This window comes from Arachis hypogaea, chromosome 8 (genome assembly GCF_003086295.3).
Source record: "Arachis hypogaea cultivar Tifrunner chromosome 8, arahy.Tifrunner.gnm2.J5K5, whole genome shotgun sequence".
Lineage (NCBI taxonomy): Eukaryota > Viridiplantae > Streptophyta > Magnoliopsida > Fabales > Fabaceae > Arachis > Arachis hypogaea.
The window spans coordinates 9,293,046-9,432,386 of NC_092043.1; the positions used below are offsets into that span (position 1 = coordinate 9,293,046).

At 33.9% G+C, this 139,341-nt stretch overlaps 9 protein-coding genes, 1 non-coding gene and 1 pseudogene across 10 annotated transcripts; 7 read left to right on the forward strand and 4 right to left on the reverse strand.

Moving 5' to 3' along the window:
- Positions 1–26,230: 26,230 nt before the first annotated feature.
- Positions 26,231–27,409, forward strand: LOC112705996 (basic blue protein). The gene is made up of 2 exons (XM_025757058.3): positions 26,231–26,605; positions 26,705–27,409. The coding sequence occupies exons 1-2, from the start codon at positions 26,419–26,421 to the stop codon at positions 26,902–26,904; spliced, it is 387 nt and encodes a 128-aa protein (XP_025612843.1). The 5' UTR covers positions 26,231–26,418; the 3' UTR covers positions 26,905–27,409.
- Positions 27,410–29,469: 2,060 nt separating this feature from the next.
- LOC112705997 (uncharacterized) lies at positions 29,470–31,116 on the forward strand. The gene has a single exon (XM_025757059.3). The coding sequence runs from the start codon at positions 29,860–29,862 to the stop codon at positions 30,856–30,858; it is 999 nt and encodes a 332-aa protein (XP_025612844.1). The 5' UTR covers positions 29,470–29,859; the 3' UTR covers positions 30,859–31,116.
- A 12,346-nt stretch (positions 31,117–43,462) lies between these two features.
- LOC112705998 (uncharacterized) lies at positions 43,463–44,677 on the forward strand. Its single transcript, XM_025757061.2, has one exon. The coding sequence runs from the start codon at positions 43,527–43,529 to the stop codon at positions 44,538–44,540; it is 1,014 nt and encodes a 337-aa protein (XP_025612846.1). The 5' UTR covers positions 43,463–43,526; the 3' UTR covers positions 44,541–44,677.
- Positions 44,678–56,967: 12,290 nt separating this feature from the next.
- LOC112704965 (wall-associated receptor kinase 3-like) lies at positions 56,968–59,956 on the forward strand. The gene is made up of 4 exons (XM_072200136.1): positions 56,968–57,103; positions 58,075–58,242; positions 58,748–59,046; positions 59,144–59,956. The coding sequence occupies exons 1-4, from the start codon at positions 56,968–56,970 to the stop codon at positions 59,954–59,956; spliced, it is 1,416 nt and encodes a 471-aa protein (XP_072056237.1).
- Positions 59,957–63,699: 3,743 nt separating this feature from the next.
- Positions 63,700–66,601, reverse strand: LOC112704966 (wall-associated receptor kinase 2-like). The gene is made up of 3 exons (XM_025755828.1): positions 65,701–66,601; positions 65,269–65,454; positions 63,700–64,868 (listed from the first exon to the last, which is right to left on the reverse strand). Exons 1-3 carry the CDS (start codon positions 66,599–66,601, stop codon positions 63,700–63,702), a joined length of 2,256 nt encoding a protein of 751 aa, XP_025611613.1.
- A 7,755-nt stretch (positions 66,602–74,356) lies between these two features.
- Positions 74,357–75,025, forward strand: LOC112704967 (uncharacterized). Its single transcript, XM_025755829.1, has one exon. It carries the CDS (start codon positions 74,357–74,359, stop codon positions 75,023–75,025), a length of 669 nt encoding a protein of 222 aa, XP_025611614.1.
- Positions 75,026–75,697: 672 nt separating this feature from the next.
- LOC112708614 (U1 spliceosomal RNA) lies at positions 75,698–75,850 on the forward strand. The gene has a single exon (XR_003156461.1). It is a non-coding gene; the product is annotated as a U1 spliceosomal RNA (small nuclear RNA).
- Positions 75,851–76,218: 368 nt separating this feature from the next.
- On the reverse strand, positions 76,219–79,662 carry LOC112705999 (probable indole-3-pyruvate monooxygenase YUCCA10). The gene is made up of 4 exons (XM_025757062.3): positions 78,939–79,662; positions 77,732–77,965; positions 77,262–77,387; positions 76,219–76,536 (listed from the first exon to the last, which is right to left on the reverse strand). Exons 1-4 carry the CDS (start codon positions 79,557–79,559, stop codon positions 76,327–76,329), a joined length of 1,191 nt encoding a protein of 396 aa, XP_025612847.1. The 5' UTR covers positions 79,560–79,662; the 3' UTR covers positions 76,219–76,326.
- Positions 79,663–90,146: 10,484 nt separating this feature from the next.
- On the forward strand, positions 90,147–90,927 carry LOC140174651 (zinc finger BED domain-containing protein RICESLEEPER 1-like). The gene is made up of 2 exons (XM_072200137.1): positions 90,147–90,780; positions 90,866–90,927. Exons 1-2 carry the CDS (start codon positions 90,147–90,149, stop codon positions 90,925–90,927), a joined length of 696 nt encoding a protein of 231 aa, XP_072056238.1.
- Positions 90,928–105,593: 14,666 nt separating this feature from the next.
- LOC112704969 (probable indole-3-pyruvate monooxygenase YUCCA11) lies at positions 105,594–107,555 on the reverse strand. The gene is made up of 4 exons (XM_025755830.1): positions 106,938–107,555; positions 106,458–106,691; positions 106,064–106,189; positions 105,594–105,785 (listed from the first exon to the last, which is right to left on the reverse strand). Exons 1-4 carry the CDS (start codon positions 107,553–107,555, stop codon positions 105,594–105,596), a joined length of 1,170 nt encoding a protein of 389 aa, XP_025611615.1.
- A 6,732-nt stretch (positions 107,556–114,287) lies between these two features.
- LOC112704970 (probable indole-3-pyruvate monooxygenase YUCCA11) lies at positions 114,288–135,713 on the reverse strand (annotated as a pseudogene).
- Positions 135,714–139,341: the final 3,628 nt, after the last annotated feature.

Below are 139,341 nucleotides of genomic sequence, written 5' to 3' on the forward strand. Positions count from 1 at the left end.
AACTCTTCCTTGAAATCCTCTTCTCACACGCAGGTTCCTTCCATGGCAAGCTCTATGTAGGGTGTCACCGTTGTCAATGGCTACTTCCCATCCTCGCAGTGAAAACTATGCACGCACTCTGTCACAGTACGGCTAATCACCGGTTGGTTCCCGCTCCTACTGGAATAGAATCACTCTTTTGCGTCTGTCACTAACGCCCAGCAGGTTAAAGTTTGAAGCACGTCACAGTCATTCAATCCCGGAATCCTACTCGGAATACCACAGACAAGGTTTAGACTTTCCGGATTCTCATGAATGCCGCCATCAATCCGGCTTATACCACGAAGATTCTGTTGGGGAATCTAAGAGATATTCATTCAATCTGATGTAGAACGGAGGTGGTTGTCAGGCACACGTTCATGGGTTGAGGAAGGTGATGAGTGTCACGGATCATCACCTTCTCCACAGTTAAGCGCGAATAAACATCTTAGATAAGAACAAGCGTGTTTGAATGGAAAACAAAGGAATTGTATTAAATCATCGAGACGCTGCAGAGCTCCTCACCCCCAACAATGGAGTTTAGAGACTCATGCCGTCACAAAGTATGTAATTCAGATCTGAAAATGTCATGTCGTACAAGATAAGTCTGTAAAAGTTGTTTAAATAGTAAACTAGTACCCTAGGTTTACAGGAAATGAATAAACTAAGATAATTGGTGCAGAAATCCACTTCTGGGGCCCACTTGGTGTGTGCTGGGGCTGAGACTAAAGCTTTTCACGTGTGGAGGCCTTTCTTGGCGTCAAACTTCAGGTTGTGACGTGTTTTGGGCGTCCAACTCCGGATAATGACGTTTTTCTGGCGTTTAACTCCAGACAGCAGCATGAACTTGGCGTTTAACGCCAAGTTACGTCGTCTATCCTCGCTCAAAGTATGGACTATTATATATTGCTGGAAAGCCCTGGATGTCTACTTTCCAACGCCGTTGAGAGCGCGTCAATTGGACTCCTGTAGCTCCAGAAAATCCATTTTGAGTGCAGAGAGGTCAGGATCCAACAGCATCAGCAGTCCTTTTTCAGCCTAAGTCAGATTTTTGCTCAGCTCCCTCAATTTCAGTCAGAAAATACCTGAAATCACAGAAAAACACACAAACTCATAGTAAAGTCCAGAAATATGATTTTTGCCTAAAAACTAATATTATTCTACTAAAAACTAACTAAAACATGCTAAAATCTACATGAAATTACCCCCAAAAAGCATACAAAATATCCGCTCATCACAACACCAAACTTAAACTGTTGCTTGTCCTCAAGCAACTAGATGAATAAAGTAGGTTCTAATAGAGATAAAGAAACAATAATATTCTCGAGTTCTAAATAAGGCTCAGATTCTTATTAGATGAGCGGGGCTTGTAGCTTTTTGTCTCTGAACAGTTTTGGCATCTCCCTGTATCTTTAAATTTTCAGAATGATTGGCATCCTTAGGAACTCGGAATTCAGATAGTATTGTTGATTCTCCTAGTGTAGTATGTTGATTCTTGAACACAGTCATTTTATGAGTCTTGGCTGTGGCCCTAAGCACTTTGTCTTCCAGTATTACCACCAGATACACAAATGCCACAGACACATAACTGGGTGAACCTTTTCAGATTGTGACTCAGCTTTGCTAAAGTCCCCAGTTAGTGGTGTCCAGAGCTCTTAAGCACACTCTTTAGCTTTGGATCACGACTTTAACCACTCAGTCTCAAGCTTTTCACTTGGACCTTCATGACACAAGCACATGGTTAGGGACAGCTTGGTTTAGCCGCTTAGGCCTGGATTTTATTTCCTTGGGCCCTCCTATCCATTGATGCTCAAAGCCTTGGATCCTTTTTACTCTTGGCTAGTGCTCATGGCTTGTGAATATTGTTTTTTTTTTTTTTTTGAACTGCTTTTTCTTGCTTCAAGAATCAATTTCATGATTTTTCAGATCATCAACAATATTTTTCGTGTTCCTCATCCTTTCAGGAGCCAATATTCATCAAATTCAAAGTACATATTATGCACTGTTCAAGCATTCATTCAGAGAACAAAAAGTATTGCCACCACATATAATTAATTATAAATTTTATTATTAAGAACTCGAAAAATATAAATTACTTCTTTATTCTAAAAGAATCTACTACTTTATTCATGCCTAATGATGATGAGAAAAATAAATTGTAGCTTAATTGGAAATAAAATCAAAATAGACATCCTAATTACTGCTAAATATCTTCTAAGGTCAATTTCTAAAAGGAATAATCTCTACTAAGTTGGAACAGAGAAATTGGAACTCAGCAACCTGTTGTTTTGAGGAGTGGATGCTCCTCTGACTCTTTGGGGTGTGGTTCAAGGATTAATTTTTGGCGCTTCAGTTCCCTTAGATCACGCCCTTGCTCCTCTTGTTCCTTGAGCAGTTTGCAGATCATGCTACCTTGATTATTCTGTTCTTCCTTTATTTGATCCATAGCTTCTTGCAATCTGGAAACAGAAGCCTCAAGTTGTTCCCAATATTCATATTGGGGCAGTTCTGGGAGGGCTTCTTGTGCTCTCCTTCTGACAGGATCCTCTTGTTGCTGTTGCCTGACCATTGATATTCCAGTAATGGGCTTTTCAATTGGGATATATTCAGTTATTCCCATCTTTACTCCAGCCTCTTTGCAAAGCATAGAAACTAGGCTTGGATAAGCCAATTTGGCGTCCTTAGAATTCCTGTTTGCTATTTTATATAGCTCACAGGAGATCAGCTGATGGACTTCCACTTCTTTTCCCAACATGATGCAGTGAATCATGACAGCTCTTTTGATGGTAACTTCAGAATGGTTGCTGGTGGGCAAGATGGAACGACAAATAAAGTCCAGCCAGCCTCTGGCTACTGGTTTTAGATCTTCTCTTTTGAGTTGGACTGGGATGCCAGTTGTACTGGTAGTCCATTTGGCTCCAGGGATGCATATGTCCTCCAGAACCTTATCCAGCCCTTTATTGACCCTTATCATTCTCCTATTAAAGGAGTCTGGGTCATCTTTCAGTTGAGGGATCTTGAATACCTCCCTGATCCTGTCAGAATGGGTATGAATGATTTTTCCTCTGACCACTATCTTATGGTCAAAGATAGCAGCTCCAATGATTCTTTGCCTTTCTGTCTGCCATAGATTAGCATAGAATTCTTGAACCATATTCTTCCCCACTTTCGTTTCAGGATTGGCCAGAATTTCCCAATTCCTGTTCCGAATTTGCTCTTGGATTTCCGGATATTCATCTTCTTTCAGATCAAATCTGACTTCCGGGATCACTGATCTGTGACTCATTATCTTGTAGTAATGCTCTGAATGTTCTTTAGTTAAGAACTTCCCTTGGTTCCAAAGTGGCTTTGGAACGCTTTCTTTCTTTCCTCTTGGGGTGGTTTGTTTCCCTTTAGGGGCCATGATCAAGAGACACAATAGTTTTTGTGATCACGGAAAAACACACCAAACTTAGAGCTTTGCTTGTCCTCAAGCAAAAGAGAGGAAAGAAGAGGGATAGGAGGAGATCAATGTGGAATGGTGATGATGAGGAGGGCGCCGAACACAAGATATAGGGAGGGGGGTGGGTAATTTTCGAAAAAAAATAAGAAAGAGATAAGATAAAAGATATAATTTTAAAAGATATGATCAGAAAAAGATATAATTTTAAAAAGGAAAAGATATAAATCAAAATTTAAAAGATATAATTGAATTTTTAATTTTGAAAAGGATTTTTTTAAAAGGAGTTAAAGATGTGTTGGAAACAAATTTGAAAAGCTGATGGCTTAAATTGGAAAGCCATTTGTTCTTTTGGGTTAAGATAAATCTAAAAAATTTGCAATCATTGGATTTTAGAAATTAGGATAAAAACTTTTGGAATTGAAAGTGATAATTTAAAATATGTTTATGCAAGAAATCATGAATTGAAACATAAAAATTTTGAAAAAATGCAAAGAAAAATGAAATTGTACCTCCTCCCACCATCCTGGCGTTAAACGCCCACATGGTGCATGGTTTGGGCGTTTAACGCCCAGATGTTGCTTCTCCTGGGCGTTCAACGCCCATGTGATGCTTCTTCCTGGCGTTTAACGCCAGGAGGTCCTTCTTTACTGGGCGTTTTTCTAAACGCCCAGAATGCTAGCAGATTGGCGTTAAACGCCCAGAAGGTGCATCTTTCTGGCGTTTAACGCCCAGAAGATGCTTCTTCTTGGCGTTTAACGCCCAGAAGGCTACCCTTACTGGCGTTAAACGCCCAGTGGGTGCTTCTTTTGGGCGTTTAACGCCCAAAGTATTTCTTACTGGCTTTTTCATGCCAGTGAGCTTCCAAATTTCTCTGTAACTCTTGGGACTTCAATCAATTACTAATTCACCTTTGAAGATACTTGGACTCAAACCTGTAAAGAAAAGAAAATTTATTTAATCAGTAGATAAACTTTGTAAATGGCTGGGTTGCCTCCCAGCAAGCGCTTCTTTAATGTCATTAGCTGGACTGACACTGATATTCAATGTAATCTCAGTCTTGAGCATTCTTGCTCGAAATTATCTTCAAGATAGTGTTTAACTCTTTGTCCATTGACAATGAACTTTTTGTTAGAGTCACTATCCTGAAGTTCTATGTATCCATATGGTGATACACTTGTGATTACATATGGACCTTTCCACCGGGATTTTAATTTCCCAGGGAATAATTTGAGCCTTGAATTAAATAGCAGAACTTTCTGTCCTGGCTCAAAGACTCTGGATGACAATTTCTTATCATGCCATCTTTTTGCTTTCTCTTTGTAAATTTTTGCATTTTCGAAAGCATTGAGTCTAAATTCCTCTAGCTCATTTAACTGGAGTAGTCGTTTTTCTCCAGCTAACTTGGCATCAAGGTTCAGGAATCTGGTTGCCCAATAGGCTTTGTGTTCCAGTTCCACTGGCAAGTGACATGCCTTTCCATACACAAGCTGGTATGGAGAGGTCCCTATAGGGGTCTTGAATGCTGTTCTATATGCCCACAGAGCATCATCCAAGCTTCTTGCCCAATCCTTTCTACGGTTAATTACAGTCCGTTCCAGGATTCTTTTAAGTTCTCTATTTGAGACTTCAGCTTGCCCATTAGTTTGTGGGTGATATGGAGTAGCCACCCTGTGGTTGACTCCATAACGTACTAGAGCAGAGTAGAGCTGCTTATTACAGAAATGAGTACCCCCATCACTGATTAACACTCTAGGGATACCAAATCTGCTGAAGATATGTTTCTGGAGGAATTTTAACACTGTTTTAGTGTCATTAGTGGGTGTTGCTATAGCTTCCACCCATTTGGATACATAATCCACTGCCACCAGAATATAGGTGTTTGAGTATGATGGTGGGAAAGGTCCCATGAAGTCAATGCCCCATACATCAAACAACTCAATTTCCAAGATTCCTTGTTGAGGCATAGCATAACTGTGAGGCAGGTTGCCTGATCTCTGGCAACTATCACAGTTAAGTACAAATGCTCGGGAATCTTTATAGAAAGTAGGCCAGTAGAAGCCACTCTGGAGGACTCTTGTGGCTGTTCGTTCACTTCCAAAATGTCCTCCATACTGTGATCCATGGCAATGCCAGAGGATCTTCTGTGCTTCTTCTTTAGGCACACATCTACGGATTACTCCGTCTGCACATCTCTTAAAGAGATATGGTTCATCCCAAAGATAGTACTTTGCATCTGTGATTAATTTCTTTGATTGCACCTTACTGTACTCTTTGGGTATGAATCTTACTGCTTTGTAGTTTGCAATGTCTGCAAACCATGGCACTTCCTGGACGGCTAGTAATTGCTCATCCGGAAAGGTTTCAGAAATTTCAGTGAGAGGGGGGGATGCCCCTTCCACTGGTTCTATTCGGGACAGGTGATCTGCTACTTGATTTTCTGTCCCTTTTCTGTCTCTTATTTCTATATCAAACTCTTGCAGAAGCAACACCCATCTAATGAGTCTGGGTTTTGAATCCTGCTTTGTGAGTAGATATTTAAGAGCAGCATGATCAGTGTACACAATCACTTTTGATCCTACTAAGTAGGATCTGAACTTGTCAATGGCGTAAACCACTGCAAGTAGCTCTTTTTCTGTGGTTGTGTAATTCTTCTGTGCATCATTTAGCACACGGCTGGCATAGTAAATGACATGCAGAAGCTTGTCATGCCTTTGTCCCAACACTGCACCAATGGCATGGTCACTGGCATCACACATCAGTTCAAATGGTAATGTCCAGTCTGGTGCAGAGATGATTGGTGCTGTAACCAATTTAGCCTTTAGAGTCTCAAATGCCTGCAGACACTCTTCATCAAAGATGAATGGCGTGTCTGCAGCTAGCAGGTTGCTCAGAGGTTTGGCGATTTTTGAAAAATCCTTTATAAACCTCCTATAGAACCCTGCATGTCCCAGAAAGCTTCTAATTGCCTTAACATTAGCGGGTGGTGGTAATTTTTCAATTACTTCTACCTTAGCTTGGTCCACCTCTATCCCCTTGTTCGAAATTTTGTGCCCAAGGACAATTCCTTCAGTCACCATAAAGTGACATTTTTCCCAGTTTAAAACCAGGTTAGTCTCTTGGCATCTTTTCAGAACAAGTGCTAAATGGTTAAGGCAGGAGCTGAATGAGTCTCCAAATACTGAAAAGTCATCCATGAAGACTTCCAGAAATTTTTCCACCATATCAGAGAAAATTGAGAGCATGCACCTCTGAAAGGTTGCAGGTGCATTGCACAGGCCAAATGGCATCCTTCTGTATGCAAATACTCCAGATGGACATGTGAAGGCCGTTTTCTCCTGATCCTGGGGATCTACTGCAATTTGATTGTAACCTGAATATCCATCCAGGAAGCAGTAGTATTCATGACCTGCTAGTCTTTCTAGCATCTGGTCTATGAATGGTAAAGGAAAATGATCCTTTCTGGTGGCTGTGTTGAGTCTTCTGTAATCAATGCACATGCGCCACCCTGTAACTGTTCTTGTAGGAACCAGTTCATTTTTTTCATTATGAACCACTGTCATGCCACCCTTCTTAGGGACAACTTGGACAGGGCTCACCCAGGGGCTGTCAGAAATAGGATAAATGATCCCAGCCTCTAGTAATTTAGTGACCTCTTTTTGCACCACTTCTTTCATAGCTGGGTTCAGCCGCCTTTGTGGTTGAACCACTGGCTTGGCGTCATCTTCCAACAAGATTTTGTGCATGCATCTGGCTGGGCTAATGCCCTTAAGATCACTAATGGACCACCCAAGAGCTGTCTTGTGTGTCCTTAGCACTTGAATTAGTGCTTCCTCTTCCTGTGGCTCTAAGGTAGAGCTTATAATTACAGGAAAGGTTTCACCTTCTCCCAGAAATGCATATTTCAGGAATGGTGGTAATGGTTTGAGCTCGGGTTTTGGAGGTTTCTCCTCTTCTTGAGGGATTTTCAGAGGTTCTATTATCTTCTCTGATTCCTCCAAATCAGGCTGAACATCTTTAAAGATGTCCTCCAGCTCTGATTCGAGACTCTCAGCCATGTTGACCTCTCTTACCAGAGAATCAATGAGATCAACACTCATGCAGTCATTTGGGGTGTCTGGATGTTGCATGGCTTTAACAACATTCAACTTGAACTCTTCCTCATTGACTCTCAAGGTTACTTCCCCTTTTTGGACATCAATGAGGGTTCGGCCAGTTGCTAGGAAAGGTCTTCCTAGAATGAGAGTTGCACTCTTGTGCTCCTCCATTTCCAGCACCACAAAGTCAGTAGGAAAGGCAAATGGCCCAACCTTGACAATCATATCTTCAATCACGCCTGATGGGTATTTAATGGAGCCATCAGCAAGTTGAAGACATATCCTGGTTGGTTTGATTTCTTCAGTCAAACCAAGCTTTCTGATAGTAGATGCAGGTATTAGGTTGATACTTGCCCCAAGATCGCATAAAGCTTGCTTGGTACAAATACCTTCTAATGTGCATGGTATCATAAAGCTCCCAGGATCTTTAAGCTTCTCAGGTAAGCTTTTCAGAATGACTGCACTGCATTCTTCAGTGAGGTAAACTTTTTCAGTTTCCCTCCAATCCTTCTTATGACTTAAGATCTCTTTCATGAACTTAGCATAAGAGGGTATTTGCTCAAGTGCTTCTGCAAACGGAATCTTTATTTCAAGAGTCCTGAGATAGTCTGCAAAGCGGGCAAATTGCTTATCCTGTTCCGCTTGGCGGAGTTTTTGAGGATAAGGCATTTTGGCTTTGTATTCCTCAACCTTAGTTGCTGCAGTTTTATTATCTACAGAAGTGGGTTGGGAAGCCTTTTTAGAAAGGTCAGCACTTGTATGTGACTGATTCCCTACTGGCATTTGAATGCTAGTGGTGGGAGCTGGAGTGGCGTCAAACGCTACTTCCTTGTTTGTTACTGGCGTTTGAACGCCAGAACCATGCTCCTTTTGGGCGTTCAACGCCAGATCCATGCTTGTTTCTGGCGTTGAACGCCAGGAATAAGCATGGTTTGGGCGTTCAGCGCCAGTTTTATCCCTTTCTGGGCTCTGCTTGTCCTCAGAGGGATTTTTAGTAGCCATTTGTTCATCTCCTGTCTTCTTGCTACTTTGAAGTGAGGTATTTAATGTTTTCCCACTTCTTAATTGAACTGCTTGACATTCTTCTGTTATTTGTCTTGACAGTTGCTTTTCTGTTTGCTTTAATTGTACTTCCATGTTCCTGTTAGCCATTCTTGTTTCCTGTAATATTTCCTTGAATTCGGCTAGCTGCTGAGTTAGAAAATCTAATTGCTGATTGAATTTATTAGCCTGATCCACCGGACTGAGTTCTGCAGTTACTGTTTTAGCTTCTTCTTTCACGGAAGATTCACTGTTCAGATACAGATGCTGATTTCTGGCAACTGTATCAATAAGCTCTTGAGCTTCTTCAATTGTTTTTCTCATGTGTATAGATCCACCAGCTGAGTGGTCTAGAGAAATCTGAGCTTTTTCTGTAAGCCCATAGTAAAAGATGTCTAATTGCACCCATTCTGAAAACATTTCAGAGGGACATTTTCTTAGCATCTCTCTGTATCTCTCCCAGGCATCATAAAGGGACTCATTATCTCCTTGTTTGAAGCCTTGGATGCTTAGTCTTAGCTGTGTCATCCGTTTGGGAGGGAAATAGTGATTCAGGAATTTTTCTGACAGCTGTTTCCATGTTTTTATGCTGTTCTTAGGCTGGTTATTTAACCACCTCTTAGCTTGATCTTTTACAGCAAATGGAAACAGTAGTAATCTGTAGACATCCTGATTCACTTCCTTATCATGTACTGTATCAGCAATTTGCAGAAATTGTGCCAGAAACTCTGTAGGTTCTTCATGTGGAAGACCAGAATACTGGCAGTTTTGCTGCACCATGATAATGAGCTGAGGATTCAGCTCAAAGCTACTAACTCCAATGGAAGGTATACAGATACTACTCCCATATGAAGCAGTAGTGGGGTTAGCATATGACCCCAGAGTCCTCTTGGACTGTTCACTCATACTTACTTCCATAATGGAATACAAGTTGAGAATTTATAGTTTGGAATGTAGTAATAAAAATGGAATAAATACCAAAAGAAGTTAAAAATATATATATATATATATATATTTTAAATAAAATAAAAACGAAATAAATAAAAGAAAGTGGAAATATTTTGAAATTGAAAATTGAATTTTTATAAAAGATTTTCGAAAAAAAATTGTTCAAAATTAGTTAGAAAAATAAAATTTTTTTGAATTTTGAATTTTATGATGAAAGAGAAAAACACACAAAAGACACAAGACTTAAAATTTTTAGATCTAATGCTCCTTAATTTTCGAAAATTTTTGGAGGGAAAACACCAAGGAACACCAAACTTAAAAATTTTAAGATCAAGGCACAAGAAAAACTCAAGAACACTTTGAAGATTCACAAGAACACCAAGAACACAAGGAAGAACACCAAACTTAAAATTTTTAGAAAACCAAAATAAATTTTCGAAAATTATAAAAATTAACAATAAAACACCAAACTTGGAGTTTGGCACAAGATTAAATCAAGAAAAATTATTTTTGAAAAAGATTTTCAAAAGTACTGGTGCTCCCTTATCAAGAATATAAGCCAATTGGGAATAAATATGACACTTGATGCAGATGTTCTTGAAAAGAAACTATCCTATCAAAATTTAATGACTCTATAACAATAAAAATAAAAATAAAAATAAAAATAAATTATTCCTAATCTAAGAAATAAAATAAACCTTCAATTGTCCAAACTCAATAATCCCCGGCAACGGCGCCAAAAACTTGGTGGACGAAATTGTGATCTTTAATTAATGGCTCCTTGGCATGTGCCAAGGAGAACTAATTTAACTAACTGATTACTTGCTCAGAGCACAATTCCGTTCAACTAACCAGCAAGTGTACTGGGTCGTCCAAGTAATACCTTACGTGAGTAAGGGTCGAATCCACAGAGATTATTGGTTTGAAGCAATCAATATTTATTTTATTAGTCTTAGTCAGGATATCAATAGGATTATTTGGATTTATTTGTAAAAAGCCAAACTGCAAATTTCATAAAATTGTAAGTTAAAATAATAGAGTTACTTGATTTTCAGTACTGGGGAATATGTTGGAGTTTTGGAGATGCTTTGCCCTCTGACTTCAACTCTTCCTTGAAATCCTCTTCTCACACGCAGGTTCCTTCCATGGCAAGCTCTATGTAGGGTGTCACCGTTGTCAATGGCTACTTCCCATCCTCGCAGTGAAAACTATGCACGCACTCTGTCACAGTACGGCTAATCACCGGTTGGTTCCCGCTCCTACTGGAATAGAATCACTCTTTTGCGTCTGTCACTAACGCCCAGCAGGTTAAAGTTTGAAGCACGTCACAGTCATTCAATCCCGGAATCCTACTCGGAATACCACAGACAAGGTTTAGACTTTCCGGATTCTCATGAATGCCGCCATCAATCCGGCTTATACCACGAAGATTCTGTTGGGGAATCTAAGAGATATTCATTCAATCTGATGTAGAACGGAGGTGGTTGTCAGGCACACGTTCATGGGTTGAGGAAGGTGATGAGTGTCACGGATCATCACCTTCTCCACAGTTAAGCGCGAATAAACATCTTAGATAAGAACAAGCGTGTTTGAATGGAAAACAAAGGAATTGTATTAAATCATCGAGACGCTGCAGAGCTCCTCACCCCCAACAATGGAGTTTAGAGACTCATGCCGTCACAAAGTATGTAATTCAGATATGAAAATGTCATGTCGTACAAGATAAGTCTGTAAAAGTTGTTTAAATAGTAAACTAGTACCCTAGGTTTACAGGAAATGAATAAACTAAGATAATTGGTGCAGAAATCCACTTCTGGGGCCCACTTGGTGTGTGCTGGGGCTGAGACTAAAGCTTTTCACGTGTGGAGGCCTTTCTTGGCGTCAAACTTCAGGTTGTGACGTGTTTTGGGCGTCCAACTCCGGATAATGACGTTTTTCTGGCGTTTAACTCCAGACAGCAGCATGAACTTGGCGTTTAACGCCAAGTTACGTCGTCTATCCTCGCTCAAAGTATGGACTATTATATATTGCTGGAAAGCCCTGGATGTCTACTTTCCAACTCCGTTGAGAGCGCGTCAATTGGACTCCTGTAGCTCCAGAAAATCCATTTCGAGTGCAGGGAGGTCAGGATCCAACAGCATCAGCAGTCCTTTTTCAGCCTAAGTCAGATTTTTGCTCAGCTCCCTCAATTTCAGTCAGAAAATACCTGAAATCACAGAAAAACACACAAACTCATAGTAAAGTCCAGAAATATGATTTTTGCCTAAAAACTAATATTATTCTACTAAAAACTAACTAAAACATGCTAAAATCTACATGAAATTACCCCCAAAAAGCGTACAAAATATCCGCTCATCAGTGCATCTGGCTGGCGTTCAACGCCAGAACAGAGCATGTTTCTGGCGCTGAACGCCAGAAACAAGCAACATCCTGGCGTTTGAACGCCAGGAATATGCCTTGAGGAAAGCTGGCACTGAACGCCAGTAACAAGCATGGAACTGGCGTTCAACGCCAGAAACATGCTACACATAGGCGTTGAACGCCCAGAGTGTGCATCACTTCGGCGTTTAAACGCCAAAATGGTGTGCAAAGGCATTTTACATGCCTAATTGGTGCGGGGATGTAAATCCTTGACACCTCAGGATCTGTGGACCCCACAGGATCATCTCAGGATCTGTGGACCCCACAGGATCCCCACCTAACATATTCCCACCTTACCTCCTAATCCTATAACACAACTTCCCAAAAACCCTTCACCAATCACCTCAACCTCTCTTCCCAATTACGCCATTCACCACTGACATCCATCCACTCTTCCCCATAAACCCCACCTACCTTCAAAATTCAAAAATCTTTCCCACCCAAACCCACCCTAAATGGCCGAACCTACCCTCTCCCCCCTCCCTATATATACCCCTCCATTCTACTTCATTTTCACACAACATAACCCCCTCTTCTATACCTTGGCCGAAACCTACACCTCCCCTTCTCCTTCATATTTTCTTCTTCTTCTTCTTCTTCTTCTTTTCTTTCTTCTCTTGCTCGAGGGCGAGCAATATTTTAAGTTTGGTGTGGTAAAAGCATAAGTTTTTTGTTTTTCCATTACCATTGATGGCACCTAAGGCCGGAGAATCCTCTAGAAAAGGAAAAGGGAAGACAAAAGCTTCCACCTCCGAGTCAAGGGAGATGGAAAGATTCATCTCCAAAGCCCATCAAGACCACTTCTATGATGTTGTGGCCAAGAAGAAGGTGATCCCTGAGGTTCCTTTCAAGCTCAAGAAAAATGAGTATCTGGAGATTCGACATGAGATCCAAAGAAGAGGTTGGGAAGTTCTAACCAACCCCATTCAACAAGTCAGAATCTTAATAGTTCAAGAGTTCTATGCCAATGCATGGATCACTAGGAACCATGATCAAAGTGTGAACCCGAATCCAAAGAATTACCTTACAATGGTTCGGGGGAAATACTTAGATTTTAGTTCGGAAAATGTGAGGTTGGCATTCAACTTGCCCATAATGCAAGGAGGGTCAACTTTAATCAAAGGTTGGACCAAGTCCTTATGGACATATGTGTGGAAAGAGCGCAATGGAAAAGAGACTCCAAAGGCAAGCCAGTTCAACTAAGAAGACTGGACCTCAAGCCTGTGGCTAGAGGATGGTTGGAGTTCATTCAACGCTCCATCATCCCCACTAGCAACCGATCTGAAGTTACTATGGATCGGGCCATCATGATTCATAGCATCATGATTGGAGAGGAAGTAGAGGTTCATGAAGTCATCTCCCATGAATTCTACAAAATAGCCGATAAGTCCTCTACTTTGGCAAGGCTATCTTTTCCTCATCTTATTTGCCATCTACGTTACTCAGCTGGAGTTATCATAGAAGGAGACATCCTCATTGAGGAGGACAAGCCCATCACTAAGAAAAGGATGGAGCAAACAAGAGAGCCCACTCATGGAACCCAAGAGACGCATGAGGAAGCTCATCACCAAGAAATCCCGGAGATGCCTCAAGGGATGCACTTTCCTCCCAACAACTATTGGAAACAACTCAACACTTCCTTAGAAGATTTGAGTTACAATGTGAATCAATTAAGGGTGGAACATCAAGAGCACTCCATCATTCTCCATGAAATAAGAGAAGATCAAAGAGCAATGAGGGAGGAGCAACAAAGGCAAGGAAGGGACATAGAAGAGCTTAAGGGCATCATTGGTCCTTCAAGAAGAAGATGCCACTAAGGTGGACTCATTCCTTGTTCTTATTTCTCTGTTTTTCAATTTTTATGCTTCATGTCTATTTATGTTTTGTGTCTCTACTTCATGATCATTAGTATGTAGTAACTATGTCTTAAAGCTATGAATAAATTCCATAAATCCTTCACCTCTCTTAAATAAAAAATGTTTTTAATTCAAAAGAACAAGAAGTACATAAATTTCGAAAATTGTCCTTGAATTTAGTTTAATTATATTGATGTGGTGACAATACTTTTTATTTTCTGAATGAATGCTTAAACAGTACATATTTGTTATCTTGTTGTTTATGAATGTTAAAATTGTTGGCTCTTGAAAGAATGGTGAACAAAGAGAAATGTTATTGACGATCTGAAAAATCATGAAATTGATTCTTGAAACAAGAAAAAGCAGTGAAAAAGCAAAAGCTTGCGAAAAAAAAGTGGCGAAAAAAAAGAAAAAAATTTAGAAAGAAAAAGAAAAAGCAAGCAGAAAAAGCCAATAGCCCTTAAAACCAAAAGGCAAGGGTAAAAAGGATCCAAGGCTTTGAGCATCAATGGATAGAAGGGCCCAAGGAAATAAAATCCAGGCCTAAGCGGCTAAATCAAGCTGTCCCTAACCATGTGCTTGTGGCATGCAGGTCTAAGTGAAAAGCTTGAGACTGAGTGGTTAAAGTCGTGATCCAAAGCAAAAAGAGTGTGCTTAAGAGCTCTGGACACCTCTAACTGGGGACTCTAGCAAAGCTGAGTCACAATCTAAAAAGGTTCACACAGTCATGTGTCTGTGGCATTTATGTATCCGGTGGTAATACTGGAAAACAAAATGCTTAGGGCCACGGCCAAGACTCATAAAAGTAGCTGTCTTTAAGAATCAACAAACTTAACTAGGAGAATCAATAACACTATCTGAAATTCTAAGTTCCTATAGAAGCCAATCATTCTAAACTTCAAAGGAAAAAGTGAGATGCCAAAACTGTTCAGAAGCAAAAAGCTACAAGTCCCGCTCATCTAATTAGAATTAATATTCATTGATATTTTGGAATTTATAGTATATTCTCTTCTTTTTATCCTATTTGATTTTCAGTTGCTTGGGGACAAGCAACAATTTAAGTTTGGTGTTGTGATGAGCGGATAATTTATATGCTTTTTGGCATTGTTTTTAGGTAGTTTTTAGTAAGTTCAAGCTACTTTTATGAATGTTTTCATTAGTTTTTATGTTAAATTCACATTTCTGGACTTTACTATGAGTTTGTGTGTTTTTCTGTGATTTCAGGTAATTTCTGGCTGAAATTGAGGGACTTGAGCAAAACTCTGATAGGAGGCTGACAAAGGACTGCTGATGCTGTTGGAATCTGACCTCCCTACACTCGAAATTGATTTTCTGGAGTTACAGAACTCCAAATGGCGCTCTCTTAATGGCGTTGGAAAGTAGACATCCAGAGATTTTCAGAAATATATAATAGTCCATACTTTATTCGGGAATTGATGACGTAAACTGGCGCTCAACGCCAGTTCCATGTTGCTGTCTGGAGTAAAACGCCAGAAACACGTCACGACCCGGAGTTGAACGCCCAAAACACGTTACAACTTGGCGTTCAACACCAAGAGAAGCCTCAGCTCGTGGATAGATCAAGCTCAGCCCAAACATACACCAAGTGGGCCCTGGAAGTGAATTTATGCATCAGTTACTTACTCCTGTAAACCCTAGTAGCTAGTCTAGTATAAATAGGATAGTTTTCTATTGTATTAGACATCTTGGGACGTTTAGTTCTCAGATCATGGGGGCTGGCCATTCGGCCATGCTTGAACCTTTCACTTATGTATTTTCAACGGTGGAGTTTCTACACACCATAGATTAAGGGTGTGGAGCTCTGCTGTACCTCAAGTTTTAATGCAATTACTATTATTTTCTATCCAATTCGATTTATTCCTGTTCTAAGATATTCGTTGCACTTCAACTTGATGAATGTGATGATCCGTGACACTCATTATCATTCTCACCTATGAACGCGCGTGATTGACAACCACTTCCGTTCTACCTCAGACCGGGCGCATATCTCTTAGATTCCTTAATCAGAATCTTCGTGGTATAAGCTAGAATTGATGGCGGCATTCATGGGAATCCGGCAAGTCTAACCTTGTCTGTGGTATTCCGAGTAGGATTCCGGGATTAAATGACTGTGACGAGCTTCAAACTCCTGAAGGCTGGGCGTTAGTGACAGATGCAAAAAAATCACTGGATTCTATTTCAACCTGATTGAGAACCGACAGATGATTAGTCGTGCTGTGACAGAGCATTTGGACCTTTTTCACTGAGAGGATGGGATGTAGCCATTGACAACGGTGATGCCCTACATACGGCTTGCCATAGAAGGGAGTGATAAAATTGGATAAAAGCAGTAGGAAAGCAGAGATTCAGGAGGAGCACAGCATCTCCATACGCCTATCTGAAATCCCCATCATTGGATTACATGAGTAACTTTATCTTTATTTTATGTTTATTATTTATTAATTTTCGAAAATCCATAATCAATTACTATCCACTTGACTGAGATTTACAAGATGACCATAGCTTGCTTCATACCAACAATCTCTGTGGAATCGCCCCTTACTCACGTAAGGTTTATTACTTGGACGACCCAGTACACTTGCTAGTTAGTTGAATGGAGTTGTGACCACACATAGTAAAGAACTATTATCTCGAATTAAATTTCATACAAGTACAAAGAGTACGAATTACAATTTCGTCCACCACTAGGTTACGAGAAGACAATAAGCACACATGTGACCATCTTGAAGATGCGTCTATTAGGACCATAAAATATCTAAAAGATCCACATGGTGGATGAATAAGTTCCCATATATCGCCATAAATCCTTTCTAGGAATTCAGGGGACTCAAATCCAATCTTTACTAGTGATGGTCTTAAAATTAACTTTCCCTGAGAACATGCAGCACAACAAAATTCACTAAATTTAAGAATCTTCTGGTTCTTTTGTGAATGTCCTCAGAGTTTTCAATAATTCTCCACATCATGGTTGTTCCCAGATGACCCAATCGATCATGCCAAGTTATGAATTCATTTGAGCTAGTAAACTTCTGGTTTACAATGGCATGTGATTCTATTGCACTAATTTTAGTATAATACAACCCAGATGGAAGTGAGGGTAACTTTTCTAATATAACCTTTTTATTTGAATCTTGAGTTGTGATACATAAGAACTCATGAGTTCCCTCATTCATTGTTTCAATATGATATCCATTTTGCCGAATATCTTTAAAACGCAATAAGTTCCTTAGGAACTTAGTAGATAATAGTGCATTGTTTATTATGAATTTTGTTCCTCTGGAAAACAAAATTATAGCTCTTTCGGAGCCTTTTTTCACATTGCCTGAACCAATAATAGTATTAACATATTCTTATTTTGGCACAAGATGGGTAAAATATATATTACTTTTGAGAATAGTGTGCGAACTTGCACTATCTGCAAGGCAAACATCTTCACTATATGTCCTTGCCATTTTCTTCAAAGACAAATAATAGTAATAATAAAATGAGTAGTAGTACATGCACAGTTAATTGAATTCTTGATTGGAATTATTTTTCTAAGAAATACTATACATAATGTCATATACTAAAATTTTATTATTATTATTATTATTATTATTATTATTATTATTATTATTATTATTATTAAAACTTGACATATTTAGTGATTTCAAAATTCTTAAACATAAATATTAATATTTCATTATTGATATACATGAATACTTAACAAATTTACATATTAAACTATTCCATTATTGATCAAATAACTAATATTTCCTTTAAGATCCTCAAAGAAATCAGATATATCATAATGAGTGGTGGGATTTTCAGTATCATTTTTTTCAAAGATGCTTGATAAAGATCAATTAAATGCCTTGGGGTACGACAGGTACGCGACCAATGGTCCTTTTCACCATAATGGAAACATTTATCCTTTGTTGATTTATTTTGCCCAATATTTCTTTTTTTATCCCACTTCTGGTGTGATCCTTTCTTTTGAACATAATCATTCTTTCTTCCATAATTTTTCTTGTTACAAAAACCTTGCCATTTACCTCTTTTGGGGTAATGATTTGCTGCATTTGCTTTAGAAAATGGGGCGGCGCTAGCTAGGCGCGCTTCATGATTTCTTAAAAGTAATTCATTGTTGCGTTCAACAAAATTAACTCAAAATATTTTTTAAATCCGTTGTCTCGATACTGCTACTGCAGGAGCACATTCGAAGCATGGAAGGTCGAGAAAATTTTCTCTAACATGTCATTATCGGTTTTCTTTTCCCCACATAATTTCATCTGTGATGTGATTCGAAACATTGCTGAATCATATTCATTCATAGATTTAAAATCCTGTAGACGCAAGTGCGTCCATTCATATCAGGTTTGAGGAAGTATCACCGTCTTTTGATGATTATACCTTTCTTCAAGGTCTTTCCACAGATCTACAGGATCTTTTAATGTGAGATATTCATTTTTCAATCCTTCGTCAAGATGATGATGAAGGAAAATCATGGCTTTGGCTTTATCCTTATGGGATACATTATTTTCAACCTTAATGGTATCTCCAAGATCTATTGAATCAAGATGGATTTCAGCATCTAGTATCCATGATAAATAGTTGCTTCCAGATATATCAAGAGCATTAAATTCAAGATGAGAGAGCTTCGATATAATAAAAATTTATTACTTGAGTTTTCCAAAAATTTGATCAGAGTCTCGTGCTGATAACGTATTGTAAAATGAATAAGAAAGATGAACTAAATATAAAACAAAGATGTGTAAATAGAAGACTCTAGTATTAATATAATTAACTCAATAAAATTATTTATATATTTATATGCAGTAACAAAAAAAGAGGGAGAGAGAGAAACTAGTAGTGTATAAAGAGAGAGAAGAGAGTTTTATTGTTTCTGTGTGTATTCCTTTTGCATCAGATCATGCATATTTATAGGCATACAAAGCTTACGTTTCAAACTTCATTAAGTTTGCTTCTTCCTAAGAATTTTTTTCTTTCAACATAGGAAAAATGTGCCCATAAATGGGCATCTATCATCCTTATCCATTCTTGTCACAACAATCCCAACATTTTTTTCCCTTTTATCCACTCAACTATGTTTTTATCATCCATTATCACCTTCATATCTTCTTCCTTAACATACATCTCTTCAAGCATAAATTGTAAAGCTTTTTGTATTTCATCTAGCAAAGCATCCTCATTTGTAATTTTTTAAGAGATTTCTCCCGTAAAATACTATACACGTCTTTCCCTTTAGTTAGATAACCCTCCCCCCTCTACTATTTTCAGTTCTGTATATCATGCAAAGCCACCACACACATATTTTATTTTCATTTCCTTGTATTGCTTCAAATCTTTCAAATTTTTTCTTTCTTCTAATAGTATACCATTAACTAACTTGGGTCTTAACTTGTACCTAAGTATTCTCCCAACTATTCACTTTATTCTAAAAAATTCTAATATTTTTACATCTTTTGATGCCGGGACGTCGCTTGGGTCACCAATCTTGGTGAGGTTAACAACCACACTATAGTGAAAATAGCCAAAAACCCACCTTGGTTGGGTAAGCCAAGGATACACCTCTTACTCTCAAAGAGTCTAGAGAAAAATAAGCACATAACTTATTTAAATATATAACTCAATCAATTAAAATCATAAGAAAAATGGGTACATATGCATATTTATACTAGTAGGGAACGCGGAACCTTCATGACTCAGGTGATGTAGGACTAACTCATAACACAATATAATAATATATACTAAACTGGACTACTTTAGCTAATGACACAAAAACATGCTCCTGCATCATTCTCCCTTGGTTGAAAAGGGCTCCTGCATTATCCTCCTTGCGTTGAAAAAAGGCTCATCTTGTATTGGCGAAAGATTCTATTAGTGAATGCATGTGAAAAGACACAGCTCAACTTGATTCTTTTGACCATCTATATGTTGTAATGGAGTTAAAACAATCTTCTTGCCATATTTGATAAAAGAGTATGTATTTTTGAAACTATCATGAATAGATCGATGATCATATTGCCAAGGGCGTCCTAACAGTAAGTGACACGTGTCCATCGGGATGACATCACACCACACTTTATCTTTGTATTTACTTCCGATAGAAAATTGGACTAAACATCGCTTTGTGACCTTAACTTCATTCTCCTTTTTTAACCAATGCAACTTGTAAGGATGAGGATGTAACTTGGTTGGAAACTTCAGTTTGTCTACCATATAATTTGAGATAACATTCTCACAACTTCCGTTGTCTATGATGACCTTGCAAATCTCTTCTTCAATAGTGCATCTTGTGTGAAAGATGTTGTAGCGTCGCCAACTCTCGTCTTCTATTGCTCTTGCAGTATTCAAGCTTTGACAAACTACTAAAGCCTCTCCACAATCGGCTGGAACTTCTTTAATAGCATAGTCAACCTCACCTTCCTCCTCTTGCTCCTGAATTGGTTCTTCATTAACCTCTTCCTCGACCAGAGTGATAACCCTTCTGTTTGCACAATCAACAGCAATATGCCCAAAACCTTGACATTTGAAACATTTCTTACCTGATGATCCACTCTCTTTGTTGTTTTTATAAGATCCTGTCTTCATTTCTTGTTGAACATCAAGGATGAATTCTTTGTCCTTCGGCAACTGAGTGTTATTCCTTTGTGTTCTTTGTTTTTCAATCTTTAATGACATCATCCAATGTCCAATATGGTTGTAGCTGAACAACATCAGAAATTTCTGTGTTTAGTCCTCCAAGATAACAAACAATTGTTTATTCTTCAGGATCTTGAATATCACACTTCATAAGCAACTCTTCGAAGTCCATTGTATATTCTTCTACAGATAATGACTTTTGCCTCAAATTATGAAATTTGATAAAGGTGTCTTGTCTGTAATATTCAGGAAGGAACTTGCGCTTGAGTTCACGACGCATTTTATCCCATGTCTTGATCTTTCTTCTTCCTTCTTTTTCTCGCTGACGCTTGAGATTCTCCCACCATACTGATGCATGTTTCTTCAACTTGATTACTACAAGCTTCATACGCTTATCATCTGGAATGTCTTTTAACTCGAACACTCTTTCTACTGTGCAAATTCAGTCGATGAAATCATCAGGTTGGAGTCTCCGTTCAAACTCAGAAATATCAACTTTGATTCCTAAGTTTTTAGCTTTCGTGTTGTTGTGTTGTGCTCTTCGTATGGACAAATCTTCAGACAAAGAAGAATAATGAAATGGATTTTCATTATCATCTTCGCTAGAAGAACTATCATCACTCTGCTTGCCATGATTATTTTGAGCAGCTTCATATTTTGTACGTTGCTCTTACAACTCCTTAACTTGACAGCACAACTCCTCCATTTCAATCTCTTGAGTAGTTCTACGCTTTGGAGCCATCTCTTACTGCTAGGCAATGAGGTTGATGCTTGGGTGTCGATGTTATAATGATAATGATGATGATTCACAATGATGATGGGAATGCAACAATGATAATAATGGGAATGAACGAAGATAACCACCAACAAAAAAAGTACCAAAAGAAGAGAAAAGAATGATATTACCCGAAATTTCATAGCAGACAATTCGTACTGGCGACATCTCATACCAACAATGAGAGAACCACACTAAAGACTGTACCCACGAACCAAATAAAATTTTACTGGAGCAAGTCGAGGACCGACCTTGCTCTGATACCAAACTGACGCTGGGACGTTGCTTGGGTCACCAATCTTGGCGAAGTTAACAACCCCACTATGGTGAAAATAGTCAAGAACCTACCTTAGTTGGCTAAGCCAAGGATGCACCTCTTACTCTCAAAAAGTCTAGAGAAAAATAAGCACACGACTTATTTAAATATATAACTCAATCAATTTAACTCATAAGCAAAAGGGGGTATATATGCATATTTATACTAGTAGGAAACGCAGAACATGCATGACTCGAGCGATGTGGGACTAACTCATAACACAATATAATAATATAAACTAAACTAGACTACTTTAGCTAACATCACAAAAACATGCTCCTGCATCATCTTTAAATGGGCAAAACAATAACAAAGAAGAATATGAACTATTTCTTTTTTTGTTATATTATTCATTTCTTAGACCAGATAGATATTTTATATTTTGGGTCATTTTTCATCGGGTTTAAACTTGGGTCTGAATTGAAAAAAAATGCTACTTATCAACATCAAAATCAATATACTTATATACAACATATATTCAATCAATAGATCAAAATAATATCATTCGACACAAAAAAATTAAACCGTTTATCACCACAACAAATCTAGTAAGAAAAAAGGCAAGCAAAGCGCTTTCTAGGAACAAATCTAGAACTACGCAAGCTTCAGGAACAACAACCTAGCAGAGGTGGCGACAATGCAAAGTAGAGTAGAGACGTGAAGAAGCTATACAAAACAGACAACGGTGAGGCAATGGAATGGTAAAGTAGAAAAATGATATGACTGAGCTTCGCAGGGACTATTGGTGGTGGTGACTAAACTGAGTCGTGAGCAGCACGGAGAGGTTTGCACTTCACATGTAAATCAGAAAAGAGCATTGCTAGAAGAAGTCTTTGGGCAGTGCAACGCAAAGAAGAAGAAATCGAGCAGAGTAACATTGTGCATGGAGATAGAAGAAGATTGAGTGGGCTGGTGATAGTGAGTGTCTCTGTAAGGATTGAGGACGAAGGAGATAGGAATTGAGACTAAGAAAAGGCTGAAAGTGAATGGCGTACCCTAATTGAGATTTAAGAGGACAGTAAATACAGTGTGCAAGATATTTTTTGTTTAGGCACTCCCTCGCTGAACCAGGTTGGTGACTTGAGCTCTGATTCGAATATAGTTAAGTAGTTTTTTTCAAATGACATTTTTTTCAAGTCTAATCCTATCCGGACAACATTAAAATCGAGCCAAAATTCACTAAAAATCTTTAGATTTAGCCAGATCTTTAACAGACTGGGAGTACACTCATTAGGAAAAGCCACTCTTACAATAGTATGCATAACTATTTATACATGCACTATTACTATACATATCAGATACAAAATCTTTACGAGAATTGATAAAATAATTATAGTAACAACTAGTAATGGTCAGACACAGACTTAAAACTCTAAGTCCTAATATGGTATTATTTATGTATAATTTTATAATCGTAACATTACTACATGATGGAGGAAGTAATATATATAAGTAAGATTTTTTTAAAGTAAAAAAATATCTTTTCAAGTACATATTAGGAGCATTTTTTTTTAACAAAAAAGTTCAGTATACGAAGGTGGAGCAACATAAACAAACACAGACATTAAGAAAAATAGAACAACAAAATCAAGAAATAGCAAAAACAGTTTACAAACAATCCATTGTCATTTTTGGTATTATCATCAACAATCAAAAGAATCAGAACCATATACCACTCCTTATAGCTTAAGAAGGTTCTGTTGATAAGGACTTCAACACCTGTCTCTTTGTTTTTAAAATTTTTTTCATTTTTTTTGTTCAAAATATTTCAAGTTATCGCAAAGAAAAGCAACTACTTCTTACGCTACTCTTTGTTATTAGGCTCTCCTGTCCAACTCTCAAAGTGTTGTCTGATGCTCCTCGAAATGATTCACGCTCTACCAAAGAGTTCCATCCGTGCACACCAAACCTGCAAGGTAAACTCATAATCAAAGAACAAGTGATAAATGAACTCAATATTCTTCTTACACAAAACACAAATATTATCATTGGGACTAATAATTTCTAGCCTACTCAATCTCTCTTTAGTGTTCACCCTACCAACCAAAACAAACCATGCAAATAGTTCAATTCTTGGAGGAACCAACCCTCTCTAAATTGCACTAGTGTAGCTGTAGCTTGTTATGTCTTCTGGAAGAGTTTCTTCCTGCAAAACCTGAATAAAAGAGTTAGTAGAATATACACATTTTTTTATCAAATTTTTACACCACCCTATCATCTCTACCAATTGTTAGTTTTACTGGCCTTAACATGTTATGAAGTTAGTTGAGAATTTTCAACTCTCATTGGTAGAGATCTTTCCTCCATTGTATGTTCTAAATTCACTTTAACCCATCTCAAAATACAGATCTTTTTTATTTGAAACTGAAAAAGTCTTGGAAAGTTATCTTTTAAAGAACCATATCATAGCTATATATCCTCCTAGAAGTGAGTTCTCTTTCCATCCCTTAGTTCTATAGTCAAACTACTAATTATCTTATTCCTCACTCATTGTTCATTGATCTGCAGCTGACATGTCTTTTTATGGATCTCTTTTTGTAGGTAAAATATGAGTAAATAATATCTCATTAAATTTAAGTTATTAACAGAGTACACAATCTTTTTTTACAAAAAACATCCCTAATCTTTTAAAAAATGTTACCACTACTTAAACAAAAGTCAATACATTACTTATACCTAATCCACCTGACTTGTTCAGAGCCTATACTATTTTTCATTTCACGAGATGAGAAATATACCATTATTTTTATTCTCCTTACTCCATCAAATTCTTCTCTGTAATTTAATTAGCTTCTTCATAATTGCTTTTGATATCTTATACAAGTTCAAATAATAAATTGTTAAAGCTATTAAATAAAGATGTAATAAAAATTAGATTACTAGCTTTGTTGAGGACTTTCAATTTTGTTGAAGACTTTCGCTTTTTATAGATTAAATATTTCCTCTACTTTATTTATTACCAGTTTTCAAGTCTTAATTAATTGTGTTTATTTGTGATTATTGTTGTCGGCGGTTGTTATTATATTCTTGAAATCTTGATTATTACTACTTTGTTTTCCCAATATTTTGCACTGCCTTGATGCCCTAATAGAAAACTTAATTAGTCTTCTACACACAAAATTAAAAAAAAAAAAAAAAGTAGTACCTATTGTAACGAGTGATGTCCCATCAAGGCTCAGGTATGGGGTACACAAACTTTCATCATTCATCAAAGTGTGGTAGTCATTAGTCAACAGTGCAATCATCATGTTCCATGCCTTTTTAAAAGCTACAGCCTACATGGGCCAAATTGATAACTCACTACTTAATTAAGCTCCCCGGATTTCATGTTTAATTTGCCCATTAAAGTTGCGGCAGATGGGCCTCAACCCTTGACTCCATAGGGTACTGTGAGCATATTCCTCAAACCACCAAGCCCTTAATTCATTGGGCTTTAATGAGAAAAATTTTAGTGTCTAATACATTAATATCTAAATTATCTAAAAGATAACTATTAGGTTGAATTCGTCTAATAATTAATTTATTAATTTATTTAAATAAGTGTTAAAAATTTAAATTTTGTCTCATACATGCAGAAATCTATTAACTAGTAATAAATCTTTACATAAAATTTCGATTTACGATAGATTAATCCTTAATTTATCGAATTAAAAAATACCGTAAAAATAAAAAAAATTATCTAAAACATAAGAGAGTTTAAGGTGACTCTTATCTTTTTACTTTTATATTAAATCGATAAAAAATTAAACATCATAAAAACACACTAATTTGTTGTGAGATGATTTTTTGAGTTTTGAGAACTATGAATAAAATATTCGATAGAACTCTCATGAAGAGATATATCTAAAAAAGTTTTCTAAAATATTTTTGATTTGTCCTAATAATTTATTATCTTACATGTGTTTATTAGATAAAATTTAGGGTTAACTTAGAATCTCATTAAGTGGGGTCGTTTAAGGTTTAACAAACATATGAAGTTTTGCATTCAAGAGGCAAGTACTGGATAATAAATAGGACAATTTTGAATATCTCACCTTGGATGGACTTTTTCTAGATAGGTCCATCAAATACTTTATCTAACTTCTAATAATGGTTAATGCCAAGAGCTCCTCAAGATAAATTTTGGATTTACCTTCAACAATGTCTTAAGCAATAATGCACTAAAAATATATTTTTTTTTCTAACCATTTTTTATAATACTTTTCTCTTTACAATGGTCTTAACAAGTATCTTTTTAACTAGATTAATATTTTTGTTGTTTTTAACAATGTACTTTATCTGAATCATAGTCTAAATTTTGTTATTAATTAACAAAAAATTTAATTTTGATATACTATTAACTGTTAGTATAAAATAATTTTATACGTGTAGGTTTTAGGCCCCATTTAATATAAAAGAAAATAATAATTTTACACGTGTCTAATTATGTAAAATCACATCAATAAAAATAATTATCTTTTATATTAATTGTCTAAATGACCATCCAAAAAATGAATATAATTGTACGATTGTATAAAATATTTTACGGTGTATCAAAATTAAACTCATTAAAAAAATTATTAAAAGTGACGGTTATAATGTAGTATATTATCTAGTAGTTAATTAAGGAATTATTAAAATAAAAGTTAAGTCACTGACAATAAGTCTCTGCTTTTATTTATTTTGTCCTTACATTCCATCTTTTATATGCATCATGAGTCAACCACCCTTATAAAAAGACCAAAGGGAAACTAAGCTTTTCAACCTTACAAAAACACACAAAGAATCTTTCACCTTCAGTGTGCTACTTATATTGTTAATTATAGCCAAGATCTGCATCACTTTGGAGAGTACATACAAAAATGTCTAAGGGAAGAGGCAGTGCATCTTTACTTATGGTTATGGCCACCTTGATCCCTCTTATGTGTCTGCTGTTTCTAGTGAAACCTTCAAATGCAGCCACTTACACTGTTGGAGGACCTGGTGGATGGTCCTTCAACACAAATTCTTGGCCCAATGGAAAAACCTTTAGAGCTGGTGACGTGCTAGGTAACTTTAATTAGCTTCCTTTTTATTATGTGTTGCTCATAATTTTTAGTATATTCTTAGATCACATACATATTTACTGAGATTATGTTAATGTTGCAGTTTTCAACTATGATTCAAGCACACACAACGTGGTTGCTGTGGATAGAATTGGATACAGCAGTTGCAGGACCCCAAGAGGTGCAAGAGTGTTCAGATCAGGGAAGGACCAAATCAAGATCGCAAGAGGTGCAAATTACTTCATATGTAACGTCCCTGGTCACTGTGAATCTGGCATGAAAATTGCCATCAATGCAGCTTGAATGGGATGGCCACTAGTAGCATGACTACAAGTGATGTTAATTAATTAATGTATGCTTATTAGCGTCATCATTGCATGTTGATAATAAATTAAGAGATGCCAAAATCCGATCAGAATTTATTATTTTTGACGTGTGAATTAGAAGTATGCTATTATATTATACTAAAAAAATTAGTTATGAAAAAAATTTATATGCAGTTATTTTTATATGAAATTAATGTTTAAAAATTATTATATAATTATTTAATAATTTTTAATTATTAATTTTATATAAAAATAAATGCATATAAATATTAAGTTTTTTTTATTAATTAATAATTAGTGAAGTTGCCCTACTAGATTTGTATTTGTGTGGAGTGAGATATGTGTGATAAGAAAAGAAGCAGGGATGGTCCATTAGTCACGGGCTGTTCTTGGACTATATGGTATGAATTTTATGATTTTATCTTATCTGTGCACATTGTGATCTGTGAAATTATGGAAGTCTGTTGCCAACTTTCTAGTTCTGTGTATCTCTCTCACTTCTATGTTTGTTACTTTTTGGCCTCATCGCAATTATACGTAAGTATCAATTAAGATAGCTACATTATTTTATTTTATTTTATTTTATTTTATTTTATTTTATTTTATTTTATTTATAGTATCCAGATTTCCAGATTCAACATAAAGGTATGAACCATCCCATCTAGACTAATATCTATACTCTAGTATAACAAGAAGCAAAATTACAAAAAAATATATTATATTATATTATATTATATTTTTTTCATCTCAACATGTCAATAGCTCATTTGTTATCGACTGAAATTCTATTTAAAAATTTATTGTTGACCAATAAATTAGTGTATAAAAAATTCTATGTGATTATCAGTTTTTTTTCTATAATTTTAGCTATCATTTAGCCATTATAAATATTAAATTATTATTTACGTATGTAAATTCTAAAAAATATGAATGTAAATTGTATCAATTTATGTATACAAACTTTTATAAAATATAAATATAAATTATATGTTTTTTGTGTACAAACATTTTTAAATATGAATATAAACTATTACTATCAAGTGCTAGCACAAAATTGTGTGCAAACTCTACAAAATACAAATATAACTTATATTAATTTATGTGTGTAAATTTTAATAAATATGAATGTAATGTAATTTGTATTGATTCTTGTGTGCAAATATTTGTAAATACAGGTATAAATTATTACTGGATACATAATGGTCAAAAATAATAAAATTTTAATGATCTTCTATTATTTTTTTGTGTATATATAAGGAAGAAGTTGGTACACAGTGTAAACTAGTGCAATAATTGAGGCATTGTGTGTCTTTTTTTTTTTTTTCCTGTCTTTGTATTTTAATTTAGTAAGTTGGATCATTAGCCAGCAGTGTATAACAAATTATCTTATTATCGGGCCTGAAAGGCCCAAATTACTACCTTATTTTATTGAAGCATGACTAGGAAGAACGTGGTGACCCAAAAAACAAAAATTGTGAAAGGGCATAGAAAAAGAAAATTGAATGCGTTGGGCTCCCATGAAACAAAAGAATCACAAGATAAACCATATTATACCTATTGACAAAAAAAAATAAAACATATTATACCTCAGCACGAAAAAATAAAAAATTAGAAACAACACCATATTATTTATTATTGAATGCATTTAATTCAAGCCAACAAGTTAAATAATATAAGTGGAGTTAATCAAGCTCTTATAAAGACTAAAAAGACCACATCTCATGCGATGCTATACTCTAATAATAATAAACTCTTAATCTAGTTCCTAACTAATAAAATAGGCAGCAGGACAAGTGATCATTCAAAAATTTAAAATCATAAATTTGTCCTTCAAAGTTAAAAATAGGATAATAGATTAATTAATTAATCCTTCCAGAGTTTTGATCCATACAAATTTCATACGCAATGAAGGGAGTATATTAAATTTTCAAGGGAACCAACTCTATATAAACCAAGAATCAGCCAACTGGTAACCGGATGTTGCTACTAATAGGTACACAGATGTTTCTTTTTCTTGTAAATTGGATGGTTTTGAATATAATTTATATGTTTCATGTGTTACGCATTAATAAAACATAATTAATTATATGGAATCAACTAATGAATGATCAAAGCATCTGTTCTGTGATTCTCTTCTAACACTAACGTGGTCAACCATAATTTAACAAACAAATTAAATTATAAATTAATAAAACTAATTATAATTAATTATGTTATTCTATTTTTGGTTGATTATTAATTGGTTCCATATACTTTTCTTTAAATTTTTATTTTCCAAATCCCAAGTCAGCCAATAGATTGGGGTTAGAGAAAATTCAAAGAAGGCCGAACGAAGCCTGAAAGCATGTGGACGAGAAAACCAAATAAAGTCAAGGTTTGACTCCAAAGAGAGAGCGAACAAAAATCTTGTGCGTCCTCGCATAGCATTAAACAACACCAGACGACTTGGTCTTCTCCTTCTTTTTAAGCAAAAACCCTATCCTTTGTTTTTCATTTCAACAAATCGGAAATTTCTATGCAGCTTCACCACAATAATCAACACAAACTTTTGAGAATGTATATCATTTTTTTTAAGTATAAAAATTCTTTATAAATTTTTCATTTATAAACCGGATAGCTATATATAGAATATTAATTACTAAATAAAAATTAAAAAAGTCAATAACCAAATAAATAAATTGGCACTATTAAAAACTAACACACATAATATATATTCATCATTTCAAACGTATTGTGGGGGGAATAATTGACCAAACCAAACCCACTATAATAACAATAATAATAATTTAATTGTCATCGATTATATAATATATGATATATATATATAGCACCAATTGGCACGTTCTCTTGTTATGAATATTATTATTCTTCTTTTTGAAGCCCATATATTCTCTTAGCTTCTTCGTCAATCCAATTCTCTGTAGCCATAGCCATGGACAAAGAACAAGAAGAGATGCAGTTCCTTGGTCTCTTTGGGATCTACAAGGAATCATACAAGATGATAATCGCATGGAGAAAGATCTTCACGAAGATCACCTTATCCCTAATCCTTCCTCTCTCCTTCATCTTCCTAATCCACATAGAAATCTCCGATGTCCTCTTCAGGAAAATCATGCACAACTCCCAAGAAATGATCGAAACTCCACAAGGCACACCTCAATACAATAAGCTCTCTGACATGGTTTCTTCAGAATGGGTTACCTTCTTCCTCTTCAAGATCGTATACTTCACTTTTCTACTCATCTTCTCTCTCCTCTCCACCTCCGCCGTCGTGTACACCGTAGCTTCCATCTACACTTCAAGAGAGGTCACCTTCAAGAAAGTCATGAGCGTCGTTCCAAAGGTTTGGAAGAGGCTCATGGTAACTTTCCTATGCGCCTTCTCCGTTTTCTTCCTCTACAACTTCGCCACAGCCCTTGTCATTATAATTCTCTTGCTATTATTGGGACCCGGCGACGGCACCGTCGCCATATTCATCATTGTAGGCTTGATTTTTTTGATTGGCTTTCTGTATCTTACGGTGGTTTGGCAGCTAGCCAGCGTTGTTTCGGTGTTGGAAGAATCTTATGGATTCCAAGCGATGAAGAAGAGCAAGGATTTGATCAAGGGGAAGATGTGGTTGTCAGTGATCATATTCTTGATGCTTAATATATCGTTTTTCTTGGTACAGTTTTTGTTCAAGAATTTTGTTGTGCATGGATGGAGGGTGAGTTCTTTGGATAGAACGGCTTATGGGTTGCTATGTTTCTTGTTGCTTTCACATTTGTTCTTGTTTGGACTTGTGATCCAAACAGTGCTTTATTTTGTTTGCAAATCTTATCATCACCAGAATATTGATAAGTCGGCCTTGTCGGATCATTTGGAAGTTTATCTTGGCGAGTATGAGCCTTTGACCGCCAAAGATGTTCAGCTTGAACAGTATCAAGTTTGATTATTCTGGTAGCAGAAAGATTTTTTATTTTTGCTCTAAATAATAATATAGTTTTCCTGTACTTTAAAGAGAAATGTTATTTGAATGTAATATGCAACTAGCTAGTATATATCAGAAATATACAATAATACAATATACGAAGATAATGGTTGCTTTCATTGTTTATGTCATCTGTCTTTATGTGGACTTTTTCAATGTACAAAAATGAGAGTTTCTCTATTTTGACCCAATAAAGTTGGACCCACCATTATTTGTGTATTTTCATTTCTTCTTTTGATTCACTATAACAAAACCTAATTCCAGCGACTATTTGGGGAAGCGGTCAAATAAAATTGTTGTCGCTGCAATTTCTACTTTCACATACCAGCGATAAAATGCAACTGCCTTTAAAGCACAAATCCAGCAGCGATCATCACATTCGCTCCACGACGGTTTATAAAATTTGCGTTATTACCTACTGATACCGCTTAATTTTTCTTTTGTTCGCACTTCTCGCTAGCTCCACTATCCATTACTATCTGCCATTATCCCAATTTTTCATTCTTCCCAAACTCAGCGCGCCCAAAATCCCAAGTGCAGCGAAAAGAAAATCTTCGTGCAAAACAAAAATCTGCTAACTTAGCAAAACTATACGCATTTGTTCCTGTTCCTGGTAAGCTAATGTGTTTTTCTTTGTTCTTTTCTGATTCAATTTTATGCTTCTTCTAGTTAACAATCACTGATAACCCGTTATCTTATTCTCTAGTTGTTTCTCCTTCTTGTTAATCACTCTGAACGCACGAATTTCTCTTATAGAAGCGCAAATTTCTTCAATTTAAGGTTACTCTGTCTCTTTCTCTATTAGGATTTTCTTCCCTTTCTATTTTTCTTACGCACAGTTTTTTTGATGGATAATTTAATGTGTACTTTTAGAAAGTGTTATATATAATATGATCACATAAGCTTTTGATTGAAAAAATGTTGATTAATTCTGTAGTTTCTCATACATTAAGATAGAGTGATGTCAGATATGAAAATATAATATTTTGTTGCAAGAATAACCCCAAAAAATAATGAATTGAAGAGTTTTCTTTGCCGTGCGGTTTGGAAGCTCAGGTGGCCATGAGCCTGGCATGGGCGGTGGAGTATTGTCCAGGTTCTATTGTTAAGATAGGAAAACAGGGTCGGGCATTCAACCATTTTGGGGACCACTTGTTACATCTGAAAGTTTTTCCTGTGTCACCGGAAATAGGGTGATGAGGTCTTGTGATTTTTGGCCAAGATCAGGGGTCTGCGCGTGTTCAAGTTGTTGGGCCGTCGCGTTTCTTCTAAAGGGGTTTCATTTACTGCATTTCCCAAGGCGTCATAATGACGTTTAGTGGGAGGAGAGAGGTTTCGTTGTTTTTTTTTTCCTTTTGCCTCCGCCCTTTCGTGTTTTATTTTTGAAACGTTAGGAGAGGGTTTATTTATTCTCATTGTAACCGTTTCTTCTCCTTCTTTGCTCTTTTACTTTCTCATAAATGCTTTCTGCAAAGTTTTCTAATGTTATGCTCTGTTTGGGTTTGCTGAACGTTCGGTGGGCTTGTAGTGCTGTGTCTCCCTGCACGTTGTTGCTTCATTTTTATTGCTCGCTCTATAAGAACCAGGTTGGTATTTTTTGTCACTCTAATCGTTTATTTTGCTTCTACATTTTTGTTTTGTTTATTGTTTCTGCGTTTTTGCATTCTCCTGTGTTTAGTGATGGGGAAATATTGATTGGGATATTGTGTTTGGTGTAGTTTTAAGGTTTTAGAGGTTTTGTTTTGATTGTGATTTTAGTATAAGTAGGAATTCCCTGTATGTTTACGTTTCTGAGTAGTGAGCTGACAGTGGTGCACTTATTTGGTTATAGGTATGATGCGGTTCAGGGAAACCCCGGTCCTATCTTCTTGACAGGGGGTGTGCCGAACTGTTACCATTGGGTAACATCTGACATGTCGGGCACGTCTTCTTGATTGGATGAGGGGGACCTCCAAAGGCTCCGGGACGAAGGGGCTGTGTTGGGAGGTGGTGAAGAGGCAGGGTGGTATGATTTGGTACTCGCCGATGAGAACGAGAGGTTTTGCTACCTTAATTTGCATTCCCCTCGTGTCACAAACTGGATTTGGGTGCACAAACTCTTGTTTACCAAGTTAGGGTTCAATTACCTTTTTTTGAATTCTAGATGGCTCTCCTAAATCGGGTTTTTGCGCCGCTATCTTAGCTGCATCCGAATAGCTGGGCAACTATTCAGATCTTTGAGCTGGTGTGCGATTTTTTAGAGATACCGGCCTGGAACGAGGTCTTCTTATTTTTCTTCTTGTGCACCATTCTGCACAAGGAGGAGAAACACCGGAAGGGGTACATCTCCTTCCGAGCCCAGACGAACAGCCAACTCTTTGACTTGTTCTAAGATTTATTTCATTGCTTCAAGGCGGAGTAATTCTAGGTTTGTCCCATCAAAGGCTGTCACCTTTTCAGGCTTTCGCCGGTGGGGGAGCGCTAGATTTGCCCGTATTGGAATTTTGGGGCTGGGGCTTCTTATATGACAAGGGTGACCTATGAAGGGTTGTCTCCCAAAAATAAGAAAATTGCCGACGTTTTTGTCGGTGCTGTTCGGGGATCGGCTTTTGAATCTTCGCGACTTGAAGGGGGATCCCGAGGCGAGTAGGTTTTATGTTGGTAGGTCTTTTTGTTTGTTGAGTTTTCTTGTTTATCTGTTTTCGATCTCGTAACTTATGATTTTGTTCTTTTTTCTTTTCTTGTAGTTGGGAAGGCTGACGGACTGACAACTTTGCAGCACTTGAAGGTGGACTTTATTCAAGAGCCAAAAGGAAGGGTGGAAGGATCATCTCAATCGATGCTTTTGGTAGCTTCCATCCCTAATTCCCAGAACGTCTCGTAAGCGATCATTCAAAAGGGGGTTGCCGGGGATGACGATCTTCAGGAGATCCTAATTCTTGAGCCTGACAGGAAGCGCAAGAGGCCTGAAGGGAGTAATCATGAGAGTGTTAGTACTGGAGTGGTTACTCCTTGTATAATGGACAGGTCTTTTGATGTTCCTAGTTTTATTGACCGTTATCTTCTGCCCGGTACTACTGAGTTTTTCAAGGATTCTGATCTCTCGGGTCAAGCCAAGTCGGTTTACCATGCTTTTTTTTTTTATCTGTTGCTATTATCTAGAAAGCTGAGCTTGCATTTTTGCAAACTCTTCGTCTAGATGGGAAGCTTCGGCAGGCTTAGGCAGATCTGGGCATTTTGAAGGGGCAGTTAGAGGCGGCTGAGGTGACCAGGGCAAAGGTGGCCAAGGATGCCGAGGATGCGGGTGCCAAGATCCTGAGGTTGTCAGAGCGGGAGACCAAGTTATCAATTCAGGTGGCTAGGGCTCAGAAGCTGGCTATTGACGTCGAGAACGCTGTTGTTGGTGCTCTTTTTGAGGTGGAGGTAGCAAAGGCTGAGGTGGAAAGCTTGAAGAAATGGAATGCTGGTTTTCTAGCCTGGTTTTGAAGGCTCAAGTCTAGTTTTTGGCTCCGGATGTGGACATGTTCGTGATGGGAGCTTTTCGGACCATGAAGGATGGCCAGATCGCAGACTTGGAGTAGTTTGTTTATGTTTTCTATTTTATTTGATAAGTTTGTAAGCCGTCTATTCGGCGTTATACTTTACTTTTGTGTAACAATTTTCTTTTATTTGATAAGTTTGTAGACTGTTTTCTCAGCTCTTTAAACTACTTTGGGTGGCCTTTTTGTGGCCTATTTTGCTTGTGTATGAATAGTTGTCCTCCTGGTGGGCCGTTTTAAATACTTATATTTATTTTGTGGATAGATGTTTGTTTATTTTGTTCGTACCGTTGGTTTGATGAGAATGCGAGGAAATATCTTTAAAAAAGAAATGTTGAAATGACTTCTCTTAAGGGTCGGGTCTCATTTAAAGGTCCCGTCGTGGGTAGGGAAGAGTGCTCAAGAAAATGATAGACAAAATAGAGATAATGATAAACGGGAAATGAAAAATAAAGAAAGATAAAAAAATAACAAAATGACCTTAATCTTGCTAAAGGTATTAGGTTGGCGGCATGTCTTTATGTGTAGTAGTGTCGTATGTTTGCTGCGTTCCATGACCTCGGTAACTCAGTCCCGTTGAGACATTTGAGTTTGTAGGATCCTTTTTCAATAACGGACTTGACTCGGTAGGGGCCCTCCTAATTGGGTGTAAGCTTTCATTCTCCCGGGGTGGGGGGACTGATGTTGTTGCGAAAGGCCGATTTGCCATTATCATACTGAGTTGGTGGGGGCTGCATGGTAAAGGTTGGCATGGACTTGGCATTTCCTGTAGCTTTTGACCAATTGGAAGAAATCTCTGACAATGGTGGGCCAGAAGTACCCAGCACGGATGACCTTTTAGGCTCGGGTTTTGCCCCCCAACATGGTAGCCACAGCATCCTTCGTGAATCTCACAAAGTATGTAATCCGTGTCGCCAGGTTCTATACACTTGAAGAGGGGTTGGGATAGTCCCTGTTTGTACTGTTGGGATAGTCCCTGTTTGTACCGTCAGTGAGGTATCGAAGGATTGGAAAGGTCCAAGATTGCTTATTCGATATGGTGATATTTTCCATAGTTGTTGCCACGACAGACGATGTCTTGATGACTTCTTGGATAGTGATCAGTTTGCTGGGACAGACTTGGTACTTACCAGATTAGAAAGTAGGTCAGCCTTCGCTTTTGGTTCTTTGGGAATGTGCCAGCTGGTCACTTCGTCGAACTCGACAGCTAGTTCTTTGACTTTGGATAAGTACTGTTGTAACAGGGGGTCATCGTTTATTTGAGAGCTAACTACCTGGGAGTCGCTGTTGACTTCTAGTATTTTTGCACTGACTTCCTTGGCCAGTGTCAATCCAGCTAAGAGGGTTTCATATTCGGCTTGGTTAGTTATTGGAGATTGGGAACTCATATCGAATGGACTGTTCGATAGCGATCCCGTTCTCATTTTCTAGTATTATTCGCGCTCCCCATGAGCTGGTGTTTAATGAGTCGTCAATGTGGAATTTCCATAATTTCGTGGGTTTGCTCCCCGTAGTCATTCCGGGCTATGAATTATGTCATGCCATGGGACTTAATCGCGTTCTTGGGTTTGAATCTAATGTCGTATTAGGATAGGTCAACTGACCAAGCGAGCATCCGTTCTACTAGGTCTAGCTTCTGTAGCACTTGCCTAATAGCCTGGTCTGTTCGGACCGTGATGGGGTGGCCTTGGAAGTACTGCCGAAGGCGTTGGGATGTCGTGAGTAACGCGTATGTGAGTTTCTCAAGTCTGGAGTAGCACGTTTCGACATTTTGGAAAACCTTACTAATGAATTATATATGACTCTGTGTCTTTTGTTCATCTTCCCAGATGAGTGCTGCCGCTAGCACTTCCTTCGTTATGGATAAGTATAGGTATAATGTTTGTTCTGTTCTAGGTTTTGAAAGTATTGGAGGCTTCGCTAATACTCTTTTGAAATGTTGGAAGGCTTCTTCACATTCGGGTTCCCATTTGTAGCTATACCCTTTTCTGAGCTTGGAGAAGGAGATGGCCTTTTGGGCCAAGGCTCTGAGGAAGCGTGAGAGGGTGGCGAGTCACCTGGTCAGCCTTTGGACATCTTTGAGGCTTACGGGGCTACTCATCTCGAGGATGGCTTTGCACTTTTCTGGATTCGCTTCTACTCCCCGTTGCGTGATCATGAAGCCCAAGAATTTTCCGGCCTCCATTCTAAAGCTGCACTTTGTTGGATTGAGGCGCATCTGGTGCTTCCTCAGGGTGTCTAGTATGAGCTTGAGGTCATCAATGAGCTCCTCGCCTGTTTGTGTCTTTGCTAGCATGTCGTCAATATAGACCTCCAACTTGGTCCCTAAGAGGTCTTAAAAGATCTTGGTGACGAGCTTTTGGTAGGCGGTCCCAGCATTCTTTAACCTGAAGAGAATGACTGTTTAGCAGTTCGTGCCTTCGGGGGTTATGAACACGGTTTTCTCCTCATCTGGTCGGTGCATGGGTATCTGGTTATACTCGAAGTAAGCGTCCATGAAACTGAGGTACTGGTATCTCGAGGCGGCGTCTACTGGTCCATCGATATTTGGTAGGAGAAAAGTGTCCTTTGGACAGGCTTTCTTCAAGCTCGTGTAGTCGACGCACATTCGCCATTTGTCATTTGTGTTTTTGACCAACACGACATTGGCCAGCTAGGTTGTGTAGGGGAGTTCTCAAATGAAGCCTGCTTCAAGCAGGCTTTTGACTTGCTTCCTGACCTTGGATGCTCGGTCTGTAGATATTTTTCTTCTTCTTTGCTCTACTGACTTGGCTTTGGGATCCATGGGTAGCCGGTGGCCGGGGTGAATGCGAGTAAGTCCCTGTTTTATTTTAGGAGTTCCACGAGGTTGCCTTTTAGGTTGAAGGAGAGATTCTTGTTGATGAACATGAATTCGTCTTTGGTTTGCCTTATCTGTAGCTTTTCCATGTCTCCCTTTGGTTTTGGTCTGGGTTGATCGTCTTGGCATGCGTCCAAGTCAGTGAGAAAGATTCCTGCTGTGGCTCGAGATCGTTTTCGCAGGGCTAAGCTGGCGTTGTCGCATTCCACTGTGATTTCTCAGTTGCCATGAATCATTCTGATGGTTCCATTATCGGCTTGGAACTTCATGATGAGGAACTTGGTAAATATGGAGGCAGAGAGGTCGTTGATGGTTTTCCTCCCTAGGATAATGTTATATGTCATGTAATCTTTTAAGACCATGAACTCGGAGAGTATGGTCTTCTTTTGGTTACCGGATCCAATGATGACTGGTAGTATTATGGAACCGTCCGGTTTGAGAAAATTATCTCCGAGTCCGGTTACTCTGTTACGGTGGCTTTGTAAGTTTTTGTTTCAGAGTCCTAGCTTGTCAAAAGCTCCTCGGAAAAGGATCTTGGAGTCAACTCTGGTGTCCATGAGTATTCGCATAACTAGACCGATTCCAACCTTGGCTGATATGTCGAATGGGGCGTCTTCCTCCGAGGTGTCATTCTGGCAGTCATCGGGGGAGAATGTTATCATTGTCAGAAGGGGAGGGGTTCTTTTTTCCTCTTTTACCGCTAGTACCCAGAGGTCCTTATTAGCGCTGACTTGGATTTTTCCGATACATCTTTTCCGGTGATGACGTTCACTATGATCGTCGGATCGATTTCCAGGGGACTTACCTTATCATCTTGGGATTGCGTCCTTTCTATTCCTGTGATTTCTCCCTTTTGGTTTTGATGGGTTCTCGAATGATTTTGGCGAACTCTGGGAGTTTTCCATCTCAGATGGCTTGTTCAAGAGTGTCTTTTAAGTCAAAGCAGTCTTAAGTCTTGTGTCTATATCCTCTGTAATAGTCGCAGTACAGGCTTTTATTACCGCTTGTCCGCTCTTTCACTTGTCAGGCCTTTGGTAGGATGCCTCGTTCCACTATCTGGTGGTAGATCTCTATGATTGAGGCCGGTAGGGAGGTGTAGTTCGTGAACTTCCCCACCTTGGGTGGTCGGTTGGGGGCGGTGAATTTGTAGTGCTCCTTCGGGTTGTCATTGGGCAGTGGATTATTTCGAGGTGTCGTATTGCCGTGCTGCCGTTTATTGGTTACCACGACTTAGCTTACCTCTTCTTCCTTTATGTATTCCCTTAAAATGTTCTGAATTTCATGCATAGTCTAGACTGGTCTAGTGGTGAGGTGCTTTCAAAAATCTTCATTCATGAGCCCGTTGGTCAGGCAGAGGCTGGCTACGGAGTCCGTGAGCCCGTCAATCGTCAGGCACTCGTCATTGAACCTGTCAAGGTATTTTCTTGTGGGTTTGTCTTGCTTTTGCATGACTCTAAGCAGGCTGATCGGGTGCTTTGCTTTTGTGATCCTGGTAGTAAACTATGCTATAAACTTTCTAGAGACGTCGTCAAAATTGGCTATCAAGCTGTTGGGGAGAGCGTTAAACCACTTGATTGCGGGGCCGATAGGGTTACTGGGAAGGCCCTACGCCAAACAGCATCGACGGTCTCTTCTAAGTTCATACTGGCTTCAAAGGCCGTGAGACGTTTCTGTGGGTCCTCTGCCCCATCGTATTTTATTTCGGTTGGCTTGTCGAAACCCTTCGGTAGCTTGGCCTTTAGAATTCTCTTGGTGAATGGGGTGGCTTCCATTATCACGTGCTCGCTCCTTGTCCGTTTGGAGTCCTGCCGATGCCTTCTATCGTCGTCGTCAGGTCTGCGCTCTGGCTCTCGAAAAATGTTGTGGTCCCGTCGTTTTCCATATCGTCGTTTGGGTGACCTTTCGTTCATGGTTTTTTGCCGTGATCGACTTTTGGAGATCGCTTGGCTTGCTTGTTCTGGCTGGTATCGTTCCTTGAAAGCTACTCAGCTTTTAAGGATTTGTACTCTTTGATAGAACTGTTGGGTTATTTGGATCACTTTTTTTCGTAGGCCGTCGGTTGCTATGGTCTTATTGAGTTGGTGATCGTCATCTTTTGGTCACTGCCTGTTAGGGGTCGGCTGGCAGTGCACGGTATTGGTTATCCTCCCGTGGGTTGGTGGGACGTCGTTCCGTGGTTCGTCCGGGTTCGGTGAGTCTGACTCATGGTGAAGATTTGAGGATCGCTCTTTGAATTCTTCCATCATGTCGCCAAAATAAGACAAGTCTCCACAAACGGCGCCAATGTACTAGACTTTGCTGGTACATGTTGTAAGATGGATTAGGAATTCGTCGGCCTTGGGTGGTGACTTGAATCGGATCTTCTTGAAGCGGCCGGAAGATGATACTTGCAAAAACACTCCGACACGTCAGAATGAATCTAAGAAGTATGGGTGAGAATTAAAAATGTGTAAAATATCTAAGAGAGTCTTTGACTCTTTTTATATAATTTGAGATTGTTATCTTATCTTATCTTATTGATTAAGATAAAAAATATATACGAATTTAAATATTCGTTAAAAGTTTATGGTTAGTGGATCAATTTGGACCGCAATAATAACCTTATCCAGATAATCAGATAGTAACTGCTCCAATGGGGGATCCGCCGTCGAGAACAAATCTCAATCGATTCATTTCATTAAATTATGTTATTCGTTGTTTGTAGTCCAACGCTGATGATCATATATGAGTCATGACTTTCTCTTCGCCGTCCTTTTCAATCCAATGCCCAATTCTTTGTTTTCCCCGAAAGCCCCCTTCCCCACTTACCATTTCCGTCAATACTCGTTATTACTACTTTTATATTTAACTAGAATAAGAAGGTAAATTAATGATAGTATATAATAAATATTAAAAATTATTATATTTTATAGAAATAAATTAAATATGTATAAATTGAAACTAAATTTAAAAAGTATTTTATTTTAAATAATTTGTAGTATAAAAGATTTGGATGTTGGAGTTATACAAAGTGATATTTTTATTTGGTGGTTTGATTTTTGCATTTGTTTTAGTTGATGGACTTAGTCATCTTATGTGGCGCTCGTCCTCCTTTTTTTGTTGGTTGTTAGAGTTGATACTTTCTTCTTTTTGTCGTAGGTTATTGCGAAGACGTATTTTTTATTAATTGTTGAGTTTGGTACACTTTCTATTGTGTTATTTGGTTCCATCTTTGTATTTATGTTCTTCTTTCGAAGATGTTTCTTGAATTTGTATGGTTTTCTTTCTCCTTAATCTCTTAATGGAGTAGTACTTTAATGTCATTATTTTTCTGAAATGTCATTAGATTTAAAGCAGTTGTACCCAGTAAATTTTTTGCGTCGCCATCAAATAGTACAAAAGTTGTTGTAACACTTTGATCTAAAACCTTTAATTGAATTTTGAACCTAAAATAAGTATTGGGCTAGCAACTAATAATTTTGTAGATGAGATTATGAAAAGTATATAGAGTTACCTTATTGTTGGATATTGTGGTGTTTGATTACATGTGTCACAAATGTAGTTGTTTCTTTTTCTTTTTTTTATATGCTTTCATCTGACACTTTTTACATTTAACATAGTTCCATCCTAATTTGTCATCAATTTCGTTTATAGTTGCTAAAATTGTGAAGATCTTTTTCTATTCTAATATTCAATTTATGTTATCATTAGGTATATGGTATTTGAGTAAGTATGAATGTATGATGCATGTTGTGATTTTTTTTTTGTCATACCTGATCATCAGATTCTCATTGCAATTCGGAAATAAACTTTTTTGTGCTAAATTTGATGTTATGTGAAGGAATAGTGATAAAAGACTTATATATATATAGTTTAAATGGTATAGAATTTAAATACTTATAACGTAAAATTTATTATGATTAATAATATTATTATGACATTTGTAATATGGATGTTTATTACCTTTAGTGAGTTATTTATAAAAATTAATAAATTAATTGTTGTGGTTATAAATTTATTGTATTGTTTATAACGGTAAGGTATAATAAATATAGGAATATGAATTCAATGTATTTGGAGGTTACAAATTTATTGGATTCTATTTTTTAGTTTTCTATTTGTATCTAATATGAAAATGTATGTCTAATATCATATTTTTTATTTTTTGGTTTCGTTTTGATACTCTTTTAATAAATTTGTTTTTTTTTTTAGTTTTCAAAATATTCTTTTCAAAATTTATATTGGTAAAATAAAATAGAATTTGTTTTTAATAATAAGTAAAAACTACAATAATAGTTCTTTGTACCTAGTGTTACTTTTAAAGATTAAAATGATTATTTTTTTTTACCAAAGATACAGAGACTCGAACTCACGACCAATATGGGAGACTATGCCATTTGAGATATAACTCATTGGCAAAAAATAAAATGATTATAATAAACATAATTATAATAATAAAATATAATTTTCATTTTTTAAACTTTTAATTTATAAATTAATTGTTGCAGTTATAAATTTATTGTATTATTTATAACGGTAAGATATAATAAATATAGGAATATGAATTCAATGTATTTGGAGGTTACAAAGTTATTGGATTCTATATTTTAGTTTTTTATTTGTATATTTTATTTTTTTGTTGATTTAGAAATAATAGTTGATTTGGCAAGAATTGAGTGGTTGATTCTAAAATTGTGCCAAGTAAGTAATATTGCTGACATAGCATTAATAGGAGAAAAAATGTCTCAAAAATAATATAATGCATGCTTATGTATCTACTTTTATATATTAAGAATAGATAATAATTTTGTTAAGCAACTAATTTTATTAATTAATAAAGCAATAGGTAAATAAAAATTAAATATTTGAATTAGTATTGTAACTTGTAAAAAAAATAAAAGTAAAAAGAAAAGATACGTGTTGACATATTGTTAAATAAGAAAAAGTTGATTTCAATATATTATTACGAGAGTGTTAGAGGGTCAGCAGATTTTGTAATTTATAATTATTAATAAGTTATTATTAATATTTTTAATAGTGTAAGATTATATCTAATGTATGAGATTACTCATTTTTTTATTGATTAAGTACTGACTAAATTTTAATCAAAATGCTTGCTCCTAAACTTTCTCCTATAATATTTCATAAACAATCGATGATCATATAGAACTATTTTGTCGATTTTTAGTAAATCGATGGTGGTTCGATATCTAATGGTTTGGGAGCGAAACCTATTCCTCTTTACGAGTATCAATTTTTTAAAAGTGCATCAAAAATCCTTTAATTAGACGAGATTTAAGAAAATCTGAAAAAATATAAATAAAGACTTTAAAAATAACTTTGACTGAAATTGAAATGATTTGCATTAAAGTTAAATAAAATAATAAAATGCTTTCGATTAGATCAAAAGACTTTGAATTCAAAAATAAAAGTACAAGAATATAAATCGAACAAGAATGTTAAATGTTGCTTGAAAGATAAATTTGTAAGAAAAGTAAAGCTTTTGACAGAAAACATAAGTAAAAGGTAAAAACAAATGGAAGAAATCCTACAAAAATTTGACTCAAAATAGACTCAAAAAATCTCTGAAATATAAATGTGCATGAGAAATTTTTGAAGCAAAATTTCAACTGCTCGAATCTTTTTCTATTTATAGCCATCTCCTAACCAATCAAATCAAAATATACCCTCAACGTGCGTGAAAATATCGCTTCTTTTGTTTAATCATGTAACATCTAAAAATCGATCCTCAAATCTTAAATTCTTCTATTTACTTCATCAATCAATTTATCGATCAGTTATACAAATCGAGCTCTCACGCCATATTCCTAGTCACAAATCCTTTTCGATCTAAACTTTTTTTTAAAGACCCACTTACTAATCCTCGAATAACTCTCTTCTTCAAAAGTAATTATTTTCGACTACCAGCAACCTTTTTTTTTTGTTGAGTATGTAAAATCACATGGAATCGAATTCACACCATAAAATATTATAATATTTTTCACCAGGCACGGATACAAACTAAACTTTAATAAACAGAGTGCATATACTCTCTTCTTCAAAAGTAATTATTTTCGACTACCATGAACCCTTTTTTTTTTTGCTGAGTCACATGGAATTGAATTCACACCATAAAATATTATAATATTTTTCACCAAACACGGATACATACTAAACTTTAATAAACAGAGTGCATATATATATATATATATATATATATATATATATATATATATATATATTCTACTATTTCTATTTCTATATCCTCAGTCTTGTCGACCAAAAACTTAACCATGATGATCATGAACAAAGAACAACAAGACATGCAGTTTCTTGGTCTCTTTGGGATCTACAAAGAGTCCTACAAGATCATACTCTCATGGAGGAAGATCTTCACTAAGATCACCTTATCCCTAATCCTCCCTCTCTCCTTCATGTTCTTAATCCAAATACAAGTTTCCAATTCACTCTTCACCAAGATCATCAACCACTCCCAACAAATCATCTCAACCCCACAAGACACACCCCAATTCAAAAGACTCTCCCAAACAGTTTCTTCCGAATGGGTAACTTTCTTGGTCTTCAAGGTCTTTTACTTGGCTTTGTCGATCATATTCTCCCTCCTTACAACCTCAGCAATAACCTACACCATCTCGTTGTTTTATGCTTCAACCCATGATGATGAGGTGGTGAATCTCAGAAAGGCTATAAGCATAGTTCCAAAGATATGTACTAGGCTTATGACAACTTTCTTGTGCGTATTCGTGGCGCTTTTGGTCTACAACTTTGTGGCGGTTCTTGTTTTTATCATATTGGCTTTGACAATAAACGCTTATGCTGGGACAGAAAATTATGCTGTTCTTGGGGTTGCATCAGTATTTTCAATCATATTGGTCTTGACATATTTGGTAGGTTTATTCTACCTCTCATTGATTTGGTCACTATCCAATAGTGTAACGGTGTTGGAAGACTCATACGGGTTTGAAGCAATGAAGAAGAGCAAGGAATTAATAAAGGGGAAGATGGGGTTGTCCTTACTCTTATTTTTCACAATAATTGTTTCCTATGGTTTGATACACTTTTTATTCATGATGGTTGTTGTTCAAGGATGGAACATGAACTCGGTGGTGAGAATAGCATATAGTATACTCTGTTTGCTGCTTTTGTCTCATCAAATCTTGTTAGGACAAGTTACCCACACGGTGCTCTATTTTGTTTGCAAGTGTTACCACAAGCAAAATATTGACAAGTCTGATTTGTCTATTTACTTGGAATATCAGCCATTGAAGAATAAAGATGTATGTTGAGGTGCGACAGTAGTACCATGTTTGATTATGGTTTTATGGTTTTAATGTGTGTAACTAAAATAAAGGGTTGTGCCCGCATGTTTACAACTTTACATGTTTTATTAACAAAAAGATCATGAGTATTTCTACTTTCTAAATTGATTGATATGCTATGTATTTGTGTCACAATATCTCTATTATTCTATAAAAATAAAGCTTCTGAAAGAATTTAACTGTTTCTCGCTCATCGGCTCATGCAAAATCTAAATATTACTCCTAATTAAATTATTCATGTTATTTATTTGTAATGGCTAAAGCCATCAAATTCATATTAATTAATTATCAAGGTGTTAGTCAAATAAAATAAATTATAAGTTGAAGATGTTGTAATCGGTGTAGAAGGTTGTGTGTGACAAATTCCATCGAGCGTGATCAATTTTTTGTGGAAAAAAAGTTGTCAACAAGAAAAAGGTAATTGATTCGATGAAATTTGTTTGAGTTAAAGTGAAATATAACTGTTAAACAGTGTTAAGTTTGATGGTTCAGAAAATTGAGGACGATTACATAAATTTTGTATTTGACAGAAACAGTTATTTTTTGCGTTCTTTATGAAAGCATGAAACAAAATATGATTGGTTAAATAAGTCTATAAATGTACAAGATTTAAAAAAACAAAGTTTGAAATCTTTTTAAAAAATATTCTCGCAAACTTACATTTTTAATGACTTTTGGAGTCTACCAAAATTTTTTTTTTTTCTATAAAATTCTTTTCATACCCTTCCATTTGGTCGAAAGTCTTTGTTTGTGTTTGTTTGTTTGCTTTCATTTCTCAGTTTTTTTTTTCTTGCATTTGTTTTTCTTTTAATTCAACTTTTAAAATTTTAGTTCTTTTTCTTTTCTATTTGTTTCATTTAAAAAAGGATTTTTAGCACATTTAAAAATTGATATTTATTTAGAAGAGAAATAAATTTTGTTCTCAAATTATTAGATATTAAATTAATTTATATTTATTAAAAATTTGCATAATACAGAAAATGACAATAAAATTTTACTGAATTCTTGTTTAATAAATATTTATGTTCTCGTCTCATCTCTCTTACAAATCTATTTATTTCTTTTCGTAGAAGAAACGAATATGTAGAAATATTAAATTTTAATTTTATTTTATTTTTGAATAATATTAGATAATCAATAACTATCTTCAACAAAAAAATAATTATCAATTAAATCAAATTAAAATACTTAAATTTTAATATTAAAATAATTATTTTCATATCTAATAAAATAAATATCTAATATATTAATTATTCATATTATTTAATATTTTTATTGTGTATTTATATTTTTTTATTTATTTTTTACTTTAGCATTCCTCGTTTAATAAAGGGAACTTTCGAAGAAGGGCTAAAGCCGTGTGGAAGTCACCAAAAAAAAAAAAAGCCGTGTGGAAAGTTTCGCCGTTGACCAAATGACGAGAAGATGTCAAGATCAATGAAATGCTTCTTCTTAAAATGCATTCGATCAGTTGAGAATCAGTTATTTCTTTTTTTTTTACGAGAAAAATTATATTGAAATATAAGATATTTATATTTTTAATATATTAAATATATTTAAATTTTAAAAAGCATTATTATTTTTTAACTAATATCATTAGAATACATTTTAGTTAAATAATTACGTTACATATATAAAAAAATCAGCTATTAATCGATTACTGTATAACAGAAATATGTATTTGGTGTGTTAAGTGCAATTTACTTTATCATATTCTTGTAATTTTTTTTCAAAAGCTCATTGTTATTATTTTCTTTTTCTCAAATAAAAATGTGATTTATGGACGGAGAAAATTAATGAATGCTTTGTTTGCAGGCAATACTAGACTAAATCAACTGACTAGACACTAAAAAGAAAAGTTTAAAAAAGAGCGACAAAAAAAAAAAGGGACCAAATGAGTTTTAATTTGTCATTATTGCCTTCCCAATTGTTTGATATGCCGGCATTAATAGATAAACTATTTTTAATTTGTAACTATACTAAAAATTTAGCTAAAATAACATTTAATGACACATATTAAAATTATTAGAAGTTAACTACTATATATTTTTAAATTTTTTTTTGACTAAAATAAATTAAATAAAGAAAAACAAAACAAACAAAACAAGGAACTGCTTAAATAGATAGACAGTCCCATTTAAGACTACTCTTAAACTCCTCCCAAGGTGAAAAAAGTTCCACATGCGAAAGTTGTAACTTCATCGCCATCTTTGCCATAGTATCTGTCACCGTGTTTGTATCTCTCATAATCAAACGAAAGTCAATACGCCAATTTCAATGCATGATATCTCTTATTTTGAGCACTAATGGATCAATAAACCCAAAACCATCTTGAGTAACAAGATTAAATGCTTCCACACAATCCGTCTCACAAATAACATCTCGTTAACCCACATCCCAAGCTAAGAGATATCCTCTCCAAATAACAAACAATTCTCCTTGAAGAATATTATTACTCTCAATCATTCACAAACACCCCATTTGCCAACTCCCATTACAATTTCTAATAACACAAGTAAAACCAACATTATCACCCGAACCAAAATAACTAGCATAACAATTAATCTTAAAAGTATCAATGGATGTGGGATTCCAAAAATCATTTAGAGTAGAGGGAAGGGACATACGTTGTAATTCAAAACTATTCCTAAACTCTTTTTCTGAAGTTAATGCCAGACAAATCACTTTTTCCAGAGGCCAAGTTTCATGGGATTAAAGATGTCATTATTCCTTACTCGCCATATCCACCTAAGTCCTGAAAAGAACTTGAACGGATGCTCTCTGCTATGATACAAGAACCAGTTCTTCAAATCCAAAGGATGACAAGAAATATCCAACCTATGCCAGACAAGCTGAGCTTTTGGACAATCCCAAATACAATGTAAAATCGATTCCTGGCTAGAAAGGCATCTTGGACACCTATCCGATGACAACATCCCTCTTCTAAAGTGAAAACTTGCAGTAGGAAGAGCCTCCTTAAGACACAACCAAGCCAAAAACTTATGCTTTTTCGGAACAAGCTGATGCCAAAGCCAAAGCCAATTCTCCCGCTCCTCCCAACCAAACAACTGCTTACACAACCACAAGTAACCATTGTGTGAGTTATAGACTTTGGCAGCAGACTCACTCTAATACCAACCCACTTTCGGACCTGCTTGTTCATCTGGATTGTAAGAGAGAATATTACCTTTCAAATTTTGAGATAAAGGATAATAAAGAGTATCCAAATGTCACCTACCAACCGACCAAATATCCTGTATCCGGAGATTCAAATCAGAAATGTGAACATAATCCATCTCATTAGATAACCGTCCTTCTCTCTTCCAGCTAGAAAATAAAAAATTCTTGTTCAAATCTCCAATACACTAAGCAAACCCATCCTTCAACACTTCCCAAGCCTTGCAAAGACACCTCCAAATGGGAGAGTCTTTATTCTTAGGATAACTAAAACAGACATCTAGAGATGATCGGTATTTGGCATCCAACAATTGGACCCATAGCTTGTTTGACTGTTGGAAAAAAGTCCAAACTAGCTTCCCAAGAAAAACAATATTTACACAATAAGGATCTCTAATCCCCAAACCTCCATATTTTTTTTGGAGTAACCAGTACCTTCCAACTAACAAGATTCAATCCTCTTTCATTAACTTGTCCTTTCCAAAAAAAATTCCTCATCATAGACTCCAATTTACTAATGATTCCTTTGGGAAAAATAGAGACCTGCATCTGGTACGTGGGAATAGCGGCGGCAACAGAATTAACCAAGCAGAGTCTACCAGTCCGATTGAGTAAACTCCCTTTCCAGCTTGCTAGCCTACTCCGAATCTTATCCAGGACACCATTGAAAGCTGAACGAGTCACCCTAAAATGGCTAAGGGTAATTTCAAGATATTTGCCCAAGTCCTGGACAAATCTGATAGAGGATACCCCAGTGAAAACCTCTTTCCTTCGTTGCAGAGACATTCTTGGAGCAAAGCGCTTTAGACTTCTCCACATTAATCTTCATCCCAGATGCTTCGCAAAAAGTTTCTAAAAGCAACATCACATTTTGCACTTGTCTCTTTGTAGCTTTACAAAATATAAGTAAGTCATCCGCAAACATTAAATGGAATATTCTTGGTCCCCTTCTAGAAATAGCAACCGGCTCCCAGAAGCCCAAATCAACCTGATGACTAATAAAGCATGCCAATCGCTCCATACACAACACAAAAAGATAGGGTGACATAGGGTCTCCTTGTCTAAGACCTCGGCTAGAAGTAAAGCCATTCAGACGACTCCCATTCCAAAGAATAGCTAAAGAAAAAGCAGTGACACAATTCATAATCAAGTTAAGTGTAGGAATAGGAAAACCAAAGCTCTTAAGGGTATGAGTTAAAAAATTCTAGTCAACTCTGTCATAAGCTTTCTCCAGATCAATCTTAAAGGCCAGTGTGCCTTTCTTTGATGTAGTCTTCTTCATAAAGTGGAGGACTTCTTGAGCAATAATGATGTTGTCAGGAGTTTCTCGCCCTAGAATAAATCCTCCTTGAAGCGGGCCAACAATCTCCGCAAGATGAGGACGAAGCCTATTAACAAGGACATTCGTGATGATCTTGTAAACAACATTGCAGAGACTAATTGGCCTGAAATCTTTCATAGATATCGGTGATTCAACCTTTGGAATGAGAACCAGTAAAGTCTCCAACATTCTCGGATCAAGAGTAACACCGGAGAATGCCTGCTTAACCATCTTCTAAACATCAAGACCAATGATCTCCCAATATTCTTTGAAGAAGAAAGCTTAAAACCCATTAGGACCCGGAGCTTTAAAAGAGTTCATGTGAAAAACAGCTGTTCTGACTTCCTCCATAGTAACTGGTGCCGTAAGATTATTGCAGGCTTCCTCATTTAGAGAAGGAAGAGGCACATCACCAAGGCAACCCAAATCAACATCATCCAAATGACAGAATAAGCTTTTATAAAAAGACTCTGCTTCTTGATTCAGAACCTCTGGATCAGTTTTCCACACTCCATCCTTGAGAAAAAGGCCATGAATCTTATTATACTTCCTTCGCGCAAGAGTTTGAATATGAAATAATCTTTTATTCCTATCCCCAAACCTTACCCACTACTCTCTGGACTTTTGAAACCATAGGAGCTCTTCTTGCACTAAAGTATTATTATAATCATCAAGCAACTGTTGCTCTTTCTGACTCAAATAAATACTATCCCCCACTTCCAAACGCTTTTGTAAATAATTAATCTGCCGCTCTAATTCACATTTCTTAACAAAAATGTTACCAGATACCTTCGAGTTAAACTCTAGTGAATTCTTCTGTACTTCCAAAAGTTTGCCATGAATTCCTCTATTACCAGAACACCATGACTGGTTCACAATATCCCTATACCCAAGATGAGTAGCCCAAGCAGCAACAAATTGGAAAGGTCGATTCCCTTTAGGCTGAGGACGACCTTTACAACGCACCAGAATAGGGCAATGATCAGACTGAAGCCTATTTAAAACTTCTGCATAAGCCTCTGGAAAGATAGATAACCAACTACTATTTATACAGACTCGATTAAGCTTTTTTGCCACGTCAACATAATTTTTCACCTTCTTGTACCAAGAAAACCGCCTCCCAATAGTCTTCAGATAAAACAAACCACTATCCCCTAATGAAGTAGCAAACATGTCTGCTCTTTGATGAGAAAATTGACAGCCCTTAGATTCATGAGAAAATTTGACTTCATCATCCATGCATGCCTCATTAACATGACCATCAGGCACTGAGGAGCCAATAATTTCGTAACCACATTTTTTCCTTTAACAACTCCTAATTTCTCACCCAAATTACGAGGATTCTCACCCAAATCATGAGCTTCTGATTCAGCCTATTTTTGAATCTCATGATTGTTGTGTGGCACTAGTGTCGGGACTTCATTATTTTTTCCATTACTAGAAGAATTTCTGTTTCCTTCCAAGGTCTCATTCTCTATGCACAACGATTTATCATGTCCATACCGTGCACAAGTAGCACAAATCAACTGTAAACTCTCGTACTCCACTTTACAAGTCACACCCTCCACTATAATATGTTTGATTACAAGCAACTCAAGATTAATTTGAACACAAGCTCGGGCATATTTTCCTCTTTATGCAAGCTTAGTGGCCAAATCTACTTTCACCGGAATCCCTATTACAGAAGCAATTCGCAGCATTGCTTGTTCCTAGTAGCACAAAATCGGAAGTCCCGAGATTCGAATCCATACCAGCGTTGATCCAAAGGATTTTTCGCATGGCCTAAAATCCACATCCCATGGCTTTACTGCAACATAGTGACCATCTATCAACCACGGGCCACCAAGAATGACTTTCTCACGATCCGCAGCAATATCAAATTTAACCAAAAAATATCCAAACCCCACATCCAACAAATCAAACCCTCCTTTGATGCGCCATACTATTTGAAGCTTATGCATGAGAGCCGTGTAGCCATAATACTTATCTAGCACCTTGATCACGATGACTTCCTTATAAGGTTCAGCTAGACAGGTCTTTGCCTCCTTGGTAAAACTGATACTTGGTGGACGAGAATCACCCTACTTACTTGTCACCGTCGCGATACCATCCCCAGATAAAGACCCTACTAATGCAAAGGCCTTAGACTTTTCTGCACCAATGACTTTATCTCTAAAAGAGATATTGGATGGCTTTTCTAACCCCTCTCGAGAAGAACCCTCCTTAACACCGAATACACACCCACCCACACTCTCTCCCTTATCTCTTCCGATGACATGGCCATCTTCCTCATCGTGTTTCACCCTCAACCGCTCGCCCCGCTCTTTCCTTCTCTCATTCTCCTTAATAAAGGTTAAAAACTTTTAATATATATTTTTAAAATTATTATCATTAGAAGTTTTTAACTTTTTCATTTTAATAAATAAGTAAGAATCATATTGAAAACAAAGCTTTGTATCTTTTTATAGAAACTTAAAATTAATAATTTTAACGCTAAATCCAAAATATTATTATTAGTAAAGTTTTAAAATATTTTACTTTAAAAAATATATAACAAATTAAAAAATTAAACTCTGTATTTCTTTTATAAATTTTCAATTAATAATTTTATTATATATATTAAAAACATATCTCAACTAAACTCTTTTAATGATTCTCTAACGCTAATATAAATATAGACTTAACTAATGCATACATTAAAAATATATATTAAATTACTAATTAAAAAGATTTTTATAAAAAGTATATAAAATTTAATTAATACCAAAAAATCAATACTATAATAATCAATTTCAGTCAATATTATAACTGATTGTCAAATAAATCTAATATAAAAGCTACTAAAAATGAATTTTGTTGAATGTGTTCGAATGTTTCTTTTAATTGAATTTTGGATACTTTTATTTTAAAATGTTTTTATTTTTTTCCTGAGTTGAATATTGGTTATAAATTAGTTATACAATATTGGCTCCTAAAAATGTAGCAGAAAATTTAAGTTTCTAATATGATGTACTTATTGTATATTTAAAAGAATTAATTTTTTATTATTGTATGATGCACTTGTAGAGCATGTATATTTACTAAATTCTTGCAAAAAAAAAACATTTCAACTAAGTCTTAATTAAGTTTTAATATTTATATATTTTTTTAACAATTGAAAATTACTAAAGGTTCTTTTTAGGGTAATTTCCTGTATTAAATTAAAGGGACTACTTTAATAAAGATATTAAAAATGTCTTTTTTTTAAAGACATTTATATGTGTCATAATATTATTGGACATTTTTATTAAATTGATTAATAATTTATTTTTTTAATAAACAAGAACAAAATGGGTTTATTATAATAACAATAATAAATTCAATTATCCACACTATAATTATTAAATCCGATTTGATCCGATCAATTTACACAATCTAAACCGAATCATATTTAAATTTTTTATAAAAAGATAAATATATCCCTAATTTTTATTAAAAAAAAAACAAAAAAAATCACGATCCAGTAGGTTATGTAAATTGGTTGGTTTAATCGGATCTTATAACAATTGGGTTTATTGTTATTGTTATAAAAAAATCGATTTTATTCTAATTTGTTAAGAAATTTAAAAATAATCGGTTTATTTTTTTTTTTGTGACTAAAATAAATTAAACAAAGAAAAACAAAACAAGGAACTGCTTAAATAGAGGGGCAGTCCCGTTTAAGACTACTCTTAAACTCCTCCCAAGGTGAAAGAAACTCCACATGCGAAAGTTGTAACTTCATCGCTATCTTTGCCATAGTATCTGCCACCGTGTTTGCATCTTTCATAATCAAACAAAAGTCAACACGCTAATTCCAATGCATGATATCTCTTATTTTGAGCACCAATGGATCAATAAACCCAAAACCATCTTGAATAACAAGATTAAATGCTTCCACACAATCCGTCTCACAAATAACAAGATTAAATGCTTCCACACAATCAGTTCATCAATACATCTAATAATAACGCGACATATAAATGTCTTTGCAAAAAGACATTTTACGCGTAAACTAAAAGCATTCCAATATTACGCAACTCTCTTAAAATGCAAAAGGATACCTAAATGTCTCAACTTTCATTTTTATATAAATTGAATTTAACAAATTCTATTTAGTCAAACACCTACTAAATTAAAGTGATTTGATTTGAATTACATGCATTTGAATGTCACGTATAAATCGAATTTATCGATTTAAAATCTTTACTAAATTGATACAAATAGATTCGATTTATATACATGTATAGTAAATCGAATCCATTCCATTCGAACTGCACACGTGAAGGCAAGCACATGGTAAATATTGGCTTTGATTTAGTGGCTTTAGCAAATTGAAGCCTATTGATTCGATTTGTACAGGAACATAGAGACGCAAAATTATTTTTGAGAGATGAGAAATAGACAGAGATATTGTGTTCAAGAATACTAAATTAGTATATTTTATGTCCATACTGTTAGGAAAAACACAGAGACACTAATAAGAGGCATAACTTTATTTTTTATTTTTTTTTTTATTATTTTTATTACTTTTTTATAATTATATTTTTTATTATTATCTCTTTCTTTTCAAAAATTTTAAATAAAAAAATGAGAATAAATTAAATTTTCATAATTTATTCTAATTTATCACCAAATAGTATATAAAAACACAAAATTTTGTATCTCAAAAACATAATACAAAATTTTGTGTCTTGTTCTCGATATCTTATCCTCCACTCAAAAACAAACGCAACCTTAGTGTCGATTTAGTATGTATGGCACTATATGATTCAATCCTTATGAATGACACACTATGTAAACTAGTTTGATAAAGTGTTTGTTTTGAAAATAATTTATTAAATTATATTTAATAAATAAATTTTTTAATTTTTAAAATATTATAATAAATATAAATATATAAAAATTAAATAAATTTATATATTTATTAATATATAAAGTTATATTAAATTTTTTAATTTTAATAAGAATAAATTAATAACTTGCAGAAATATTTTTATAAGAGAGAAAAATATAAATATATTATACCCACTTTATTATAGACTTAATCACTCAACATACTTTTTTAGTACTCTTTTTAAGTATTTTCAATAATCTTATTATTATTATTATTATTATTATTATTATTATTATTATTTGTTCTGTTAAAAAAAAGTTAACAATTTATACATAATAATCTTATTATTAGGAATATTAAAAAAATATTAAAATATATTATTTTATATATTATATTTAATTTAATAAATAGATATTAATTTTAAAGAAGTCTCATTATTAAATATTTTGTTAGCTTATTTTTTTAATTTATGAAATAAAATATTTTTTTAATTTTTAAATTATTATTGATTATATAGAGTATTTTATTTAAAATTTGAATACATGCATAAATATTTTATATTTAAATATAATTTTTTTAATTGTTCGCATTAAATAAAATAATTTTTAAATTATTAAATATTTTGTTAGCTTATTTTTTTAATTTATGAAATAAAATATTTTTTTAATTTTTAAATTATTATTGATTATATAGAGTATTTTATTTAAAATTTGAATACATGCATAAATATTTTATATTTAAATATAATTTTTTTAATTGTTCGCATTAAATAAAATAATTTTTAAATTATTAATTATGTAGAAGAGTATTGTACTTGAAATTTGAATAGATATATTTTTTAATAAATTTGTTTATATTTTACTACAAAAAATATTTTATTCCATGTAAAACAATTTAAAAAATATTTAAAAAGTTTATTTAAAAAGTTAAAATTATCAAAAATAAATGAGCTTGAAATTGCTTGAGAGAGTTTTCACATACAAATCTAATCAATGGGCCTCGATTTGATAAAGTCACTCGATCAAAATCATTGGCTTCGATTTGTCATACTGTCTTCACGTGTGCAAATCGAATCGAATGGATTCAATATATATATATATATATATATATATATATATATATATATATATATATATATATATATATTTGTACCGATTTAGTAAGGATTTTAAATCGATTTATACGTGATATTTAAATGCATACAATTTGAATTCAATTACGATTTATCATATGCCTGTCTTCACGTGTACAGATCGAATTGAATGGATTCAATATATATATATATATATATATATATATATATATATATATATATATATATATATATTTGTACCGATTTAATAAGGATTTTAAATCGATTTATACGTGATATTCAAATGCATGCAATTTAAATTCAATTATTTTTATTTAATATGTGTTTGACTAAAATGAATTTATTAAATTAAATTTATATAAAAATGAAAATTAGAACGTACAGTAGCCTTTTGCATTTTAGAAAATTTGTCTAATATTAGAATGCTTTTGGTTTAATACAGTAAATTATTCTCCTTTTTATGATGCCTAAATTTTTTATATAAATTTTAGAAATAAAAAGATAAATTTTATTTTTTTAATTTCTATTTTTAGACAATTTAAACAAAAGAAATCATAAGTACCAAAAAGTTTTGTTTTACTAAATTATTATGAATGAGTTAATAATCTCTGTTTTTGATACACTTGGATGGATATGTAGAGACTCCAGACCAATGCAAGCAATGGTAGTACAACTAGTAGTTATACTAACTTTTTTGCCGCATATGCTAAGCACTCAACTAAACCGCGCATGGCTGACATTTATCAAAGAAGAAACTCCTTTTCCTCATTTTCTTTTTAGCAGGTCATGCTAATGATGCAGCAACTCAATCCGCCAAACACTGCCTTACCAAATGCGGCCACGTCAGCATTCCCTTCCCGTTTGGCACCACAACGGATTGCTCCCTCGACACCAATTTTCTCATAAATTGCACCAACAATCTCCCATACTTGCCCTTACCAACAAACAACAGAGCCCTAACTCTCCTAAGCATATCCCTGGACGATGCCGAACTCCGCGTTCCGTCGCCGGTAGCAAGCGATTGCTATAGCATCGACCAGGGAAAACTCAGCCACACTGAAACCGATTACTTTTTTATATCGGGAAGCTTTAGCATCTCATGAAACAGAAACACGTTCACCACAATCGGTTGTAACACACTTGGATTAGTTGTGGGGTATAACAATTTTTCAGCGGAAGAACTGAGACCTTATCCCACAACATGCTTCTCCTTCTGCAACAAATTCCAATTATGCGAGTAATGAGTCCTGCACCGGCAGTGGTTGTTGCCGTATTAGTATTCCCCGCCCCGCACATGGGTGGTTAACGGTGATCGGTTATTCTTTTGAGAACAATGACTTTAACTGTTACATTAGCTCTTTCACTTTAGGTCATTACAACAATAAATAAGTCTCGTAACTCATAAATTCAACCTAACAAAATATATAAATTCAATTATAATTTTAATTTTTATTATTTTATTTTATCTTATTTTTATTTATTTTTATTTTATTTTTATCTTTCATAAGTTAATATTCTATATATATTTAGTTTTATTTTTATAATTTATAATTCAATTAATTAATAATCATTCAATCAATAAAAAAATATAAAGTACATTTTTTATTTTTTTATTTTTAAAAAAAATATATTTTGTATTTTTTGATTAGTTGTTGATTGAATGAATTATAAATTATGAAAATAAAACTAAAGATAAGATAAAAACAAATAAAAATAAGATAAGAGTATTGATTTATGAAAGATAAAAAAATAAAATTATAATTGGATTTATACTAAAAATTTTTTATTGTTGTTATAGATTAAAGTGAGAGAGTGGTTTAATATTAACAACAGTGAAGTGAGTGACTTCAACCCATGCTGTTATGCGTTCTTAGTGGAAGAAGGTGGAGAGTACTGAGTTTCGGTGGTTCTGGATTCGAGTGTAGGGAACCAAACGTGTATTGAAGCTATGAAGAATCCTTCCAGCTTTGCGTGTAAGGCAGAGAGCAGCACGTCTCACGATTCTGATAAACGTTCTGGTTATCTTTGCAGATGCCCCTCTGGATTTGAGGGTAACCCTTACCTCCTTCATGGTTGTCAAAAAGGTATTATTATTGACGAATTTAGACCTTTTAAATTTTGAATATTTTACTTTATAGGATAAAGTATAATATTTTTTTATTGAATGGTTTTTCTTTCGTATTTATTCTTAGTCTCATATTTATTCTTAGTCCTATTTATGAAATAAATAGTGGGAGATCACACTTAACTTTTTAAAGTAAAATTTAAAATTTAGAGAATCCAAATCTATTATTCACCGCTTTATTTTTTCAACTAAATTATATATATATATATATATATATATATATATATATATATATATATATATATCACTATATTAATTTATTAAGTATACACTAAAATCAGCCACAAATGTAAAAGATATATTAGTATATAAATATACATTAAAAATAAATTAAACTATATATATATTTATACATAAATATATTAGTAGTTGATTTTAGTAATTAATTTTAGTATACAAATAATATTTCTAATATAAAAAATCAATTCTTAAATTATTCATTTATATGAAATAAATTTTAAAATATAAAATATATACTAAAAATAAATTAAATTATTTATATAAATATATAATAACTAATTTAAAAAATAATTTTAATATTTTTAAAAAACTAATTTTTAATAATTAATTTCTGTTAATTTATATTTTATATTTTGAAGTTATCCTTATATTTAGAGTTTTTTTTCTTAACTTTTTTTTCTTTCAAGTTTCAACACTATTTTTAACGCCCCAAAAAATTTACCTTTGGATGGCAACATCCTACCCCATCTGCAGCAGCCGTCGAACAGACTAAACTCTAAAACCTCAGAGAATCAAAAAAAAAAATTAATAATTAAAGAAAAATATTAGTTAATATTAATTAATCCAGAGGTTTTTTTATACAATTTTTATTATTATTATTTCTCTGGTTCAAATATAAATACCGTGCGTATGTTGTTTCTTCTCCCTTAAGTGAATAAGTGATGATGATGACAAGTTTTCATATTTTAGATGTTGATGAATGCGGGGGACCCAATGATTGCTTCCATGAAGCAAAATGCCAGAACATAACTGGCGGCTACAATTGTTTGTGTCCGGAGGGATTTGAAGGAGACAGGAGAAACAACGGAGCTCGATGTACTAGGACAAAGATCACTTTGATTTATTCATTATGTTTGGGTAAGTGTACATTTAAACATAATCTTTGTGACCTCAAAACTTTTAATTATTAACTTAACATGAAAACATTTGTTCTCAATCTTGAATCTTTAGCCAAAAGACATTTTTTCTTTTTCTCAAAAATTATTAAACTACTCTTCTATCTTAATCCATAACAACAATAAAAAAGTCTCGAAATCCATAAATTCAATCCAATAAAATACATAAATTCAGTTATAATTTTACTCTATTATTTTATTTTATCTTATAGTTATTTGTTCTCATCTTATTTTTATTTGTTTTTATTTTTCATAAATTAATGCTCTATATATATTTAGTTTTACCTTTATAATTTACAATTTAATTCAATTCAATCAATCAACAATTTATAAAATTTCTTCATTTTTTTTCTATTCTTTCACAATTTTATTAAAAATTCCACTCACTTTGGTGGGTTTGCATTGACCAGGCATCACCATAGGCATCTTAGCATTAGTTGTGGCAAGCTTTTATGTGCATTGGACAGTGGACAAAACAAAGGTCATCAAACTTCAAGAACATAATTTTCAACAAAATGTGGGTTCATTGTTGCAAGAACATATAGCCAAACATAGCTGCTCAAGCCAAATAGACAAAGTCTTCACTATTGAGGAACTAAGGAGTGCAACCAACAACTTTGATGCAGGCAAAATCCTTGGCCCCCTACATAACTGCTCAAGCCAAATAACCAAAGTCTTCACTCTTGAGGAACTAAGGAAGGCAACCAACAACTTTGATGCAGGCAAAATCCTTGGCCAAGGGAACCAAGGAACAGTTTACAAAGGAGTATTATCAGATAATATAACTGTAGCAATAAAAAAGTCCAACACTAATGACACAAGCCTAATTGAATTAATTAATAAGGACTTCATCAATGAGTTAGTTGGTACTGTCACAAATCAACCACAGGCATGTGGTTAAGCTCTTGGGTTGTTGTTTAGAAACAGAAAGTCCCTTGCTTGTTTACGAATTCATTCCCAATGGTACTGTTTATGAGCATCTTCATGGTCATGAACCATTTTTAAGACTTACATGGAAAACAAGATTGAGAATAGCTGCTGAAACTGCTGGGGCTTTAGCTCACTTGCATTTGGATACTTGTATCCCCGTAATCCACAAAGATGTGAAAACTAGCAATATTCTACTTGATCATGATCGCACTGCAAAGGTTTCTGATTTCGGTGCTTCAAGAATTGTTCCTCAAGGTAAAACTGTGGTACTCACTTTGTTGCAAGGAACTTGGGGGTATGTTGACCCAGAATCGTTTCTCACAAAGCAATTTACAGATAAGAGTGATGTCTATGGTTTTGGAGTTGTTCTTGCAGAATTACTTACAGGAAGAGAAGCGTTTTCTTTTGACGCGTCGGATGCTGAAAAGTACCTTGCAATGTTCTTTGTAACTTCAATGGAAGAGAATCGTTTGCTTGATATTGTAGACAAGAGCATAATAAATGAAGCAAAGGTTGAGCATGTGTATCAATTTGCCAAGATTGCAAAACAGTGTTTAAGCTTGAAAGGAGAAGAAAGACCTACAATGAAAGAAGTGGCAATGGAACTTGAGGGGATTAGAGCTGAGGAAAAACATAGATGGTTGTGGGAGAAGGAGAAATTGTCCTCTGAAGAAACTGAAATCCTGGTCAAAGCACCTTCTACTAGCAATAATAATGCTGAAGAATCCTTTATGCTTTTGGACTGAATTTAATATTAATATTAGGCAATAATTCATTTGTTCTGCAATAAAAAAAATTCTAATTTTCAGACATATAACGATTTATCTATTTTTTTATTAATTTAAATTTTTGAAAAAAATAATATTTTAATATTATATCAGAGTTTATATAATTAAAAGATTTAGAACTTGATTTTTTTAATCTTAAAAAAAAATTAAGCATAAGACAAATAAAAAATAAAAAAAAATCTATACAAAAAATTTATTGGGATAGGTTATTGGTAGTTAGTTTCTTTCTATATTTAGCATATGTGTATTATATGTAATAGGCTCATATATAAGGTCAGCAAACTGCACTTGTATGGACCAATTTCTGATGTCAGATCAATATAGCTTACATTCCAAGAAACTCAGTGATCTCTCTCTTTTCTTTCCAATAGTTCATACTAATTCAAGAGCTTTGTCACAGTTCAAATGAGGTGGAGAGTACTGGAGACATTAAACTGGTGTGAGCCATTGAATAAGTTGCATAATCAATTATCATTTTATCGTTGATAATGTTGCTTAGCCAAATAACATATTTTCCTTTGTTGCTTCTCCATTAGGTGAGTATCTGGATAGTGTATGTGATATAACTAATTAAAAGTATCAAAATAAATGAATTCAAAACTGAATAATGCAAAACTGAATTCTTTAAACTTCTTTTAAGATAGTGGATAATAAATCAATTAGCTAATTTTATAGGAGTTCATTATAAAAGAAAAATGTGAAAGACAGAGGATGGACTAATTCATAATAATTTAGTAATTTTTAATTATTAGTGTATCACTACACAAAAAACGGCAGATTACGGCGGATTTTTAGCGGTGATTATTGAAAACCGTCGTCAAATGAGATATTGCGGCTGTTGATGCGACAAATAAAAAGAAGCTTGCCAATTGATTGGCATTTTTTGGCGGTTTTGATGTAACTGCCGAAAAATGAATTATTGTGGTGCTAGATAAGCTATTGACGGCCAAATGAGATATTGCGGCTGTTGATGCGACGAATAAGAGGAAGCTTGCTAATTGATTGGCATTTTTCGGCGATTTTGTTATAACCGCCGCAAAATACGTCTAACTCATTTTTTTTTTAAATAACTGGGTATGATTTACTTACGTTCTCATTACTTTATTTGAGAAATATTTTTGAATCACTGTTACTTAAATCGTTACATTATTTTTGTATTTGTTTTATGAAAAAAAATTAACCACTTACAAAAATATATTTTGATTAATCATGTAAAAAAATTTACAAATTGGATTTTCTCGTTTACTATAACATCTTTTAAGTTTACCTTCAAGTGTAACTGTAAAAGAAAAAAATAAGTCAACGTCTGAATTTTTAATATTAAAATAAAGTTCAATCAAGCATAAAGATTAAAATACTTAAAGTAGACAAATATGTAATATTGCGACCCAAAACCATTAAATTAAGGCAATCAACCTAAGTGTTAAAATAAAAGAGGCAAACAAAGTTCAATCAACCATTAAATTTTTTATTTTAATTAATTTCTAATAAATTAAGTTGAAAAACAGACAAAATAAAATAGGCAAAATAATGAAAAAGTAACAGGAACATAGTTATTAGAATCGAATCAGTAATCGACCTGGTCATATAATTGGATTACCGGTCACTGGTTCAACCGATGAGTCACAGGTTGAATCGATTGATCCGGTCATAATTAAATATGAACTAGTATTTTTACCCTTAATAATATTGCGGGAATATAATTTTTTTAAAATTACGGTCCACTTTGTTTTGACAATATAGATTATGCATAGCACAAAAGATTTATAAAATCAAACTATTTTTATAAAAAAAAATCGTAAGTTGACAAAAGTCTCTACATAAAAAGACCAAGGTATCTGTAGATTAAAAAATCAAATAATAAGATTTTTAGTTATTATTTTCATATGAAAAATTCTAATTTTTTATTAATAATTAATTTTAACATTCGTTATCTAGAATTTAAAATAATTTAACGTGTATACTTTTACATTTAATTAAGTGTTAACTATTAAGTCCGTTGCACAAATAAAAATAATTAATTTTTATACTTGCTATTTAAAAATAATATTTTTTTCTATGTATATAAAAATATATTTAGATATTAGCATAAAAAAATTATACTGATAGTTATAAAATTAACTCAAAATTAACTTTTTTAAAACAATTAAATCAAAGAAAAAGTTTTAACAATGTCATGTTGCCTCCAAGCCAAATGACTCTTTAATGTATATAGCGCTAATAATTATATATATCATATCAACACATTTGATTGCCACACAATTTTTTGTGATATACTTTATATCTGATCATAGTTATTATAGGTACCTTATATATTACATATATATATAAAGGCATGGATCATATTATAATTTATACATAATTTAATTAAATTTAATTTAAATAAAGATTTATTTTTTTTATATCTATTATATATCTCTAATTTTACAACTAAAATATGCTACATGTCACTTTTTCATTGCAATTGGAATCAAATTTTTTTCTCCAAAATTAAAGAATTTTTCCTCCCCCTTACTAATTTTACAACCAAAATGTGACACATGTCACTCTCTCATTGTAATTGAAATTAAATTTTTTCCTCCAAAATTAAAGAATTCTTTTCTCCTCCTTACTAATTTTACAACCAAAATGTGTCATATGTCACTCCCTCATTGCAATTGAAATCAAATATTTCTCTTCAAAATTAAAGAGTTCTCCTCTCCTCCCTCTTCCTTTCTTTATTTCTTTCATTTTTTTAACCACTTTATCTATTTTATATATCATTATCAATATCAATGACTAATTACTAATTTGACAATCAAAATGTGCAACCTAACATTCTTTTATTACATTAAAATTAAAATTGAAATTGAAATATACCTATATTATGTATCATATATTACTATCTAATTTAATAATCAAATGTGTCACATGACACTCTCTTATTAAAATTGAGAGAAAATATTTTTTTCAAAATTAATAAACTCCCTTCCTAAATTCTCTTATCTACCTCTCTCCAATTTTCTACTTCTCTCTACTATTTTTACTCTATATATAATTTATATTTTATATAAATAATTTGATAAATCAAAATATGTCATCCGATATTTTTTTACAATTTAAATAAATTTTTTTTCTAAAATTAACAAACTCTCACTCTCACTATCATTCTCATTCTTCATCTTTATCTTTCTTTCTCTTTTCTCTCATTCTCTATTGTTGCAAAATCAATTTATATTTTGCGGCGGTTATTCCAATAATTAGCATAAACTGTCGCTAATCGTTTGCCCGCGATCTATCTTTCGACGGTAAATTTAACCGTCGCAAAATGTTTAGTGGCGGTTCAAAACCACCACAATATTACTCCAGAACCGCCGCTAACTACCAAAAGTATTGTAGCGAATTAAGAATTAACTAAAATATATTTTCATATACAGTGTTTAACTAATATATATTCTAAAAAATATGCTAAAGGTATCATTAGTAAAGTTATTAAATTTTTTAAAATTTATAATAAATACATTAAAATTAAATTTTATATATTTTTTAAATAATAATTTTAACCTGGTAAGACACATATTAATTAAATCTATATTTATATTAGACTTAGAGAATTAAGAAAGATTTGTTAACATAAGTGTATAGCTAACATATGTATATCACTTCTTTACAAAATAGAATTAGTGGGAGTAGAATGAATTAATTATTGCCTAAAAATGATACTAAATTCGGTCCAAAAGCATAAAGTATTCTTCTTCAAGATTATTGCTAATAGAAGGTGATGCTTTGAGAAGGATTTCAGTTTCTTCAGATGGAAATTCCTCCTTCTCCCGGCACCATATATGTTTTTCCTCAGCTCTAAGCCCTTCAAGTTCCATTGCCACTACTTTCATTGTAGGCCTTTCTTCTCCTTTCGAGCTTAAACATTGTTTTGCAATCTTGGCAAATTCATATACATGCTCAACCTTTGCTTCATTTATTATGCTCTTGTCTACAATATCAAGCAAACGATTCTCTTCCATTGAAGTTACAAAGAACATTGCAAGGTTTTTCTCAGCATCCGGCATGTCGAAAGAGAGAGCTTTTCTTCCTGTAAATAATTCCGCAAGAACAACTCCGAAACTATAAACATCACTCTTATCCGTTAATTGGCTTGTGAGGAAGGTTTCTGGATCAAGATACCCACATGTTCCTTGCACCAAAGTAGCTAACTCAATTTTATCTTGAGGAACAATCCTTGAAGCTCCGAAATCAGAAACCTTTGCAGTGAGATCATGATCAAGTAGAATATTGCTAGTTTTCACATCTCTATGAATTATGGGGATACAAGTATCCAAATGCAAGTAAGCTAAAGCCCCAGCAGTTTCAGCAGCTATTCTCAATCTTGTTTTCCATGTAAGTCTTAGAAATGTTCCATGACCATGAAGATGCTCAAAAACAGTACCATTGGGAATGAATTCGTAAACAAGCAAGGGAATTTCTGTTTCTAAACAACAACCCAAGAGCTTAACAACATTCCTATGGTTGATTTGTGAGAGTACAACTAACTCATTGATGAAGTCCTTATTAATTTGGCTTGGGCTACTAATTTTGGACTTCTTTATTGCTACGGTTTTATTGTCTGATAATACTCCTTTGTAAACTGTTCCTTGGCCCCCTTGGCCTAGGATTTTGCATGCATCAAAGTTGTTGGTTGCTTTTCTTAGTTCCTCAATAGTGAAGACTTTGGCTATTTGGCTTGAGTTTCTATGTTTGGATATATGTTCTTGCAACAAGAAACCGCCATTTTGTTGAAAATACTGTTCTTTAAGTTTGATGAGCTTTCTTTTGTTCACTTTCCAATGCACATAAAAGCTTGCCACAACTAACGCTAAGATGCCTATGCTGATGCCTGGTCAATGCAAACGCACCAAAATGAGTGCAAGTATCATTGATTTTCGGAAGAATCAGTCACGAAAATCTATATATATATATATATATATATATATATGATTACTAATTTGAAGATTGATACGTTATGTGCAGATAACATTTTTGTTTTATGAGGATATGTGTGTGTTTGGGATAAGCTATTATCTTAGACATTGACGATTAATAATAACTAAATAAAGTTAAGATAATGATGATGATTCATCTAATTAATTACCTTTGGACTATATTGAATAATATTTTTTTTTCAAGTCTATTAGTTGATGCTAACTACTATCAAATATTTTTATGTTACTGTCTAGCAACTTAGGAAAAAAAGTTCAAAATATATATATCAAAATGATGTTTAAATGTACACTTACCCAAACATAATGAATAAATCAAAGTGTTGTTTGTCCTATAACTGGACTTGGGACTATTACATCGAGTTCCATTGTTTTTCCCGTCTCCTTCAAATCCTTCCGGACACAAACAGTTGTAGCTGCCAGGTGTGTTCTCGCATTTTGCTTCATGGAAGCAATCATTGGGTCCAGCGCATTCATCAATATCTAAGGAATTGAAAACTTGTCACCATCTTCACTTATGGGAGAAGAAACAACATGCGGTATATATATTTGAATCAGAAAAATAATAATAATGAAAATGTATAAAAAAAAAACTAATTTTTAGATTAGTTAATATTAACTAATTTTTTACAGTATAAAATTATTTTTTATAGTATAAAAATATTAAATTAAAAACCTATGAGAAATTAACCATAAAAAATTAGTTTTGGTTAGGGTGAATAATAGTACCTTGTTGACAACCATGAAGGAGATAAGGGTTACCCTGAAAACCAGAGGGGCATTTGCAAACATAACCAGGACGCTTATCAGAATCGTGACACGTGCTGTTCTCTGCCTTACACGCAAAGCTGGAAGGATTCTTCATAGCTTCAATACACGTTTGGTCCCCTATACTCCAATCCAGAACCACCGGAAACTCAGTACTCTCCAGCTTCTTCAGGTGTGTCGTCTGAAATTCATAGCCACCTTCTTCCACCAAGAACGCATAACTGCATGGGTTGAAGTCCCTCACTTGGCTGTTGTTAAAGTCATTGTTCTCAAAATAATAACCGATCAACGTTAATAACCGCCCTTCTGCGGCGCGGGGAATACTAATACGGCAACAACCGCTGCCGGTGCAGAAGCCATTACTCGCATGTTCAAGTTTCTCGCAGTAGGAAAAGCATGTTGCGGGATAACGTCTCGGATCTTCCAGTGTAAACGCCACCACTACTCCAAGTGTGTTACAACCAATTGCGGTGAAGGTGTTTCGGGTCCACGAGATGCTAAAGTTTCCGGAGAAAAGAAACTGATCGGTTTGAATGTTGCTGATTTTGCCCTGGTCGTCGATGCTATAGCAATCGCTAGCTACCGGCGACGAAACGCGGAGATCGGAATCGACGAGGGATATGCTTAGGAGAACTAGGGCGGTGTCGTTTGATAAGGGCAATAAGTATGGGACATTGTTGGTGCAATTTATGAGAAAATTGGTGTCAAGGGAGCAATCCGTTGTGGTGCCAAACGGGAAGGGAATGCTGACGTGGCCGCATTTGGTTAGGCAGTGTTTGGCGGGTTGAGTTGCTGCATCATTAGCATGAGCTGCTATAAAGAAAATGAGGAAGAGGAGGTTCTTTGATAAATGCTCAGCCATGGCTTTGTTGAATGTTCAGCATATGCTGCAAAAAAGAAGTATAGGTACTAGTTAGTAGCAATGCTTGCATCAATGCGTCGGTCTGGACATTTCCGCAGTAAAAGTGTATAAAAAAACAAAAATTAACTCATAATACGAAATAATATATTCAATATTTAAAATGATTTAAAATTAATTATTATTATTATGTGTTAAAAAGTCGCTTTTTAATTTTTATACGGAAGTATAGTATGTATTGGACTTCCTTATGAAAAAGGAGGTGCTTCACCTGAGTGTGGTGTCAGGTAAACCATAAATCAGACTGTGTCTTGTATGATGCTACTCGGACGGTCTGTGTTATAGGTGAGAAAACGAACTCTCCGACTTGTGTTTTTTTTACCACTTGTCGCGCTCAGCTGGCTCCCCCAACAGTGCCCTACCCAACATTAAATCCCCACACTTACTATCCGTTTTCACTTTATTCTTTTCACCAAACAACAACGATTACCAGTTCGTCTTCTTTCTTTTTCCACCCTCCAAGCTTGCATGGTGATAGCATGCTGAAGATGCCAAAGAAAAAAAAATTTAGAGATATTGGTCGTTCTGAATTTCATGTTATACATTATCTCAGCCATCCAAAATATGTAAATTTTTTTAAATTTTTTTATATTTCGTAATTATAATTATTATTGTTAGGTGGTTAATTATTATTGTTGTGGTTAGAAATTGAATTTAAGAATTATTATCATTTTTACCAGATGTAGGTTTTTTTTAATTTTTTTAATATTTTATAATTAAAATTATTATTGTTAGGAAGTTTATTATTGTTGTTGTTATTGTTAGAAGCTGAATAGAGATGTGTATTATACTTGTACTCTATCATCTAAAATAATATACTTTCAAAAGTACTTTATCATCTATTTCTCTCATTCTACTAAATAATAACAGAAACCACAGTAACAAATTTTTGGATTACATACCATGAAGGAGAAAAATACAAATTCAGAACCAAAGGAAAAAGACGAGACACGAAATCTAAGACTGTTGAACGAATTGCACACTTTTATATTTTCAATAACCCTAAATCGGACCCATTATTTACTATTGGCAGATTCAAATTAATATTAAGAAAAGGAGACTCGGACTCTACGATTTCATTTTCAGCTTGATAATATATATATATATATATATATATATATATATATATATATATATATATATATATATATATATATATATATATATAACGCACGGTCCGGTTTGTATTGTTAAAATGTAAATTACAGCCGTCAATAAGTCGTGCCCTCCAATTTGTTTATTTATTTTTGCTTAACAAAGAATTTGGACCCTTCGAATTTTTTCACCTAAAAATTGACATAAAATTATCTCACCTTCTCGTTTATCACTCTCTATTTCCATATCCGGAGAAAACACACTAACATGTTCCATAACTAAAAAATTGAGCCTTAAAAAAGTTGATATCTCAAATTTGACATATCAAATATAGTGATGATGCTACAAGCCTTTTGTATAATTAACTTTGATTAACTTGTGAGAGATTTAGAAAAAAACTAATGAATTTTGTTAGATAGATAGTAATTAACTTTTGTAAACAATTTGAATAATAGGTTTTAGAATTCTAATAAAGTTAAAAAATATTTCACTTTTAAATTATCTCCTAAATCTTAACATTAAGATAACTATTTGTACACCTAGTGAATTGAATATTGAGCCATTGTTGACTATGCATGAGTAAATCGAATCAAAAGAAATAATCATCCAATTATAAATAATGAACATAATCATTTACATACCTATTAAATTGAACATGCGACATATCTATTGTTCACATTGTCTATCTATACTTTTCGAAAACTAATACATGCATGTTTCACATATTTTTTATATGCACCCTTTTTTTTGATATAATATAAAAATAAGTAAACGACAAATAGGTCCCTGACCTTTTTTTTCGCGGACATTTTCGTCACCAAGGATTGGAAAATATATTTATGTCCCTGACCCTTCCAAAACGCGGACAAATTTATCCCTCCGTTGAAGTGACTCTGTTGGACTCAACAGAAAATGCTGACGTGGCTCCCGTGGCGCTGACCTGGCCGTTACGGGAGCACACGTGGCTTGTAACTTTTTAAAACAGGATATATTAGTCCTCTCACACCAAAACGTGTAGTTTTTCAAAACAGGACATATTAGTCCTTCCACTCCCAAAACGACGTCGTTTCATCCAAATTCCTAATCTTTCACATTTATGAGCCCTACGCTTTCCTCAGCCACCTCCAACCCCAACCACCTCCTGCCCCCTAACTCCCTCTTCCACTATCACCTAAGCTACCCCTCCTCTCCTTGCCCCATCCCCCTCCCCCTCCACTTCCTCGCTTACCCTAACACACTCTACTCTCCTCCCTCTCCACTCCCTCGCTTACCCCAAAGATGAAGAGAACGGTGGTGTAGAATCTCTACTATAGGGGTTTAGGGTTTTAATGGCGTAAAAATGATTACTTGATTGCACTGTCACTGTGTATCTCTAATTACTGTTCAATTCTGATGCTAGTGATTGAAGAATCTCACATTTCTCTATTCCTTCTTTGCCGCCAATGGCTCTCTCTGCAGATCACCCATTCAAACCTGTTTCCGCCACTACTTACTCCCATTGTGAAGCGGTAAAACCCTCTCTTTTTCTCTTTTTCGCTTTATTTTTATTCAAAGCTGAGTTCTTTATTTATTTAGTTATTTTCCTTCTCTGTGGCAGTGGAAGAAGAAGTGTTCGAAGCTTCAAGAATCACAAAACGCTCTTCGCCAAACTGTGAAGCTTCTACAAATCAAAATCAATGAAGTTCAGGCTTAAAATGTGAAGCTCAACTAAGATTATTTATTTATTTATTTTCAATTTTTTATTTTTGTGCCTTTTTCTTGGGATGTGAGTAGTGAATCTGAATAAGAATTTTATGCATATGTAGTGAAATTTCTGCGAGTGGATTCACTAAACAGATTGGATTAAGTTGTAATTAGTGAACATTGCAATGTTGTATTTTCTGCAGAATGTGAAGAAGAACGGGTGCGAACCAAACCAGACGCTGAGGAGAAGCTTAAAGAATGTAATGTTAGAGTATCTTTAGAAAATGAAGTATGTAGCTTGAGGTCTGAAATTGATGCGATTCGGCAGAAATCTGGTGGTGATACTAAGAATGAAAAAGAGAGCATAGAGGATTTTCAAGCTTGTATAGCTGATAAGGAAAAGGAAATAAGTAGGTTGAAGGAGCTCCTGGAGGCAGAGAAGAAAAAGGCAGATAAGGAGAAGAAAAACTCGGAGAAGGAGAGAAAGAAAACAGCTGAAGTTTTGAAGGCAGTAGAAGCGGAGAAGAGCAAAACTGCAAAAAAAGAGATGCAAATTGCTAAAGTTGAAGCAGAGAAGGCTGAGGATTATAGGACTCGGCTTGTTCGATTGGAGAAAGAAGCTAATGAGGCAAAAACAAAGCTGGCTCATAAATGTGAAAGATTGAAAATTTGGATGAAATGACGTCGTTTTGGGGTGGGAGGACTAATATGTCCTGTTTTAAAAAGTTACATGTTTTGGTGTGAAAGGACTAATATGTTCTGTTTTAAAAAGTTACATGCCATGTATGCTCCCGTAACGGTCAGATCAGCGCTACGGGAGCCACATCAGTGTTTTCCGTTGAGTCCAACGGAGTCACTTCAACGGAAGGGTAAATTTGTTCGCGTTTTGGGAGGGTCAGGGACATGAATATATTTTTCAATCCTTGGGGACGAAAATGTCCGCAAAAAAGAAGGACATGGACCTATTTATCCTTTACTCTATAAAATTTTTTATTAAAAATACATAAATTTATTAATATAGCACTACAAGTTTTGTAAATAACACAAAAAATTTATTACATAATTAAAAATTATTTTTATGATTGTTATTTTGGATTCTAATTGTACATCAAAATTTTTATTACTCGATAGTTTTGTATGCACAATTCAAATTATTTTTATTTTTATTGTTTTAGATTCTGTAATATACACTAAAATTTCTGTTTTCACTAGTTTTAATATATATATATATATATATATATATATATATATATATATATATATATATATAGAGAGAGAGAGAGAGAGAGAGAGAGAGAGAGAGAGAGAGAGAGAGAAAGAGATAATAATAATAATAATAATAATGATAATGAAATAACGACAAAAAAAATCAAACGAAAAAAAGACGACCACGACCATGTAAAAAAAAAAAAAAAAGCGTATATACGATAAGCATAATTTGATTGAATTTGGCCTAAAAATCAATTGGCTGCCTAACCTTTTTGATAAATAAATATATATAAAAGTTGTTATGCAACATTATTTTGTGTTTTATATACAGAGATGATGTGGGCTAACTTTCTACATCATTATTAACCTTCCATTTCCAATGTATAGGAGAGGGTTGGTTATGCATAACGTAGCCTCAAAGTCACTATATAATATCCTTTCCAATATCTTCTATTCTTCTAGGCAGTTGTTCTAACTACCATAATATATTTAGAAGAAAGATGGTTGTTACAATTGAAACAATAATTAGTACTTATTCATTATTACAATTAAATTAAAATTAATACCACTGAAATAATTATTTTAATTTATAAACAATAACAGGACATATAAAATACAATTTAAAATTCAAAAAAGGTTACATTCAGTAGCATTATGTTACATATTATTACATAATACAACTTAAAATTCAAAAAATAGTCAAGAAGAATAATGGTTGTATATCTTAAAATTACGACACAACAAAACTCTACAGAAACATAAGAGAACTTCTCCCAGGTTGTAAAAAAAAAAAAAAAAAAAAACTCGCAATTTGCGAGAAATTCTAAGTACATATTCTCATACTTCACCAACAGAGCACATTTTGTAGTATTACACCAAAATTAAAACTACATCAAATCTTTTTAACCAAAATTAAGTGCTTTATTTTTAAAATAAGGTTACAATTATTCAACCAAAAAAAGTTCAGCACGTAAGAATGTCTCATTGCTGTAGCATCACTAGCATGTGTGGTAGTATGTCCGTGGATATGGCGTGTGTAGCGGCTAGTTTGATTTGATGCAAGCCACGAGCCCACAATTAAGTACATGAACAAAAGATGACATCAACGGTGAAGATCAAATTAAGGTTAAAATTTAAATTCATGTGAAATTAATAGTTGAAATTTATTAAATAATTTAATTAATTTAACTAAATTGTCACGGTTTTCACCTCAGATTAAAACTGTTACTTTAATTTCTCGGAGTCTTCGCAGGTGCCTAACGTTAATAACGACGAGATAATGAGACAATTTCGTCTTAGGCTCGCTAGCTGTATGTGTCCTTAACTGCTTTTGTGACAATTTTGTATTTTGTCATCATAAAATCATATATTGAATTGTCGTCGATTATAATTAGGTGAGTCCATTGATAATTCTATTTCCTTTCATGCGTTAATCTTTGCATACTTTTTGTCATTCTAGATCCTTACAAGAAAAAAGATTTCTGGCTCCTAGGATTTCTCTTTAATTTTATAAAATTTTATAGAGTTTACTGATCACAAAAAAATTAAAGCAAATTGCGAGATTTGTTTTAAATACTTTTCTTCATTATAATAATAATTGGTTAATATTTTTTGTTAATATTTTATTTTAAATACCTTTCTTCATTATAATAATAAATCAAACTTTTAACAATTGTTTATTATCTACTATCTTTTTGAGTGATTATTAGTAAAAAAAATATTTTTAAAAAAATTACTAATAATTTGTATTAGAGAAATACTGGTTGATCAATATATATTATTTTATATTCATCTTATATTTGAGTTAATATTAACCAACTCTTTATATTTTTAATAATTTCTTAGTTAAACAGTAAAATTATCTAAAAAGACAGTATTCAAAGATAAAAAGGATTCAAAGACTAACAGAATTTTTTATTTTAGCCAATATTTTTAATTATTAATCCAATTTTTTAGTCTAATATTTTAATAATATATTTTTAATTTACATTTTAAATATTATTAGTAAAAATAATAAATTCTGATATCCCTTTAATATTTCTCTTTAAAGATTAAGTTGGCAAATCATTATATTATTTTACAATGGATTATATATTTATATTATGATACCAAACATGTTATCGTGGTGGATTCTGCTGATAGTTTGCATACTTTTTTTTAAATTATTTTTTTAAAAAATATTATGCAATCAATCTGACACAAATTAACATTTAATGATTATTTGTATTGAAATTTATTAATAATTTTAGTATTTTATTTTATATTTTTTTAGTAATTATTATTATGATTCTTCTTTATATTATTTTAGTGAGTCAATTATTAATAATCAATATTTCTAATTTTATAACAGATTATATTCTAACACCAAGTATGTTGACGTAGTACATACATTTTGGCCGGTGGCAGTTTGGATACCTCTCTAGTCTCAACTATTTTTTAAAAAAGTATATGTTATGTAATCAATCATACATAAGTTAACATTAAATGATTAATTATCTTGAGATTTGTTAATAATTTTAATACTTCATTTCATATCTTTTTAATAATTATTATAATTCTTTTCTTATATTTTTATGAATTAATAATTTTATTATATTATTTTATATTCTTTTAATAATTATCACGATTATTTTTTATATTTCTAAGACTGATATATATAATATTTTGTGTTATTATTTATGAGCGTAAGTGTTAGAATCAAGTATGCTGCGTGGTGCATTGTAGTGTCAATCTATATATTGATATTATTTTTAAAAAATTATATATTAAATAATTAAATTTATTTAAATTTAATAATTAATTAAAGTGAGATTTATCAATAATTATAATATTATATATATATATCTTTTAAATAATATTTAATTTTTTATATAACATTTTGAATATAGTATATTTGTTTTATTTTTGTCTATTAAACTTATCTAAATAGTTAAAAAATTATTTGTTAATATTTTTTAACAATATATTATTATTTTCTGCTACTACTCAAATTAATGTTTTAATTTTATTATTATTGTTGTTAATTTGATAATATTTAGTAAATACATATAAATTTTAATTTAAAATATTTTAGTTTATTTTTTTATAGACATTAAGTTATTTGTTTTCTTATTAAATATAAGTACTTTGTGAATTTCTTTATTTTATAGATTAGTTGATATTATTAGTATAAAATAGATATATTTTTTTCTGTACATCATACGGATATATCGACTAATAAGGTTATTAAAAGAAATTAACAAATTAATAACAAATAATTATCTAGCTCTAGTCTTAAAAAAAATATTAATAATAAAATGTATTTTTTTTAAATTAAAAATAAAAAGATTCGAACTCATAATTTTTTAGATGAGTTTAAAAAGACTATGCTATTTAAATTATAATTCATTAAAATAGAATATGTTTTTCGACTTAGACTTTCTAGTGTATATTCATTCACAATTAAATCCCTTAATATGGTATAATAATTAATCTGGACTACTACGTACGTATTAATACATCTGTAAATTACTTTACTCAACCATGATTAGCGTTCCCAAAATTAAAAGACATTGATTCGTCCATTATTAAACTTAGTCACCTTCCTCTCTCCTCTGTCACACCTACAACCTTGTACTTCCGAGGTTTCATTTCCAAAGTCCTAATCCTTGGAGAAGAAATTAAAACACCAACAATATAATAATAATGAACAGAGAACAAGAACAACAAAAGATGGAAGTTGTTGGGTTCTTTGGTGTTTACCAAGAATCCTTCAAGATCGTCCAATCCCACACAAAGATCTTCACTCAAATCACCTTTATTCTCATTCTCCCTCTCCTCTCATTCATCTTCTTCATTTTCAAACAACAATCCAATCTCCTCTTCAACGAAATTCTACATGACTCGCATGAATTAACCAATATCAACAACCATGACACACCACAATACCAGCACCTCATTCGAAAAATCTCTTCTAAATGGGACACTTTCTTGTTCTTCAACCTCATCTCCTTCACTCTCATCCTCATCTTCTCCATCCTCTCCACCACTGCGGTGGTTTACACCGTCGCTACTTCCATCTACGCCGCCGGAAAAGAAACTATGATAAGTTTCACTGAGGTCATCACAGGCATTGTCCCAAAGACATGGAAGAGGCTTATGGTAACTTTTCTATGCGCCATCTTAGATTTTCTAGCGTACAACTTTTTGGCAATGTTAGTTACTTGGGAACTTGCAAAACCGGTTCGAAATTACTTCGGTGTTGCGGGTTCCATTATTATGGTGTTCTTATATCTATCTGGGTTCGTGTATCTGATCATGGTGTGGAAGATTTCCAGTGTTGTTACCTTGTTGGATGGAAAAGCGTGTGGATTTGAAGCAATGAAGAAAGCAAGGAACTAGTGAAGGGTAATATGGGATTTTCCATATCCATTTTTCTTAGCGTAAACGTTCCCTTCTTTGTGATACTTTTTTTGTTTTTGGAGAAAGCAGCGTTTGGGATTTTGTGTTTGCTGGTGTCATGTCATGTGGTGTTTGAGGTTGTTCTTCTAACACTGCTCTGTTTAGTTTGCAATAAGTCTTGTGAGAATAATGTTGAAACGGTTGTTTTATTGGATCAAATTGACGAACATGTTCATAATAATGTTATGATTCCATTTTGATAGATCTATATATGTTCTATATACTTATAATTACTGCTCACTTAATCAAATTCATCTTTTCATAGAAATAAGAAAAATAGAACAACAACATAAAACTAATTAATATAATCAAATTTAAAAATCGATAATACTAGAAAGACAATAAAAAATCAATCCAAACCACTTTTATTCTTTTAGATTGACGCATTTAAACTTTTAAATTTTATTCTCCTTTTTTTTAATTTAATAACTTTTAATAATTCAATTCAAATATTTCAAATTCTAACTAAAATATATTAATTTCTAATCCAATAACATATTAAAAAACAAATAATTAATATTTGACCCAAAATTATTATTTCAATAATCCAAAAATTAATTTTTTTTATTTTTAATTGAAAATTGTATATTTTTAAAATAAACGAACTGAGTTGTACTTACCTGGATGGGGTCAATGGGTGATCAAGAAGGCCTATGGCCTAGGTTGGTGACTTCCATTGCACTTAGGAAGGGTGCCTGCCTAAGGTCTCCTCAAGTAGGAGAGCCTACATCATAATTTGTGGTTGTTTAATCTCCTAAAATTATATACTACTAGATCTTTTTGGAATATTGGGTTTTGCCTTCTGCTAAATTTTTTTATGACCCACTACGGTTTAGATTGGAACAACCAAATAACTAAATCCCTACCACGTACTATTAAGCAAATATTATTCTGATTTACTTTAAATCATTATTATTTTTGTAATTATATTTATAATATTATAGAATTATTTATTTATTAAAAATTTAAGGTATATAATTTAAGGATAGGCTTAAAAGTTTAGAGTGTAAGATATATATTTAGTTACTAAATTTTATATTTAAAAGCTGTATAGACCTTAGGAATTTACTAAATTACTTAACCTTTTAATTATAGTAGATAAGTAAATAAATAACATAATTAAAAAGATCGAATCAATAGAACCATGTAGACTTTATTATATATTTTATATACATTGCAAAATAACTTAATCATACATACAAACAAAGTCTACAGGGGAAAGCAATATACATTTCGATCGATCAACTTTCATTGGATAAATATGAATGATTAAAAGACACCTTTAAATTGATAGAATATTGGATATGGTTTGCTATATTCTTGGCATCATAAGAAATTCCTTCTAATCCCATTTTTGAAAAACCAGCACAGTAGATTCCTTGTTCTCCTCCCCAATGATTAGGGTAGCTTGGTTTAGGCATTCCATCCTCATTGAACAGAATCTCATAATCCTGCATGCAAAAATTTTTTTGATACAATTACTCGAACAATAACTAAGTGGTCTTAGGGTCATTACTCATTAGGCACATTAATCTAAATTCAACTTTTGGATTAGAAAAACATTTTTACTATACGTGCATATTAAAATTAATCTAACATATATATATATATAAATATATATATATATATATATAGTTTAATTTATTTTTAATATTTATTTTATATAAATAATATTAAAAAGCTAACACAATTCACTCTTTTTAACTAGCACTTAACCATCAACATAATTTTATAAACTAATGTTACAAAAAAGTTTAAATACACTAGTAGAATGTGTGTATATTGACTAAAATTATTAGCCAATATAAATAAAAATTTATAACCTTTGAATTTTTTATTTTATATTTTAATATATATATATTCTATATTAAAGAATAATTTTAATAATTAATTTTAATATATACTTAAAATAGTTAATATTTTTAGAACACGGTTCGCTAATGCTTGCTCTAATAACATTTATAACAACCAATTTAATTTAATCTCTATGTGAAAAAAATTAAAACAGTATTATTAAGAAGACAACAAATAATCCGTTCAAATAATCTAAATTTATTTTATTATGCATTTATTTATAATAGAGTAAATTAAATAAAATAAAAAATAATAAGTGTTGACAGTAGTTTTTTACTAATATTTTTTTGATACTAAATATTTTTGAATTATAAATATTCACCTTAAGCCACGTCAGCACATTGGTTCTGTATCCAATAGCAAAGATGATCATATCAAATTGAGCACGTTGTCCATTGGTAAATTGAACTGTTTTAGCTTCCTCAATGTTTAAAATAGCAGGGACGACCTGATTGAAGAGGAAGATCATTATAAATTCCACAGCATCCATTGTTATTCGAGAAATTAATTTATGAAACAAATTAACTTATTTATGTCGCTAATTAATACCAAATATGATGCAACCAGCTGAAATCTCTTGTGCTTAAATATATTAAGCCAACTTAGTTTTCTACTTTTCTTTACAATGGACATGATGTATGAATTGACTTAATACACGAGCTTTGTTAATCAACATCTTTTAAAAAATTTGGTTTGAAGTTTTTAAAGTAAAAACTTCTCAAAAGTCAAAACATTCAATGTATTAAAAATTCCACAACTCTTGACCACTAAATCAATATAATTATTAATTACCTTCACTTGGCGATTCTTAATCTTTTTGACGCAACCCATGTCAATGATAGGAGTAGTTCCATTCTTGATTTTCATTGCAAAAGGTCCCTCCTTTGGTCTAATCAAACCATACTTAGACATATTTCCATACATTAGTTTGCTCATGAGCACCATGAACTTGTCCACCGTTTTTACCTCAAAGTGTTTCAGCATCGACATTCCCGCGTACATCGTTTCCTTACTAAAGAAATGCATCTAACAAATAATGCCAAATTTTCCATCAAGTTAATTTTAGAGTTAAAATCTCGAACCATGTAACTACAATCGATGGAAGAGAAACGCTATTTCTTTGTGTTATATAAAAAGGTTGATACCAAATCAGTGTAAAAACGGAGAACTAATTTTCCTTTTTTATTTGTATTTTTCAAAATGATTATATTATTTAATTAGAATACACCACCGTACCCATGAATGAATAACACAAAATTACTTCATTCATTCTTCATCTATTTAAAGAATTTAATTAGAGAACCAACTATCTTTTAGCCATTTAACATATATTAAGGCAAAGCATATTTTTTATTCTTAATATTTGTAATTTTTTAAATATTTTTAATATTTAATTGTATTTAATTTTATCTATAACGTCTTTTATTTGTATCAAAATTATCCGTAAACATTAATTTTATCTAAAATATTGGGGACAAAATTAAAAACATTTAGTAATGGTTTCGAAACAAATCGAAAATGTTAAGGATAAAATTGAATGAATCCAAAATGTTAGAGACAAAATTGAATAAAATTAAATATTAAAAATATTTTTAAAAAATACTACAAATCTTAGAAACAAAAAATATATCAATTAATTTTTTTAAAATTATTTTTTATTTTAAATTCTAAATTCTAACTAAATCTTGATGCTAAACATTCCAAAAAATAAGAGTTAAAAACATAATTTTACAATAAAAAATTTACTAATATTAACTAATTAAAAAAAATTCTTGTTATTACTATTTTTTTCCCAATTTTCAATTAACTTCAAAAGGAATAATAATCATCACTATATCAACTGGTAAATAAAATAGAATAAGATTTTCATCTTAATCATTTTGACCCAATCATTTTAACTTTAAAGTTAATCTAACCCAACCTTATAAAACTAACAAAAAGATCCTTAACACACATGTAAATAAAGTTGGAATGAAAAAAAAAAGAAAAAAAAACTTACAGGGCTTCTGACAACAATAGATGTGTATGCACCACAATTTGAGAGATCATTAGCGATGTCCATTCCAGAATTACCAGATCCAACAACCAAAACATTCTTTCCATAAGTGTCTCTTCCATTCAAATACTTGCTAGAATGAATGTAAACCCCTTCATACTTCTCAAGCCCCTCAATCTCAGGGATATACCCTTCACTATTTTCACCGGTCGCGACCACCAAGAAATCCGAAACATATGTCTCGTAGGTGCCGGAAGATGTGTCCTTTGCAACGACCCTCCATTTGTCACTCCGTTCATAAAGAATAGCAGAGTCCACGGTGCGGTTATATTTGATATTAACATTGAAATATGCAACATAGGACTCTATGTAACGCAAGAACTGAACCCTAGTAATAAAGTTTGGTAAGCTAGCGGGAATTGGATAATGGGGTAGGCTACAAAACTTTTTGTCGAAGTGGAGTTTCAAATTATCATGGGCTCTTTTCCTAAAGAAAGATGCATTGCAATCATCTCTTTCAAGAACAATGTTAGCGATGTTGAGTCTGTTGAGGCACCCAGCGGTTGCTATTCCAGCAGGACCTGCACCCACAATCACAACAGGCACTTCAATCATCTCCATCATTAATTAATATTAATTATATTTTTTGGAGTTATTTAATTGGTAATGCTTGTTGTTTTTGTTTCTGGGCTTGATTTCCTAGGGTGCTGGGCACCTAGTTTTGACCAGATTCTCTAGTTGAATTTATATTGTAGCTTTAATTGTCACTAATAGGTAGCTGAGTTGTAATCCAGAGTGAAATAGCCTTTTTTTAATAAAATAAATAAATAAAATCGGGACAACCGTCATTTTTTTGTTTTGGTTTAAGTAAGTTGTTTAGCAATTTTCAGCAAATGAATATAATTTAGAAATTTTTTTAAACATAAATAGATCTATTTACTAAATATTGTCAATTTGTTTAGAAAGATATCTTACTTTTTCTTTTTTGAGCTCTAGCAATTTGTTTATGGTTACAATTTTTAGGGTATGTGGATGGGTGGTGTGGAAATTTCTTGTTGGAAAGTTGTTATATATATATATATATATATATATATATATATATATATATATATATATATATTGAATTCTAGTCGTATTATGCTATGTGTACACCAAAATCAATCACTAAAATCAGTTACTAATATAAAATATATATTAAAATACAAATATACATTGAAAATAAATTAAACCACACATATATTTATACATAAATATATTAGTGGCTGATTTTAGTGACTAATTTTAATATACAAATAATATTTTTGATTCTAGTCTACCTATGTTTACAATGACTATGATAATTATCAAGTATTATTAAAATTAAAGTTATACTTTTTATATTTTAATAATATTTTTTTTAAAAAATACTATTGAATAATAAAAAATATTATTTTAATTTTAATAATATTTTTAAAAATATTATAACTACTTTAGACATCTTAACATAGGCATATTAAAAATATTATTATTTAGCAATAATAATTTATTTATGGAAGATGAAAATGAATTTTCTATTCATAAATGATGATATTTATGTGTCGAAATTACTCAACTATTAAACTAGCATTAACTCCGTTGGTAATCTTTTCTAGGTGGCACGTTAATGTCTTAATTACGTGACAAACGGGGCCATCCTACATGGAATTTTGATTTAATTTAAATTTTTTTAAATTTATCTTTTAAACAAATAATTTTTTATTATATTATTTTAAAAAAATTAAAATCAACACATTCAAATAGATTTAATATTTTTTAATTTAAAGTACAAATTTAAAATATAATTTAAGTAAAACTAAAATTTAACAATTCAATTTTATACTTTTTAAACCCTAACACACCTCAAAATACTCTTTAAATATCTCAAAATACATCTTTCACCTACTCGTAAAATTTAGATCCGCAACACCTCATATCCATTCTCCGTTACCGCGTTCTTCCCTTACTGCGCAGCGCTCCTTCCCCACCCTATGTTCTTCACTTTTCCCGTGCTCTTCTCTCATTGTGCTTTTCCCTTGAGCTGCGCTCTTCCTTCGCACTGCGCTCTTTTTCTATCCTATGCTTCTCCTATCTTCACCATGCATGTTCCAATCGTTTATTTTTGTTGGAATTTATATGTATAATGTGCTATTTATCTTCTCTGCCTTCTCTAATAAAAGATTTTATCTTTCTTATATATGTTTTTGTTTGTATTTGAAAGAAAAAATTTCATTCTTGTAAGAATAACTTTAAAGCTATCATAACTAAATAAACATAGTAAGTGTTATTTTACATCTATCCTTTTATAATTTTAATAATTCTAGATGTGTTTACAAAATATTTAGTTTATTATTTGTTATTTTAGATGTGTTTACATAATTTTATTAAAGAGATTTATATTATATGTATTTTCGAGTGTATTTTAGATATTTTATTTATTATTTATTATTTTAAATGTGTCTTGAATATAATTAAAAATTATACCATAAATCAAATTACTTTTTTCGAAAGACACCACTAAAAAACTATAAACAACATTTTCTGATCTCTTGTGATAAAAAATTGTCTTTTTAAATTTATATTTTTGTTTGTATTTAAGGGAGAAAACTTCATTCTTATAAAAATGATTTTAAAGTTATCATAACTAAATAAATAGAGTAATTGATATTTTTATGCTTGATAGTATCCATTTTTTTATAATTTTTAATAATTTTAGATGTGTTTAAAAAATATTTAATTTGTTATTTATTATTTTAGATGTGTTTACTTAATTTTACCAAAAAAATTATATTATATATATTTTTGGATGTATTTTAAAAATATTTTATTTATTATTTTAAATATGTCTTAAATATAATTAAAAAATTATATCGTAAATCAAATTATTTTTTGAAAGACATTACTAAAAAATTACAAATAATTATTTTTTTAAAATAAATATTATTGAAGAATAAATATAGCATTGGTAGAATTAATTGTTTGTTTTCTTATATATTTTTATTTTATTTTCTTGTCTTTGTTTTTCAAGCTTGGTTGACTATTAGAATTAATGTTAGTAAACCTAACAATACTTAACAAAAATAAATAAATAAATAAATAATTCTATAAAGTCAAGTGCATATAAAAAGATAGTAATTTGTGTTTAATTAGTTTGGAGTATTTTTTTTTAAAAAACTGTGCTTTTAATGTTTCAAAATAAAATAACTAACAGAAATTTAATAACGTAAAAAATTCAAAAATAAAAGAGAAATATAAATAAAAAAATTAAACTAAATCTTAATAAATATAATTTTTTTAAAAATTTAAAAATTAATAATTATTTAAAGAAATATTTCAAAGAATAAATATCATTTCTCGAAAACAATTAGAATTAGGATTTAGAAGATAGAAAGTCAATTTATCTTCACGTATTTTATAGAAGGGTTAACACAAAAATGTTCCCAAATTATTTAAATGTTGACAAAAATACACTCGAATTTTATTATCAACAAAAATGCATTTAAATAATTTAAACACATGACAACAATATCTAACAATAAATATATATTTTTAAAAAATATCTTAGAGATTAAATTTTGATATAATGTTTTGCAAGCATAATTATAAAAATAAGATATTATTATACATAAAAATTGGTGATTTTTTATTAAATATATATTTTTTTATTAAAAATTAATAATATTTTTAGAAAATCACAAAACAATTTTATTGATGTACATGAGGAAAGAAAACCTGTGTATGATCCCTCTTTCCTGCAAGATCTTAGATAAGCTAACATACTCAGCAGCATTATCATTTTGTATTGTTTTTAGTTTTGTGTTTAACTGTAACTCAATTATTTGTTGAAAGTGATTAAAAATTGATTTTAGTTAAACTCTAGACTTAATAAGATAAAGCCTTTGAGAATGCATCAATGAAATTTACAAAGTATCAATTTTTATTATTATCAAATATAGGTGTGTATATACACGTTGTAAGAGTTGTGTATACACTATTTGTAAGGTTGAAAAGGATAAATGATGGGACTTCCCAATACAACAGGTTGAGTAATCTATTTTATTATTAGCTAGAAAAGAAAGATTACAACAAGTACTTAGGGCTTTTGATAAAACACTTTGGCTAGTATGTCCTAATCTAGCATGCCATATTAGGAGACTGTTCTTGTTGTTTAGAGTAGTCACATGAACTGCTAGTGGTGTGTGTATTGTAGTAAAATTGATAAACTTATAAAGACCTTTATCGACCTTCCCTTAAAGCACAATTTCTTTAGTTTATTGTGATTTAACACATCTATTAGCATGAAATTCGAAAAGTACTTTGTTATCACAGCAGAATTGGTGGACATTCATAAAGTTCTTTGTAATTTCATGCACAAACAGAATTTTTCTCAACCAAAACAGCTTAGAGCTCAAATCAGATTTAAAGCACGAATTACCAACTAAATTGATTTTCAAACCTGATCCATTTCCAATGGTCGCTGGTGCAGCTAGCACATTACCGAAGTTGGCTTTAGGCTGGTTAATCCAATTGGTATTTCTGTAGTATTCTTCATAGTAGTCTTCATTGTACCTGTACGACTGTACCAATTTCATACTGTCTCCTTCCATATCCATAATAGGCATGTTCTTGCATTCCTCTTCTTTCATTGTACTGTTATGACATTTCTCTACTACCACTGTATGATTCTTGCATCATTCTGTCACCAGTGTATGAATTTCTGTCTCCTCTATATATTCTACCACCTCAGCTTCGGAAGTCACCTTCGAATCCACCTCTCATTTGCTAATTTTGTCTAAATTGGTAGTGCTGAGCTAAATTAGCCTGAACAAGTGCTTTTGATTTTCGAAATCTTGCTAATAGACTTTCATGTGATAGGAGTATTACTTCTAATTCGCCTACAGTTATACTTTGAGATTTTGATGTTGTCAAAAGTGAAATTATCAATAACGAGTATTCTTCAATCAATCTGTTTAGCATCACATTTACATGGTCACTTTCCTTCACAAATTTACCTACAGAGACTAGCGCATCTATTGTTCCTTTTATTGACAAGATATATTCAGTAACAAAGGCACCAATTTAAATAGTGCTCGGCTTATTCTTTAACTACATTACCTTGGCTTTGATTTGAGAAGAAAAATGTTCTTCCAATCTCTTCCAAATATGACATGTATACACACATTCAATCATTCTTGTTGTGAACGATTTGCTCATTAAAACTAACAGCCATAATTTGAGAAGTGCATCTTGACTTTTTCATTTTTAAAATTTAGGATTCACTATATATGCCGGCTCCACCATTCTTCGACATCAAAAACTGCAAAAGTATTTCTTTTCTTGTGATATGATTCAGCATGTCATTACCTTCAATTGTTGACTCTACCTAATCTTTTTACTGTAGATAGTTATCTTCATCTAATTTCATTGAAATCGGTGTTGTTTTGAACTCTTGGCGCATCTTAGTTGAACCTTGCAGCTGAACAAGTTTGATTTCTTGAATTTTATGGAAACTATGGCACCATAAGCTCTGAGATTTGAAGAGGGGATTGAGTTGAGAATCAGGGATTCAGAGAGAGAGAGAGAGAAAGGAGGAAAAACTGGATCTGATTTCATTGCTAGTGAGTAAGTAAAGCTTTATATTTATAAATGAGAACCTATATCCAGAAGGTTGTAAAAGTTGCATCACTTAGACTTGTAACTAACCTTTAGAAATTGAATTGCAAACTAAATTATTAACTGACTTCTAACTGATTTTTCTAAACAGCAACTAATTTCCTAATCTCTTTTAACTGACTCAGTAGTAATTGTTTGAAACTTAAGACAGCAGCTACACTAATACTCCTATCAGGGAGGAAAGGAAAGAAAGAAAGAAAAATATTTGATGAGTCTTACATGTTTTTTGTTTTATTATAACTATTAATAATATAATATTATTATATTTATATAAGTCTTACTTACCTAATAATGTGACATCTTTTAAGAATTTTGAACCTTGTTGTATCAGTTTGGTAATGTATAACATGAGGGTAGGGACAACATTTAAATTATGCATGGCAGCACATGCTAATAAATTACTAACATACTTGGATTGTGAAATATACATGTAAATCACCGGAAGAAAAAAAAAAATTCTAATATAAAAAAGTAATATAATACTTCAAGGTCTTTTAACGGAAACAAAAAATTTAACTACAATAAGAATTCAATATGATCATTGTTATTTTCGATAATAACAATATCGTCTACGACATAAGCAAGAAAATATATATATATATATATATATATATATATATATATATATATATATAATTTATTAATTTTAATAAATAATGATGGATCAGATTTGGTGCTGTGAAATCTAAATTTTTAAAGTGTGTCAGATTGAGAATTTGAACCAAGCACGTAGTACTACTTATTTAAGGCCGTAAATAGTCTTGTCTAATTTATAAACAAGAGTAGGATCAGAAGAGATAAAACCAAGAGGTTGTTGTATGTATATAGTTTCATTCAGTGCGCCATTTAAAAAGGTGTTATTAAAATTATTGGTGCTAACGCTATCCTTGGAAGAGGGGTAAAGAGAAAACAATTCTAATAGAAGTAGGGCGTATTACAGGAGAGTAAATTTGTGAATAGTCTATCCCTTTAATTTGGTGGCATAATGGCATTCCTTGGTCATTAGACGAGTCTTAAGAGTTTGTTTGGATTGACTTATTTTTTAAAATAGATATTTTTTTAATAGACAAAAAATATTTTATATTTGAATATATTTTAATTTTTTTTTAATTTTAAAAACATCTTTTATTTCAACTTTTTTTTAAGAGTAAGATATTGTTAGCTTTTAAAAAAAGTAAATAATTTATTTTTTTAATAAAAATACTTTTTTTTAAAAGATGTATCCGAATAATTTTTAAATTAATAAAAATACTTTATTTTAACAAAAAAATACTTTCTTCGTCCAAAAAAATCAATCTAAACTAACACTTATATTTCTTGATCACATTATCTGAACCTTTTTTAACCGCATATACCTACTTATATTCCACAATGGTGAAATTTGGTGGTGATGAAACTAAGTGCTATATAAGTCTTGTTAGTTAAAAGAATATTTTGTTCTTCTCTCATTGTTTGAAACTAGTGTTGGCAGCCTAAAGTTTGAGAGATAATTTTAGGATGATGATTAACAAGATCAATGTTAGAAATAGAGGTAGCTAAGGCTTTTTGGTTTAGTGAAGTCAAGTTTGATCTTAGTTATCATAGAATGAGTGTTATGAGGTGTGAAAGAGGTTATAGCTAGGGAGATGAATTTCAATACCAGGGATGAGAATTTATTCAAATAAAAATATGTGATAAAATATATCAAGTGCAGTATAAAAATCAGGAGGAGGAGTTGGTGAAGGCAGTAGAAGGAGATAGAAGAGGAGGTGTGATATGATGAGAGTGAAAATGACTATTTGAAGAGAAATTACTATCAGAAGTGAAAAGAAAGGTAGAAGAAATTATAATTCGAGGCTGAGAAAAGGATATAAAAGTTTGTTGATTTGATCCTCAAACAGATTGAGAACTTAAACCAGATTTATTTTTCATAAAATTATCACTAAACATAGAAGAATAAGGACGTTCATAAAAAATGACATTTTGGGCAGTAAAATTCTTACCATTAGAGACTAGACATTTGAAGTCTTTTGATTGTGGAGCATAACCTAAGGATAAGCACTTATCAAATTTAAAATCCAGTTTAGATTTAACGTAAGGTCTTAAATGAAAAAAATAACAATAACCAAAGACTTTTAACAAAAAGTAATTAGGTATAATATTGTAAAGAAACTCATAAGATTATTTCATCTTTAAACTTTTAGAAAGAAGACGATTTATCAAATAAATATCTTCCTAAAAGATTTTAGGAAGTTTGGCTATGGCAAAAAGAGTAAGATTCACTTTAACAATGTGTCTATGTATGAAGTGTTGGGCCACCATGTGGAGCTTTGAACCACCAATTAAGTAGAGATGGCAGCAGTACCCGTACCCGCGGGTATCCGCCCCGTCACTACCCGGTCGGAGCGGGTTTAAACCCGACCCAGAATGGGGCGGGTCTGATGAGCGGAGCGGGGCGGGGTCGGGTTCAGGGTTAACCCGCCCCTACCCGCCCCGGAGTATATATATATAAATATAACTTTTAGCAATTAGGGTTAGTAGGTTAAGGTTCTCACAATCTCACTTCTGATTTTCACCCTCACCCACTGTCACTGTCTCACTGAACTCCCAGTCCCAACGCTCATTGTCTTCTTTAGCTTCTCCAAGGACCATCGCCATCGCAAAATCGTCTCATTCCCACTCCTCCACAACGCATCTTCTACGATATCTTTTGCGTCTCCTTCAAGCCGCCTGTCGCTCCTCCTCCGCGCCGCCTCTCAGTTCCACATCCTCTGCGCTCCCGGCCTCCAGCCTCCAAGTCGTGCACTAGGCGAGCCACCCCGTGTCTCCTCTGCATTGTAATCGAGTCTTGTCTAGCTCCTCCTCCGCGCCGCCTATCAGTCCCACATCCTCTGCGCTCCCTCCGGCCTCCAAGTCGCGCACTAGACGAGCCACTCCCGTGCCTCCTCTGCATCGGAATCGAGCCTCGTCCGGCTCCTCCTCCGCGCTGCCTCTCAGTCCCACATCCTCTGCCTCTGCGCTCCCGCCGGCCTCCAAGTCGCGCACCTCCACCAGATTCTTCCTGCATCGAGCAGGTACTATTCTTGCCCCTATCCCAGCCTTTTTTTCTTTTTGAATGATTTGATTTGTTTAATATCTGGCTAATTTTGGATGTATGATTAGAATAGACAAAGAAGAAGCTCTTTTGTTTTTTGGGTGATAACAGGAACAGTAAAGTTGTTGGTTCAATTTCTCATACTTAGTTGGAATAAAGCTTGAAAAATTGAAGTTATTTTGGCTTCTTTGTTTTAATTAAGGGAAAGGGAACTCTGCTGAAATTGCAAAAAGAGCAGAGAAAGGGAGCTAGGGAGGTTGAGACTTAAGAGCAAGAGAGAATTTGATATTGAGAGTGACAGAAATTGAGGGTAAGAGAGCTTTTCTTGATTTAGAAATTGGAGAAGATTAAGATCCAATTAATATCACTTCTTTTACAGTGCTCCACTATACATAAAAACAATATATATATATATATATATATATATATATATATATATATATATATATATATATATTATGCAATCTAAGAATCAGTTGAACTCTAATAGCTCTAACGGCTGCCCAGCCAGGTCTGCAACTAATATAACTGAATTCTACATTTACCTTTCATATTGTTTGAGCTACATTTTAATTGCACGTGTAAGTATTCAGAAACACAATAAAACATAGCACCAAAAGAGTTAAAATGATGCTAAACCTCTGTTATATGCAGAAGTTGTTGTGTTCTGTTTTTTTGTTAAGAAAATTTGCTCATGGTGTTCTGTTTTAATTAAGGAAATATGCTGTTATATGCAGAAGTTGTTGTGTTCTGTTTTTTTTTTTTTGTTAATGAAATATGCTCATGGTGATCTATTTTAATTAAGGAAATATGCTGTTATATGCAGAAGTTGTTTTAGCTCATGGTGTTATGTTTCCTTTGTTAAGAAAATATGCTCATGGTGTTCTGTTTTAATTTTGATTTTATTCTAACTTTGTAATTTTGATTTTAATTTTATTGATATAGGTGTTTTCGAATTACTTCATGGCTAGTAATGCTAGAGAAGACACACAAAGCAACAATATTGCTCCTAATAATAATGAAATTGAAGTTCAAAGTAATGCTAATCCAACTTCAGAAACTCCACAAGCAACGGATAATGTCTCAACTCCAGAAGGATCAACTCCTAATGAAGGTGACAATAAGACTCATGTTAAGAGTGCTTATTGGGAGTATTTTGATCGTTTGAAAGTTGAAGGTGAATGGAAGGCGAAATGCAAGTTTTGCAAGACTGTGCTTAGTGCAAATCCGAGGAATGGTACCAAGTCATTGAGGAACCATGTGGATCGATATTATAAGAGAATAAAGGTGGCAAACTCTAGGCAATCATCAATTGTTGAATCATTGTCAAAACAATCACAAAAGCAAAAAGTGAATGAAGATGGTTTTGCATTTACAAGAAAATGTCTTGCTGAAATGATTATTTTGCATGAGTATCCTATGAGTTGTGTGGACCACCATGGTTTAAGGCGAGCTTTTGCTTTAATGCAACCAACATTTAAAATGCCTAGTCAAAACACTGTTAGAAAAGACATCTTAAAGATGTATGGGGACGAGAATCGGAAGTTAACTGTTCAACTAGATGAAAATGATAGTAGAGTTGCAATAACAAGTGACATGTGGACTTCCAACCAAGAAAAAGGATACATGGTTGTCACGGCTCACTATATTGATAGTTTGTGGAAGTTGCATATGCGCATATTGAGGTACTTTAAAATTTTTATAAACTTTTATACATTGTGTTGTTTTCATATGTTGAGCTTCGTTAATCTAACAATGCATGCATGTTTGTTAATCTTTTCAGCTTTTGTTATGTTCCTTGTCCCCATACAAGTGAAGTTCTCATTGAAACGTTGATGAAAATATTGTTAGAATGGAACATTGATAGAAGATTATCCATTGTTACATTGGATAACTGTTCTACTAATGATGCTATGATAGATGGACTGTTGGGGCGTTTAGATTCTTCATTCTTGATGTTGGGGGGTAAATTGTTACATATGTGTTGCTGTACTCATATATTGAACTTGATTGTGAAGGATGGCTTAAGTATTATTAAGAAAAGTATAGAAAAGATTTGTAGTAGTGTATTGTATTGGACTGTGACACAGAAAAGGAACGAAACTTTTGTGAGTTGGTGTGCTAAAACAGCAATCTCATTTACTAGAAAATTAGTTCTTGATTGCCCAACTAGATGGAACTCAACTTATTTGATGTTAGAAACTTCTTTGTTGTATAAATCTGTCTTTCCTAGGTTAAGGCAGAAGGAACCCTAATATAAAACTGTGCCAAGTAATGAGGAGTGGGAACTTGCGAAGAAAATATGTGATAGATTGAAGTTGTTTTATGATGTTACTCAACTATTTTCTGGGTCTAAATTTCCTACTGCAAATCTTTATTTTACTCTGGTTTGTAAAATAAAAGTGTCATTGGATGAATGGGAAATTTCTACTAATCCGTTAATTGCTAATATGGCATCTAACATGAAGAAGAAATTTGAAAAGTATTGGGATGAAATTCATGGTATTATGGGTGTTGCTGCTGTTTTAGACCCTAGGTACAAGATGGTTGGGGTTGAGTTTCAATTTGAAAAAATGTATCCAGATCCAACAGAATGCTCCAAGCAAGTTGATAGAATTCATCAGTTGTGTAATGAGTTGGTTAATGAATACACTCAAAAAATGAGTTTTGATGTGTCACATGTCGGTGCTGGTGTTGGTGTTGGTACAAAAGAAAGTAATGAAAGTGGAAATGCAAGTTTATTTGGGGGTGATGATTATATAGTGTATCTTAAAAGAAGAAAAATGACAAGGAGTTCATATGTGAATGTTGAGTTAGATCATTATCTTGAGGAGGAAATTCATCCTCCAAATGATCCTAACTTTAATGTTTTGAAATGGTGGAAGAACAATCACATGAAATTTAAAGTTCTTGCAAAAATAGCTAAGGATATATATGCTATTCTGGTGTCCACTGTTGCATCTGAATCTACTTTTAGTACAAGTGGTCGTGTAATTTCTCCTCATTGTGTAAAGCTCAAACAAGACATAATTGAAGCTTTGATGTGTGGCCAAAGTTGGTTGTGGGCACCTTTGGGAAGTAAAGGTGATATATTGATTAATCTTCATTTATGTTAATTTTTTACATAGTATCAATTAATTTGTTAATTGTTATCTCTTTTGATTTTCAGGTTTAAATCTTGATTTGCAAACTTTTACTGATGATGAATATGTTGAAAGTGATCAAGATTAAGGGTTGAAGCTCCTTTTTATATCTAATATTATAATTTCTTTATTATGGTGTTAAATTTATAGTGATCTAACAATATTTTTTTAATTTCAAGTTATTTTAGCTAATGACATTGTATAAATTTTATGTTTGTATTTTAAATTGTCTATGAATTTTAAATTTTTGTCTTAATTTAAATATGAATAGGTAAAAATTAAAATATTTAATTTTTATAGGGGTGGGGCGGGTACCCGCAGGGGCGGGTTCGGGTTCTGTAATTTACTACCCGCGGGTACTGATGGGGCGGGTAGTATACGCATAACAGGATGGCGGGGCGGGGTCAGGTAGGGCAAAAACCCGCCCCTACCCGCCCCACTGCCACCCCTACAATTAAGAAAATTTCATGGAGGAATCAAGTGAGAGAACATAAAATGAAAAAGCATCATATCTAACTCAAAACCTTAAAGTAATAAGTTAATGGGTTTCTCATCTTATAAACTCCTCACTCTTTCTTGCTTTCTTCAATGTGGGATGGTGCATGAAACTGACTCCGCAGAATTTGCACAGATAGACCGACAAGTATACCGGATCATCCAAGTAATACCTCAGGTGAGTGAGGGTCGATCCCACAGAGATTTTTGGTTTGAGCAAGCAGTGGACATCTTGCAGATCTTAGTTAGGCGGATAGAAAATATCGTTTGTCACGGGAAAAATGTATAAAACAAATAAATAAATAAAACATTACTAGATAGATGATGATTCAATAGTGATAGAATGGTTGAGGCTTCGGAGATGCTTTGTCTTTCTGGATTAACTTTTCTTACTGTCTTTTTCAATAACCTTCTAATTCCTTCAATGACAGCCGTAAGTGATTAACTCATGTCTTCTCATCAAGTTAACATCCTCTACTGCAGCAATCTACCACGTTGAGATGACTCATGTCCTTTCATCAAGCTACCTCTAGGTTTCTCACTGTAGCAGAAGATGAAGCTCTAAGCAGTCCACTTCCCTTCACGATCCTACTCAAGGTACCACAGACAAGGCAGATCTTCCGGATTAGAAAGTGATGCTTCTTTGACTCTAGCCTTAGCGCAACAGAGAGCTCACATACCCATAGTCAACAGGATTTCATGTCACATATCCAAAGTTGCTCAGATGCTCTATCGGAATCCGCAATGTAATATCTAGCTTTAGTTCAATGCTATTCGAGTCAGGAATCGCATGGAACCCATGTAGAACAAGGGTGATTGTCACGGGTCACCATCAATTCATAAGATAAAGAACGAGGTTGCATAAGAGAATAAAATCAGACATATTGAATGAAAATAGTAATATTATTGATCCATGAAACTCAGCAGAACTCCTAACCTTAACTTTAGGAGGTTGGTGACTCATACTGTATAGAAAATAAAAGTGAAAGGTTCAAATGGGCAAATATTGAAAAGTGGGCAAGAGTCCTCTAACAAGGGTAAACTCTTATATATATATATATATATATATATATATATATATATATATATATATATATATATATATATATATATATATAATCTGCTAACTAAGAATTACAAAAATAAGATAAACTAGTATTGTAGTGCGAAAATCCATTTCTGGAGCCTACTTAGTGAGTTTTTGGGCTGAGCTTGAGTGTCTTCCATGAGCTAGTACCCCTTAGGGGTGTTGAACACTGGCTAGGGACCCCTTTTGGGCGTTGGATGCCAGCTGCTCCTCTGTGGGTGCTAGACGCTAGGAATAGGGCTGGTGGCTGGCGTTGAACGCCAGTTTTAGGCCTTTATTTCCAAAGCAAAGTATAGATTATTATATATTTTTGGAAAGTCCTGGATGTTATATTTCCATAGCCGTTGAGAGCGCGCCATTTGGACTTCTGTATCTCCAAAAAAACTCCTTTGAGTACATGGAGGTCAGATCCTGACAGCATCTGCAGTCATTTCTCTGTCTCTGAATCAGACTTCTGTTTAAGCTCCTCAATTTCAGTCAGAAAAATGATGAAATCAGCATAAAACACAAAAACTCAAAGTAGAATCCAAAAAGGTGAATTTTGCACTAAAACCTATGAAAACATAAAAAAACTTAAACAAAACATAATGAAAACTATATGAAAATGATGCCAAAAAGCGTATAAAATATCCTCTCATCATGGGACTAATTTCATACATTACTTTTCACACGTGCAACATTAACATGAAGGTAGAAAAGTCTATGATTAATACCATTTTTCTGTAAAAATATACTTAAAAATGTGTGATAAGAATTTTCTTACATTGTCGGTTTGTATTGAGAGATATAGCTATAAGGATAAAGGCCAAGCTTTATTAGTAGTGTAACTTATTTTGGTTGCATTAAAATCAAATTAAGAAAGTATTTTATCTTTTTGTATATGTTTTTTAAGATTCTGACCTTTGATAGCAAAAAAGCATGTTGTTGCTAAGTTACAAAGTTTTTGTCATCGAATTTATTTAAGATTGGAGCTAAAAAAATTTTGAAATTGATAGAAGGAAGTGTGATAGCCATAGATGATTAACAGGATTTAATACCATGTGAACTTAATAAAAAAAGTGATGAAGAGTCATGAACTGAGCTTGGTAATGCCCAGTTTCTTGTGTGCTAAGAAAGACAAAGAAAGAATGATACAGAGAGAAAAGAGAGTGAATTGTATTTGATAGTAATATAGAAAGTGTGATTGTACATTGTTGTTAATAAAAAGACAATGTGAGGTATTTATACACCATTATGAATGAGAGTAAACAAGCTACACTGATACAACTTAACATTTATCGTTATAACTATACCTCTCGATATGACTCATTTTGTGTTAACTATACAATTATTTTAAGGTGGAAATTCAGGTGCAGTTAACACCACATGAAGTTATAATTGTTAGTTGAAAATAATTTGTTTCAAAAAGGGGAGCATTCGAAGAGTCAGTAAGCGTATGTCTTCAAAGAAAAGGCAACATCGAAAGAGAATCCTTTGGAAAGGAAGAACGAGCAAGACTTTGTCATGACCGGTAAACAAGCTGATCGACGGACCAAATCGAAGGTCCCAAAATTTGAGGGTTTCTTTTGAATGTTACATTTTGTCCGACAAAAGAAGCTGGAACGGTTACTTTTGGATTACTGAATGTGAGAGTTATACTTCAATTTGATTGGTTGAAGACTTTTATAAATAGAAGAAGACTCGAAGGCACAGGGGTTGGAACTTTGCTTCAGAAATTACTCACGCACACTCACATCCCAGTGAATTTTTGAGTCTGTTTCGAGTCAATTTTCTGTAGGGTTCTTTTCACTTGTTTTTACTTTTCATTTACATTTTTTGCAAACTTTACTTCCCTTGCAAATTTATCATTCATGCAACATTTATTTTCCTTGTTCAATTTTATGTTTTAGTGCTTTAATTTCAGTTTTAAAAGTCCTTTGATCTAATCGAAAATATTTTATTGCTTTATTTAATTTCAATGCAAATAATTTTATTTCAGTCAATTTATTTTCAAAGTCTTATTTACTGTTTTCAAATTTTCTTAAGTTTTTGTCCGATTGAATGGTCTTTGATGCACTTTGAAAAACTGGTACTTGCAAAGAGGAGTAGGTTTTGCTCCCAAACCATTAGATATCAAACCACTTTCGATTTGCTAAAAATTAAGAGAACAAATTGGCACGCCCAGTGGAACATTTTTAAAATTAAATGTGTCAAATGATTTTTGTGTGGTCATAGTGTATGCGATTGAGAGGTGGAAGGAGTGTACACATGGCAGATGAGGTTTCAAATGCTAATGGTGGTTCATCCACAAATGATAATGCACCAGTTGTTGCACAATTTTTGGACGTTAGTTCACGTTTGAAAGGTGTGGTAGTAAGTGAAAGTGTGGTGGTTACCAATGTCCAGATAGGAAATAGTGGGCATAATACTCACCCACGTGGTAATCCAATACCAACGCAACCCCAAGTAACAGTTGGCTGGCCTCCTTATGGCATTCCTCCAGGTTATATGCCACCAATAAGTGGCTTTGCCCCTCTGGTTCGATTTGGAGGTGTGGGTGGAGTGAATAATGTTCAAATGCCACAACAATATCCCAAGTATTCTCGAGATTTCAATGTGGGTTTTACATCAAATGCTTCTAATTTAGTGGCAGCATTTTGACAACATGTAGAAGAAAGTCATTATTATTTGGTTAATTTTTTGACCGAACAAATGACCAAAATCATGAATTCCATCATAGCAGATCACAAGAGAAAGTTTGATCGTCTTGCAAGACAAGTAGAGCGAATCGCTCAAATTTTCAATTATGATGAAGGTGAAAGGCAAAATGTAAGAGGAAATTATGAGAGTTTTGAAAATTTGTTTCAAATTGAAAATGATGCTCTTAGGTGCAGGAAAATCTTCAGTTAATTCCTCGTGGGGCGAAATGCTGATGATGTACTAGCTCAATTATGTGCTAATCAAGTTGGTGAACGTTATCAGGTCACGAGAATGGTGGAAGATGTCCTCAATAGGGTTGAGTTCAACATAGGATTCATGAATCGAGCCCATTTTGTGTCAGCTTTTCCTCCTACTGTTCAAATGGCTGAAGTGCCAAGAGAAATAAAAAATTCTAAGATAATCACAAAGTTTGCTGGAGAAGTTGGGGAATCAGCTACTGAACATGTTGCTCAACATTTGGTTGAGATTGGAAACTTGGCTAATGACAAAAATTTGAAAATAAATTTTTTTCCTTCTTTGTAAATGAGGAATGCATTTACATGGTTTTCGAATCTTAGATCAAATTCGATAACAACATGGGCACAGTTAGAAAATACTTTTCATGCCCAATTTTATCAGGGAGAACTAAACGTGGCAGTTACTGACTTAGTGGCTTTGAAACGTAAAGATGGTGAAACTATTGATGATTATATGATACGTTTCAAAAATGCTAGAAGTTGATGATATGTATCTCTTCCTAAAAGTGAAATAGTGAAAATAGCAATTGTGGGGCTAGGATTTTATATGCGTCGGAAGTTGCTTAATGTTCACATACCTGATTTGGCACATCTGGTTGAAAGACTACATCATGTTGAAATTCTTAAGAAAGAAAAAGAGAAGTATATGAGTGACGAGAGAAAGTTGAAAAGTAAATCTTTTCCTCGAAAAGAAAAATTTTCTTCTGTAGCAATGGATTTTACAGGTGAAGAATCTGATTTAGAAACAGAAGTCGATTTGGCTGAACTTAAAAAAGGACCACCTTATGTTTGTTCTTTACTCAGAAAAATCTTAAGTAGTGATTGATGAGCGGATAATTTATACGCTTTTTGGCATTGTTTTTATATAGTTTTTAGTAAGTTTGAGCTACTTTCAGGGATGTTTTCATTAGTTTTTATGTTAAATTCACATTTCTGGACTTTACTATGAGTTTGTGTGTTTTTCTGTGATTTCAGGTAAATTCTGGCTGAAATTGAGGGACTTGAGCAAAACTCTGAAAAAGGCTGACAAAAGGACTGCTGATGCTGTTGGAATCTGACCTCCCTGCACTCGAAATGAATTTTCTGGAGCTACAGAACTCCAATTGGCGCGCTCTCAACGGCGTTGGAAAGTAGACATCCAGGGCTTTCCAGCAATATATAATAGTCCATACTTTATTCGAAGAATGACGACGTAACTTGGCGTTAAACGCCAAGTTCATGCTGCTGTCTGGAGTTAAACGCCAGAAAAACGTCATGATCCGGAGTTGAACGCCCAAAACACGTCATAACCTGGAGTTTGACGCCAAGAAATGCCTTAGCTCGTGGAATGATCAAGCTCAGCCCAAGCATACACCAAGTGGGCCCCGGAAGTGGATTTATGCATCAATTACTTACTCATGTAAACCCTAGTAGCTAGTCTAGTATATATAGGACATTTATCTATTGTATTAGACATCCTGGATTGTATTTTGAATCCTGTGATCACGTTAGGGAGGCTGGCCATTCGGCCATGCCTGAACCCTTTGCTTATGTATTTTCAACGGTGGAGTTTCTGCACACCATAGATTAAGGGTGTGGAGCTCTGCTGTACCTCAAGTATTAATGCAATTCTATTATCTTTTATTCAAATCTCTTTTATTCTTATTCCAAGATATTCATTCGTACCCAAGAACATGATGAATGTGATGAGTCAGATTACCCTCATTATCATTCTCACTTATGAACGCGCGTGATTGACAACCACTTCCGTTCTACATGCAACAGAGCTTGAATGTGTATCTCTTAGATTCCCCAACAGAATCTTCGTGGTATACGCTAGATGGATGGCAGCATTTATGAGGATCCGGAAAGTCTCACCTTGTCTGTGGTATTCCGAGTAGGATCCTGGGAATCCGGAAAGTCTCACCTTGTCTGTGGTATTCCGAGTAGGATTCCGGTAATGAATGATTGTGACGTGCTTCAAACTTGTAACCTGCTGGGCGTTAGTGACAGACGCAAAAGAGGGATTCTATTCCAGTAGGGGAGGGAACCAACCGGTGATTAGCCGTACTGTGACAGAGTGCGTGAGCATTAGTTTTCACTGCGAGGATGGGATGTAGCCATCAGCCATGGGTGATGCCTCCAGACTGGTTAGCTGTGCGAGTGACAGCCGCATAGGATATTTCCCCGAGAGGAAGAAAGTAGCCACAGTTGATGGTGAACCCCTATACAAAGCTTGCCATGGAAAGGAGTAAGAAGGATTGAGTAGAAGCAGTAGGAGAGCAGGCGTCCCTGGGCTCTACAGCATCTCCATCCGCTTATCTGAAATTCCAACCAATGAATCTGCATAAGTATTCTATCCCTTTTTATTATTCCCTTTTATTTATTCATTCCAATAATCACAATTACCCTTTAATCTCCCTAACTGAGATTTGCAAGGTGACCATAGCTTGCTTCATACCAACAATCTCTGTGGATTCGACCCTTACTCACGTAAGGTTTATTACTTGGACGACCCAGTACACTTGCTGGTTAGTTGAACGGAGTTGTGAATTTAACCAAGAGACACAATAATTTTTGTGTATATGCCAAAGAGCCAATATTGATGATCACAATTTCGTCCACCAGTGATAAATTGAGTAATTAAAAATATAAGAGTGGAAAGAAATACAGTTTTTATATTTCAAAATCGGATCAAATATTGGATGTGTTGCTTAGAGATAAATAATTAATTTTATCTGAAGGTAGAATCTTGCTTTTGGTAAAAGATTTAAAAGGGAAACCTTGTTGTAAGTTTCATCAAGCAACTAGCCATTCGACTATCAATTGTATCCATTTCAGAGACCTGATACAAGAGGCGATCATGGAGGGTCAGTTGAAATTTGATAATGCAAAGAAAGAAATGAAAGTTGAGTCTGATCCCTTTGATAGTGGAGCCAGTTTTGCTAAACCATATTTCGACGTGAATATAGTTGGGATGTCATATGACTTTGATATGGATTTAGGAGACGTCCAATCTAATGTTCGATCAGTCTACCCTGGTGTAGAAGATGGATTGCTAGAATTCTTGATGCAGCAAAAATGGAAGGATCGGGATGTATCTCTGTGTCCTCAATGTAATGCAGTTTTCGATGCTGAAGCTACAGCAATTTTTGAGAAGGAGAGAATGAAAAAGGAATTGGCTCATAAAGAGGAGCAAGCTCGACAGAAGCATCTAATTCGAATATTAGAAGGGCAAAGGTCTGGAGGCGCTCAAAGAAATGTTGCTGCGTCTTTGAGTCGTTTACAAGCCCTGGGAGTGCAGTGGATTTGAAATTATCAGAAATTTCACAACAGGAATGCTCAGTATAGGCGCAATCCAAAGTGGGGCCATCGTGGACCCCCTCGAGGTCATCACCCTTATTTCTGTTGCCGAGCCAGAAGGAATCAAAGGGAAGTAGAAGAAATGGGCGCCAGTTACCAAAGGTGTCTCAAGGTGACAAAGTCAAGGGGGCAACCCCTTCTGTGCATTCGAGGGTAGTATTTCTTGTTGATGGGGAGACATATTCGAAGGAAATTCCATCCCCTTCTAAACTTGACAAATGCAAGGCTGTGGTAATCGCTCAAGAAGCTGCTACGGAGAAAAAGCCTGATCTGGACGAAGAGTACTTCGAAGAGGGTGATGACGAAAAGGTGAGTACTATTTCGACTAAGTACTTGGGAGATTATGAGGGGAACCCTAATGAGGATTATAATGTGGATAATGAGGAGACTTTTTCATTTATTCGATATAGGGATGAGCCATGTTACTTCTAGAGACCTTCTGAAAAGCAAAAATCTGATCTCTGTTTTTTTGCATGTCACCCTTGTGATGAGTGGAATTAAAGATAACAAGGTCTTGGTCGATGGAGGAGCGACAATTAATTTATTGCCGGAGAGGATGTTGATGAAAGTAGGAAAGCATCCTGATGATTTAATTCTGACTAATATCTCTGTGACTGATTATAGTGGAATTTCTACTCCTGCGAAAGGACTGGTAATCGTTGGAGTGAAAGTTGAGTCCTCTGATCGAAACATTGTCTTCGTGGTGGTGTCATCGAAGGCTAGCTATAATGCCTTGTTGGGGTGTAACTGGATCCATGGAGTTAGGGCTGTACCATCTAATGTACATAAAAGTATCCTTTCATAGACAGACGAAAGGAAACATGAAGTGGTCAAGGCTTATTTGAATCTTTATGTCGAACAATTGCATGTCAATTTCAGGGTATATAGTCCTAAGTTGAAGCCTTTGAATGTTGATAGGATACTTAATTCCTTCAATTGTGAAGGCTGCTTTTTAACTTCAGAGTGTTTGAATGTAAAGCTTCGACGTCCAGAACTTGATGCTCCTCCTACTGGTTAGAATTTCTCAGTGTAAGAGGTGATTTGAAGACGTCCTTAAATGGCTGACGAACAAGACATCTCGAATTATCTGGTAACTTTAAGAAATTATTTAAGTAGTTTTTCTTTTGTTGAAAATAAAAAAGATTCTTCTGAGGAGGTTGAATCATCTAAGAATGTAGTTTCATCTTTTCCAGTTTGTATTACAGATTTGATTACTCCAATCAAATTTAGTCATGGTTCAAGTTCCTTTTGCTTTCCTAGTTTTAGTAATGTTATCAATCAAACTGCTATCGATATAGCAGAAGTACATTGTATTGAAAATAACTCAGTTGTTGAATTGGTTGATAATAAAGTACATTTCAGTTCCAATGAATCTGTTGATTTATCTTTTGATTGCATCTATGATTTGGAACCTTTGGGTTTCAAAAAATATTTAGCAAAAGATGATGAAGTTACAAAAGATTTTGAGTCACAAGATCCTTTGGAAGAAGTTAATTTGGGATCTGTTGACAATGTTCGAATCACTTACATATGTAAGAAGAACCTTGTGGAACCATGTCGAACTCACTTACTCAATCTTTTACACGAATTTAAAGACTGTTTTGCTTGGGATTATCATGAGATGCCTGGTCTCAATCGTTTTCTTGTGGAACATCGATTAGCACTAAAACTATTTGCTTGACAAGTAAAGCAATTGCCTCGACGATTTGCTCCTGAAATTAATCAAAAGATTAAAGAAGAAATCGAGCATTTGATTAAAGAAAAGTTTATTTGAACTGCACGTTACGTGGAATGGATCTCGAACATTGTTCTAGTAATGAAGAAGAATGGAAAATTGAGAGTATATATTGATTTTTGAGATTTGAACAATACTACTCCGAACGATGAATATTTTATACCCGTAGCAGATATGTTAATCAATTCTGCCACGGGTAATGAAATCCTGAGTTTTCTGGACGGTTACTTAGGATCTAACCAAATTTTCATTGCAAAGGATGATGTGTCCAAAACTGCTTTTCGATGCCCTGGAGCATTCGGGACATATGAATGGGTGGTTATGCCATTCGGTCTAAAGAATACCGGTGCGACATATCAACATGCCATGAATACTATTTTCCATGAGTTTATTGGAAAATCTATGGAGGTTAATATCGATGATGTCATGGTTAAGTCAAGTTCCATAAATCAACATTTTGATCATTTGAGGCCAGCGTTTGAAACAATGCGAAAAAAAGGATTAAAAATGAATCCTTTGAAATGTGCATTTGGTATGTCTGCAAAAAACTTTTTAGGGTTTGTAGTTCACAAGAAGGGAATTGCTATTGATAAAAATAATGCTAACACAATCCTAGTGTTACCTCGTCCTAAGTCAAAAAAGGAAGTGCAATCTTTTCTTGGAAAGGTTAATTATCTTAGAAGGTTTATATAAAACCTTTCACGTTGAAATTGAATTTTTACACCCCCTAGTAAAACTTAAAGATGAAAGACAGTTTATATGGACAGAGGAGCACCAGGAGGCTTTCGTGTCAAGTAAAGCTTATTTGTCCAAGGCACCAGTAATGGCGACTATTCGTCCTTGTGAACCTTTGAAATTATATATTGCAGCATCAATTAATACTATTGGATGTATGTTGGCTCAAGATGATGAGGAGGACATGAACTAGCTATTTATTACCTTAATGTGGTGTTAACTGATATCGAAATGAGGTATTCACCCAATGAAAAGTTGTGTTTATCTCTGTATTATGCTTGCACGAAATTAAAGTGCTATATGGTTACGAAAATCGTGAATGTGATTGTACAAACTGACTTAGTTAAATACATGTTACCCTATCCTATGCTAAGAGGCCGATTAGAAAAATAGATGTTGGCTTTGACAGAATTTGATTTACAATATATTCCGGCTAGGTCTGTGAAAGGTGAGCTCATTACGGATTTTTTGGTGGAACATTCAAATAATCCCAATTACTAGAGGCCAAATATGATCGATGTGCTAGTTGATTGTTGGAAGTTATATTTCGAGGGCTCGAAGCATACGGAAGGTGCTGGAGTAAAAATTTTAATTATCTCATTGGAAGGTATTCCATTGAAGTTTCTCTTCCAATTGAAATATCCTTGTTCAAATAACATGGCTGATTATGAGGCTTTAGTATTGGGTCTCAAAATTTTGGTTGGTAAAAAGGCTTCAGATATTCAAATACTTGGAGATTTCCAATTAGTTTTAAAGCAGTTATCAAAAGAATTTAAATACAATAATAAGAAGTTACAAAATATCTATCAATAGCCTGGGCATTGCTCATGTCTTTTTGGAGAGTCTCACTGGTTCATATACCAAGAATTCAGAATTAAATTGCTAATGAGTTGGCCCAAAGTGCATCGAGATACAAAGTATTCTCTGAAACGCTAGAAAACCGATTGCGGAATATCTAAAAGATCCTAGTATTTGAGTTGATAAGAAAGTAAAGTTGAAAACAATGAATTTTGTATTAATGACTGATGAGTTGTATAGGAAAGGCATTGATGAAAGTTTTTCTAGATGTTTAAGCTAATCAGCTAAAGATATCGCTTTGGAAGAGGTTCATAGAGGTATATATTGTGCCCATCAGGTTGGAATGAAAATGAAGTGGGTATTTCAAAGAAATAATGTTTATTGGCCGTCTATGATTAAAGACTACATCGATTATGCGAGAGCATGTCAAGAATGTCAATGACATGGAGTGATATAACAGATCCTAGCTTCTAAATTACATTCGATTATTAAGCCATGGCCTTTCCGAGTTTAGGCTTTAGATCTAATTGGAGTAATACACCCACCTTCGTCGAGGAATCATAAGTTCATTTTAGAGGCAATTGATTATTTCACAAAGTTGGTTGAAGCTGGTCCTTTAGTGGAGGCTGGGCAAAATGAAATTATAGACTTTATTGATGAGTATATAATTCATCGATTTGGGATTCCTTAAACTCTAAGCACCGATCAGGGAACTATCTTTACTGGTCAATGTATTAAGAATTTTGCAGCTTTGAGAAATATTAATATGGTTACTTGAACTCCATATTATGCAAAAGCTAATAGGCAAGTCGGGACAGCAAATAAAATATTGATCAATTTGATTAAGAAGCAAATTGGTCGTTAACCTCGAATTTGGCATGAAACATTGAGTCAGGTATTATGGGCTTATCAAAATTCATCAAGAGGATCAACAGGTACTTCTCCTTATAAGTTTGTATATGGTCATGATGCAATTTTGCCATTAAAAATTAATCTTAATATGATAAGGATATTGAGGCAAGATGATTTGCCAATCAAAGATTATTGGAACGCAATGTATGATGAACTGAATGATTTAGTCAAGAACGTATTCTAGCACTCGAGAATATGGTTCGTCAGAGGGATAACATTGCTCGAAATTATAATCGTCGAATAAAAGAGAAGTCTTTTAGTATAGGAGATCTGGTGTTAAAGTTATATTGCCAATTGAAAAGAAATCAAAATTTCTTTGCAAATGGTCCCATAATTGGGAAGGACATTTTCAAGTGATTGATGGAAGGAAAGGTGATAAAAGTTCTTGAAGTTCAGAATAGAGTTGAACCCTTTCACTATCCAGGGCAGAGTATGCCTTGACTTGTTCATGATACGTGCTTCAAATGTTCGTGATACGAAGAGTTCAAGCATTATTTAGAAGATATTAGTTTACAATTTTAGAATGTTTTAATTTAGTTTGATAAATTTTGATTTTGTTTATTTAATTACTAGATTGGGCCTTATGCTTATGGGCTTTAGGTTTTCTTTGTTTTAACTAATAAGAGGTTATAAATACCTCCTTAGCTATTGTAGTCGTAATACAGAATGATTTAGATGTTTGAAAACCCCTTTTTTGGTTTCGTGGTGAAAGCATAGTGTAGACAATTGAGGTTGAGGAGTCCCTCTCTTGTTGTATTGGGGAATTGAGTAGAAGGTTGAGGAGTCCTTTCGATTCAATTCCTGAACTATGGTGTTGACAAGTTAGATGGAAGAGTCTCTTTCTTGTTGCGTCAAGAAATTGGATAGAAAGTAGAGTGATTCTCTTTCTATTCAATTTCAACCTATCTTTTTTGTTTTTATTTCAATTACAATTTATCTTTTCTATTCAATTTCAATTCTTGTCTTGTTTATCCTTTTATTTCTTTATAATTGATACCAAATGATAAAAAAAATAAAAGAAAAACAATTAGATAAAGTTTCAAACTGAATAAAAAAGATACATCGAAATTGAATAGAAACAAAAAGAATAGATTGAGATTGAATAGAAAGAGAATCACTCTACTTTCTATCCAATTTCTTGACGCAACAAGAAAGGGACTCTTCAATCTAACTTGTCAACGCCATAATTTGAGAATTGAATCGAAGGGACTCCTCAACGTTCTACTCAATTCCCGATGCAACAAGAGAGGAACTCCTCAACCTCAGTTGTCCACACCATGGTTTCATCACGAAACCAAAAAAGCAGTTTTCAAACCTCTAAATCATTCGTATTATGACTACAATAGGTAAGGAGGTATTTATAACCTCTTATTAGTTAAAACAAAGAAAACCTAAAGCCCATAAAAATAAAGCTCAATCTAGTAATTAAATAAACAAAATCAAAATATATCAAATTAAATTAAAACATTCTAAAAATAGAAACTAACATCTTCTAAATAACGCTTGAACTCTTCATATCACGAACATTTGAAGCATGTATCAAAAAAGGTGTTTTATCGTTTCGTATGAGGAAGTTCAAAATTTGAAATTGGGTAACTTCCTAGAGAATGCGAAGTAGATGAGAGAGAAATTAAGAATACTGGGAAACGTGTCGGATAGGTGCGAGTAAATGACGGGAAGTGAATTTCATTTATAATTGATTAATGCCTTATGATGATATAATAAGAGCATTTTAGTATTAAGTGTTATTATTCTAAGATGATATCGGAAATAACACATTAACCCTAGGGGGCAATTTGTTAGTCGAAAAAATTTGTTTCAAAAAAGGGAGCATTCAAAGGTAAGCGTATGTCTTCGAAGAAAAGTCAACATTGAAAGAGAGCCCTTTGGCAAGGAAGATCGAGCAAGACTTAGTCATGACCAGTCAACAAGCTGATCGATGGGCCGAATCGAAAGTCCCAAGGTTTGAGGGTTGCATTTGAACGTTGCCTTTTGTCCAGCAAAAGAAGCGGGAACGATTACCTTTAGATTTATGAACATGGGAGTTACACTTCAATTTGATTGGTTGAAGACTTTTATAAATAGGACAATACTCGAAGGCACAGAGGTTGGAACTTTGTTTTAGAAATTACTCACGAACACTCACATCCCAGCGAATTTCTGAGCCTACTTCGAGTCAATTTTCTGTAGGGTTCCTTCCACTTGTTTTTACTTTTCATTTACATTTTCTGCAAACTTTACTTTCCTTGCAAATTTATCTTTCAAGCAACATTTATTTTCCTTGTTCAAGTTTATGTTTCAGTACTTTAATTTCATTTTTAAAAGTCCTTTAATCTAATCGAAGGAATTTTATTGCTTTATTTAATTTCAATGCAAATTATTTTAAATTTAGTCAATTTATTTTCAAAGTTTTATTTACTGTTTTCAGATTTCCTTAAGTTTTTGTCAAATCAAAAGGTCTTTGATGCACTTTGAAAAATTGGTACTCGCAAAGAGGAGTAGGTTTCGCTCGCAGATCATTAGATATCGAACCACTTTTGATTTGCTAAAAATCGACAAAACAATAACTAAGAATCGTTAGATGAAAATTTAGTCAAATCAATTAAATCATTTGACTGCTCTCAGCTATTAAGTTCACATGAAGTCGACTGCATCTGAGTTTTAAACTTATTTCAATCAATCGATCAAATTGCATGTATCACTGTAAAATAGCACTAAGATGTAATTTGATTGACCCTTGAAGTCAAAGTGAAGTTGATATCATTTGCTATTTTCATCGCATCAAATGAGATGCCTTCTAATCCTCTTTTTGAAAATCCAGCACTGTAAATTCCATGTTCTCCTTTCCAATGATTTGGATAACTTGGTTTTGGCATTCCATTCTCATTGAATAGATTCTTGTAATCCTGAACGGCCAAAAATATAACACAATTAATTACACAAATATATTTATTAAATACATTAATACAAACAGTAATGTTAGAAAGACAAAAAATAAAGTCAAAATTTATTATTAATAAATATTAAATAAGATAAATTCTAGTTTATTTTATTATATTTTTTGTAAAATATTTTGGTAATTTAAAATTGAATTTGAGACTACTATACCCACTATCCATTGAATATATTTGTTTCTTTAGGAAATACTATATTGTTTTCGAAATAAAAATACAAATATACGCACCTTAAGCCACTTCAGCACATTGGTTTTGTATCCAGTAGCAAAGATGATTGCATCGAAATGAGCATGTTGTCCATCAACAAATTTAACGACCTTACCTTCTTTTATACTTGAAATACCAGGATAAACCTAAATTTAATTTAAGACAAGGATAACTAATATTGTTAATTAACAAATCAATTTATAAATTATAATTAGTTAATTAAAAGTATAAAAAATTAACTTTTACTTAAACAGCATTAATCGACTTTAATGTTTAGATTATAACTTAATATTTAAGATTAAATATTTATAATTTGAAAACTAAAATTTTAGATAAATAAAATAATTTTAAAAAATTGACTGATGTTAAAAAATTGATTATTTAGCATTAAACAAGTATATATTTATTTATTACCTTCACTTTTCCCTTCTTAATCTTTTCTATACAACCAACATCAATGGTAGGAGTAGTACCACCTTTAATTTTGAGTGCAAAAGGTCCCTCCTGTGGCCTCGTCAAACCATACTTAAACATATTCCCATACTTCAATTTGCTCATAAGAACCATCATCTTGTCCACTTTCTCTACCATGAAGTGTTTCAGCATCAACATACCCGCATACACCATTTCCTTAGTAAAATAATGCACCTGAATGAATAGCATACACACATTATTAAATTTTGTTGGTTATTTTGAACTATATAGGGTTCATATATTAGAACAGATGCAATGCATGTAATTTGATTACAAGTACAAGAATTTACAAAATTAAGTAGCTCATGTATATTTTGAGTTGATTTATTAACACTCTATTTGCAAGAATTATAAAACTATCTTTTTTAGAGAACTAGACATATAAATAGTTATATATCTATCGACAAAAAAATAATTTACCTGACTTCTGATGACAATAGAGGTATATGCACCCCAATTTGAAAGATCATAAGCAATTTCCATGCCAGAATTGCCACATCCAACAACTAAAACATTCTTCTTGTACATTTCTCTCCCATTCAAATACTTGCTACAATGCATGGACTCTCCTTGATAGCTCTCAAGCCCTTGAATATTTGGGATGTACTCTTCACTATTCTCTCCGCTCGCAACCACTAGAAACTCCGCCTCATAGATCTCGTCGGCACCAGAAGAGTTGTTGGTAACAAGGAGCCTCCACTTTCCACTGCTTTGGTCAATGAAAGCAGAGTCAACAGAGCAGTTGTAGTTGATGGCAATGCCAAAATGCGCGACATAAGAGTCAATGTAGCGCAAGAAATCAACCCTAGGGACAAATTTGGGAAAGTCAGAAGGAAAAGGATAATGTGGAAGGCTACAAAAGTCTTTTCCTAAGTGGAGTTTCAAACGATCATAGGCTCTTTTTCTCCAAAGAGAAGCAGGACAATCATCTCTTTCAAGAACAATGTTAGAGATTCTGAGTTTGTTGAGGCACCCTGCGGTTGCTATTCCAGCAGGTCCTGCACCTACAATCACAACAGGTACTTCAATGATCGGCATGCTTGATTGTTATAGTTAATAATTAATTTACTCTTGGTGTTTTTATAGTTTTATAAAGTTCTGTTATTATTGAGAACATCCATGAGTTGTGATGATCTTTTTATAGTTTTTTGTTTGTTTTGTTGTAATTAATTATGGGGCAATGCGTATGTTTTGGAGACAGTGTAACTGGTTACTGGTTAGTCAAGTAATTTTTAGAGAAAATTTATTCTTATTGTCTAAAATTAAAAATCAGTTATAAAATTGAAATTAAAATTTAAAATATATATTTAAAATATATGAAACATTATATATATATATATATATATATATATATATATAATTTTTTAATTTTTATACATAAAATACTATACAATAAGAGTAATATATAATTTAAGAAGATGATTTAATTAACATGTGTTTTAAGGTTATACATTTTAAAGTTATTATTAATAAAAAATTAAGGTAGTAAGTTAATGGATTTTTCATCTTATAAACTTCTCACTCTTTTTTGCTTTTTTTTTAATGTGGGACTAATTTCATATATTACTTTCATACTTGCAACATTAACATGAAGGTAGAAAAGTCTATGATTAATACCATTTTGCTCTAAAAATATACTTAAAAATGTGTGACAAGAATTTTCTTGCATTGTCGATTTGTATTGAGAGCTATAGCTATAAGGATAAAGGCTAATCTGTATTAGTAGTGTAGCTTGTTTTAGCTGCATTAAAATCAAATTGACGAAGTATTTTATCTTTTTGTATATGATTTTTAAAATTCTGACCTTTTAATAGCCAAAAAAACATGTTGTTGTTAAGTTACAAAGTTTTTGTTGTTGAATTTATTTAAGATTGGAGCTAAAAGAATTTTAAAATTCATAGAAGGAAGTGTGATAGTCATAGATCATTAAAAGGCTTTAATACCATGTGAACTTAATAAAAAAAGTGATGAAGAATCATGAACTGAGCTTGGTAATGCCCAGTTTCTTGTGTGCTAAGAAAGATAAAAAAAAGAATGATACAAAGAGAAAAAAGAGTGAATTGTATTTAATATTAATACAGAAAGTGTGATTATATGCAATTAAACAAAAGACAATGTGAGGTATTTATCACTATTATGAATGAAAGTAAACAAGCTACACTAATGCAACTTAACCTGCATCGTTATAGCTATACCTCTTGATATGACTCATGTTGGGTCAGCTATACAATTATTTTAAGGTGAAAATTTAGGTGCAGTTAACAGCACATGAAGTTGATAACTGTTAGTCGAAAATAATTTGTTTCGAAAAAGGGAGCATTCGAAGAGTCAGTAAGCGTATGTCTTCGAAGAAAAGTCAACATCAAAAGAGAGCCCTTAGGCAAGGAAGATCGAGCAAGACTTTGTCATGACCAGTCAACAAGCTGATCGATGGGCCAAATCGAAGGTCCCAAGGTTTGAGGGTTGCTTTTGAACGTTACCTTTTGTTCAGCAAAAGAAGCAGGAACGATTACCTTTGGATTAATGAACGTGGGAGTTACACTTCAATGTGATTGGTTGAAAACTTTTATAAATAGAAGAAGACTCAAAGGCACAGGGATTGGAACTTTGCTTCAGAAATTACACACGCACACTCACATCCTAGCGAATTTTTGAGTTTGCTTCGAGTCAATTTTCTGTAGGGTTCCTTCCACTTATTTTTACTTTTCATTTAAATTTTCTACAAACTTTACTTTCCTTGCAAATTAATCTTTCAAGCAAGATTTGTTTTCCTTGTTCAATTTTATGTTTCAGTACTTTTATTTCAGTTTCAAAAGTCCTTTGGTCTAATCGAAGGCATTTTAATGCTTTTTTTAATTTCAATGCAAATCATTTTAATTTCAGTCAATTTACAAAGTCTTATTTACTGTTTTCAGATTTTCTTAAGTTTTTGTTCGATCGAAAGGTCTTTGATGCACTTTAAAAAATAGGTACTCGTAAAAAGGAGTAGGTTCTGCTCCCAGACCATTAGATATCGAACCACTTTCGATTTGCTAAAAATCGACAAAACAAATTGGTAAGCCCGATGAGATAGTTTTAAAATTAAGTGTGTCAAATGATTTTTATGTGGTCATAGTGTATGCAATTGAGAAGTGAAAAGATTGTACACGTGGCAGATGAGGTTTCGAATGCTAATGATGGTTCATCCATAAATGATAGTGCACCAGTAGTTGCACAATCTTCGGACGTACTTCACGTTCGGAAGGTGTGGTAGTAAGTGAAAGTGTGGTGGTTACCAATGTTCAGACAGAAAATAGTGGGCATAATACTCACCCAGGTGGTAATCCAATACCAACGCAACCCCAAGTAACTGCTGGCTGGCCTCCTTATGGCCTTCTTCCAGGATATACGCCACCAATAAGTGGCTTTGCCCATCCGGTTCGATTTGGAGGTGCGGGTGGAGTGAATAATGTTCAAATGCCACAACAATATCCTGAGTATTCTTGAGATTTCAATGTGTGTTCTACATCGAATGCTTCTAATTCAGTGGCAGCATTTCGACAACATGTATAAGAAAGTCATCATGATTTGGTTAATTTGTTGACCCAACAAATGACAATAATTGTGAATCCCATGATGGCAGATCATGAAACAAAGTTTGATCGTCTTGCAAGACAAGTAGAGCAAATCACTCAAATTGTCGATTATATATGATGAAGGTGAAAGGCAAAATGTAGGAGGAAATTATGAGGGTTTTGAAAATTTGTTTCAAAATAAAAATGTTGCTCTTAGGGGCAGGGAAAATCCTCAGTTTATTCCTCGTAGCCAAATTGCGATGATGTACTGGCTCAATTACGTGTTAATCAAGTCGGTGAACGTTATCAGGTTTCGAGAATTGTGGAAGATGTTCTCAATAGGGTTGGGTTCAATGTAAGATTTATGAATCGATCCCATTTTGTGTCAGCTTTTCCTCCTACTGTTCAAATGGATGAAGTGTCAAGAGGAATGAAAAATCCTAAAAAAATCACAAAGTTTACTGGAGGAGTTTTGGAATCAACTACTGAACATGTTGCTCGATATTTGGTCGAGATTGGAAACTTGGCTAATGATGAAAATTTGAAAATGAAGTTTTTTTCTTCTTCGTTTAAAAATAATGCATTTACTTGGTTTTCGAATCTTAGACCAAATTTGATAACAACATGGGCACAGTTAGAAAATGCTTTTCATGCCCAATTTTATCGGAGAGAAATGAATGTGGCAGTTACTGACTTAGTGGCATTGAAATGAGAAGATAGTGAAACTATTGATGATTATATGATCCGTTTCAAAAACACTAGAAGTTGATGCTATGTGTCTCTTCCTGAAAGTGAAGTAGTGAAAATAGCAATTGTGGCTAGGATTTTATATGCGTCGGAAGTTGCTTAATGTTCATGTACCTGATTTGGCACATCTGGGTGAAAGAGTACGTCAGGTTGAAATTCTTAAGAAAGAAAAAGAAAAGTATAAGAGTGACGAGATAAATTTGAAAGGTAAATCTTTTTCCCAAAAAGAAAAAGTTTCTTATGTAGCAATGGATTCTGCAGGTGAAGAATCCGATTTAGAAACAGAAGTCAATTTGGCTGAACTTAAAAAAGGACCACCTTATATTTGTTTTTACTCAGGAAAATCTCGAGGAGTGATAAATCGAGTGATTAAAAACATAAGAGTGGAAAGAAATACAATTTTGGTATTTCAAAATTGGATCAAATATTTGATGTGTTGCTTAGAGATAAACAATTAGTTTTACCTGAAGGTAGAATCTTGCTTTCGGTAAAGATTTAAAACGAAAACCTTATTGTAAGTTTCATCAAGCAACTAGCCATTCGACTAACAATTGTGTCCGTTTCAGAGACCTGATACAAGAGGTGATCATAGAAGGTCAGTTGAAATTTGATAATATAAAGAAAGAAATGAAGGTTGATTCTGATCCCTTTAATAGTGGAGCCAGTTTTGTTGAACCATATTTCGGTGTGAAAATGGTTGGGATGTGATATGACTTTAATATGGCTTTGGGAGACTTTGAATCTAATGTTCGATCAGTCTTCCCTGGTGTAGGAAATGGATTGCTAGAATTCTTGATGCAGCAAAAACTGAAGGATCGAGACATATCTATGTGTCCTTGATGTAATGCAGTTTTCAATGCTGAAGCTGTAGCAATCTTTGAGAAAGAGAGAATGAAAAAGGAATTGGCTCATAAAAAGGAGAAAGCTCGACAGAAGCATCCAATTCGAAGAGAAGAAGGGCAAAGTTCTATAGGCCCTGAATGAAATGCTACTATGTCTTTAAGTCGTTTACAAGCCCTGAGAGTGCAGTAGATTCAAAATTGTCAGAAATTTCACAACAAAAATGCTCAGTATAGGCACAATCCATATTAGGGCCATGGTGGACCCCGTCGAGGTCATCACCCTTATTTCCGTGGCTGAGCCATAGGGAATCAAAGGGGAAGAAGAAGAAATGGGCGCCATTTACCAAAGGTGTCTCAAGGTGACAAAGTCAAGGGAGCAACCCCTTTTGTGCATTCGAGGGTAGTATTTCCTGCTAATGGGGAGAAATTTTTGAAGGAAATCTCATTCCCTGCTAAACTTGACAAAGGCAAGGTTGTAGTAATCGCTCAAGAAGCTGCTAAGGAGAAAGAGGCTGATCTGGATGAAGAGTACTTCGAAGAGGGTAATGACGAAATGGTGAGTACTATTTCGATAATTTCGACTGAGTACTTCGGAGAGTACGAGGGGAACCCTAATGAGGATTATGATGTAGATGATGAGGAGGTTTTCTCGTTAATTCTATATAGGGATCAGCCAGGTTACTTTCAGAGATCTTCTAGAAAGCAAAAATCTCATCTCCGTCCTTTGCATGCCATCGCTGTGATGAGTGGAATTAAAGTTAACAAGGTCTTGGTCGATGGAGGTATGGCAATTAGTTTGTTGCTGGAGAGGATGCTGATGAAAGTGGGAAAGCATCATGATGATTTAACTCTGACTAATATTTCTATTACTGATTATAGTGGAGTTTCTACTCCATCGAGAGGATTAGTAACCATTGGAGTGAAAGTTGGGTCCTCTGATCGAAACACTATCTTCATGGTGGTGTCATCGAAGGCTAGCTATAACCTTGTTGACACGTTACTGGATCCATGGAGTTGGGGCTGTACCATCTATTGTGCATCAAAGTATCCTTTTATGGACAGACGAAGGTAAACCTGAAGTGGTCAAGGCTAATTCGAATCTTTATGTCGAACAATTGCATGTCGATTTCAGGGTATATAGTCCTAAGTTGAAGCCTTTGAATGTTGACAGGGTACTTAATTCCATCAATTGTGAAGGAAGCTTTTTGACTTCAGAGGATTTCAATGTAAAGCTTTGACGTCCACAACTTGATGCTCCTCCTACTGGTTAGAATTGCACAGCGTAAAAGGTGATTTGAAGACGTCCTTACATGGCTGACGAACAAGACGTCTCGAATTATCTAATAACCTTAAGAAAATCTTTAAGTAGTTTTTCTTTTGTTGAAAATAAAAATGATTCTTCTGATGAGGTTGAATCATCTAGGAATGTAGTTTCATCTTTTCTAGTTTGTATTACAGATTCGATTACTCCAATCAAATTTAGTCATAGTTTAAGTTCTTTTTGCTTTCCTAGTTTTAGTAATGTTATCAATCAAACTGTTGTCGATATAGCAGAAGTACATTCTATTGAAAACAACTCAGTTATTGAATTGGTTGATAATAAAGTAGATTTCAGTTCCAATGAATCTATTGATTTATCTTTTGATTGCATCTATAATTTGGAACCTTTGGGTTTCGAAAAATATTCGGCAAAAGATGATGAAGTTACAAAAGGTTTTGTGTCACAAGATCCTTTGGAAGAAATTAATTTGGGATCTGTTGATAATGTTTCGAATCACTTACATATGTAAGAACCTTGTGGAACCATGTCAAACTGACTAACTCAATCTTTTCCATGAATTTAAAGACTGTTTTGCTTGGGATTATCATGAGATGCCTGGTCTCGATCATTCTTGTAAGACCCAAAACTTTTGAAAGGTCTTATTATGAACTAATTTCAAAACATATTTTTATTTACAGTTTTAATTTCACAAATTATTTTATTGAAGATAATTAAAGGTAGTTTTGATTAATTGAATTTGAAATAAATTAAGGTTTCCATCCAGACTTTATAATTATTGAGTATCTTTCTATTTACAAGTTAAAGTATTAGAAATTCAGAAATAACGAGAATTTTATATGATTTAATTTAAATAACTGAGATTCTAGAATTTAATACTCTAATTTTAAAAATAAAAAAATTAATTATATTATCTTATATTTTAAATTAGAATATTTATTTAGAAATAATTTGAAAGTTGATGAATAAACATTATTTTCATATATAATTATTATTTGGTTAAATTAGGTTTTCAATTTAGTACTCTACCCTCCAATTTTACCAAATTACCTACATTAGTCATAAAATACCTAATTTCTACTTTTCCCCCTAAATTAAACCCCAACCTTAATTTTTCCACTCACACTCTTCCTCATTTAACACACACACACACATGGTTAGAGGGGAGGGAGGAGCAGATGGAAAAAAGAAAGAAAGAGAAGAAAGGAGATGGGAGAGGAAGGACGACACTAGTGGTCGTCACTGTCACTGCCACTGTGCCGTCATTACGAATAGTGAGAAAGACAGGAGATCCGAGAGAGGGAGAGGAAGAGAAGCCGCGTTGCCACAGCATCATGCCTCGCCGCCACTATAGCATGGGAGGACCAGGACCGAGGGAGATAACCACGTGAGGGAAAGTTGCTACTGCCGAAGACGCGAGCTGGAGGAGCTGCGTCCTGTCATTGCCATCGCGCCAATCACTGCCGCTGCTGTAGATGGAGGTCGTTCCCATTGCCCTGCACACCGTCGTCGTGCACATAATCACCAGAGGACCAGAACGCGATGGAGAGGAGAAGCCGGCTCTGCCTCTGCCATTGCCACCGCGTCCAGCCGCCGTCAGGTGCTCCGTCGCCTCTGCTGGAAATGCGCCGCCAAGCCTCTGCCACCGGGAAACGCCACTGCCGCTGCTGAAATCCACCACCAATAAGGGTTTTGTATTTGGTTTTTTGTTCTTTTAAATTCCTAGGTTTTTATTGTCATGGCATGGTTGTGTAGTCAGGGTCATCGGGGTTTTTCATCGCCGCTGTTGCTTGAGGTTATTGACGGAGCTATTGTCGGGTCAAGTTGGAGTCGTGGCTGCTTCGTTTTATTATTTCAGTAAGTAATTATGTTTTGAAAACCCTCGCGTTAGTATTATGTTGTGTTTGGTTAATGAATCTGAGGTTTGGTAACATAGGGTCGAGTTCTAGTGGTTACATGTCGCTTTTACGTTACTGAGGTTGTGGTTGCCGCTAATTTCGGGTTGATAGAAAAGATTCCGTTGGCGCGTTTAGGTTATGGTTTCGATTTGTCAAGGTAGGAGCTTTTTCTAAAAACTCAATTTTATAATTTGGAATTGTTATAAATGGATACTGATGTGAGAAATACACTTCAGTGATTGTATAAGTCTTATGTATTGTTTGGCTGTTTCCGATGAATGTGATTGTTGTTTGATTTAATTATTGATTGCTTTATTTTGTTAAACTGGTGGCTGCTGAATTGATTCTTTAAAGCTTTAAAATTGAGTTTAATTTGTAGAAAATGATTTGATTTTGAATCAATTTTCTGAATTGTTGGAACCAGCTTGATTTTGAACTATTTTGGTCTTGAACCCGTTGGAAAGGGTTGTGGAGCGGTTTTGTTGGGACCCTGGTGTGCGGAATTTAACTTCGCACAACTGAACTAGCAAGTGCACTGGGTCGTCCAAGTAATACCTGAGGTGAGTTAGGGTCGATCCCACGAGGATTGTCGGCTTGAATCAAACAGTGGTTATCTTATGAATCTTAGTTAGGCGGATAGAAAAGTTGTGTAGTTGTTTAAACGCATAAAAGCAAAATAAAGATAATGTTACTTAGTAATTGTGAATCTAATGATAAGGCTTCGGATATGCTTTGTTCTTCTGGATCAATACTTTCTTACTGTCTACTTCAACTGTGAATGATTTCTTCTATAGCAGGCTATATGTGATCAACGGTGGTTGAGAGGCTACCAATCTTCCTCTAGGCTGAACATCAGGTTTAATGCGCTGAATGAGGGTGAAGCTTCTGCAGTTCATTCCCTTGGTGATCCTACTCAAAATGCCACAAACAAGGTCATCTTCCAGATCAGAGAATGCTGCGCCTTGGTTCTAGCCCTTACCACAAAAACCCTAATCTCCCCATACCTCTACTGAACTGATATCTCGAGAAGTCCCCAACGAAGTCGTGAATTAGCCGTCTAAGAGATGTATCTTCAAGCTAGTGGTTCATTGATATCTGATGAAATATGCTCGCTGAACCCATGTAGAATAGAGATAACTTATGACTGTTCGACTCATTCATAAGGTTGAAGAACGAATATACACCTTAGGAGAGAATCAAATACGAATTAAAATAGAACAATAGTGCTTTATTGATCCATAAAACTCAGCAGAGATCCTAACCTTAACTTAGGAGGTTTAGTAGCTCATACTGTACAATGAAACTCGAAAATATGCAAAAATGTTCTATGGTGGTCGAAGATTCTAAAACAAGAGTGATCTTCTCCTATATATACTAGTGTAATAACTAAGGATCATAGAAATATGATATGCTTAGGCTTGTAGTGCAAAAATCCACTTCTGGGGCCCAACTTGGTGAGTGTTTGGGCTGAGCTAAGGGTGTCTTCACGTGCTAGTATGGGTCTTAGGCGTTGAACGCCCCCTTTGGACTCCACTTTGGGCATTGGACGCCAGCTGCTCCCTTTTGAGTGTCCAACACCAGGAAGGGGGTAAATGGCTGGCGTTGAACGCCTATTATATATTGCTAGAAAGCTCTGGATGTTAGCTTTCCATAGCCATTGAGAACACTCCATTTGGATATCTGTGGCTCCAGAAATGCTTGCTTGAATGCACAGAGGTTAGATCCTGACAGCATCTGCTACGCTTTCTTTGCCTCTGAATCAGACTTTGTCAAAACTCTCAGATTTTAGCCAGAAAATACCTGAAATCACCATAAAACACAACAGCTCATAGTAGAATCCAACAATGTGAATTTTACAATAAATCCTATGAAAATATAATAAAACTTAAATAAAACATAACATAAACTATATGAAAATGATGTCAAAAAGCGTATAAAATATCTGTTCATCAGACCCGAAAAGGGTGGCGAAGTCTAAGTTTTAGGGGAGATGTTGCCGAAATTTCTATAAAATCTGAGACTTTGTTTGAACTGTTATTTAGAAAATTAAGAATTTAAGAATTATATTATTTCACTTGAATTATTTAAGAAAATAATGAATTATGTTTTGAATTGAATTATTTAAAGGAAATTGTACTTTGAATGAATAATTTCCGTTTGTGACATTTTAGAAGAAGTCAGAAAATTGGTTTTAAGAGAGAACCTGAAATTGGTTTTGATTTAAATGGATTGGTTTCATTTTTCGTGATTAGTTTTGAATTGGATTTAGGATTTGTGATTTATATGATTCGGTTTTAAATTAAATTCTATTTTTATTTACTTAAACCAAGAAGCTATAATTTTAAGGGTTTTCAATGAATTTTAAGGAATTGAGATAGGTTGTTTGGTACACGAAATCGTGATACACAACTTCGTGCAGCTGACCAGCAAGTGCACTGGGTCGTCCAAGTAATACCTTACGTGATTAAGGGTCGAGTTTGAAGCTCGACACAGTCATCCCATCCCAGATCCTACTCGGAATACCACAGACAAGGTTTAGACTATTCGGATCTCAAGCTGCCAATTGATTCTAGCTTATACCACGAAGACTCTAATCTCACGGAATGGAAGGCTCTGTTGTCAAGAGAGGCAACCATGCATCGTAGACCAGGAGGCCAAGTGATACACACTCAAGCTATAGCATGTAGAACGGAAGTGGTTGTCAGGCACGCGTTCATAAGGGAGAATGATGATGGGTGTCACGGATCATCACATTCATCAGGTTGAAGTGCGAGTGAATATCTTAGAATAAGAATAAGCTTGAATTGAATAGAAGAACAATAGTACTTTGCATTAATTCATGAGGAGCAGCAGAGCTCCACACCTTAATCTATGAGGTGTAGAAACTCCACCGTTGAAAATACATAAGTGATGAAGGTCCAGGCATGAATGGCCTGTCCCCAAAATGTGATCCAGAGATCAAAAGATGATCAAAAGATAGTCTCAAACATGATCTAAAGATGAAAATACAATAGTAAAAGGTCCTATTTATAATGAACTAGTAGCCTAGGGTTTACAGAAATAAGTAAATGATGCAGAAATTTACTTTCGAGGCTGACTTGGTGTGTGCTTGGGCTGAGCATTGAAGCTTTTTCGTGCTTAGGCTGTTTCTAGAGTTAAACGCCAGCTTTGGTGCCAGTTTGGGCGTTTAACTCCAATTCTGGTGCCAGTTTGAGCGTTTTACGCCAGAATTTTTATACTGACTTGGAACACCAGTTTAGGCCATCAAATCTCGGGCTAAGTATGAACTATTATACATTCCTGGAAAGCCCAAGATGTCTACTTTCCAACGCAATTGAGAGTGCGGCAATTAGGCTTCTGTAGCTCCAGAAAATCTATTTCGAGTGTAGGGAGGTCAGAATCCAACAGCATCTGCAGTCCTTTTTCAGCCTTTGAATCAGATTTTTGCTCAGGTCCCTCAATTTCAGCCAGAAAATACCTGAAATCACAAAAAAAACACACAAACTCATTGTAAAGTCCAGAAATATGATTTTTGCATAAAAAATAATAATTATATACTAAAAACTAACTAAATTATACTAAAAACTACCTAAAAATAATACCAAAAAGCGTATAAATTATCCGCTCATCACAACACCAAACTTAAATTGTTGCTTGTCTCCAAGCAACTAAAAACAAAATAGAATAAAAAGAAGAGAATATACAATGAATCTCACAATATCAATGAAACTTAGTCCCAATTAGATGAGCGGGGCTAGTAGCTTTTTGCTTCTGAACAGTTTTGGCATCTCACTTTATCCTTTGAAATTCAGAATGATTGGCATCTATAGGGACTCAGAATTTAGATAGTGTTATTGATTCTCCTAGTTCAGTATGTTGATTCTTGAACACAGCTACTTTATAAGTCTTGGCCGTGACCCTAAGCACTTTGTTTTCCAGTATTACCACTGGATACATAAATGCCACTGACACATAATTGGGTGAACCTTTTCAGATTGTGACTCAGCTTTACTAAAGTCCCCAGTTAGAGGTATCCAGAGTTCTTAAGCACACTCTTTCTGCTTTGGATCACGACTTTAACCACTCAGTCTCAAGCTTTTCACTTGGACCTTCATGACACAAGCACATGGTTAGAGACAGCTTGATTTAGCCGTTTAGGCCCGGATTTTATTCCTTTGGGCTCTCCTATCCATTAATGCTCAAAGCCTTGGATCCTTTTTACCCTTGCCTTTTGGTTTAAAGGGCTATTGGCTTTTTCTGCTTGCTTTTTCTTTTTCTTTCTTTTTCTTTTTCGCTATTTTTTTCTTCGCAAGCTTTGTTATTCACTGCTTTTTCTTGCTTCAAGAATCAATTTCATGATTTTTCAGATTATCAATAACATCTCTCTTTGTTCATCATTCTTTCAAGAGCCAACAATTTTAACATTCATAAACTTTACTATCAAAAATATGCACTGTTCAAGCATTCATTCAGAAAACAAAAAGTATTGCCACCACATCAAAATGATTAAACTAATTTCAAGATAAAAATTGAAATCCAAGTACTTCTTGTTCTTTTGTAATTAGGCACATTTTTCATTTAAGAGAGGTGAAGGATTCATGGAATTATTCATAGCTTTAAGGCATAGACACTAGACACTAATGATCATGTAATGAAGACACAAACATAGACAAACATAAAGCATAAAAAATTGAAAAACAGAAAAATAAGAACAAGGAGGTTAAAGAACGGGTCCACCTTAGTGATGGCGGCTAGTTCTTCCTCTTGAAGATCTTATGGAGTGCTTGAGCTCCTCAATGTCTCTTCCTTGCCTTTGCTGCTCCTCCCCCATGGCTCTTTGATCCTCTCTAATTTCATGGAGGATAATGGAGTGCTCTTGGTGAGGTCCATGAGTGGACTCTCTTGTTTGCTCCATTTTCTTTCTAGTGATGGGCTTTTGATGCTGTTTTTTATTTTTCTTTAATTTTTCAATTTTTTTGTGACTTCACATGATCATCAACAGAGCTTCACAGATGTTCAGAGCATGATTGAAATCTGCTGTAAGGCTCTTATTCTTGTGGTCGTGGGTTCGAGCTTTAGCTTCTCTTAGCTTCCTCTTCAAAGTCCTTTCAGGTTCAGGATCAGCTTCAATAAGAATATTCTTATCCCTGTTTCTGCTCATACAAAAAAGAAGAGAACATGTAATAATAGGGATCCTCTATGTCACAGTATAGAGATTTCTTTATGTGAGTAGAAGAGAAGAAGAATAAGAATGAGGAAAGAAGGAGAAAAATTCGAACACAGAGAGATGGAGAGGGTTCGAATTTTTTTGATGTGTGAAGAAGGAGTGTTAGCAATTAAATAAAATAAATAGAAAGAAATGAGAGAGAGAATTCAAAAATTAAATAAAAGAAAAGAAAAAAAATATTTTTTTTTATTTTAATTATAAGTTAAAATTCGAAAATATTAGAAGAAATAAAATAAAATTAGAATTTAAAACAATTAGTTAATAAAAAAATTTTTTGAAAAAGAGGAAGGTGATTTTCGAAAATAAGAAGTGAAAGAAATAGTTAGATGGTTTTGAAAAAGATAAGAAATAGTAAATTTTGAAGAGATAAGAAGTTAGAAAAAGATTTTGAAATTAAAATTTGTAAAAGATATGATTTGAAAAAGATATGATTGAAAATATATTATTGAAATTTATTTTTAAAAAGGATATGATTGAAAATATATGATTGAAGAAGAAATTAAAAAGATTTGATTTTTGAAATTAAAGTTGATTACTTGGCTAACAAGAAACTAAAAAGATATGATTCTAGAATTTAAAGATTGAACCTTTCTTAACTAGAAAGTAACAAACTTGAAATTTTTGAATCAAATTCTTAAATGTTAGTAATAATTTCGAAAATAAAAGATAAAATTAAGAAAAATATTTTTGAAAATTAATTTTAAAGAATTTTCGAAAATAATAAAAGGAAAAATAAAAGATTTGATTTTGAAAAAGATTTGAAAAGATAAATTTTGAAATTGAAACTTTGACTTGACTAACAAGAAACAACCAAATTTTAAAAATTTTTTACTAAGTCAACCCAAAGATTTTGAAAATTATGAGTAATTGAAGGAAAAGATATTTTTTATTTTTGAATTTTAATGTGGAAAGAGAAAAACAACAAAATGACTCAAGACATAAAAATTTTGGATCAAAACAAATAATGCATGCAAGAACACTTTAAATGTCAAGATAAACACCAAGAACACTTTGAAAATCATGATGAACATCAAGAACATATTTTTTTGAAAATTTTTAAGAAAAGAAAGACATGCAAGACACCAAACTTAAAAATTTTTAATGTTTAGACTCTAAGAATTCAAAAATGCATATGAAAAACAAGAAAAGATACAAAACAAGAAAATTTAAAGATCAAACAAGGAGACTTACCAAGAACAACTTGAAGATCATGAAGAACACCATGCATGAGTTTTCAAAAATTTTTTGTGAAAAATAAAAATATGCAATTGACACCAAACTTAAAAATTGACTCTAGACTCAAACAAGAAACAATTTTTTTTTAGTTTTATGATTTTATTAAAAAAATTTTGTATTTTTCGAAATTATTTTGGAAAAAGAAAATAAAGAAATTCAAAATTTTTAATAGGAATTCTAGGAATCATGCAATGTTAGTCTAAAGTTTCGGTCCAAAAATTTAGACATGGCTTAATAGCCAGCCAAGCTTCATGTGAAAGCTTCAGTCCAAAAGATTAGACATGGCCAAATGGCCAGCCAAGTTTTAGCAGAACATTCTATACAACAGCTATGTGTGTAACAGCCAAATTGATTGGAATCAACTAACACGCTTTTGCATTGATAAGTGGAAGCCTCAGTCCAAAAGAATTAGACATGGCTTTACAGCCAGCCAGGCTTCAACATATCATCATGAAACGCTAGAATTCATTCTTAAAAATTCTGAAGAACAAAATAAAATTTTTTTATTTTTATTTATTTTTTCGAAAATAAAAAGTAAAAAGCTTAAACATAAAATAAAATTACCCAATCTAAGTAACAAGATGAACCGTCAGTTATCCAAACTCGAACGATCCCCGGCAACGGTGCCAAAAACTTGGTACACGAATCGTGATACACAACTTCGTGCAGCTGACCAGCAAGTGCACTGGGTCGTCCAAGTAATACCTTACGTGAGTAAGGGTCGATCCCACGGAGATTGTCGGCTTGAAACAAGCTATGGTCATCTTGTAAATCTCAGTCAAGCAGATTCAAATGGTTATGAAGCTTTGATAATAAAAAGATAAATAAACATAAAATAAAGATAGAGATACTTATGTAATTCATTGGTGGAAATTTCAGATAAGCATATGGAGATGCGTTATTCCTTCTGAATCTCTGCTTTCCTACTACCTTCATTCAATCATTCATACTCCTTTCCATGGCAAGCTGTATATAGGTGGATCACCGTCGTCAATGGCTACCATCCATCCTCTCAGTGAAAAAGGTCTGGCTACGGGTTACGTAGGGCTAATCATCTGTCGGTTCTCGATCGTGTCGCAATAAGATCCAATGATCCTTTTGCGCACTGTCATTGCGCGCAGCACTCGCGAGTTTGAAACTCATCACAGTCATCCCATCCCAGATCCTACTCGGAATACCACAGACAAGGTGTTGACTTTTCGAATCTCAAGAATGCTGCCAATTGATTCTAGCTTATACCACGAAGACTTTGATCTCACGGAATGGAAGGCTCTGTTGTCAAGAGAGACAACCATGCATCGTGGACTAGGAGGCCAAGAGATACATACTCAAGCTATAGCATGTAGAACGGAAGTGGTTGTCAGGCACGCGTTCATAAGGGAGAATGATGATGAGTGTCACGGATCATCACATTCATCAGGTTGAAGTGTGAGTGAATATCTTAGAATAAGAATAAGCTTGAATTGAATAGAAGAACAATAGTACTTTGCATTAATTTATGAGGAGCAGCAGAGCTCCACACCTTAATCTATGAGGTGTAGAAACTCCACCGTTGAAAATACATAACTGATGAAGGTCCAGGCATAGCCGAATAGCCAGCCCCCAAAACATGATCCAGAGATCAAAAGATGATCAAAAGATAGTCTCAAAAATGATCTAAAGATGAAAATACAATAGTAAAAGGTCTTATTTATAATGAACTAGTAGCCTAGGGTTTACATAAATAAGTAAATGATACAGAAATCCACTTTCGGGGTCCACTTGGTGTGTGCTTGGGCTGAGCATTGAAGTCTTTTCGTGCTTAGGCTGTTTCTGGAGTTAAACGCCAGCTTTCGTGCCAGTTTGGGCGTTTAACTCCAATTCTAGTGCCAGTTTGGGCGTTTTACGCCAGAATTTTTATGCTGACTTGGAACGCCAGTTTGGGCCATCAAATCTCGGGCAAAGTATGGACTATTATATATTGCTGGAAAGCCCAAGATGTCTACTTTCCAACGCAATTGAGAGCGCGCCAATTACATTTCTGAATCTCCAGAAAATTTATTTCGAGTGCTGAGAGGTCAGAATCCAACAGCATCTGCAGTCCTTTTTCAGCCTCTGGATCAGATTTTTGCTCGGGTCCCTCAATTTCAGCCAGAAAATACCTGAAATCATAGAAAAATACACAAACTCATAGTAAAGTCCAGAAATATGATTTTTTCATAAAAACTAATAATTATATACTGAAAACTAACTAAATCATACTAAAAACTACCTAAAAATAATGCGAAAAAACGTATAAATTATCCGCTCATCATTGTTCTCCCCTAAAATTTTAAGTCTCTTGTGTTAAATTTGATTACCAAATCCTTATTTAGAATGAATGATTTTGATGAATTTTGGAAGATATTTATATTTGATATGATTTTGAAGTTGTTTGGAGTTTCAGAGAATATTACCAAAAGTGGTTTGGTTTTAAACAAAATTGATTCAAGAAAATGTGACTCTTGGCAAGATGTGAACTGAGTATGTTTTGTTTTTGAAAGAAAATGAGTCAAGAATGATTTTGAAATTGGATAAGATGAGCTTGGTTTTGATTGAGGCGCGATTTGTAAGGCGCAAGAGTGTGCATGGCACTATATCCCTAACGTGACAGATTCTCTGCAACAGGAGTGTGCAGGGCACTATATTCCTGGGATGAAATTATGATTGATAACCTATCTTGTCAATGAGTATGTAGGGCACTATATCCCAGGCGTGGCAGATTCTCTACCATAAGAGTGAGCCGGGCATATCCCTGGCATGCGCATGATATGATAGTGTGTAGGGCACTATATCCCGGGCATGGCAGGAAGGGCTACATCCGAAAGAATGTGTCGGGTTGGCAATTAAACCAACAATATGATATCACAGCCAATAGGACAGACATTTATCATATGCATCTATTTAACATTGTTTGGGCGTGCATATTGTAATTGGTTTGCTTATGTGAATAATTATGTTTAACTTCTATTGCTATACTTGATGTAAATACTTTGATTGTGTTTGAACCTCTCTACTTGTGTTTGTGATTGAAATTGGTTGAATTGTGGTGGATTAGATGTTGATTGAGTTGTTTGGGCCTGAGGCTGTGTTTGATTATGTGCTAGACCTGAGGCCGTGATTGGTTTGTGTTTGAGGTCTAGTCATGTATGAAAGATCAAATTGGTTTAGCATAGACTTAATGAATCTATACTTGGATCAACTTGCTTATTCATACTGTATAGGAAACTTTTAATATTTGATACAACAGGAAAAAGTTTTGGATTTTGAAGAATAAACAGATTTTCTCTATTAAAAAGGATTTCTGAGTTTTGAATGTAAATCTTTGGTTTTTGAAACAATACATAAGGCGAACAACGGTCACTGTATTCTGAAAACAGTTTTATTTTACGTATCTTATTAAAGCAATTCTGTAACCCTATAGTGAGAACCAGCGAGGACGATGTTCTCACTCCCCTTCAGGTGTTTCCTTTTCAGGGTTTGGACGAAGAAGTCACGAAAAGTTTATTTCGTTTCTGTTTATATGATGTATTGTATTTTTTTATATATTATTTTTTTCCCTCGCCTTTATCTTTACACTTTTTGTAAGAGGGATAGGATTTGTATTATGTAATGCTTGTAAGTCAATATTATATAAATATATATACATATTCTTGTTAAGTGTTGTATATGGTTTGGTAAGTATGTATTTATGTTTTCAACTAAGACTTTCGAAAGGTTATATGGTTTTAAGTTTTAGCCAAGCTCCTATCTTAGTATTAAATATATTTAGAGTCATCGTAATATCCGGGCTATCAGAGTGGCGCAGCCGGAAGAGTGACATTCTGATAGTGAGGTTGTTACAGTTCTCTTGTGGAACATCGATTAGCACTAAAACCATTTGCTCGACCAGTAAAGCAATCGCCTCGACGATTTGCTCCTAAAATTAACCAAAAGATTAAAGAAGAAATCGAACGTTTGATTATAGCAAAGTTTATTTGAACTACACATTACATGGAATGGGTCTTGAACATTGTTCCAGTAATGAAGAAGAATAAAAAATTGAGAGTATGTATTGATTTTTGAGATTTGAACAATGCTACTCCGAAAGATGAAAATTTTATGCCCATAGCAGATGTGTTAATCGATTCTGCCGTGGGTAATAAAATCCTGACTTTTATGGACGGATACTCAGGATATAACCAGATTTTCATTGTAGAGGATGATGTGTCCAAAGCTGCTTTTTGATGCCCTAGAGCATTCGAGACATATGAATGGGTGGTTATGCCATTCGGTCTAAAGAATACCGGTGCGACATATCAACGTGCCATGAATACTATTTTTCATATGTTTATTGGAAAATCTATGGAGGTTTATATCGATGATGTCATGGTTGATTCAAGTTCCATAAATCAATATTTCGATTGTTTGAGGCAAGCGTTTGAAACAATGCAGAAAAAAAGATTAAATATGAATCCTTTGAAATGTGCATTTGGTGTGTCTACAGGGAACTTTTTAGGGTTTGTAGTTCACAAGAAGGAGATTCTATTGATAAAACAAAGCTAACACAATCCTAGAGTTACCTCTTCCTAAGTCGAAAAAGGAAGTGCAATCTTTTCTTGGAAAGGTTAATTATCTTAGAAGGTTTATATCAAACTTTTCAGGTCGAACTAAAGCTTAAAGATGAAACACAGTTTATATGGATAGAGGAGCACCAGGAGGCTTTCGAGTCAATTAAAGCTTATTTGTCCAAGGCGCCAGTAATGGCGACTATTCGTCCTTGTAAGCCTTTGAAATTATATATTGCAGCATCAATGAATACTATTAGATATATGTTGGCTCAAGATGATGAGGAAGGATATGAACGAGCTATTTATTACCTTAGTAGGGTGTTAACGGATATCGAAATAAGGTATTCACCCATTGAAAAGTTGTGTGTATCTCTGTATTATGCTTGCACGAAATTAAAGTGCTATATGGTTGCAAAAATTGTGAATGTGATTGCACAAACTGACTTAGTTAAATATATGTTATCATATCCTATGCTAAGAAGCCGATTAGGGAAATGGATGTTGACTATGACAGAAGTTAATTTACAACATATTCCGGCTAGAGCTGTGAAAGGCCAGGTCATTGCGGATTTTCTGGTGGAACATTCGAATAATCCCAATTACCAAGGGGCAAATATGATCGATATGCTAGTTTATTGTTGGAAGTTATATTTCGATGGCTCGAAGCATAAGGAAGGTGTTGGAATAGGAATTTTAATTATCTCACCAGAAGGTATTCCATCAGAGTTTCTCTTCGAATTGAAATATCCTTGTTCGAATAACATGGCTAAATATGAGTCTTTAGTATTGGGTCTCGAAATTTTGGTTTGTAAAGGGGAATTAAATCGCTAATGAGTTGGCCCAAATTGCATTGAGATACAAAGTATTCTCTGAAATGCTAGAAAAGTTGGCAAGGGTTCATCAAATTTTGGTGTCCATTGATAAAAGAGAGGCTTTGACCTTAGATGAATGGGATGATGATAATTGGAGAAAGCTGATTGCTGAATATCTAAAATATCCTAGTATTCGATTTGATAGGAAAGTAAAGTTGAAAGCAATGAATTTTGTATTAATGACTGATGAGTTGTATAGGAAAGGCATTGATGGAAGTTTTTCTAGATATTTAAGTCAATCAGATAAAGATATCACTTTGGGAGAGGTTCATAGAGGTATATGCGTTGTCCATCAGGCTGGAATGAAAATGAAGTGGGTACTTCGAAGAAATCATGTTTATTAAAGCATGACCTTTCCGAGATTGGGATTTGGATCTGATTGGAGTAATACACCCACCTTCGTCGAGGAATCATAAGTTCCTTTTGATGGCAATTGATTATTTCACGAAGTGGGTTGAAGCCGTTCCTTTAGTGGAGGCTGGGCAAAATGAAATTATAGACTTCATCGAGGATTATATAATTCATTGATTTGGGATTCCCGAAACTCTAAGCACTGATCAGGGAACTATGTTTACTGGTCAATGTATTAATAATTTTGTAGCTTTGAGAAATATTAATATGGTTACTTCAACTCCATATTATGCACAAGCTAATGGGCAAGTCGAGACAGAAAACAAAATATTGATCAATTTGATTAAGAAGCAAATTGGTCGCAAACCTCGAACTTGACATGAAACATTGAGTCAGGTATTGTGGGCTTATCGAAATTCACCAAGAGGATCAACAGGTACTTCTCCTTATAAGTTAGTATATGGTCATGATGCAATTTTGTTAGTAGAAATTAATCTTAATACGATAAGGATATTGAGGCAAGATGATTTGCCAATCGAAGATTATTGGAACGCAATGTATGATGAACTGAATGATTTAGTCAAGAACGTATTCTAGCACTCGAGAATATGGTTAGTCAGAGGGATAACATTGTTCAAAATTATAATCGTCGAATAAAAGAGAAGTGTTTTAGTATGGGAGATCTGATGTTAAAAGTTATATTGCCAATTGAAAAGAAATCAAAATTTTTTGGCAAATGGTCCCGTAATTGGGAAGGACATTTTCAAGTGATTGATGGAAGAAAAGGTGCTAAAAGTTCTTGAAGTTCTGAATAGAGTTGAACCCTTTCACTATCCAGGGCAGAGTATGCCTCAACTTGTTCATGATACGTGCTCAAATGTTCATGATATGAAGAGTTCAAGTATTATTTAGAAGATATTAGTTTACATTTTTAGAATGTTTTAATTTAGTTTGATATATTTTGATTTTGTTTATTTAATTACTAGATTGGGCCTTATGTTTATGGGCTTTAGGTTTTCTTTGTTTTAACTACTAAGAGGTTATAAATACCTCCTTAGCTATTGTAGTCGTAATACATAATGATTTAGAGGTTTGAAAACCCCTTTTTTGGTTTCGTGATGAAACCATGGTGTGAAAAATTGAGGTTGAGGAGTCCCTCTCTTGTTGTATTGGGGAATTGAGTAGAAGGTTGAGGAGTTCTTTCGATTCAATTCCCAAACTATGACTTTGACAAGTTAGGTTGAAGAGTCTCTTTCTTGTTGCGTCAAGAAATTGGATAGAAAGTAGAGTGATTCTCTTTCTATTCAATTTCAACCTATCTTTTTTGTTTTTATTTCAATTACAATTTATCTTTTCTATTCAATTTCAATTCTTGTCTTATTCAACCTTTTATTTCTTTATAATTGATACCAAATGATAAAGAAATAAAAGAAAAACAATTAGATAAATATTCAAACTAAATAAAAAAGATACATCGAAATTGAATAGAAACAAAAATGATAGATTGAAATTGAATAGAAAGTGAATCACTCTACTTTCTATCTAATTTCTTGACGCAATAAGAAAGGGACTCTTCAACCTAACTTGTCAATGCCATAATTTGGGAATTGAATGGAAGGGACTTCTCAACGTTCTATTCAATTCCCGATGCAACAAGAGAGGGACTCCTCAACCTCAGTTGTCCACACCATGGTTTCATCACGAAACCAAAAAAGGGATTTTTAAACCTCTAAATCATTCTGTATTACAACTACAATAGCTAAGAAGGTCTTTATAACCTCTTATTATTTAAAACAAAAAAAAAAACCTGAAGCCCATAAGCATAAGGCCCAATCTAGTAATTAAATAAACAAAATTAAAATATATCAAATTAAATTAAAACATTCTAAAAATATAAACTAATATCTTCTAAATAACGCTTGAACTCTTCATATTACAAATATTTGAAGCACGTATCAAAAAAGGTGTTTTACCGTTTCGTATGAGAAAGTTCAAAATTTGAAATTGGGTAACTTTCTAGAAAAGGCGAAGTAGTGGAGCGAGAAATTAAGAATAGTGGGAAATGTGTCAGATGGGTGCGAGTAAATGAAGGGAAGTGAATTTCATTTATGATTGATTAATGCCTTATGATGATATAATAAGAGCATGTTAGGATTAAGCGTTATTATTCTAAGATGATATCGGAAATAACACATTAATCCTAGGAGGTAATTTGTTAGTCGAAAATAATTTATTTCGAAAAAAGGAGCATTCGAAGAGTCAATAAGCGTATGTCTTCGAAGAAAAGTCAACATCGAAAGAGAGCCCTTTGGGCAAGCAAGATCGAGCAAGACTTTGTCATGACCAGTCAACAAGCTGATCGATGGGTCGAATCGAAGGTCCCAAAGTTTGAGGGTTGCATTTGAATGTTGCCTTTTTTCCAGCAAAAGACGTGGGAACAGTTACCTTTGAATTAATGAACATGGGAGTTACACTTCAGATTACTCATGCATACTCACATCCCAACAAATTTTTGAGTCTGCTTCGAGTCAATTTTCTGTAGGGTCCCTACCACTTGTTTTTATTTTTCATTTTTATTTTCTACAAACTTTACTTTCCTTGCAAATTTATCTTTCAAGCAACATTTTGTAACACCCTACCATACAGAGTCTTATGCTTAAGTCATAATTCTAAGATGGCAAGGTATTACGACCTCTAAAATAAAAGTTTAGTACATATAGTAGTATGAATGATTGATTATAACTAGGAGCCTTTGTAGAAAAAGGGTAAACAAAAACCGCAACTCGAAAGCGCAACACTCCGATCGATAACGTAACGAACAAGGATAACCAACGCGTGATTATATATATATACAAAGGAGTGTCAAAAACAAGAATATCAAGACTCAAGATCCGGCTGCAAAGATAACCGGTCCGAGCATAACAATATATACATATGATAAAAATAAGGAAAACCCCAAGGAAACCCAAAGGGACACCAATACATAAAACCTATTCTCTAAAATTCTCCCATAAGAGGAGTCATCACAGTTTGTATTATTTAATGGAGATAAAAGTATCTAAGCAAAACATATAAACCAAAACATAGCCCCGAGAACAAGGATCTTCGCAAATCTAGAAGTCTCCAGCATGCCTCAACGAGAAACCTCACGTCCTGAATCTGAAAACCACAAAATCCGCATGGGTGAGAACCAGAGGTCCCCAGCATGGTAACAGCTTCCACATATATAATACATAATAATGGAGGAAAGCCAAAGGCAATCCTAGAACTTCCTCCAGATCATATCAAAGCTTATAAACAAGCTAAACCATAAAGGGCATCTGACTAAAGATTCTTCAGACTAACTAATACTTCCCTTTCCAATTCCTTCAGACCTCCCAACCACCAGCAGGAGTATAATGTAGCAAACACAGTTATATCAAACAAAGAATATACAAATAGGAACAGTTAAGGCATTTAGACAATTAGCAAGTATTATGCAGTCAAATAGGCAATCTCAAACAATTCATATAGTATGCATATGATGAATGCCTGTTCCTAGTGGCTGATGATATCATCTTGTCGGTTATAAAGCCAACCCGACAAGTCCTGGTCGCTAACCATTGGACTGTCCCTCTGTCATGCATCCCCAACTCGAGTTATACTCGTCATAAACTTGATCATAATCATGATCTATATCCATCACCCTCGCTGGTGAATATTTACGGGGGCGAGCTCATCCGGGTCTTTCACAGTGCCCGGCCACACTTATGACATAGGGTCAACAGAGTATCAAGTCTCAACCTGGAGCACGTGGTGGCTAGCCACTGCTACTACCCAGGGAAACTTGTATCTCTGATAGTGGAAGTGCAAATCACAATTATCAATAATTCAGCATAAACATGCATGAATTCTCATCCATGGATCAACATCCATATCAGCCATTCCGGCTCACGGTTAAATCCATAACCAGCCAATATTCATAGCATACACAGCTATTCCGGCTCACGGTTCAATCCAGAACCAGCCAATATTCATAGCATACACAGCTATTCCGGCTCACGGTTCAATCCAGAACCAGCCAATTCATAAACAATTACAACCCTTCGGCCAATGGCATAACAAGCACTTCCACCACCATCCTCCACATCTCACTTAATCCTCAATGATCCTCATTGATTATTCATTTTCCCTTGCTTCACTCGCAAGTTACCACATCCACTAGCTCCTTCTCTCATAGCTAGGTATATCATAATGATTTAAGATATAAGTGGTGAGATCGGAGGCTTAGAAGTATGAAATTTGGCTTTTAAAACTCAAAAATCAACTTTGGGATGAAAACAGGTCCGCGCGTACGCGCACTCCACGCGCACGCGTGGATGGCTTCAAAAACTTCATCGACGCGCAAGCGTCATGCACGCTAACGCGTGGATTAAACATTTGCCAATCGACGCGTACGCGTCAACCACGCGTACGCGTGGGAGTTCTCGTGCCCCAGGCACAACACTGGCACCGTTCTGGCATAACTCTCTGGAAAATGGCTGGGCATTGGGTGCAGCACAATCGGCGCGCCCGCGCACATCACACTCACGCGTGGATGGCATTTTCGGGAAGAACGGCGCGCACGCGCCAAGTGCACCCACGCGCAAGGGGTCATTCTGCTAAAAATTTTCTAAGTTAAAAGCTGCAGAATTCACCAATTTGAACCCCAATCTTCCAACGGACATAACTTTCTCATTTTAAATCGTTTTTCACCCGTTCTTCGAACGGCATGGACATCCCGGATCCAATTTCATTTCTAAATAGATTTGGCATAAAACAGAGATCCGTAGTCCAAGTTATGTCCCACCAAAGTATGCCCAAAAACCATATTTTTCATAAAAACCACAAAGTGCCATTTGCAAACAAGCCATTTCCAACTCTTTTCAAAATCAATCAAAACATGCCATTTTCATCCCTTTTCTTTAAAATCAATCAAAAATATATCAATTTCAACATCAAGCCTCCTCAACTCACACATTGAGATTTTACCACAATATACAAAATCACTATCTCATCATTCTAACCCACTTCACCCAAGTGGCTCAAACTCAAACATATTGACATATCATATACTCTTCCTCATGCCAATTATCAACAACACCAATTCCACTAAATCATCATTGTACACAATCAATATCATACTCACCATCAACATGGTCCAACCCACAATTCACCCATAACCAATCATCAAGCATATATCACAACATGCATATTTCTCATACATCATACCATCAAGGCATCATTAATCATCATCACATATATGACCACATCATATATCTCAATCATTCAACAACATCAACATTTCAATGCCTATCTTAGGGCCTCTAGCCTAAGTATTTCCTACCACATTACATATTAGATACGGGAAACCGAAACCATACCTTAGCCGATTTTCCCAAACTCCACCGGAGCACTTCCAAATCACTTATCCACAAGCTCTCAAGGCCTCAACACCTCCAAGAACAGATTTTTCACCACCAAACCCTTTCCAAGCTTTTCAAAATCACCAAATCAAGCTCCAATATTCACATATACACAACCTAAGCCACAACCATCATACCCATACACAACATCTCAAAACCCAAACATCATAAAATCACAAATCACACTAGGGTTGAGAATCTTACCACACCCAAGGTCCAAGGAGACAAGATTAACCTTCTCCTTCAAGAGAGTTGGGTCCTATAACACCAAAGAACCCAAAATCTCAACATTTCACCCATGAAACTCGAAAATAAGGGCTGAGATTTCGAACAGCAACACGTGGCTTACCTCAAGATTGGTTGTATGGGTTTTGTAGAGCTCTCCGCGGTGAACGCGTGGCCGCAAACGGAGCGACAATCGGAACTCTAGATCAAAAGTTATGGTGGTTTGAAGATCAACCAAATGAGAGAACTTGAGAGAGTGTTCTTCCTCCCTTTCTCTCTAATTTCAGCTTGTGTGTGTAACAAATGAGGAGAGAGAGTGCTGAAAACTAGGGTTTTGGTTAAGTTATGTTGGGCCAAGGGCCCACTTTGGGTCCAATTGACCCGGTTTGGCCCGTTCGGTCCAATTTTGGTCCGAATTCTATAAAATTGGAACCAAAATTCTCGTCTCAATCTCCTATATCACATTTAGCCATAAAAATCACATTTTAGGCTTTCCAGAATAAATTCTCATTTATGGGTTAATTAGCCGTTAATTAACCGGGTTTTACACATTTATTTTCCTTGTTCAATTTTATGTTCCAGTACTTTAATTTCAATTTTAAAAGTCCTTTAATCTAATCGAAGGAATTTTATTGCTTTATTTAATTTCAACGCAAATAATTTTAAATTCAGTCAATTTATTTTAACTATCTTATTTTTTGTTTTCAGATTTTCTTAAGGTTTTGTCCGATCGAAAGGTCTTTGATGCACTTTGAAAAATTGTTACTCGCAAAGAGGAGTAGGTTTCGCTCCCAGACCATTAGATATCGAACCACTTTCGATTTGCTAAAAATCGATAAAACAATAACTAAGAATCGTTAGATGAAAATTCAGTCAAATCAATTAAATCATTTAACTGCTCTCAGCTATCAAGTTCACATGAAGTCGACTGCATCTAAGTTTTCACCTTATTTCAATCAATCGATCAACTTGCATGTATCACTATAAAATAGCACTAAGATGTAATTTGATTGACCCTTGAAGTCAAAATGAGGTTGATATCATTTGCGATTTTCATCGCGTCAAATGAGATGCCTTCTAATCCACTTTTCGAAAATCTAGTACTCTAAATTCCATGTTCTCCTTTCCAATGATTTGGGTAACTTGGTTTTGGCATTCCATTCTCATTGAATAGATTCTTATAACGGCCAAAAATGTAATACAATTAATTACACAAATATATTTATTAAATACATTAATCTAAACAATAATGTTAAAAGACAAAAAATAAAAGTCAAAATTTATTATTAATAAATATTAAATAAGATAAATTCTAGTTGATTTTATTTTTTTTTTTTGTTATAAAATATTTTGGTAATTTAAAATTGAATTTGAGATTACTATACCGACTATCCATTGAATAGATTTGTTTCTTTAGGAAATACTATATTGTTTTCGAAATAAAAATACAAATATACGCACCTTAAGCCACTTCAGCACATTGGTTTTGTATCCAGTAGCAAAGATGATTGCATAAAATAAACATGTTGTCCATCAACAAATTTAACGATCTTACCTTCTTTAATACTTGAAATACCAGGATAAACCTAAATTTAATTTAAGACAAGGATAACTAATTTTGTTAATTAACAAATCAATTTATAAATTATAATTAATTAATTAAAAGTATAAAAAATTAACTTTTACTTAAACAACATTAACCGACTTTATGGTTTAGATTATAACTTAATATTTAAGATTAAATATTTATAATTTGAAGTCTAAAATTTTAGATAAATAAAATCATTTTAAAAAATTAACCGATGTTAAAAAATTGATTATCTAGCATTAAACAAGTATATATGTATTTATTACCTTCACTTTTCCCTTCTTAATCTTTTCTACACAACCAACATCAATGGTAGGAGTAGTACCACCTTTTATTTTGAGTGCAAAAGGTCCCTCCTTTGACCTCATCAAACCATACTTAAATATATTTCCATACTTCAATTTGCTCATAAGAACCATCATCTTGTCCACTTTCTCTACCATGAAGTGTTTCAGCATCAACATACCCGCATACACCATTTTCTTAGTAAAATAATACACCTGAATAAATAGCATACCCCCACTATTAAATTTTGTTGGTTATTTTGAACTATATAGAGTTCATATATTAGAATAGATGCAATGCATGCAATTTGATTGCAAGCACAAGAATTTACATAATTAAGTAGCTCATGTATATTTTGAGTTAATTTATTAACACTCTAATTTGCAAGAATTATAAAACTATCTTTTTTAGAGAACCAGACATATAAATAGTTATATATCTATCGACAGAAAAATAATTTACCTGACTTCTGACAACAATAGAGGTATATGCACCCTAATTTGAAAGATCATAAGCAATTTCCATGCCAGAATTGCCACATCCGACAACCAAAACATTCTTCTTGTATATTTCTCTCCCATCCAAATACTTGCTACAATGCATGGACTCTCCTTGATAGATCTCAAGCCCTTGAATGTTTGGGATGTACTCTTCACTATTCTCTCCGCTCGCAACCACCAGAAACTCTGCCTCATAGATCTCGTCGGCACCAAAAGAGTTGTTGGTAACAAGGAGCCTCCACTTTCTACTACTTTGGTCAATGAAAGCAGAGTCAACAGAGCAGTTGTAGTTGATGGCAATACCAAAATGCGTGACATAAGAGTCAATGTAGCGCAAGAAATCAATCCTAGGGACAAATTTGGGAAAGTCAGAAGGAAAAGGATAATGTGGAAGGCTACAAAAGTCTTTTGCTAAGTGTAGTTTCAAACGATCATAGGCTCTTTTCCTCCAAAGAGAAGCAGGGCAATCATCTCTTTCAAGAACAATGTTAGAGATTCTGAGTTTGTTGAGGCATCCTGCGGTTGCTATTCTAGCAGGTCCTGCACCTACAATCACAACAGGTACTTCAATAATCTGCATACTTGATTGTTATAGTTAATAATTAATTTACTATTGGTGTTTTTATAGTTTTATAAAGTTCTGTTATCATTGAAAACATCCACGAATTATGATTATCTTTTTATAATTTTTTATTTGTTTTGTTGTAATTAATTATGGGACAATGCGTATGTTTTGGAGACAGTATAATTGATTACTAGTTAGTCAAGTAATTTTTAGAAAAAAATTATTTTTACCGTCTAAAATTAAAAATCAGTTATCAAATTGAAATTAAAATATAAAATATATATTTAAAATATATAAAACATTATTTATAAGTAATATATATATATATATATATATATATATAATATTTTTTAATTTTTATAAATAACATACTATACAATAAGAGTAATATAAAATTTACGAAGATGATTTAATTAACATGTGTAAGGTTATCCATTTTAAAGTTATTATTAATAAAAAATTATTTTTTTATTTTAAAAAATATTAATATGTTAAAAGCTTAAATTTTATTTATTTCATAAAAAAATAATTAATAATTTAATATATATTTTTAGACTTAAAACCTTCAAAAAATACTTAACCATGCAACATTTCTATCCGAAACACCTAACTATTTGTTTATCCCCTCTCAAATACCTTTTTTCCGTCCCCTCCTTGATGCCTTCTAAAGGAAGGGAAAGCATTATTTTTTTTTTAAAATTAGGAGTGAGATTCAAATTTGAGATTTTTAAGTGAAAATAAGGAGATTATGCTATTTGAGCTATAACTCGATGGCCGCATTGATTGTTCCTTGGACTAAAGAGGAGTGATAATTAATATTAAAGTTGAGAATGTCAACATCATTTTTTAATATATGTATATTTAAGGAATATGTATTATTTTGATCCCTAATATTTAGGGTCAGAATCGAAATTGTTCTCAACGTAATTTTTTATTCAAAATCATCCTTAACGTTTTATTTCGTATTAAAATCGTTCTTTTAATTTTTTACAGACAAAAATACCTTCCACCACCACTAGCACCTTTACCACCACCACTACCTCCCTTACTCCGCCACCACCACCTCCCTTACTCTTATCAAATACTAATAATCAGATTCAAGAACACGAACAATAACACATTATACAAATCCAAAAACAACAATATCAAATTCAACAACCAAATCAAAACACAACAACGATGAAATCACAAAATAACAAATCAAAATTAGATTAGAAGTAGAAGCACAAGCAGACCCAGAAGCAGAAGAAGCAGAAAAATCAGAAGCAGAAGAAGAAGAAACAAAAACTCAAGCAAAATCTCAAGCAGAAACAAAAAGCAGAGACCGAAGCAAGAAGTAGAAGCCAAAGCAAGAAGCAGAGGCCAAAGCAGAAACAGAGACCGAAGCAAGAAGCAGAAGCAGGGAGGTGCAGCGGCGAGGCGGCGAGAACGCGGCGGCGGTAAAGATTGGCGGTATAAAAGCAGAAGCTCTCTCTCTGGCTCGCGATGATGACGGCGACGGTGGCTCCAAACTTTGCCGGCGTCGTCCCCCCTTCCCCTTCCCCCTCCCTCGCGTCCTTTCCCCTTTCCCTTTCTCCCCTCCTCCTTGCATCTTTTCTTTTTTTAATAATCTTTTTATTAGGATAGGAGTAATTTAGTAATAAAATTAAAAAATTTATTAAAAATGATGATTTTAATACGAAATAAAATGTTAAGGACGATTATTCTAAATAAAAAATTACATTGGAGACGATTTCGATTCTGACCCTAAACATCAGAGACCAAAATTATGATCTATTTTTTATTTTTTAGTTATTAAACTGAGGACAATTAACACGTTCATTTCCAAGTAAACTGGAAACTTTGAGAATACTATGATGAATTCTTGAAGGAGTAATAATAAGACGCTGATTCATTTTTGTGTACATTGATTTTAGACTCGTCATATTTTATTTCATATGGTTTTGTTAATTTATGTAATGTTCAATTGTTCTTTATTCATGAATGAAATAGAGTTTTGTTTCAGAAAGAACCTATAGTCTTATTCAAAATTAAAACTCAATTCAATGAATTGAGCAGAATATAAATTAATGTGTTCAAACTAACATTATCCTTTAAGTTGATTGAAATACTGCTTATGGTAAAAAAAACTCTAGCAGAGAAAGAGTACGTATTTCGTACTCAAGGAGAATGAGAGAAGGAGAGAGCGGGGGCGAGCGGTTGAGGGTGAAACACGGTGAGAAAGATGGCCATGCCATCAGAAGAGATAAGGAGGAGAGCGTGGGTGGGTGTGTATCCGGTGTTAAGGAGGGTTCTTCTTGAGAGGGGTTAGAAAAGCCATCCAAGGCCTCTTTTAGAGATAAAGTCATTGGTGCAGAAAAGTCTAAGGCCTTTGCATTAGTAGGATCTTTATCTAGGGATGGTAAGTAGGGTGATTCTCGTCCACCACCAAGTGTCAGTTTTACCAAGGAGGCAAAGAGCTGTCTAGCTGAACCTTATAAGGAAGCCATCGTGATCAATGTGCTGGATAAACATTATGGCTACACGGCTCTCATGCATAAGCTTCGGATAGTATGGCGCATCAAAGGAGGGTTTGATTTGTTGGATGTGGGATTTGGATATTTTTTGGTTAAATTTGATATTGCTGCGGATCGTGAGAAAGTCATTCTTGGTGGCCCATGGTTGATAGACGGTCACTATGTTGCAGTAAAACCATGGGATGTGGATTTTAGGCCATGCGAAAAATCCTTTGGATCAACGCTGGTATGGATTCGAGTCTCGAGACTTCCAATTTGGTGCTACCAGGAATAAGCAATGCTGCAAATTGCTTCTACAATAGGAATTCTGGTAAAAGTAGATTTGGCCACTAAGCTTGCAGAAAGAGGAAAATATGCCCGAGCTTGTGTTCAAATTAATCTTGAGTTACCTGTAATCAAACATATTATAGTGGAGGGTGTGACTTATGAAGTGGAGTACGAGAGTTTACAGTTGATTTGTGCTACTTGTGCACGGTATGGGCATGATAAATCGTTGTGCATGGAGAAGGAGTCCTTGGAAGGAAATGGAAATTCCTTTGGTGATGGAAAAAATAATGAAGCCCCGACATTAGTGCCACACAACAATCATGAGATTTAAAAAGAGGCTGAATCAGAAGCTCGTGATTTGGGTGAGAATCCTCGTAATTTGGGTGAGAAATTATGAGTTGTTAAAGGGAAGGATGTGGTTACGGAATCATTGACTCCTCACGTGCCTGATGGTTATGTTAATGAGGCATGCATGGATGATGGAAAAGGCTGGCAACAAGTACTGCGTAAGAAAAAATTCACAATGGGCCAGTCATCAGGTTTGAAGGACCAAGATGGAAAGCAGCACAAGTTTAGTTCGAGAAGGGTTCCAAGGCCTAATTTGCATGGTGATGAAGGCAAATTAATTGGCATTAGGATGGGGAAGCGAGAAAAACATGAAATTGCGCCATCTTCATCGCGCAGAACTCCTGCACATCGTGGAATTTCTCTACGGAAGGTCCTCGGCCTTCCTCCTTGCAGAACTCGCCAATTGATAAAAATGGTGGCACAACGGAGGAAACCTTAGTAGATGGAAGCATGGCAGGTGCAGTGTCGGGGGGTCCGAAGGTGGCAATTATTAAGGATCAGAGTGTGCTAGT

What these genes read in the sequence shown, in the direction of transcription:
- LOC112705997 (XM_025757059.3), top strand. Translation starts at nt 29,860, where the DNA reads ATGGACAAAGAACAAGAAGAGATGCAGTTCCTTGGTCTCTTTGGGATC.
- LOC140174651 (XM_072200137.1), top strand. Translation starts at nt 90,147, where the DNA reads ATGGCATCTAACATGAAGAAGAAATTTGAAAAGTATTGGGATGAAATT. An exon ending in GGCACCTTTGGGAAGTAAAG is followed by an intron (nt 90,781 to 90,865) that starts GTGATATATTGA and finishes TTTGATTTTCAG; the next exon opens with GTTTAAATCTTGATTTGCAA.
- LOC112705998 (XM_025757061.2), top strand. Translation starts at nt 43,527, where the DNA reads ATGATGATCATGAACAAAGAACAACAAGACATGCAGTTTCTTGGTCTC.
- LOC112705996 (XM_025757058.3), top strand. Translation starts at nt 26,419, where the DNA reads ATGTCTAAGGGAAGAGGCAGTGCATCTTTACTTATGGTTATGGCCACC. An exon ending in TAGAGCTGGTGACGTGCTAG is followed by an intron (nt 26,606 to 26,704) that starts GTAACTTTAATT and finishes TTAATGTTGCAG; the next exon opens with TTTTCAACTATGATTCAAGC.
- LOC112704967 (XM_025755829.1), top strand. Translation starts at nt 74,357, where the DNA reads ATGGAAGTTGTTGGGTTCTTTGGTGTTTACCAAGAATCCTTCAAGATC.
- LOC112704966 (XM_025755828.1), bottom strand. Translation starts at nt 66,601, where the DNA reads ATGGCTGAGCATTTATCAAAGAACCTCCTCTTCCTCATTTTCTTTATA. An exon ending in CCTTCATGGTTGTCAACAAG is followed by an intron (nt 65,455 to 65,700) that starts GTACTATTATTC and finishes TCAATTCCTTAG; the next exon opens with ATATTGATGAATGCGCTGGA. An exon ending in GATTTATTCATTATGTTTGG is followed by an intron (nt 64,869 to 65,268) that starts GTAAGTGTACAT and finishes TGCATTGACCAG; the next exon opens with GCATCAGCATAGGCATCTTA.
- LOC112705999 (XM_025757062.3), bottom strand. Translation starts at nt 79,559, where the DNA reads ATGATGGAGATGATTGAAGTGCCTGTTGTGATTGTGGGTGCAGGTCCT. An exon ending in CTATTGTTGTCAGAAGCCCT is followed by an intron (nt 77,966 to 78,938) that starts GTAAGTTTTTTT and finishes ATTATTTGTTAG; the next exon opens with ATGCATTTCTTTAGTAAGGA. An exon ending in TTAAGAATCGCCAAGTGAAG is followed by an intron (nt 77,388 to 77,731) that starts GTAATTAATAAT and finishes CTCTTCAATCAG; the next exon opens with GTCGTCCCTGCTATTTTAAA.
- LOC112704965 (XM_072200136.1), top strand. Translation starts at nt 56,968, where the DNA reads ATGAAGAATCCTTCCAGCTTTGCGTGTAAGGCAGAGAGCAGCACGTCT. An exon ending in CCTTCATGGTTGTCAAAAAG is followed by an intron (nt 57,104 to 58,074) that starts GTATTATTATTG and finishes TTCATATTTTAG; the next exon opens with ATGTTGATGAATGCGGGGGA. An exon ending in AAGGAACAGTTTACAAAGGA is followed by an intron (nt 59,047 to 59,143) that starts GTATTATCAGAT and finishes TCAATGAGTTAG; the next exon opens with TTGGTACTGTCACAAATCAA.
- LOC112704969 (XM_025755830.1), bottom strand. Translation starts at nt 107,555, where the DNA reads ATGCCGATCATTGAAGTACCTGTTGTGATTGTAGGTGCAGGACCTGCT. An exon ending in CTATTGTCATCAGAAGTCAG is followed by an intron (nt 106,692 to 106,937) that starts GTAAATTATTTT and finishes CTATTCATTCAG; the next exon opens with GTGCATTATTTTACTAAGGA. An exon ending in TTAAGAAGGGAAAAGTGAAG is followed by an intron (nt 106,190 to 106,457) that starts GTAATAAATAAA and finishes AATTAAATTTAG; the next exon opens with GTTTATCCTGGTATTTCAAG.